The following is a 117,680-nucleotide window of genomic DNA, read 5'->3' on the forward strand; positions in this document are numbered from 1 at the left end:
GCCCCTGAGACTGGTATTTTGGGCGAGCTCCGTACCTAGTGAACATGTGTCTGGGTGGTTTGTGGAGCACATGGCACTTCTTGCGAGTTCTTTGGGTACATGCGAAGCGAGACTACAACCTTCCCTAGGTCCCTACGAGTTGGGTTTGTAATTTTATTTTGCGAGCTGGTTCTGTGAGCTATACCTATGATCCTGCTCTATAAGCTCGCGCAAGGTTCTTGTGAGCTGGGTCTGTAGCCTTGCCTAGTGATCTAGTTCGCCTTGTTGTCCTTTCGTGGTTGGGTCATGAGTCGAAGGCTCGGATCTTTTCTAAGATTCGAGTCTCAAGTTATTGACGTATAATAAGTTTCTAATATAATTTGGTTTCTATATTTTTATAATATAATTAATTAGTTCAAATAGTTAATATGCTAACTTTTCGATCAAAATTTTATATGGTTATATATAATATGGAAGCAATTTTTAAATTAAAAAAGTAGAAGGACTAAATTCTTAAACTAAAAGTAGAGGATTGCATTCCAAATGTATGAATTGTATAGATATATAGAGTTATGGTTGTTTAAATTGGACCAGACCGAGAACTGACCAAGTATCAGTTCAAAGAGAGACATTAGACCGATTGACACACAAACTAGTATAAATCAACTGAGCCATTTTTTAATTTTTTATAAATTTTTAATGATTTATTTAATCAAAACTGTTGCAACCAATGGCCATACTAGTGCAATCACCGGTTTTTTATCTCATGCGTGTTGCACAGGTTAATTATGTATATTAATTAAAATTTATCATTTTGTAATTTTTTTATAATAAAGGTTGAAATAAATATTAATTCTAAAAAATTTAAAATTATTTTTTTAAAATTTAATTAAATTATAAAACTACTTAAATTTAGTACAAAAGATAATTATTTTTATAATGCTTAGCAAACTGGGTAATTTAATAAAAATTAAAATAAATATTTTATTGTACTGATGATTAGCTATGAAGATATTCATTATTGTAAAAAACTTCAAATATTTTCTCAACCATGCTTTATAATTTAGATTTTGTACTATTTTCACCCATCCCTTTTTTCCTTATCAAATTATCTTTAATAGTATTACTGAAATCAAATAGATAAGATTGTAAATCAAATTTGAAAAATAGGGTAAAACTGTAAAAATAGTTATTTTTGTTTACCTTATATTACATTTTAGTCACTTATGTTTGAAACGTTACGTTTTAGTCACTTACGTTATCGTTTTGTTACGAAGTGGTCACTCTACCGTTAAATTCCATTACCTATCTAACGGCAGTCCTATGTGATAGTCTAAATAAGTTTTAAATGCCAACTTAAATATCCAGTTGTTAGGATGAAAATAAGTTTTTAATTAAATAAATTTAATTTGGACTGCCACGTAGGATATTCAAGTTGGCATTTAAAACTCATTTGGACTACTACGTAGAGCCATTGTTAGAGAGATAACAGAGTTTAACGGTAGAGTGACCACTACGTAACAAAACGATAACGTAAGTGATGAAAACGTAACTTTTCAAACTTAAGTGACTAAAATATAATCTGAGACAAACACAAGTAACTATTTTTGAAATTTATCCAAAAGAAAGATAGTAGAATTAATGAAGTAATATAAATTAAAAAGAAAAACTTACATCACAATCGAAGATTCAACCATTGAATCAAGTTTTGAAATATTTATTGAAGTATGGAAAAAATGTTTGTTACCCTCAAATTGTATCATTTCATTAATTGAATGAATTAGTGAATTTCAACCTATACAAGTATTCCAAAATTTAAAAGGATTCATATATGCTGTTTAGACCTGTTTATAGGTCGAGTCACTCAACCCGGCTCAACCCGAATGTCTGTTCGAAATGTTAAAGGGTTTGAGCAAAAATATAGGTCTTAAAAAATGGGTTTGGACAAAAAAAATAAGGCCTATTTAAAAAAGGGTCAAGCCTCGAGTAATGTATTTTTGGCCCGAGCCCGGCCTGGCCCGAATTCACTAAAGGATACTTTTTTTAATATTATTTTCTTATTATTTTCTCCTTATTTTGCTATCATTTTACTATTATGTTACTACTATTTTATTGTTATTATTTGGATATTGTATAAAATTTATTTTATTGTTAATTTTGTTATTATTTTAGAGGCATTTGCTTGCATCTATCTTAGTGTTGTTTAACTATATATATTTTCTAAAATTTATTTTTAATTTATTGAGAAATATTTATTTTAATGTATTTGTATTTTTAATGTAGTATATATTTTAAAATTATATAAAAAATAATGTAAAAATTACTATGGGCCTATCGAATCGGACTTAGATAAAATTTTAAGTCTATTTTTCGAACCGAGTTCAAACCGAACAAACGAGCTTAAAATTTTAGTTGAGCCGAACCCGAATCGTCCCTTGACATGCACGCCTCTAATGCTGCCTACTTTTTATATGATAGCCTCAGGTTTTGGTTATGTTGGGTTTTGTATTTCTTCTACTACCTCAAAAGAAAGCTGCCCAGCCCATGGCGTTTCTTCTCCATCTAATGTATTTATAGCCGTTTTCCCGCCATTGCATAACCTCTACCTTTTCTGTCTGCGCAGTCATTATTGAGAGAGAGCCATGAATTCCTGTAATGAAGAGGAGGTGCCTATGCGACTGCATTCGGCGGTGGAATATCTGCTACATTCCCACTCCGATCAGCTCCGGTCTATCATTCTCTCCCCTGACCCTAAACTTCACTATCCTCTTTTCGTCGAGTACTTTCTCTCTCCCTTTGTTTATCTCTTTTTCCCCCCTAAGCATTTAGGTGTCTTTTCTTTTTCTTCTCATTTTCATCCTCTCTTTGTTTCGCTTTTTCCTGTATAGTTATGCCGAGCTGATGGATGCTGATCCTCCTCTAGCCCGCCTCGTCTTCGCCAACCCAACTGACTATTTGAGATTCTTTGACCAAGCCGCCATTTTGGCTCATGTAATCTCATCTAACTCAAACATATATCCCAAAGTATTACTTTTTATGCTCCTTAGTTGATAGCTTTCCTGAATTAAGGACGAAAATAGATATGGGTTTTTGTTAATTCACATGATTGCCCATTTTAGCCTTCCTATATTCATTAAGTTCAAGTGGGTATGAAATGTGAATCAACTTATGTAGTCTTTGGACCATGAACTGGAAAATATCTAGATATAAGGATTTTGATGTTGTTATGGTCAAATATTCTATCTTTTTGGATTTTTATTCGCATCAGTAGTGCAGCTATAATCCATGGATGCCTTTGATGTGATTATGTGCAGAAAAGAGTACTGAAAGACATGGTATCGCATGAGAAGGGAGTTGAAAAGAAATTCATTCATGTTCGTTTCAATGTCTGTGGTTCTCCTCTTGAATTCCCTGGTTGGTTTCTACTCCTGTTCTCGGCTCCTATATGCACATATATACATATTTGTTTTATTAATATGAAGGTCACATTGACGGAATGGAACAGAGACTTTTCCGACTATTGGGCGTGTGAGGGTGAAACATCGGGGAATTCTTCTTACTCTCAAAGGGACTGTAATTCGATCTGGAGCGGTGAAGATGTATGAGGGGCAGAGGACATATCAGTGCAAGAAATGCAAGCACATGTAATTGTTGTTTCTACTTCATACTCTATATACATTTATTTACTCTAGAGTATACTTGTACTGTGAAAATTTTGGCCCTCTTGTCTTTGCTTGTGGCCTACATTGCCTGGTGCAGGTTATAGAATGATAATTAGAAATACTATTGGCCGCCCAATGATTTTCCAAGGCATAAGCTGACTGTTGAAAATGTTTGCAGGTTTCCTCTTTATCCTGAACTTGAAACAAGAAACTCAATAACACTTCCGTCAATCTGCCCCTCTCAGGTTTATTATTATGCCTTAAACTTCCTTTAACTTGTGCTGCATGGGTTTTATTCCTTTTGTTCTTTTTTTAGCTTAAAATGTAGTTTTGAAAGTATTTTGCCTTCTATATATGTTGATGTGATCGTACTTCAGATTTTGGTAACAGATTACTTGTTTATAACAGAGGTCCAATCCTTGCGAAGGCACTAAATTCCTCTGTATAGAAAATACCACGGTCTGTCATGATTACCAGGAAATAAAAATTCAAGAAAGCACACAGGTTTTGGGTGTTGGTGTAATCCCCCGTTCAATTCTAGTCATTCTTCAAGATGATCTTGTTGACATTGTTAAAGCTGGAGGTACCGCAGGCAAACCAGGGTTTTCATTTTTCTAGACATTTTTCTGAATATTACCTTTGTTTGATTTTGTCCACGTTGGGACCTTTCTTGTTGTACTTTGCAAGATGCGTTTTGGGAGAGAAACTAATTATTAGGTTTGCGAGTTAAATCAACCTACTTAGTTGCTTTGTGCTTTTTATTTTTGTTTCTAGGAAAAAAACTTATTTCCACTATATCATCTGTAGATGTAAATGTAACTAAAAATGGTTTCAGAATTCTTAAATCTGTAATGACACAAGTTCTCATATCTTTAGGTTACTGAATTCGTAGATTACCTGCTGTGATAAAAAATGAATTAGACATTAACCTATGCTGACTCTAATGGCTTATGATTGCCCTCTTACAAACTTACCCTATAGGATTCTGGGAAATTAGGTATCACTCATGAAAAAGTTTTTGAGATGTCTGTCAGCTGTTTGTCCCTGCCCCTTCAAGGGTACAACCATCATGTTATATCTTATATTTGCACCTCCTATATCTTGAATATGCCTTACATTTCATGATAGTATCTGGATATAAACGCTGAGCATCTATTTTAGTCTTTTAGATACATGCTGCTTGTTTCTTTAGTTTACTTTACACTTTCATTTGGTTTACTTAACCATCTAATTTCTCAGAGTTATATACTCTTGCTTTTTCAGATGATGTAATCATTACAGGGATCTTGACTGCTAAGTGGTCTCCTGATTTAAAAGATGTACGATGCGATCTTGGTCCCATATTAATTGCCAACCATGTGAGGTAACAAGAATCACCCTTGATTTTGTCACTTTTCTCTAATGCTGCTCATTGTTAAGATGATCTAAAATTCTTAAGGCTTAAAAAAGGCAAGTCAATTGATTGTTCGCTAAGTCTCAATCCTTCCTATATTATCTGTGAGTAAAATAAAAGATGAAACAATGAAATGTATTTATAACATCAGGGTAAATGTTAACCTGTTACATATTTCTGACTTTTTCAACCATATTTTATTTGTTTGTAAATCATCATTAATTTGGGTTCATAAGCTCTTCAATAACAGATATTTGTCCCAAAATTTTTTCCATGTCTCTGGGAACTAATTTCTTATTCTAGTGAATACAATTAGTTATTCTAAATTGCTTTTAGCGGAAATTACAATAACTGCACTTGCTTGTTTTGCTCTTAAATTATTTCTCTTATCTTAGGAAAACTAATGAGATGAAATTAGAGATTGATATCCCGGATGATGTTGCTATGAAATTCAAGCAATTCTGGTTAGACTTTAGAGACACCCCATTGAAAGGTAATAGCTGGTCATGCATTTATCCTCTAGAAATTTCATGTGTAGTAATGAAATTTGTCTTTGTGAATATATAGCAGTTCATTACCTTTTTGTTTTTCCCTTTATGGGGCATGTTTCAATGTTTTCCTATGATTATACATTTATTTGAACTGTCTCCCATTGTTTATGACGGATTTTTATAATTTTTGCTGCATAATTAAAAGTAGCTTAATGTCAACCCAGGAAGAAATACTATTCTACGAGGAATTTGCCCACAAGTTTTTGGACTCTTCACTGTGAAACTTGCAGGTATTCTGTCACCCCATATGTTCTCTTGGAACAGATTCATGCAAGTGTAGGCATATATGGAAGTTTTGGTGACAAACACACTAAGTTTTTTTTTTTCCATAAGACACTGAAGTTTTACTTGATCTCAGTTGCTCTCACACTGATTGGAGGTGTTCAACATGTTGATGCTTCTGGGACAAAGATTCGAGGAGAGTCTCACTTGCTTCTGGTTGGTGACCCAGGTAAAGTTATAGGGTTCTTTCTTGAATATTCAAACCTTTTAATTGATCTACAATTTTATGCTTGAATTTGTAACTTCTTTCTTTTAGCATATTCCTTGAAAGCAATTGAACAAGGTCTTTTCTTGTGAGTATGAAAAATATAGTTCATCCACATCATGTCTTATAAAATGCATGTAGGGACTGAATCATGCCTGTAAGTGTGCACAAATTCTCTATGATTTACAAAGATATGGAATGTACATGAAATCTATGAATTGTTAGAATGCTAGAATCAATGTCATGGGAAAAGTACAAGAAAATTTTTTACAGGTACTGGAAAGTCTCAGTTCTTGAAATTTGCTGCTAAATTAAGCAACCGATCTGTCATCACTACTGGCTTGGGAAGCACTAGTGCTGGACTGACTGTTACTGCAGTCAAGGATGGTGGTAATTTCATCTCACCTTTATTGGAATTTTAGATTTCTTTTTAGAAAGTCATTAATATAATAAATAATATAGTCCATGTGATTCTGTCATTTAATTAATTTTGTGAAATTGAAGAAAATAATAATGAATTGGATTCCACAACTGCTGAAGTATATTGTGTACTAGCTCAGGATGATATTTCTATAGTAGAGAGCGTGAAAACTGGCAAAGGTTCGGCCATGAATACAGTGCTTTTCCCTTTGATTGTTCAAGTAATTCAAGAGAATAAAATTAAGATAAATACATGGTTTAGATTTTCATAAGTAGAAAACAGCAACTTTGACCGTAAGGTTTAGAAAATAAAATTAAGGTAAATACATGGTTTAGATATTTTGAGTGATGAACTTGCCACAAATCACCTAAAGGTTGTGTGAAAAGTTCCACAACTTGATTAGATGATTCTTGGTCGTTCTTGGGTTAATTCAATTAATTCTTAAGGTTGATATGGGCATGAAATGCAGACGGAACAGAGTGCAAACATTGCTGCACCTGAGCTAACTGAAACAATTTCTAGAATTCACAAACTCACTTTGTTCTTTTGAAAGGGTTCTATGCAATTGTCTAATTGTGATGGTCGTTTGATTGAAAGTTTTGCATGGTAGAGCTGGTATTGCCACAGGATTGTCTTTTTCTGTTTATTGAAAGACAAGGACTTGACACTGATGGATTTTGCTTGTCTTATGAAAAATTTATAGAAGTTTCATCTAGTTAGAGGGCTAATCATATCTATATATTATTAGGGGAGTGGATGCTAGAAGCCGGGGCCCTTGTTTTAGCTGATGGAGGCCTTTGTTGCATTGATGAATTTGATAGGTATTACCTCTAAAACATCACCATGACTTTTTTTTCCTTAGGAATTTGATCAAGAATTAATCACTATTTGAAACCCTACTTGTCCATAGAAAGTTGGGGTTCCTAAGAGCTTTCTTTTGAAATGAAGTAGTGTTTGATTAAAAAAAAAAGGCTTGAAGCCTTGAAATTTAGATTTGAGATGGTTGTAAGAACTAGCATGATCCTTGTGAGTAGACAAATGCAAGGGACCATTGGCGTGAGTGGTTTCAGGCCAGAGATTAAGTTTTGTTTTTTTTTCCTTTCTTGAAATGTTTGTCCACGTGGTGGATCTTGGATGGCCCATTCCTGTTATCCTTTGGGTGGGGTTCCTAAGAACTTTACTAGGACATTATTATGGATTCTTAGGGTTGATTTTAGGGTTTTAATTTATTTTTATTTTTGTTTCTTTCTTTAGACTATATAGACTTGTATATAAACAAACTAACTCAAGAGATGAAAAACAAGGAAATTTCTCTCCATTCTATCCTCATATGTTTTCCTTTTTTCGATTTCGATAAACATGATAACATGGCATTAGAGCCTCTTGGCTCGATTTAGTGGGTTCATGTTTGTTGTTTTTGAATGCGAACCCTTAGGGTATTTTTTGGTTGAGTTTTTCAAAGTACTCGTTCGGGTACACTATTGGCATAGGGAGGTGTGCCACTAGATCTATGGCCGAATTGTAGTTTTTGGCATCCAACAAGGTTGCACGTGAGCGTCACGTGCCTCTAGAGTGTTAAGCTTCTTCTTTCACGCGTCAACGTGTGGGGGCATGTGCAGTGGTGTTTGATCATCATCTTTTGACTTCAACGTCAACTCGGGGTTCGGACCAAAGCCCAGTGGTCAGGTTATCGGTCGGAGGTGGTTGGAGGGTGTTTTGGATTTCTTGTCATTGTTTTGGTATTGTTCACAGGGTACTCTTCAAAACTGTTTGGGTACATTGTTTGGGTATTGTTCATAGGTACTATTTGGGTGATATTCACAAGTATTGTTTTTGGGCTATTTGTAATCTTCTTTTTGCGGGTTTCACCATCTTTTGTTATAACTTTTTTGCTTCATTAGCGGATTTAGGTAAATTTAATGCATGTTTTATTTTCTCTTTATCCAAAAGGGTCATCAATTTAGGGGTTACAGATCATATGAAAGCTAATCCCATCCTTTTTTTCTATCTTTCCGTCACAAACTTTACCTCCTGTTACTATTGTTGATGGATCCATCTATAACGTTGGTTTTGGAAGTATTAACCTAATTTCATCTATCACTTCACCATCAATATTAAATTTATCTAGCTTCACCTTTAATTTAATATCTGTCAATAAACTTATCCGTGACCTAAATTGCACTATCTTGTTTTTTCCCTATCATTGTCTTTTATAGGATCTTGTGAGGAAGTGCCTTATTGGTAAAATAATGTATCTGATGGTCTTTATATTTTCAACTTATGGGTTCCTCGATTCATGGCTTGTCCTATTGTTCTTTCTTCAATTGAAGCACATTATCGGTTAGGACATTCTTCTCTTTCTTTGTTGAAGAAGTTATGTCCACAATTTCAAGACCTACCTTCGTTGGAATGTGAAACATGTCACTTTGCGAAGCATTGACAAAGTCCTTTGAGATCGAGATCTAACAAACGAGTTAGTTTCGCTTCTGAGTTAGTACACTTGGATGTGTGGGGACCTAGTTTGATAGTATCCGAACCTGAATTTCAATATTTTGTTATGTTTGTGGATGATTATTCTCGAATGACATGGATATATTTTTTGAAAAATCGGTCAAAGGTGTTGTTTCATTTTCATGCTTTTTGTGTCGAGATAAGAACTTAGTTTGGGGTGCCTGTTCAGATTCTGTGCAATGATAATGCTAAAGAATATTTTTCCGACTTTTGCGAGGGTTTCATGACCCAAAATGGGATTCTTCATCAATCCTTTTGTGTTGACATGCCATCTTAGAATGGGGTTGCTAAATGGAAGAACATACATCTTTGAGACAGTCAAAGCTCTTTTATTTTAAATGAAAGGTCTTAAAGAATTTTGGGTCGATGTTGTTTCGACAGCTTACTTTTTGATCAATTGCATGCCTTTTTCCGTACTTGATGGTGATAACCCATACAATGTTTTATTTTTATTTAAACCATTATTTCTAGTGGAACCAAGAATTTTTGAGATTACCTGTTTTTTTTGAGATGTTCAGTCTTATGTCACTAAGTTGGATCCAAAATCCTCAAAATGTGTTTTTGGGGTACTCATGCCTTTAAAAAAAGGTACAATTGTTATAGTCCAGATCTCAACAGGTATTTGGTGTCCATCGATGTTGCATTCTTAGAACAAGTGCTATTCTTTTCAAAATAAATGCCTTCGAATCTTTCGAAATAAAGGGAGGAAGATGATTGGTTAATTTGCACTGTCATTAGTCAACCAAGGGATTCTGATTCTTTGACAATTGCTCTAACAGAGCCACCAATTACTCAAGTTTATTCTAGACATAAAAAGACTCATGATACATGTTCTATACTTGTGTCTTCGTCTTTAGATCTAATCCTTTTATCAATTTTTCGTCTTTTGATTCAAGTAACCTTGTTCTTTCCATTGCTTTATGTAAAAGTAAATGTCATTGTACTTATCTTATTTCTAATTTTCTTTCATATAACAATTTGTCTCCTTCCTCTTGTTCTTTCATTGCGTCCCTAGATATCATTTTCATTCCTAAGTTCAAGAAACTTTAAGTCATCCTGGTTGGCATGATACGATGTTAAAGGAAATACATGCATTAAACGAGAATGGTACTTGGAACTTAGTGGATTTATTTGATGGAAAAAGGGTTGTTGGTTGCAAATGGGTGTTCATCGTCAAGGTTAATCTAAATGGTTTAGTGGCTAAACTTAAAGCGAGATTAGTTGCAAAAGGCTATGCTCAGGCTTATGAGGTGGATTATTCAGAAACTTTCTCTCGTGGTCAAATTCATCTCTGTTCGTCTATTCATTTCGCTAGTTGCATTTTATAATTGGTCTTTACACCAAGTAGATATTAAGAACACCTTTTTTCATGGTAATTTGCAAGAAGTCTGCATGGAGCAACCATTAGGGTTTGTTGCTCAGGCGGAGTCTTAAAAGGTATATCATTTGAAGAAATCCTTTTACGGATTGAAGCAAAGCCCTAATGCTTGGTTCAGAAAGTTTAGTGAGACGGTTTAACAATTTGAACTACAGAAAAACAGCTGTAATCATTTGATGCTTTACAAATGATTTGAGGTTGGTGTTATTCTTCTCGTAGTATACGTTGCTGATATCGTTATTATAGGAAATGATCATGTAGGTATTTCTTATCTTTAAGTCTTTCTTGCATACTAGATTTCATATAAAAGACTTGAGTCAATTGAAGTACTTTTTGGGGTAGAAGTAACAAGTAAAAAGAGAAATTTTTTGTCTCAAAGAAAGTATGTTCTTGATCTACTTGCAGAAATTGGAAATTGGTAGCTAAACCTTGTACTACTCCAATGGTTCCTAATGTGCATCTTGTAAAAGAAGACAATGATTGTAACACCCTAATATTCGACTCGATCGTCGGGTTCGAGCTGCAGGGTGTCACATTTGTTGTCGAAGCAACTACAATTAACAATATATAATCCAATGTCATTATATATTTAAATGTAAGTAAATCATGCGTATTAATCAATAATAATTATTTTTGGGTCTTGCACGAGCTTAAGAAAGCTTTTCTGCTAACTCGGGGTTGATATGGATCAAATTGTAAAGATTACAAAATTTTGAGTTGATGTTATGATTTTGGGGATTCCCTCGCCGTGATGTGACCCTCTGACTAGGGCTCGTAACCTTGAGACGTAACTGTAATGTGAACCTTGAGTTGTTTCTCGTCCCGACGTTGGGGGTTTGTCATCATGACATAACAATCAGTAACTTTCAAAATCAACTTGTTACAAGTTTAAACAACTTCAAATCACATGTACCTATTCCCATACAACCAAAACATCAGCTTACTAAATGATATCAAGTCAAAATATACCAAAATGGTAGTCTCCAAAAACATTCACTATTAATTCTAACTTCAATCATTTATACTCCAAAAACCAACCAAAAATTCTAACAAATGCATAACCATTAACCTTAAGACTCCAAATCAACCATATGAACATGTTCAATCACAATTTCTAAACATTTGCATAAGATCATAACATTTACAATTTAACTATTTGAAACATTTAGCAAAGTGTCTTTAGGTACATGCCACAAGACCAAAACAAAATGAACCATACAAACTTTGTTGAGTCAAAAATGGTGAGTTTGAATGCCCCTATATCGATGTTCCATATTAAATTCAATTGAAACATTTCATATTATCACAATACTCACCTCAATGACTCATCAATCAATAAGTATGCATATACAATTAAATATTTCAATCCAAATTATAAAAGTACAAATCGAGATTTCATGCATCATTTGTCGATGACTTTCGCCTTTCTTTTCCCTCTCGATAGTTTGTTATTGTCGTTAGCCGCAAATAATCACAAAATATATCATACAATCAATTCCCAGCCAATTCAAAATCAAATACCAAATTACATAGATTTTGCAATTTATTTAATTTAGTCTTTAAAACCAAGATAAGCATAGCTTCCAATTTATGGCTTCGGAATAGAATTTGATTTCATCATGGCTCATTAGAGATATTCTATTTTCTATCCCTACTAACATTTTATAACAATTTTGCGTTTTATTCAATTTGCTCCCTAATGTACGAAATTAACAATTAAGCTTTATAATTTATTCTTTTTCATACACTAAGTTTAATTTCTAACAATTCTACATCAATTTCATTCAATTCTCAACAATGACAATTTTTTAAAACTTCAACAATTTCACAAATTGGTTCATGTGCTAGTTAAATCAAGCTCTCATAATTCAATTTTCATAAAAAAAAAAGGGTTAGGGATTTACTTGAAATCAGGCCAAATGCTTCAAGCTTTAAAAATGATGTTTCTTTATTTTTTCTCTTTTGGACGGGTGGAGAAGATGACAATTTTATCTTTCTTTTCACCTAAATACTATTTATACTTAGTTTATTATTTAATTAATCATGTTTTAATCTAATTAACCTTTAATTTCTTAAGTTAATTAACAATCAATATCATCCACCAACATGTGTTTGATAATGATTTATTAACCATTTTGATCCTTTGGATAATTGCAATTTAAGTCCCAAAGTCATTTCCTAATTAAAAATCTATGGCGATTGAACTTTACAATTTAGTCCCTGTCCTTAATTAATTATAATTTCGACTAAATTATTTATTCAAATTTCAATTCATCTATACATTAACTCCGTAAATTTACGAACTCGATTTACGAAAACGAGATCTCAAAATTGTATTTTTCGATACCACTGAAAATCGGGTTGTTACAATGATCCTTTTGATGATCCTGAGAGATACAAGATGTTAGTTGGGAAATGATATTACCTCATTATAAAGATATTGCGTTCGCTATGAATATTGTTAGTCAGTTTATGTCTACACCATAGTCAAACATTGGACAGTGTTAGAGCAAATCTTATGTTACTAAAAGGAGTTCTTGGATGTGGCATACTATAAAATAATCATGAGCATACTTGTATTGAGTGTTTTGTGGATGTTGACTAGGCTGAATCTAAGATAGATAAAAGATCTACTATTGGGTTCTGTTTTTTTGTTGGTGAAAACTTACTATCATGGAGGAGTAAGAACTAGAAAGTTGTATCTCGATCTAGTGTAGAGTTAGAATATAGAGCTATGACACAATCCATGTATGAAATCATGTGGATACAACATCTATTAACTAAAATTGGGTTGGAGCATTTGTCACCAGCAAAGCTCTTCTACGATAATCAAGTAGCTCTTCATATCACTTCAAATCCAGTTTATCATGAAAGAACCAAACACATTGAGGTTGATTTTCATTTATTTGAGAGAAAATTTTGGATAAGTCAATTTCCATGGATTATGTGAAGACAAGAAAACAACTTACTAATCTATTCACTAAGGCATTAATGGGAATCGAGTTCACTATCTATGTAACAAGTTGGGCGTGATCAATATCTATGCTCCAGCTTGAGGGGGAGTGTTACAGATTCGTAGGGTTGAGTTTAGGGTTTTAATTTATTTTTATTGTTCTTTTCTTATTTGGACTGTATAGACTTGTATATAAACACATTAACTCAAAAGATAAAATAATTCTCTCCATTCTATTCTCTTATATTTTCTTTTCTCAATTTTCGATGACCACGATAATAGACACAAAACAGTTTTTTTTCATCTTGTACATTTCACAAGCCATCACAATTGTATTATTATCGACATATGGTGGCAACAAATATTTATAAGATCTGATGCTGCCTTTGAAGTTTCAGTCTTTTGTGCTTCGAGAACCTGCACTTTGAGGAGGCAACTATTTTCTTTTAGAGGCAAAATAGCTTAATAATTAATATTAAAAGAAGATAATACTATAACCTAATAATTGTTGAAGACTAAGATATACAAGGAACCAAGGCTCAAGTAGGATTGTTAATCATGCAACCTAAAACCAATTGGCAGTAGGTGGAGGGATTCAACTTTAAAATACAGCCACATGAAACCTAATACTTAAAAAGATGTGGGATAATGCCTTCACGTGTAGCTCACGGAGCCTAAACATGGACAACCTCGTATAGGTTGAGCTAGAAGAACAACATAACAAACCTTGAACTCTGATATCATGTTAAGCATCCTTCCTAAAACATATCATGTTAAGCATCCTTCCTAAAACTATCTGGTAATAGTTTAGGGGCCTAACTTTAATATAAGACCACAGGAAACACAATACTTGAAGTTACTTAACGGATGTGAGATGCCACCACTTAACAAGGATCAAAAGAAAGATTCAAACTTAAGCAACATGCCTAGATTTTCAAGTCCTAGAGGATAACATAAGTATAAAAGCAGCACAGAAGAAACACAGGCATATGAACCTTTTGACAGCATTTCTATGATGCATATTAACCTTTTTCAGTGATTATGATACATAAACATTTTATTGCCATAGAAACAAACTAAAATTTCAAGTGATCTATATGTATAGCTTCTTGTTTTTATTTATTTTTTGTTTGATTGTATTTCTTCCTGTTTTGGGGGTGGGGCTGTGGGATATATAGTATGAGAGAACATGACAGGGCAACCATTCATGAAGCAATGGAGCAGCAGACTATAAGTGTTGCAAAGGTAGAGTATCTTGCCACATGACTATAACTTTTGCTTGAATCCATGCAAATCGTTGTTTTGATTAGCATGTTTTTTCTAGACACCTTTACTCTCTGTAATAATCAATCCTAGAGTTGTTGAATTCCTTATTTAATTTAGGTAGGAAAGGCTAAAGGATATTCTACCATGGGGAAGGATCTTCTCTTCTACTTAAAAAATAGTGAAGATGTTTATAACTTTGTCCTAGGATGATGTATGTACTTCCAAATAAATCTGTGGTCAACATTTTTCCAAATTATTTTCTGTTTAAATTAATTTTAATTTTTCTTCTTACAAATTTAAGGCCATCAAATTTCAACCATAGATTAATTTTAATATTCATTTTAAACTTTAAAACAAAGTGCTGGAGAAGATTCTTACCCTCTACGTTACTATGTTGATATCCAGCTGGACGTGCCTACTCTGTCCCGGCAAATTCAGTCAAATCTTGGCATGTTTTATTTTCTTTTACCCCTTACACAACATCTAGGATAGCCTATTTTGTTGCATTATATTGTATAATTCCATGTAAAACAAGTTTAGTTTGGAGGCTATCGGAAGAGATTAATAAGTTCATTCAGCTTGTGCAATATTCATCCTTGCCTAAATCTTGTGTCCCACATTATTGGGGTTTCATTTAGAGTACTTTGAGAAAGTTGGGAGTTGCATTTTGTGAAGTTTATGGTGGAGATCACTCCCTCCTTAATGTTACCATATGTTGTTGATTTCCATGATTGTTTAAATATAGTTGTCTGGCATCCATCTTTAGTTCTTTATTTATTTTTAATTTATTTATATGATGCTCCACTTGCTTGTTGGTGTAAGCACGACTATTACACTTGTTTTGGCATCTTTCTTATTTTTCAGGCTGGCCTTGTCACTACTCTTAGTACCAGGACAATTGTCTTCGGTGCAACAAATCCCAAAGGACACTATGATCCTGATCAACGTATCCTTTCAATTTCGGGAACTTTTATGGATTGAACTTTAAAAATTAAGTTGCCTAATTGTGCTAGTTATTGTTTCCAATAAATATAATATTACAAGTAGTCTTCCACCTTACTTTCCGTGGCATTGTAGGTAAATGCAGAATATAATTGCACTTGCTGTTTTTGACTTTGCTTTCTCAACAGTTGTTTGTCCCAAGCCTCTTTTCCTTTGGTTTTGCTCCATCTACCCTGAATATTACTAGTATTTATGTTTGTCCTGTATTGTTCTTAACCAAATCAAGCTCTCTCTGTCAATACGGCACTCTCCGGTCCCTTACTAAGTAGATTCGATATTGTCCTTGTGCTCTTGGATACAAAGAACCCTGAATGGGATGCAGTTGTATCATCACACATTCTGGGTGAGGTAATTTTTTCTTAAAGTTGTAAATCTTATAGGAGCATTTGAATAAATCTCTGATTGTAAAAAATAACTAGGGATTCAAATACTGATGTCCCTATTTTATTTTAATTTCAGGGAGAATATGGAAATGGCAAGCAGGATGAAGATCTAGCAAATATCTGGTCACTTTCTATCCTCCGGGGGTAAACCTTTCCTCGTTACATGGAACTATTGGGTCACTCTGTAGAACTTATGTGCAACATCTTCTATTAGCAACCCTCTTATGCTCGACCCCAAGTACTCAACAATCTTATGTATCACCTTGGATCATTTCAGTTTGTAGCTTATGTAGATGTCTTGCAGGTATATTGGCTATGTAAAAAAACACTTTAAACCAGTGCTTACAAAAGAGGCTGAAAGGGTTATCTCAAACTATTATCAACTCCAAAGGAGATCGGCCACACATAATGCAGGTTCGTCCTTTAAAAAATCCTTTCTACTAGATCAAAATTGCCATTGATGCTATTCACCTTCATCATACCATAATGGGCAATGCAGCAAGAACAACGGTGCGCATGCTTGAAAGCTTGATACGCCTGGCTCAAGGTATGTTGGAGAATGTGTTGATTAAACATCCTTACCTGCCGATGCTCTCTTCATTGGAGTTCATTGTTCACAATGTTGCAGATCTATCTAACCGTCAATAATGGTTTTGATGCTCTCAATGTTGCAGCTCACGCAAGGCTTATGTTCAGAAATGAGGTCACTAGATTAGATGCCATTGCAGCCATTTTATGCATTGAATCATCCATGACTATCTCCGCAATTATAGATAGCATAGGGAATGCCCTGCACTCCAATTTCACCGAGAACCCAGATGAGGAATGTATCCTTACCGGCACTACGCTTACCTTTTAAATCATTCATGATGAATATATGACGTGCATCCATATTGCCCAAAGTTCAGCTACTTAACTATGCATTTATCTCCGATACTCTAAAATTGAAGTGTTACTTGGCACTTGGCAATTTGGAATTCTAACCAAAGTCATCATTTTGTTATTTCAATGTTTCTGCATGAATGATCAATGTTTCATTCATTTGGTAGGGAGTATTTTTGAATTCTTAACTTCAATGCATAGATGCCAAGCAAGAAAAATTAATTCTTGAAAAGTTAAGTTTGATCGATGAGTCCCCGGAATCAAACGGCTTGGAAGGTTTCAACTGATGCAAAATTTGCAAGAACATGGAAGCATCCTGGTTGCTTTTGGGATTGCAGTTGACAACCATAACGTTTTAGAAAATTTACCAATTTGCTTTTTGCTAGGTTATTGAAATGCTAGCCTGAAGTAGATGCTATGAAAGTTGGGGACAGAACTTTTGGACCAAAGGTTTCTTTCAAAACCTACTTCCAGTTGATGATATGATGGTATACAAGGATTATATGGCTGTAAATGTGGAAGAATTTTGTTTGTATTTATAGGACACTGCTGGCGTCTCTTGGACAAAGACTTCTTTCAAAACCCTAGTACCAGATGATATGATGGTATACAAGGTCCAAGTGATGCATCCATTGGTTAAAAAACTCTGTTTACTGTTTATTTTAATACAGGATTATGGCCTATGGCATCCTTTAGACTTCTTTTCCTATATATTTTTTTTCTGCTGGTTAACTTGGGCTTTTTTCCTTTACTAGTTTCTGAGTACCTTGCACATGATTTCACTTGTTTAATTTTTAATAATTTTTAAATAATATATTTTAATTATTATAATTAGTGTATAGTAATATTCATTATTGGAGTTGTTGAGCATAATTAAAATATATTTAACTTATTTAATAATTCAAATATTACTATAATAAAAAAAATTCAAATCACAGTTAAAATGTTTTTTATTTGTTTAATGTACAATATTGTTTTATTTCATGAAATTAAACAAAGCAACATTACTCAAAACAATAATTAATAAATATAAATAACATATAACAATTATTTTAATAATTAAAAATATAGTGCTAATAAAAAAAATTCTTATAAAATTAATATATTGTAAATTAAACGATTCACTATTCACTATTCAATTTCTATTTTTTTTCTTTTTTTAAAAGTTAATAAATTGATTGTAATACTTCATAGATATTATAAAAATATATTATATAATTTATAAATTATATATATGAAATATAAAGTTAGTTATATAAATAATTAAAATTTTCCATTTAAAATTAATTAATATTTCTTTTCCTTTTTACTTGTTCTGGTTAATGAAAACATAACAATTTAAATATAAAATAATTCAATATAAAATTTAATTTTTATTTATTATTATATAAATTCATTTATTAGAAGCATTTGATAGAATAAAATCCTTATTTATAATTATGATGAACATTTCTTATCAAGTAAAATTTTTTAGCAAAATATTTTAGTACAATTATTATTTTTATAATTGTGATAAATCTTATAAAAATAAAATGAAAATTCAGTAATATAATAAGCAAAAAATATATATTAATTACTTCAAAAATTTCTTTAAACTCATGCTTAGGCTATTATGTAGTAATGTAAATTATTATCTCTGCAATTAATTTTACATCTATTGAACCTTGAAAAGAAGTTGTACACATTGCTTTAATAATTAATATTGGCATTCCCCCACAATCCCATTACAATCACAGCATATATCCACATTATCGGCAACAACGGTTCCATTAAAGACAAGTATATATTGTTTGTCACTAGTAAAGCATGCCGAATAAATATCATGCTGAGTAAGACTATTTTAAAAAGTGACATGTGGCTTAAAAATTGAGTATAAGAACACTTACATCACTTAGTTTGACTTGATGAATGGACACCTGAGAACATATGTATGTATGGATGCATGTTCCCATCTATTAAGGAAAATGCATACTCTTCTTCTTAGCTCTTGTCACAATATTTTTATGTGAATTGTTAATACCTTCAACCTTTCTTCATGTATCAACTATTGATACTATGTGTAGATAAATATGTCTCGTTTCATGAAAGATATTATCAATCATCAAAATTAAAATACAACAATAGCTATTATAGGATTCCAAAATTTTTCTATTTGCTATATGGTACTATTCTTGAGATTTTGTAAAGACCATAGCATAAGAATTAAGAGTATTGGCACATTGATGGAGTATAAGTTAGTATAATAATTCTCTTTAAAAGATTTTAGACTTATTCGAATGAGGTTTTGAGGTGAAGGGAAAATAGTAATTTTATCTTATAAAATGTATTTTAGATATTTTATCTATGCATATGTTAGAATATTATAATTTATAAGTATGTGTGGTGATGAGATAAGCATTGAACCATTAAACTTTACGTTAAGACATAAATTAATTTATAACTTTATATTTCTTCCTCGTATGGTCAGCCACCACGTTAGCAAGGCAAATAACTCTACTTTTCATTCTTTTGCCATATCATTCCATTTCACTCAATTTTAGTCACCTTTCTTTAATTTTCTTGGAACCCACCGTAAAGAACCCTCATGTAAGCTTATTCCACTCATCATCTTCATCACCCATAACCTATGATCTTGTTGATTAGTAAGAGAAATTCATTTTAGAGATAGGAGTCACGAAAGGTAAAGAAATTCTGTATCCATCATCTCATAAATTTTTATTTTACACTTTTATCTTCATTTGGTAGTTGAGTTATTAATAGGACCATTTATGTTGAGATATTTTTGTGTATTTATTATGTATTTATTGTGTGATTAAGACAAAGAGGTTGAGAAAGGAGCTCCTAGCAAAGGCAAGGAGAAAATTGTGGAATAAAAAAGAAACGAGGAGATTTCTTCTATTTTGGTTGCTTTTGAGGGTAAGTTTTCTTGGAATTTACCTTAGCTTGCCAAGTGGTTGGTTGTTGTATCTAATTATTAATTATGACTATGGTACATGAGAACTATGAAATATGAATTATTTTAATGAAATTAGTAAGTTGGCTGTATGTATGTATGTAAAGGCTTGATGGTAGAATTCAAATATGTTATGATATAATTCATATTGAGAAAATATGAAAATTGGTCACGGAATTTGCTTATGTATGTACATATGACTAAGAGATTTTGATTATATAAAACTATATTATCTCTTTGAGATGGAATATAAAAAGTTGAATATATGAGAGAATATGCAATTTACCATATGTTCATAACACGATACGAACTATTAATGAGCATAATATGCCCTTGTAAACTTGGTGGAAGGGTTAAGATATGAATGATATGCCGATAAGTTACGTGATTGAGTACAGGCTTGTACTGGGGACAAAGATATGATACATTATCCCATGATTTGGAACTCTTGTGCAGGCCATCGAGAACCCTCTTACAAAGTTTCTTGATTGTGTTTGGTTGGAATGTACTCATTGTGCGATTTATACTTTGTTGTGTTTGGATGGAATTCCCAAGAGTCCAAATCCTATTTTACTAAGGTTACTAAAGGTTAAAGCTTGTAAAAATGCCATGAAATGATTAAACTTGTAAGATAAGAAACTATGGTAGGATGAATATGAGACTTGTGACTTAACTCATAGTCCTATTTTAGAGAAAATCACAAGAGTCTTAATTTTTTTTTTGGTTCAACATAAGCTTAGAATATTAAGTGAACATCAATCCTAATGAAAATTATAATCAGTCACTAGCGACTATCTAATAACTTCTTTAAGCCAGCGTCTCACATATTATGGAGGATCGTCCAAGATAAACAGCTGCTCAATTACACTTCCATCTGCCTTAGCTTTGCAATTAGCAACTTTATTGGAATTCCATTGAATATGTCGAAATTTGACTTCCCAATTTTTGGAACACCAATCGTGAATCTGTCTGACTTCAGCAACACTACTTACTGTAGCCAACCCGTTACGAATAATTTCAATCAACATTGCGTTGTCACTTTCCATTTCAACACACTTGAATTCTTTAGCCCAAGCCAATTTCAATCCTTCAAGAATCGCTTTAGCTTCAATCTGAATATACCATTCATTACTAATACCATCTTGAATCCTACCAACCATCCTCCATTAGGTCCTCTCACTGTCCCTCCTACAAATGCTTTTGGGTTATTTCTTGACATTAAACCATCAACTTAACTTTAACCCAATTAGCCGCCGGGGGTTGCCATCTTCCAAATGTCATTGTCGTACATGCCCGTTGATTAACAACCCTTTTAACCCCCAAGGACTTAGTCCACGCCAAAGCTGAACTAATAAGTTCTGAATTGCTCCCACTAGCACCACTAAAGATAAAAGCATTCCTATGCTTCTAAATAAACCAACATATAATTGAGAAAAAAGTAGCCCACTCACTGTTAGGAACCATTATCCCACCTTCATTCTTGATGTTTCACATAACCCATTTGTCTCTCGGCAAGTAAAAGAAATGGCCCCAACACCAACGTGGAACAACTAATTTCCACACTGCTTTTGCAAAACCACAATCTCTAATAGCGTGAATTGATGATTCGACCAGATCACCACATTGCTCACAAAATCGGAACCTAAGACATACCAAGTCGAGTGTGCTCCTCATTTTTTAGCAACTTATCCTGAAAAATTAACCATAAGAAAACACGAACTCTTTGTGGTGTTCTCACCTCCCAGATTAATGTGAAATCCATGTTTTGTCTTTGTACACTGGCAGAAAACAAATGTTTGTATGATTATGCTAACGAGAACCTTCCTGCTAACGAAAACCTTCCTGCTAACATCCAACGCCAATTAATATGATCAGTCCCCGAATCCCTTTCAGGTGCCTTACACGCTAAAATTTGCTTCACCACATAATGAGGAAGAACGAAAAATAACCATTTGCACATTCCATGAACCATCTCACGTAACAACATCACAGATCCGGATTGTCTCGTCTAAAATTACATGGCCAATATAAGGCCGTATTCATCATTCCAGAAGTTAACCAAGCACCATCACGGGCAATCCATATAAGGCCGTTCTTCACCTCTACCCAAATGCCAATTAAGGATCTCCATAGGAGCAGTTTGTATGTTTAATATTCTCTGGTATCAATCTAAAAATACTATATTTATTCCAGAGTGAGTCTTCCAGCTAGGGAAAGTTTTCGAACTTCCCAACCGGTCAGTCGACTCTGAACTTTATCAAGGATGAACTGAAAAGTACTAACTCCAACCCTACCATGGAAAAAAGGCATCCCTAAATATCTACCCAAATCATTAACTCTAGTAAACCCAAGCGTAGCACCAATTCTTATCTGATCTTACTCAGCCACATTGTTCGGGAAAAACCCTTGAGTCTTCTGCTCATTAACTCAATGACTAGAGAAATGGCAGAAAGTATCAAGTATTTTTATGAGGCAACTAGCCCCAGCGTCATTCGCTCTGCAAAATAAGACTAAGTCGTATGCGAAAAAAAGTAAGACACGCCTAGACCTCTGCGAGACAGCATAATCGGCTCCCAAAGTTCAACTGCATACTCGATTAAATGTCTCAATAGTTTCATACCTAGAACAAACTAGGGTGGATGGCGGTACACAAAACCTTGTCCAATGAAAGCAACTTATCGAGTACCTGTCCAATAATTTTATCATATATGTATTACTCAATATGATCCTATTTTATCTAATAATAATCATTAAAACTTTCTTTATGAAAAAAATAATTATTAAGAAATAATAATTAATTTATTTGTCCTAGACATGAGGGTAAATACAATCCAACAACTGCTTTTTAAGTTTTCAAGAAATAAAGCATTTCTCAAGTAGGCAACATGAACGTTGATTCATTCTCGAAGCTTGCCACATCTATTGTCATCCAACGATGGGGGTAAAATTTTGTTGCAATATTGCTAGAATCTAAGTTATAACAAGGAACATCGACTACTATCTAATTGGATGACTGATTGTAAGATTATTAACTTATTCAAAACTACCTCAAAACTTCATGAACACATCAAGATAAGACACAAAATCACTAGATAAATTTAAAATTAAAACATTTAATATAATAACATTTATGGTAAATTATAAAAATAGTCACTTTTGTTTACTTCAATTTACATTTTAGTCACTTATGTTTGAAATGTTACTTCAAATTATTTTGTTACAAAGAGATCACTCTACCGTTAAGCTTTGTTACCTCCCTAACAGCGGTCCTACATGGTAGTCCAAATGGATTTTTAATGCCAACTTGGATGTCCTACATGATAGTCCAAATTAAATTTATTTAATTATAAACTTATTTTCATCCCAGCAAATAGATATAGAAGTTGGCATTTAAAATCCATTTGGACTGTCATGTAGGACTAACATTAAGGAGGTAATGGAGTTTAACGGTAGAGCGACCACTTCGTAACAAAACGATAATATAAGTGACTAAAACGTAACATTTTAAACATAAGTGACTAAAATATAATTTGAGATATTTCTAAGTTATTTTGTGAAAATATTATCAAAAATATCGTTAAATATTTTCAAAGCTTTAAAATACTTGATCGTATGTTAAATGTTTTTCATATTGTTTCAAAGTGTTTAAAATCTGCGATGGGCAAGCAAAGAGGTTACCTTGATTATATAAAGAAGAATCCTTTTTCTCTGCCTAAAAATATTTATTAACAAATCTGGAGTTTTTATTATTTTTGTAACATCGATGGCATAAGATTGTGGTTCAACTGTTTTGTCGACCAAATTTGTTCCTGTCTTATGCAGTGTTACATAAGCCTTTAGTTTTAATAATCAGAGTTGTTGATTATATTTATGTGAAGAAAGAAAAGAAATTTCATAGCAGCGTCACGCTAATGCCGGCATAAAATAAGTTGTCTTTTTTTATATTTTTTAATAAAACATTTACTATTTGAGTTTAATATTTTTTTAATATAATATTTTTATTATTTGTTGATTTAATTTCTTACTTGTATTTGATAAAGTTATATATATTTAGTGTTTAATTCAAATTTTAAGATTAATTTAGTGAGAATTAATTTTTAATATTATTACGTTTGAATTTTTCATGATTTTGTTAATAGAATAAATTTTCTATTAACTGTGAATTTATTTAATTTGTCAAATACAATATGATGTATGTGATTTAATTCGGGTTTTAAAGTTGATTTGATGACCATTAAGTGTTAAATATTACCTTCAAGTACTAAATGTATAACTTTTCTCAACTATAAGTACCGGATTGAACCAAAAAATAACACAAATATTATATTAGAAAAAAATGTCAAACTCGTGTACCAAATCATGTATTAAGCGTTAAAAGTAAAGGTTAAAATATGTTTTTAAGTATTCGTTCTCTCTCTATTTCAAAATTTTAGACCCTTCAGTAGTTTCTTTATTTTCTATTTTTTTTTACTAGAGAACATATGTCAAATAAAAATCATATTTTTTGTGGAGTTTTAAGTTAAAATAATTTTAAAAAACTCCTTAAATTTTTTTTACATAATCCTTATTACTACCTTAAACCTCTAAATACTTAAATCAAAAGAGATCATGTACTTAACTATGTTCAAATTGACGCTCCCATAATTTATAATAACAACAATATCAACCGAATTAAAATTCCATCGACCCTTAATTTTACCTTTTAATATAAAAAACCATAAAATAATAATTTAAAAATAAATCATTCACAGTTAATTGTATCTAAATAAATTGTGCTAAGAAATTAAAATGTAAAATCAGTTTTTATAAGGGGATATGTAAAATCAATTTTATGTTGAATACTATTTTAATTTAGATGAGCTGGAAAATTTAAATAAAATGTTTAAAAAATTATTTTAGTAATTGAATTTGGGTGTAATTGTTCGTAATTATACAATTGTGACATGTTTTGGTAATTAAATTTAATTAGTGGGTATCACAAATATGGTTGAAAATATGACAAGTGTCCTCTTTATTTATATATTTAATTTTTTATTATATCTTTTAAGACACTTGTCACACCTTTAGCCCGCTTGTAAAGTATAAAAAAATTTCATAAGTTGTATATACCATAATCTCAAATTCGCTTGTAGAATTAAAACTTCAACCAAATAATTACCTATTATTAATATAATACTAGAATGTTTTGCCCGCTTTCGTTAGACTTCAATTTTTTAATTATTTATATATATTAAATGTTTGTTAAAAGTTTAATATATAAAATAATTATGATTGTAATTATCTTTATTTTAATTAAATTTGTTTTTTATAAAAGTCAACTTTTTTTTTAATTAAATTGTCTTAGGTCAAAATACGATTATGGTCCGTTTATTATGTATGAATTTAAGATTTAATATCTATAATTTAATTTGATACAATTTGGTTCTTCTACTTTTAGTTAGTCCAAATTATTGATTATTTCGATTAAAATGTTGAGGCCGGAGTTTCTCCGAGAAATACTCATTCCAGACTTATTATACCAAAGTGTTAGAAAGGTGTACTTATTATACCGAAATAGATTTTTTTTTTGTATATGTTAGAAATGTGCTTTTAAGAAAAAATTATGACAATATTTTAACTGTAATAATTAAGGATGTTAAATATTTAGACCAACTTATGCCATTGATAAAGTAGATGACAAAATTATGTCAAATTAAAATATAAATTAAATCCTAAACTTTAATCAATACTAAAATTTTACTGCCACCTTATAGAACAAAACATAAAAAAAAAAAAAGAAAAGAAAGAAGACACATGTGCTGACAAGATTGTTTAAGACTTTTTTTATATAAATAATAAATGGAATTATAAACATTGAAATACTGAATTAAGTAAAAAAAATAAAGTATAATATGAAGATCAAAATTGAAATTGTACCATTTTATATAATTTAAATAAAATAAAAAGTCATAATTAAAATTTAACTATTCAGTATAAATTTTCTTATTTGGATAATTCTAAATAAAAGTGAAATATCGTAATTTTAATGTAATTTTTTAAATAAAAAATAACTTAATATTTTCTAATATTAAGTAATAAATAATTACTTATTTATCTTATTCAAAACTTTTATTTTAAATTTTGTCAAATACACCCTTACTTACAATTATTTTTATTCAAAGTTACCAAAAAATACATAAAATATTATGCTAATAAGGTTAAAATTATAAATATGAATAATTTTAAAATTGGACATAAATAACTATGAATCATTCATACCGAAATATTTTGTTTTTCAAAAGTATAAGATCTTCCTAATGTGGGTTGTAACTGGACTCAGTATGTACTAAGCTCAATCATGGCGCATATGGTCCAAATTCAACTGCCATAACATTAACAACCCAACCACAAAAAGTCAGAAACACACAGAGAGAGAAAACATCAAACAAATAAAAAAAATTCATATTTCGTTCTTGTGTCTTTTCCTCCTTTTTCTTTTTCTTTTGATGATAAAATACGGTAGTTGTTTGAACCCACCAACCCCTCCCCTAGTTTTCTCCCTACTTCTGCTTCTTCCATCTTTTGATTTCTTTCTTCTTGTTTGCTGAAATCTTTTTGTTTTGATGTTTGATTGTTGGTCCCTGTAAAATGGGTTTCCAACATAGAAAGTTGATGGCTGATTCTATAAATGAAACCTCAACAAATGATTGTTCCATTTGTTACCAGTTCTGTGTTACATCATGTTTTGAAATATGTCCTGCTCTTTGTCCCCCTTATGTACCTCCTTATGTTGATATATACCCTCCTCCGAGCCCTTTTTCGGATTCCGGTTCTCATTCAAATAAACCCAACAAGTTTTTGATCATAACTTCAACTATCCTCGCCGCCGCTTTTCTGGTTCTCTGTTGTTTTGCTTACTATGTCTGGTGTTATAGACGACGGTCTAATGGTCGGAGCAGGTCATCGGAGGTCGAAACGGATGAAACCCGAGATGAATTCCTAGATGAAAATCATGGTCCTATCGTTGACCATCCCATCTGGTATATCAACACCGTTGGCTTGCAACCGTCCATCATCCGTTCAATCGCGGTTTGTAAGTATAAGAGAGGCGAGGGTCTTGTGGAAGGAACCGACTGCGCTGTTTGCTTGACCGAGTTCGAAGAAGACGAGAGTCTCAGGCTGTTGCCCAAGTGCAACCATGCTTTTCACGTTCCTTGTATTGACACTTGGCTTAGATCGCACACCACTTGTCCTATGTGCCGAGCACCTATTGTTTCCAACCCCGGTAATAGAGGACCGTCGTCGTCCGGGGTAAATAATGAAGATCCGGGAAGAACTGAAGAAACCCAAGTTGTGATTGTGGAAGATGATAATAATGAAGGACCTGATGATGGTGGAACAAGTGAAATAAGGGAGGAGGAAGAGAGAGATGAATTGGCAGTTGAAAGTGAGAGAAACAACGGTGATAGTTCGGGAACAGAGGATGGGATTCAAGCTATGAGAAGATCAGTTTCATTGAATTCCATGGCAGCTTCTCAGATCAGCGAGGATCTTATAAATGGTAGTAATCCAGAGGGGTCGTCTAATGGCAATTCAGATAATGAAAGCGGAAAAGGGAAAGAACCGAGCGTCAGGATTGTTCCAAGGAGAGTTGCAGGGAATCAAAATTTGCTCAGATTTATGTGTCAATCTTCCATAGGTAGATCCTTGCAAAATAAGCCAGGTTTCATGAGAAGATCATTTTCTTACAGTGGGAAATTCTCGTTGCCTATAATCAACAACAAGATCCACAATACAAATCCTCCATTGAGGAGCTTTTGATCCTTCACTTCTTTTTTGTAATCTACTTTCAGGTCAGACTTGGGAACCCCAATAAGCTGTGGGTTTTTTATTATTATTAATATTTGCTGTAATATGAAGAAACTTTGACAAATAGATGATGCGAAACTTGTCTAAATAATACACAGAAACGAGGCTCATGAAAACAGGATCCATGTTGAATCATCAGTTTTATATAGAAAAAAAACATTGCAGTTGTAAGTAGAGGTTTTGAGACAAAATGATTCTTGTTGTATGATGATTGCTGCCCCCTTTTACATGCAAAGCGGCGAACTTCTTGTGGTTGTACAACAGCAAATATCTCAACTTTAAGCATCCATCTTATCAGTCTCCATGCAAAAGGGGGCTTTGACATGCATGCCTGCCCTGCAGCTTTGATTTTAGTTAAAGATTGTGAATGGATATCAGTCTCTGGTCTTGAGGGATATTGTGGAAATTTGTTGGATTCTAGAATATGTTTACCCACTAAGAAAGGGTTTGTATGGCTAGAGAATGCAGCAGGCAAATATGTCGATGTTGTATACAATTTCTCATTCTTATCCAATTGATGTAAGGGGAAAACTTTGTTTTGTAAAGTCATCCCTGAAGTTGAATATTGTTTACTCAACCAATCCACATGAATCAATAGAAAAAGATACAGGAAATACGTTGATATCTGTAGGAGTGAGATCTGAAGTTGGGGCTCTACATACCCTTGCTTAATTGCACAGTTTCTACTAATTATACTATTGATTTATCTCACCACTCTAAATTAACCGCAAAGGGAAAATTTAACCAGGTAAGTTGAGTAAAACTTCTTTTGAATGCCCGTTTGATCTCATTTCAGTTTGTTTGGAGTATTTTTCGGCTAAATCGCACCGTACCAATCCGTTTGGATTGGAAAGAGCAGAACGATTGGAGCATCACTCAGCACACTAGACACCGATTTCTCCACTAGAGCTTTATGCTCTAGTCAAATGTTCCAACATCCCATTGGTAGTCATTTTTCCTTTTACACCCTTATTCTTATTTTTTCTCCAATTTTACTTTTTTTTGTCTCTTTCTTTATTTACCTTCTACTTCAATAAATTTGTATTTTCAATTTTAAGATAATTTTATTAATTTAAAATAATAAACATTTTCCCCATTATTTTATATCAAACTAATATAGTTATTATCAAAAGAAATTTTAATTTACCATTCCTTGGATTAACTAATTTTAGATTATTTATTTTAATTTTGAAATTCTAATTATTTTGATTTAAAAATGTTAAAAATTTCTATTTTATATAATAAAATATCGGAAGATACATTTTAATATTTTATTAAATGAATTTATAAATTCACATATTTTGATAATTTCTTAAAAGTTAAATAATTTAAAAAACTTCTATTATATATTATTTCTAATCTAATGTCCTTAATAGTTATTTTCTATTATCACCTCACCGCTACAGTTGCTTTTAAATTTAAACACACACCCCACCGTTGTTTTTAATCTCACCACTACATTAACTAATTTCACCGCCATCACTGTTTTTAACCTCACCGGAGGTAAACACACCGCCCGTCCAAAATAAACCTTAGGCTTCATTCTAAATTTTAAAATAATTTCCAGGCCCTACTTCACTTCAACTTGCCTAGGTCAATCTTAATGGTTTGATTCACACTATTTAAAGAAAAATAAAAAAAAATATTTTTATATTTTTAACAGTAAAATAGGTTAGATCAAGTCAGCTCAAGGATAAAAATTCTAGGCTAAATTTTAACCCAAAAAGGCCGGGCATAAACACTAATAACAAGTGTAATACCCATGAAGAGAAAACTCATTTAATACATTTGTGCTAAAAATAGTTAGACATAAAATAGAGAATAATTATTACAAATTTAAACTTGTTATTCGAAGGGCGAGTAAGACTCTTGAAAAAAAAGTAAACAAAAAAAAAATCATTTTCTTTATCACAAACAAATCATGTAAAAAATTACCAATTGAAATTAGTAAATTGTTAACTCAAGTGCTAAAACATGTAAAAAAGAATACTCCAATCAAATGTATCATAAATAAAAATAAATAAATCCTAAACTTTAAAGTGTGCTTGATCGAGTGAAAAAAAGATAGAAAAGAAGGGCAGAAAATAAGAAAGAAAATTGAGAGAAAACAAATAGGCAAATTGTTCATTTTTCATCCCAAATCATAAAAATAAATAATTTAAAATTGAAATAATAATAAGAGAGAAAATAAAAGAGATGTCAGCTAATTATTCAAAAGTATGCATTTTTAATATTTTCATTTCTTTTTATCTCGTTTTTCAATTTTACCAATTAATGAATGAAGTGAAAATAATATTTTTATATAATTTTTTCATCTTTCCACTCAAACCACATTAATAGCAAGATTATATATTGAGGTCAAAGAAGGGAAGACACAAAGAATAACACTCTACGCAATAAAAAAGTGTCCAGACTAAGAAAAGAAAGGATGCAAAAGATATAAAGGGGAGAGCTCAAGAGGAAGAAAAAAATTCCCACTTAATGTTAAGGATGGATATTTATAGGGGAGGGTGAACTTATCAATATGATTGACATGGATTTAGCAGGGATCTATGTGTAATCTACGTAAAAAATAATCTAACACTTGTCATTAGTGATAAATTAAAAGAATTACATGTGTTATGTGTATACTTGCCTATGAAGTTCATAGTTGGCGAGATCTTATTTACTAACGAAGTCTTGATTGGTGATTGAGTAAGATGTCAAGAACTAAGGTGAATAGAAGGCTATCCTTGTCCATAGCATTAGGAGGGTTCTTCTTCTCTTTTTCTTTTTCTTTTTTTCAAATTCTACCCTATGTATCCTTCATCTTATTTAACCACTCTCAATACTTTATCATATGAATAGTCATGCAATTTGGCATTTGAGTTTGTCTTTAATGCTCATTTTGGTACTTGAATTTTTTTTAAATTGTTATTTGAGTTTTCTCTTATTCTAGTGAAATATTTAATTTTATTTTTAATATTCAATTTGATATTTTAACTTTTTTTTGTTTCAATTAAGTACCTAACACATATATCAAATATTTATTAGGCCATGTAATGGTATTTAACGTAAGTGTTAAAATAAATATTAAAATTGGGAAAAAATTAATGACCAAGTTGAGCATTTAGGTAACATAAGGGTATTAGGAAAAAAACAAATGGTACGTAAATAGGGAGAAGCGAGTTGGATTGGCAGTTAATAAAAAGGCGGGGAAGGACAAAAGAGCGGCAGACACCGTGGAAGCAACGCACTCTCTCTCTCGGTCACGCTTCTTTTCATCTTCTTTTCTTTTCTTTTCTTTTCTCTGACACTAAGAAGGAAAGAAAATAATTTAGTATAGTATATTAGTTTTCAATCAAAGCATGAAGAAGCTTTCCCTTTCCATCAAACCCATCTTCTTTTAATACTTCATGATCCCCATATTCCCTTTCATCTGTTTTCCCTCTCCATCAAGGTAACCTTCTTTTCTTTTTTGGTTGTATATAATTATCTTAGAACAAGCACTTGGTTTTCATAGAAATCTGTTTTTATTCCTCAGAAAACCCTCTTTCCCTCTTCGGTGAGTAATGGGGTTTAATGTTCTTCTAACTAAAACCCTTGTGATTGATCTGATTTTATCACTTAAACTTTTTTATTATTATTTTGTTCTTGTTTTGATTCTCTCTGATCTCTGGTTTATGACTAAGCAAATGGGAAGAAACTTTCTACAGATTCTGGGTTTATTTTTTAAAATAATATTTTTAAAACGAATTCAGGGATATGTTCTTATTACTTCTTAACTAGTCCAAAAAGAAAAACTACTGGTTCTTGTTCCTCTGATTATTATTCAGAACCAAAAAAGAAAAAAGAAAAAGATGACGAAGCTTGTTGATTTTGTCCTCTCTTTCTTTTGATAGTTGCGTACCTTTGCTTTTCCTTTACTCATTTTGGGGTTCATTAGTTCTTTGATTTCTTATCTTATCAGGTTGTATTTGCAGAACAAAGCAGATCGATACTGAGAATGTTTTATATGTCTGTTGATATGGCTCGAAAGAAGAAGAACAAGCGGCTTCCAGTGTCTAAGTTTTAACCTTCTCTGAATGGCTTCTTCACCTTTGTGTTTAAAGTTTAATTGATAAATAAATGAATAGAATAATGGTGTCATCTGAATACCTTTTTCCGGAAATGCAGGAAGTGCTCAAATATTTAACTTTATGGTAGTGTAGTTTATACATAATTTTTGCTTTTAAGGAACTTAGTTGTTGAGTTTATGTTTGAGAAATTTTGGAGTTATGTTATTAACTCAGTGAATCCATTACCTTGCTGGGTTGCTAGTGCCTAGTAGTTAACCTTTAGAAATGTTGGCAAGTAGTCTTCCTTGAAATGTTCAATGGAAACCCTTGGGAATAAGAGGAAGGGCTCGGAAATGTTGCCATCATGTCGTAGGTCCTTTTCTCCTATAGCGGTTGTTTGGCCTCACTTGTCACTGGAAGATTACTCGAGGCAGAAAAGGAAGCGTAAGGAAGATGAAGTGCTTAAAGTAGCTGTTGCCTCTGTTACGAGAGTAGTCAAAGGGATTGCCACTGCCCCACCTTGTGGGAGTGCATCTTTGGAACCACCCAATAGGGGCCTTAAGAGGAAAATTGGGTGTATTGAGGCAGCAACTCAATTTGGTCGGAAAAAGAAGATTGAGCAAGATTTTGATTTGGGTGCAACAATTGGGAGTGGAAAATTTGGATCGGTTGTATTGTGTCGAAGTAAGGTGAATGGCGAAGAGTTTGCATGCAAAACGTTACGCAAAGGTGAAGATCTTGTGCATCAGGAAGTGGAGATAATGCAACACCTCTCTGGTCATCCTGGTATTGTGACATTGAAGGCAGTGTATGAGGATCTGAAATCTTTCTTTCTTGTGATGGAGCTTTGCCCTGGGGGACGGCTGCTTGATCAGATGGCTAAAGAGAGGCATTATTCAGAGTACCATGCCGCTAATATACTCAAGGAACTGGTTCTAGTCATCAAATATTGCCATGATATGGGTGTTGTTCATCGGGATATAAAGCCTGAGAATATCCTTCTCACAGCTACTGGACAGATGAAGCTCGCAGATTTTGGATTAGCTGTGAGGATGTCAAATGGTAATTTTTTTCTTTACCAAATTTATTTTGGTCTTACAATATTCATGGATATGTTCTGAAGTCTTTATCATTTAAGCTTGTAAATTTGTAGTGGATTCTTGATATTTATTTTCCCACTGTTACAGCATCTGCTAACATCTTCTCCTTTGGTTGAACTGCTTCGAGTTCATCAGTAGATTAGTGTGTTAAACCATGACTGGCGCAGAATTTTTTTTTTGGATAAACTCATGTATTAACTGCATTGTTTCTACATTGATTCTTATAGGGCCGTGAGGGTATGTTGACAAGCAAGATGTCCAAAGTTATCTTTTGGAAATGAAGTAAATAAGTTGATCCTGTTAGCTGTGTAGCATGACCCTCTTTTTAGTGAAATGACATGTAATGGAATTTTTTTGAAATAAAATGCGTTGTTCCATCTATGTCTATAATGGTTCATTATTTTTGTGTTTTGCTCGATGTTGCCTTTCCATTTTTAGTTTTATACCGTTTCTTTTACATCATTCACTTATGGGAAGTTTAGTCAAAATGAACAATTTGCTTTCATTCTTCTAGGTCAGAGCTTGACAGGTGTGGTAGGCAGTCCTGCTTATGTTGCCCCAGAAGTTCTAACAGGCCATTATTCGGAAAAAGTTGACATCTGGAGTGCTGGTGTCCTCCTTCATGCCCTCTTGGTTAGTGTGCTTCCATTCCATGGTGACACTTTGGATTCAGTATTTGAGGCTATTAAGAATGCTGACCTTGATTTTGAGAATGGTGCATGGAGATCCATATCTCAACCTGCACGAGATCTGGTTGCACGTATGCTGGCAAGAGATGTTTCAGTGAGGTTAACTGCTGATGAAGTATTAGGTAAGCATACCGTGCTCTCCCCCCTAGATTATATAAGGCTGCATATCACAGTATAAGATATCTAGTTAAGGCAACACCTGTAAAGAACGGTTTCATTAATCTGCCAAACATTGTAAATTATTCAATAAATATTTCATCGGTGGCTTTTTTCTGGGAAACTAGTAGCATGCCATTTTCATGTTTTACACTCATGAATCCTGATTCCATGAATGGTGAATGCTACTGAAGCATCCACGGGTTATTGCAATCTTAAGTCAGTTTCTTGACCTCTTATGGGCCAAGTAGTTTTAGTTCCGGCACTAGATACGACTGTAGTTTGTGCATATATCCTTATGGGAAATCGAGTAGAGTTCATATACTTATATGGTTCATTTGTAGTTTTATGAAGAGTATTAAATGCCGGAGTACCCAAGTTCTTGATTGTGCCTCTTGATGCATTTATGACTAAAATGTTCCAGGGCATCCATGGATATTGTTCCATACTGAAGCAACATTGGGAATGGCTGCTTTTGAGACAAAAATGGGAAACCATGAAAAACCGGCTTCCCCACAACTGACCATCTCACCTGGGGTTGTGTCAGAGAGAAGCAAGATGATACCCAATGGCTTTCTCAATGATGATTCTTTCCTGTTTTTATCATCTAATAGTTCATATACAAGGTCAGAAGTGCAAGACAGCGCATTGGTTGATGCTCTAACTGTTGCGATTTCTCGCGTGGCGATATCTGAACCAAAAAGAACCAGGCTATGTGGCCCTACTGGTCCTATTCAACAAGAGTGTTCTTCTAACATTAAGGTTAACAACAACAACCACCACCTCTGTACAGCATTTTGAGTCCACTGCATTAAAAGTGGTTATAACCATGGAGACTGAAGCTTTCAACTGGATGGCAAATACTATATGATAGTAATAAATAAGCTGACTCTTCTAATTGTTATGATCCATGACCCGAGTTCCTGCTACTGTTTTTTAAGAGAAGCGTATTTGTTTTGAGACTTTATGCGATTGACTTGTATGTAATCTGGGTTGTATGTATTACTTAACTTACTGGGAAGTGTTGGATCTGCAGATTTGATATGTAAATAGATACTGCATTTTATGGACATCACTTTGTTTTGGGCATGCAGGTTAGTTGACAAACATGGATGCCATCCTTCAAGAATACTTAATATACATCTATAGATAATCTCTTTCCTAACTCATTTTGCTTTGTTAAATTATTTAAAAGATAAAACAGTCAAAATTAGCAGAGATGATTCATTTCCTCTTGCAACTTAATTAAGTTTTTAAATAATTTAATTAAAGTTAAATTGAGTTAGGGAAGGGATTGTCTACAGATGTGTATTTTAATATTTTTATCACTTTAAAAGCAGATCACATGATTTTATTTTAGGATCTGAGTAAATACATCGTATCAAATACATATAAGATCCAATGATTATAACTGGAAAGAAAACAGGGAATATTTCAAGATTCAGATTTTGGCATCATTCTGGGTCAATATATTTTGAAGTTTGTAAAGCGGTGGGAGGCAAAAACTATCTAAACCCACAATGTAGGCATTAATTAAAGCTAAGCTCGAATCAAATCAAATCGCTCAAAGTCTAATATACAGAGAAAAAAAGGGGTGCCAATGTTAGTTGCAAAGTCACATCGAGCTCAAAGCGAGTAATTTTCCATTTCGCGATCACTATAAGCATTGCATGCTACATGCAACTCCCACTTTATGTTACCTTGATTTGAAAGTTAATGAATCCGGAATCATCTTTCATACATATAATTATAGATATATTAGAAAGATAAAGTGTTGGATTATATGTTAAAAAATAAATATTAAATATGAATATTTTAAAAAGAATCTCAATACGAATAAATATATGTATGTTTAAGTGAGAATATTTTTTTATTATTTATAAAAATGATCCATTTTTTTAATTAAATACATAAATGATCTGAAATGAATAGTAAACATGGGCAGTATCAATTTCATTGGTGTCACCACCCTGCCACGTTAGACAATGATTGACTTGATTGCTTAAAAAAATATTCTTTTGGTGGTGCCAATGTATTTTATATTACTAGTATAAATACTCCCTCCAATACCTTAATTACTTGTATTTCGTGGGAGTGAAAATTTTGTTTAAGGTGATGTCAATCTATTTGGCGTCACCAATATCAGAATTTTGGTGGTGCCAAATAGATTGACATCACCAATCCTCAATCCCTTTTTTTAAGTGTTCTTTATGTTTTTTAAATGATTTTTTATTTGGTGTTGTAAATTTTTTGGTGGTGCCACTAACATTGGCGTCACCATGTGTTTTTTTTCTGCTATTTTTTTGTGGTGCCAATATCATTGGTGTTACCAAATGGCTATATATATACTATAACCAAATGAAAAATCAATGTAAGGTGAAGAGTTTTTTTTTTAGAAGTTTATTATGTTAAAGGACGAAGCGGAGGGAGATCAGGACTGATTTTTTATTTTATTTTATTGTGTTTCTATTTGTTTAGATAATTTTATAATTTGAAGGTATGTTTTATTTAACAATGATGCGGTGGTGCTCCGACACCGAAAAATTTAGTTGTCCTTTTCGGGTCCTTTTCAGGAGTTTAGATTTGATTCCTTAATCTCATATGTGGTGATGATTTCAAGTAAAAATAAGGGTCTCGATTGCTAGTGATTTATGCGGTAACGGGTTCAAATTGGTTATGTAAGTCTTTTCATTGGCTATGGTAGGACAGTAACGATTTCAAATTGGTTATGCAACCAACGTATGGATTTTTTGGTATTCTCTAGGCCAACTGAATGTTTGAAGATTGGAATCTCAGTTGAATAGCGTGGGTGATATTATCAATATCAACAGCGTCCGAGCTGCAAAATATTAGTACCAAGAAACTTGCTCGGTGGACTTGCTCATGTTGCAGTTAAACATGGTATTTTCCAATTAGTAAGACACAATGATGTTAGTCTTGAACAAAATCGAAATCACCGTTTAATTATGTTTTATTATTATTGAGAAATTTGCTAGTGTTGTCGCTAAAAATGGTTGTTTATGTTCTGTTGTAATTTTTATGTTTCAATTTTCAACATTTTTTTAAAATGTAGGAAAATGTAAATCATGTACTAAAGTAAGTTATTTGAAATTATTTTGTAATATTGCCAATGTAAAATTATATTTTGTAAAATATAATTTCTGAATTATGTAAATTAATAGTTATCTGAAATGTTGTCAGACTAAAATAATTTCTATTTAAATTATTTCCGCAATGTGAATTAATCGTCTGATAAGGGGCATAATTAAAAAAACATAAATATAAGGGGCGAAATGGTGAAAAAAATAAAGATTGGGGAGAATTTTAAATAGAAGAAAAAAGGAAGGATGAGGAAAAAAGAAAGTGTGGGAAAAAAATGAATAAGAAAGAAAAGAAAAACCGAGGAATGAGAAAGAAAAAAAGTGGGAGAGGGAGTGGGGTGGAAAAAACAAGAAAAAAAGGGATATTTACGCATAAAGTAAAAAATATTGAGTCATTTTTTAAAAATTAAAAAGGGAGGACAAAAAAATAAATAGAGAAAATCATGGTTGACTGGTCATATCACTTCAATCGTGTCAGCAACATGACAAGTCCAACTTTTTTTTACTCAATTAACATTAGAAAAAAGAAATTCAATTTTTGAAGATTGCGTCCGGCCTCCCACGGTTTTAAGTATATATAGGGGATGGGTTTTTGGTTTGGTTATTAGAAAATGTGCCAATATTGTAGTAAATATATAACTATTTTCTATTTATTTGAACGATGAATAAATAAATAAATTTAATTTCACATTTAACTATTATGTCTTTTATATTTTTGTTTTTCATATTTTGCATAAATAGTGATATTGTAACAGGCAAATATTAGTTCATTGATTATCTAAGTTCAAACTGATGATAAGCGGCACTCTAAGAACACTTACATTGCGAGAAAGACAATTTACTCCAGTAAATAATCTAAATAAGTCCACAATCTCATAAAAGAATCAAAGTGAGCATTTGATTCAAATATTGAGAAGGATTATTTTGTCGTCTACAATTCCAATTGAAGAGATGACTAGTCTTAGCTATTGGAGCGGTTGACTCCACGGGTTGAGACATAGATGTATTCATTGAAAGAATGATACATTGGATTGGACCAACGATGAATTAATTTTAAATCCGTTTGTAAATTAATTCACTTGTGACGTTCGTTGTTTGATTTACCTAAATTCTTAATTAGTCACTGACCATGCGTATATAACTTATTTGCTTTGATATAAGTGGAGGCTTATGCTCTAAAGACTAGCTAGTGATGGCCTGACTGATCCGGTCTAGCCATTGGTTGGACCGCCGGCTCGGTTTCACATACCAAACCTTGTTAGACCAGTTTTTGGGTCTTGGTCTCGATTTTGGGCTTCCGAGCTCAATTTATGATTTCAAGTCTAATTTTCAAGTTCAATTACCATTGGGTCAATTTTTCGACTTGAAAATGAATTTCTAAAAATATCATATTAATTTTAATTAATTTGATTAATTTAATTTTACTTGACCAAAATTAATTTTCTCAAAAATCACTTATATTTTCCAAATTAAATTTTCAAGAAATTTTTTTAATCAAATTCTCTAGTTAAACAATTCTTACGACTGCCCAATTTAATTCCACATTGAATAAATCAACTCAATTAAATTATTTCCAAAGTCATAAAATTTATTTCTAATTCAAATACAGTCTGATCGAGCTTTTATTGAATTAGTGGTTGGACCAATCAGACATATACAATTAGGCTCTAGTAATTACAATTATGTGCAGAAGCATCGCTCCGATAATTCGCAATTACTTAATTATGGAGTTAGTCCATAAGAAGTACCATGATTGAAAACTCCTTATTGTATACTCTTTACGAAAGCAATTCATCCAACTACTTTATCCAATGACCTTGTCATATGTGTGTTACCCTCATATGATATCCTTGATTCCTTTTAGTTAAATTCGTTCACTCAATACAATATTATTTTATCTCATTGTCACCATTGTGTCTTCTTAATGATTAATATGATATCCTTGATTCCTTTTAGTTAAATTCGTTCACTCAATACAATCTTATTTTATCTCATTGTCATCGTTGTGTCTTCTTAATGATTAATATGATCACTGTCAATAAGAGGATATCGTTAATTCTTTAATTGAGCTATGAATTCCACTGTTGCTAGTAAAGTTATGTCATACACAAGTCCTGTACCCAACATACTGGCTATCGACTAAATCATCTTTAGAGCATAAGCCTCCACTTATATCAAAGCACATGAGTTTCATACGCATGGTCAGTGAATAGCTCATGGTTTAGGTAAATCACACAATGAATGTCACAAGTGAATTAATTTACAAACGGATTCAAAATTAATTTATCTTGGGTCCAGCCCAATATATCATTCTATTAATGAATATATCTATGTTTCTACTCGTGGATTCAATTGCTCTGATAGCCAAGACTGGCCATCTCTACAATTAGAATTGTAGATGACGTAATAATCCTTCTTAGTATTTGAATCAAATGCTCACTTTGATTCTTTTAGGGAATGACAGACTCGTTTAGATTATCCACTGAAGTAAGTTGTCTGTCTCACAATGAAACATTCTTACAATGCCACTTATCATCAGTTTGAACTTAGGAAAACAATGAGCTAATATTTGCTTGTCACAATTTCGCGATGCATGCAAAATATGAAAGACAGAAATTCAAAAGACATAACAGTGAAATGTGAAATTTATTTATTCATCGTTCAAATACATAGAAAATAATTACACATTTCCTACAACATGGACACATTTCCCAACAATTACTACATGAATTAGAGCGCATTTATAATGTTTTTCATGGATCGATGCTTCAAATATATAGAATCGACCTTGTGCACGTTATCTTTATTGAGACGATAGAAATGCAACCATATTTGACTTATAAAGAGGAACCTGTTAAGATTTTAGCTCGAGAAAACAAAGAGCTAAGGAACAAAAGAATTTCACTTGTTAAGGTTCTTTAAAGATTTATATGTTTTTTATTTTTGGTTAAAACAAGTATAAAATATATAAAAAATTAACCGAATTAACACCAATACTTATATATTATAATATTATTTATTAAGTTCGGTTAATTCAGTTAACTAATCGATTTCGAACTGAATTAACTGTTAACCAAACTTTCAAAAAATTATTAACCGACCCTCAGCCGATTAAACAAATTCAGCCGGTTAATCCAATTAATTTGATTTTACCCGAAATTTTTACACCCCTATCTATAGATGTGAACCAAGTATAATTTGTCTATTGACAACCCTTGTAATGATAAAGAAAAGCTTATCAAGTATAGTTGGTATGCCATAGATTATATATTGCCCTTTACATATGTGTTTATACAAGGTGGTTATGTATATAGGAGTATTGTATTTTGTACTTTGAGAACTCATAGAGATAGGTTAGCTAAGAGTACTTTGCACACATTAGAATAATGTAAATGTTTTATCATATTGTTGTACTTTGTGAATTCACAAGATTTGGCTGGATACTTGTGTATCCAATGTGATTTTAGTATATGTTCACATGCACTAAATGAATACAATATTATTGAATAATGAAAAGCATGATACGATTTTAGTTTGACTTATCGCTTATGCGTGAATGTCTAATTTATAGAGCAATTACAATGTGCTTGTGTCACAGACCATAGATCAAATTCCATGACCATTGCGCACAAAATTACCAATGGAGGTCGATTAATCAAATGGGCTCGCTTAGCCCATATGAATTGACCCAATTTGTAGAACATATGGAGAAGCCTTAATAGCTCAATGAAATACTCTAGTAAAACTAGAGTTATTATAGTGAATGTTTGTAATCCTAAGGGATAAGATTGTATAGAGTTTAAATCTTTTAGGAATCTCATATAGGTTTCAATCTCATTTGTCAATATAATTTAAACTATACCGTTGGATCTGTGGGAGTTTAACTATAAATAGAGGTCTTCCCCCTAATTTGTAATCATCCCATTTTACATTTAGTTGTATTTCTTCAAAATAATAAAATACTTCGAGAACATTTACTCAAACACTTGGTGTGTATTTGTTTTTTTTTTCTTTTTTGTAGCTTTTTTGTTCATTCATTACTTTTTTCCATTTGAATTAGCTTTTGCTAAGTTTTGGTGCCTCAAAAAATTTCCTTTGTGAATTTTCACTTTTTTAGAGTAAGACTAACTTAAGCGAATTTGAAGTTAAGTTCTCACCTAAGGCCACACATTTTTTTAGACTAAAGTTCTAGTCCCATGACACTTGCATGTTAGCCTTTCTATATGACATCTTAAATTTTGGATGAATACGCTTGAGCATTTTGCTTAACGTATCAGATTGTTTTATGTCCAGGTTTAGATAACACAAGAGGTTCATAATCATGCATCATCCCCTCAAAGTCTTCGCGCTACATTTTCGTAAACACTTTCTTAATTTAGCTTAGTTAAGGCATGTTCTTACTTAGGACATTTGATATTTTGAGTCATTTGATTTTGTTTATATTGATCTTGCCTATTGGGCTTAATGGTACACATTATCTTGGATACTTTAGTTTGTTGGTATAATATTTCTTTGAATTTTTTATTAAGAATTTTGAATTGTTTTAATATGTTACGAGCTAGAAATTTTACTTAGGATACCAAATTGTGAATTTGTTGATTTGTATTGTTTAATTAGCATGTTTTGAACTTATTTTTATATGTCAAATGTGATGGAATGGTTTTGGTTGAATGTTTTGTATGTTTAGGCATATATTGCTTAATGTTTGGTTGCTTTGAATTGGCTTAGGCATTTCTTGGCTTGGGTGTTGATATTTCTCGCTCAAGTATTACTACCTCTTGGCTCGAGTATCAGCACTCAAACCTCTAGTATCGATATTTGTGCAAACAATAGCCAAAATTTTGAAATAAGGGAGGCAAGTATCTATATTTGACCCTGGTTATCTGTTCTCATGTTCAAGTATCAGTACAAGCCCTTGGAGTATTGGTACTCCAAAACATTAGAGCTTATTGTTTCAAAAATTCATTCAAAGTATCGGTTGCAGTTTTCCTAATTTGGCCTTGAATGATAATTTAAAGCCCGTTTGAATCAATATATGTTTGAAATGACTAATGAATGTCTTAAATATGGTTTGCGTGCTTAATATTTTATGTTTTAATGTGTATTAAATGAATGATAAAATGAGCGGATCACTCCGGCAATGAAAGTAATGCTTTGGATCCAGCAGGACTTCTATGCCGAATATAAGTTCTTACACATAAGATCTTGTAATTCCCTGGTTTTCAAAAATTCAATTTTGATCAGATTTATGAAACCAAACTATTTCAAAAAGCTAAATTGAATGACTTTTGGGAATTAGCTTCAGAATAAGTAGTGGGTTATTAATTGGTAGTTAATTAATGTGATTATTAGACTTTTGTTAAAGTTAGTTTAATGGGGAGAGAGTTTAGGATTAAATCGTAAAATTTACAAAATTTTAAGAATATTTTTATAAAATTTGAAATTTGAAATTTGGAGGTTTTAAAAGATAATTTGACCAAAATACATAAGACTCCACCAAAACCTATATCTTATATATCTCTAAAGGGGATTTTGGGTTTGGTTTAAATAGGTTATGAGATCAATCCAATATATGCGTTGGATAAAACAACTTGGCATAATCATAAAAGTTTGAATAAAATTTAAAATATACTAGATAGCTCACTTAACCCATTTAAACAAAATATAATACAAAGATGTCAGTCCTTCAACCCTCCTAACATAAAGTAAACAAAAACCATAAAATCTGAAATATCATACACGTGCCGGTCCCGAATACTTTTTAAGAGAAACTATAGATTTAGTGACTCAATTATGAAACTTTCTATAAAATTTTTTGAAAAAAGTTAATTTTTTTAAATATAATGGAAATTATAAATTATAAAAATATATGTATCTAAAAAATTTAAAAATAAAACCCTAAAATTCAAGTTAGAAAATTTTAAAACTCATGAAATTATCTTTTTCTAAATAAATTACAAATAAGTTAGATGAAGATAAATTTTACAATAAATTTTATGTTTAGTGATGGGTGCAACTTATTGCACTATTCTTCAAGTTGACAAGAATGCAAAAGATGATGATTTATAAAAGACTCATAGGAAGGTTTTTCGTTTTTCATTCTATTTGTTAATTATTTATTAGGTTTCATAAGGAAAATTGGGTTTCTTTGTTGAGAATTCTATTTGCACGATCATGAATGAAATTTATAAAAATCACAAATTTACATATAAGTTTATCAAGATTTAATTATATGTGTTTAAATATATTTATATTTATATTTAATTATATGTGTTTGAGGATAAAATTAATAGAATTTGTAAATGTGAACGGTTAAATTTATTAAATTATTTAGAATTAAGATCAAATTGATAAAATATGTAAGTATTGAGGACTAAATATGTTATCACAATGGCTAGAAAAAGGCCACATCATCACTTTTGTTAGCCATTTAATAGAGAGTAACCAAAATAGAAACGATATAAAACATGAGTGACCAAAATAGAAATTATATAATTAATATTTATCTTTATGATTATTAAATATTATTTATTTATTTTATGATAATATTAAGATAAATATTATTTATCTTTAAACTTTATGATAAATATTATATCATGTTTATTTTTGAATTTTGAATTTAAAATATATTTTGTTGTGATAATTTTATAATATTATTTAAATTCAAAATTCAAAATTAAATCAATATTTATTTGGTATATATTTTAATTAATATACCATTATTTAAATTTAATAGAATTATATTATATTTTAAAATTCTTCTCTGTTTTTTTATTTATTTTTTAAGAATTGTATATATCACTTAAATTAAATTTAAAATCTTAAATTATAATATATTAAAACAAATTTAAAACAAAAAACATTTAGATTTTTTATTTTAGAATAAAACGTTTAAAGTTTTTTTTTAGATTTTATTATTAATTTAAAAAATATTATAATTTTAAATTATTATTTTGTAAAAATTTAAAAACAAAACAATAGATATTATATATAAAAGGATTTTGTTGGTACATGTCAACAGGATAGATATGATACGTGAACAAAATTTAGGTTGTTCATCTCAGCTGGGAGCCTAAGACCTTATAATATCTAATATATATTAATTTTTTATCCCGTGCAATGCATAAATTTAATTGCATATATCAATTAAAATGTATTACATTTATTTATTAAAAATTATTGCAAATTGTGTAACCTTCCAAAAATATTATGATTGAAATAGTAAAAATATATATACAAATTTTTAATTTGTAATTAATTCAAAAATTCAAAGAAATTTAATTTAGTTCCACAGCTAAGGAAAAAAAAACAATTAATTAATTAATCTCCTTTTAAATTTTAAAATTTTATTTTATATTTCTAGATTATTCTTAACAAAATCAACTCAAGTTTCGTACACAATTATTAAATATGATATTGAATATTGCATGCTAATTAAAAGTAAAGAAAAAAATCCTTGCAGCTAAGTAAATTAATTGCTTGTTCTTGTTTAGATAAAGAACTAATAAAAAGTTTTGGGGTTTTGTTTGGTATGAAATATAAAATTAATTGATTTAATTATTTGCAAAGATTTTTCTTTGCCTTTTAGCTTAGTATAAAAGATTTAGGTCTGTTTGATTGCCAGTAAAATGTTTTCCGTAAAATGATTTCTGGAAAATGTTTTACTTTTCTGTAAAATGATTTACTGAAAAATATTTTCTGGTGTTTGATTGAATCTGTGTAAAATATTTTTTGCTGTTTGGCAGATTTCCTGAAAATATTTTCCGGAAAAGTTGTTTTTACATATATTAATATATATTATTAAATTTTTATATCTTAAATTGTTTTTACATATATTATAATGATTTATTTATAATTAAATAAATCAAATTAAATATATAATAATACTCAAATATTAAGCTAGAATATTAACCGTATGAACTAGATAAATGAATCAATGACTCGTAAATTGGCAGCAAACTTTATTCAAAAAAATTGAAATTCAAAATTATCGTTCAAGATTTTGATGTTTGTATATAATACTGTCAATGTACACTTCTTAATTTGAACATCTATGGAACTGTTAGGATCTGCCTGCTGAACTTTTTGTGTATGAAGAAAGGGTTGGAACTTGGAAGTTGCGAGTCGCTACAAAGACAGAAGGAGCCAAAGATTGAAGAGAATTAAAACAAAGGACAGAAGCCGCAACATGAAAGTCATAGCTGCAGACAACTGATATCTACTGCATATCTTTGACGGGCAATATGTAGAGCTGACATTGACCAAAAGACTTGTCACACTAGCAGTTGAGCAAGCCGCGGCTAGTGAGAGAAATGATAAGGCCTGCAATCAGATAAAACACATGTTTTTACATCAAATTATGATAAGGGATAACACCATGGTGATGATATGCATTGAGAAATAAGAAACAAAGAAGGAACTGAATTTTAGAGGATAGTTTCTAAGATGAATTTCTTATTGACCTACGACACCAGAAACAGCTACTTCAACTTCCCCGCATCCTCCAGGACCTTTCATGCAAAGTCTGTCTTTTTTGCCAGAGGAATGACCCATTGATAGAAGACTTCCAAATCCAGAACTCCCAACTGAGAAAAAAAGACGAAATGATATGAGATGAGAACTAAATAAGCATGAAGAAGACATTAAGAATAAACTAAAAGCTAAGTTGTTTAGAACATAAGTTAAGCAGTCTACATGTTTTGCTCCCTTTAAACTAGACCAGGCTTACTCGACATGAAATCAACTACAAGTTTAAAGACTAAATGTGCATGTTTTTCCACAGACCATGATTATTTTTGATAAATGAAAAATATGTTGATTAAAAGGCACTAACAGGGGTCTCAACCCATTGTAAAACTATAGTAAAACAGAATATGTTTAACATATCAATCATTTTCTCACATTCACATTAACACAAGCAGAACATATTTATCAGATCATGAGCTAGGTTTTTGCAAAATTCTGAAAGAATAAAAACAGAAGGCAATTCTTGGAAAGATTGATTCCAGGTAGTGTACCATCATATGCATCCCGGACCATTTGATAGCTGACAAATCCAGAAAAAAGTGTGAGCTGCAATAACAATTAGCAGCATGTCATCAGCAAACTGATCTTCAAAGTACGGTTACATGCACACTACTCCTAAGCAGCTTTTCACAGAATCAATGGCATCAGCCCATTTGATGCTAACATTATGTTATTTAAAACTTACATATACAAAACTAGTTCATGATGATAAAATATTCAATGTTGGCATCATTAAAATGTAACAAATGTCAGGAAAAACAATTATATACCACTTCCATCATTTATGTTAACATCAAAAACCAAGCAGTTGTTTGTAAGTACCTCCTTCAAAAGTGAAAACTCTGGTTGATCATGGAATCAATACACAAAAATTATCACAAAGCTGAGAAATGACCCAAACCTTACTATTTTTCGTCTTCATGGAATTAGTATCTACTCTCAATGGTACTTTGTTACTGGAACTGCTATCATTTGTATCCTTTTCACTAGGAAAAGCTTCCCCATCAAGCGCATTAACAAGAACACAATAGCAATGATCTGTTTCTGTCAAGACCTGCATGAGAAGAAAAATGTCAATGTGATATATTGGAGGTCCTACAATTAACCAAAACATTTTTACTTTCCATAAAATCCAGCAATTTCATTATTAACAAAGAACAGCACAACAGTATAACCGAGAAAGGATGCAAATGTACAAGCAAAGAAGTGACTTTGGTACTTAAACATCTTCAGAAATAGCAAGTTCTAACTTCCTCATTAGCTTATGCTTTTAAAATGGGTTGCAAGAGGAAGTCAGTAATACCAGCCAAATTGAAAGCCATATACCACTAGAAACTTGCACTTTTGCAAAAATTACTTAATTAAAAATTTCATCATAAATAAATTAATTTGAGAAAAAATAAAAGGATAAATAACACCCAACTCTAAAAGCAAAAACCACCTGAAAGCGACAACGAGGCTCAAGTGCAGAACGGTAATGAACCATCTGCAAAATGAGAGGTCGACAAGTACCCATTTCAATTTCACGCACATTGAAACGGAATCCAAGCAAAGCTTCAAGGAGAGAGCTTTTTCCATCAGATTGACTGCCGAAGGCTACAATTTTTGGGAATCGGCAACTTCTCTCCGAAGGCCACTGCCATGGCTTGGAGGCGATTGTAGGCTTCAAAACGGGAAAGGGAAGGGGTAAGGGAAAGGGGTAGGGGAAAGGGAAGGAGAAGGGGAAAGGGGAGAAGAATGGGTCATTTTCCTGAAAATGTCTTACCGAATTCAAAACGGTAAGACATTTTCCTAAAACAGGAACTTCTTTTCTCGTGTTTTGTAAAATATTTTACAATAGGAAATCATTTTCCCCCAATCAAACACTGGAAAATGTGGAAAACCAATTCCGGAAAATATTTTCCCCTTATCAAACAGACCCTTAAGATCATACAATTAAAAGAAATTTGAATTTCATAAAGAATTATTAAATATGAGTCATTTGAGCTGATTCTAATTTGAATACGTAAAATAAATTTTAAATTTTAGGAGATTAAATTAAATAATTTTAATACTATTATATTATGGCAACAAATTAGTTGACACTATAAAAGGATAACAATTTTCAGTAATTTATTTAATTAATTTTAATGTTTTAAAATTTAAAATTTTAATATTGAAAAAAAAGGATTTTAGAACTTTCGGCAAAGAGAAACAAGTACAATTTAACTATTGTTTTAATCGATTATTTTAGTTTCTACCACTTTTTCACTTTAATCTATATATATATATTTACCTCAATCAATATTTTAAAAAATTGCTTTATGAGTGACCAAAATGAAAGCTACCAAGAAGTCAAGTGACCAAAATAAAAATAAAAATATGATGTGGTGGGGTGTGGTGTGTACAATCAACCACCATTAGAGATTTAATGCCTAGGTGAATAAAATGAAAGCGACCTAAAAATTGGGTAACGAAATTGCATTGATTTCATTTTGAGTAACCACAATTAAAACACCTTAAAAGTTGAGTGACCGACACCCTTTGATAAATGTTAAATAAACACAAGGACAATTGAGTAAAAAGTGTTTTTGGGTAATCTTACATTCCGTCAACTAATTGTTCTTGTTATAGAATTTGTTTTTTTTTAAAAATAAGTTTAGTTCCTTTAATATTTTTTAGTCTCAATTTCTATAAAATTTTGAAAAATTATTACAAAATATTTTTTATTATAATTTATATATTAATAAGTAAATATATGATGTTGAAGTAAATTTATAAATCATAGTTATAGTAATTCATGAAAAGTGATTGCAACATTAACTATAATTAGTATATAAACAAAATAAAATAATTATAATTGTATTGTATTGTATGACATATACTGGTTCACTATTAAGATTTTTTTTTGTTTTTAATTAGTTTTAAACTTTATTTTAAAAAAAAACCTTAAATTAATAAAACTAACAAAAAACAAAGGGCAATTTGGTCCAAAATTTAATATTGTAAGGAATTGATCGTGATAAGATTACACCATATATTATGATGTCTTGACCCTATTTTATAATGTGAGATTACACGACGACTGGAATTGTAACACCACAAAACCCGGCCTAGAAGTTTAGACCGAATCTCGGAGGTTACATTGATCACCAAAGTAATCGTAGAAAGTTTTTCCAAAATGAATTGTTTTAGGCTTCATCGAAAAATCATCGCTTTAATCGAGCTCAATCATTTAACAAAATATGCCGAAATCAAAACGATATCAAGATACGAAGAACATGTTCGAAAATAAAATCCCCAATTTCCAACTAACTGATATAAATAACACTTACATGTATATGACACAAAATTTGTACCAAAGTTTTCAAAACAGTACTTGTAGTCCAAAACCATTTATTTAAACTCAGAATTAAAGAAATACTTTATAAGCATGTTTAAAAACATATCACTCCAAGACCTCTGGTATGTCAAGTCCAACTTCAAATTACAAGACTACCTGAAAGGGAGAAAACTAAGGGGTGAGCTAACCGAGCTCAATGTGAGTTTGAAACATAACCAATGACAAAGTTACAAAACAAAATTTCAGATAACAGTTCAATAACAAAACGTACTTACAAAGCTATTGTAAAACCAGAATGTAAACACAGAACCAATGTCCCAACCATGTCTTTCAACAAACAGATGTTCGCACAGCCAGATGTATGTATAATGCAAAATGGATTAAAAACAAACCCACCCCACCAACCGAACACCACTTCGATCCCCGTACACACCACGAATGAGCTATAGGAAGCTCAACCAACCATGCACACCACATAGGACCTCGAAAGACCCATCCAACCCCACACATCACATATGTGGAACTAAGCCACTGAAGTAACCATATGCAACTGAGCTAGCATATGTACAATACATTACGACAAACCGCTGTACAAATATGTTGCAGTTAAAACTGCCAAATCAAATCAAACTTCCTTCTTTTCGCAACCAAACGCAAAATTTTATACAAATGTATGTATGCAAACAGATCAATAACAGACTTACAGAAATAATGTACATATATTCATATTCAATTAATAGATTCAAAATCAGTTATAATGATACTTAATTACTAGGTAACATCACTTAACACTTAAACAAGTCATTAAATTAGTGCAATAATTACAAATTACTTATAAGTCCAAGCCAAAACAGAGTTTCAACCCCTTTACTAAAGCCTAGCCAAGGGTCGAAACACACAGGAACATAAACAAGACAAAATCTGACACAGAACGAAGTTTTGCTTAATAGGGCCACACGGCCATGTGCCCCGACCGTGTGGAAGTGCCTAGGCCATGTGGAGTCTACACGCCCATGTGAAGGCTACACACGCCCATGTGGAGGGGACACACGCATGTGTAACTCACTGTCCAAATGTGCTAAAATTAAGTGTAGAGTAGAAACGGCCGTGTAAAAATCTCACACGCTCGTGTGGCTAGGGGACATGACTGTGTGACCAAGGCACACGCCCATGTGAAAATCGAGAATCCCCAAATCATAGCTACAAGGCCGTGTGGCACCAAAAATTGCCCAAAAATCGTAATTCCCAATTTCACACGGTTGTGTGAGCTGCTTCTGTGCGACACATGCCTATGTGCAACACATGCCTGTGTGGCCTCCCGTGTGGTCATGAAACCACACTAAAACAGGCTGCAAAACGTACCTTTGATGTCGAAACGATCCCCAACCCTCAATAACTCAGAAATACACCAAAAACACTCAGAATTTCAAGCAATTCCACAACAATCAATACTTCAATTGGCCAATTTCAAAAAAACACGAAATATGTCTAATTTCACGGTAACAAATAAAAAATTCGATAACGAAATAGGGGAGTTTCCGAATACACACCTTAGACGCAATAGTAAACACCAGAATCGTTTGATTCGCTCCTCTAAACCGATTCAAAAACCTCAATTAACATACAAATTAATGAAAACTTCAATTCAATAACAAAATAGAAAATGAAAGAGACATTATCAAAACCCTCAAAAGCAAAACCTACATTCTTTTCTTCTGATTTACCAAACACTCGAGAACAAAACTCCCTTGACAACCGACAACAACGATAAAATGGATGAAGCAAAGAATCAAAAGAAACAGAATATTTTCTTTTAAGGAAGAAAGAAAAATTGAAAAGTCATAGAGAACAAAATGGAAAAGAGTTTAGCAACTAAAAGAAACAAATCTAAAATAAAATTACTCCTTTAAACACACACGAAGATTTAAACCCAAAACCAAGAGGCAAATAAACACATATCCAACCACCGAATCAACAAGCTTATTCTAACACTAGAATACGAAGATAAACACAATATATCAGCCTACTCACTACCCTTAACCACAAAACTTAAAACTTCTAACCCCAAAATCCAAAGTGTTATAAGAATGTTGACAATCCAAACACTATTCTCATTTCAGAATGTAACATTACGGCATGTAACATTGAGGGTTGTAATGTTACATTCAGTGAATCAAATTCCCCCTTAAAGTCATTACACCTTATATTACGACATCTTAATCTTATTCTATAATGTGAGCTTACACGACGGTTATGAGCCGTAATGTTATATCTAGTGAATCAAATTCCCCTTAAAAGCATTGGTTAAAAAAATAAGCTAATAATTATTTTTCTCTTAATAAATCAGTTGGGGCAGTAAATTGAAATGCAAATAAATGTGTGAATAATTTTTTTAATTATCATTTAAACTTAAAAATAAAATAACCAATAAACTCACTTTTTTTAAATTTATTAATTTATAATAAACATGACAGATGTGCTGACTTAGAAAAAACCAAATAAAATACAATATAAAAAATAGAATGAATGAGATAGGAACATGTCTAAAAATACATGAAATAAATATTAGCCCACAAAAAATCTACGTCCTATCAATACATTAAAACATTGTTCATTGGTCAATACATGAATATTTTGTATTAAAATTTTATTTAATATTATTAATTTTATATTTATAAATATTTATATACATAAATTGAATACTTTTTTTATAATATCAATGAATTTAAAATAACATATCAAAATAAATCAATATTAATACGTGGTACCAATTTCAATAAAAAATCAATACATCTACCGGTACAACGTACTAACTACTTGTTATAGATAGTTATAGATTGGGAGTGATGAGATGATGACAAATATGATATATCAGCTAATTTCACATTATTTTAGTGTTTCAATTCATAGAATCGTAATAAAGATATCAAAAATGGCAAAATGCCCCAAATGAAAAAGGAAAAATAAAAACCAGAAAGTTAAAAGAGTGGTTAGAACCAATCTTGACCGACTGTATATTAATGTGTTGAGCCCACGTAAACTACCGTTCATACAGATCATCATCTATTTTATTATTACTGACAACTACCATTAATACCCCCGCTCGGGTCTTCTAGCTTTTCTCCTACTAATTTATTTATTTAATTATAAAATCTAAATTTAAATTAAAACATTTAAAAGTATTTAAATATCTCAAGTAAATAAATTTAGATTTGAAATGTAATTATCATGCAAAATATAGGATGAATGAACATGGATTCCTCCATACAAAGAAAGGTGAAGAACTCAACCCTTTAATCTAGTAACCAAAGGTCTCTAGTTAGCTTGAGAGTGCTAATCATAGCATACGTCTTGTTGGAGTACGCATCAAAAAAGTTTATGCTAGTGTTACGGAACCTTATGACTTTTTTCATTTAAATCTGTCTAAGTCAATTTTATTCTCATAAAGTAAAAATTTTTAAAATTTTATCTATAACAATGAAAATAAAGTGAAAGTAACTTGAATTAACAAAAAATACATAAAAAATAATAATGTATATCAGGTGTTTACATAAATGCTCTCAATATATATATTTTTAACTTAATAATAAAGCACAATGGGATGATTACAAATAAAAGGGAAAATTTAGATTGAGTTACATCGACGGTCAAAGTTAAAAGCCTATTTACAATTGAAAGTTTTAGGATTTAAAGTGTATACATCTTTATCCCTTAGGATTTACATTAATTACCTTGTAAAATCTAATTTTATTAGAGTGTTTCATTGGGCCACCAAGGCTTCAAGTAAATGAATTTATTTATATGTTCCACAAATCAGACCAATTTAAGTGAATTAAACAAGGTTCATGTAATTAGTTAACCCATATGAAATATTTCATGCGTAATGGTCACGAGCTTTGATTCATGACTCGTGACACTAGGCACAACTTGCTCATACAAGATCATTCAAGTCTCAATCAACAACTCTATATTAAAATAAAAAAATAAGAATAACTTTAAACCCGTATCATCTAATTACTATAAATAAAATTAATAAATGAATGACATTTATCAAATGAAAATGAATTAAAGTAATTGCGAATATTATATTTATATTTATATTATAATTTACTTTTTGCTTGAGTGAGTTTATAAATTACCGAAAAATAGCATAGAGTGAGGGGAGAATTGGACAAGACACAAAACCAGAATTTGCAACATATTAATGCAAAAGCAAAGGTAACAGTTGCCCTCTACAATGAATAACTCAAAACAATTGTGACACATGGATGAATCTAAACAACTAGCTAGATTAACCTAAGGGACAAGCAGTAAATACAACAATATTTCAAGCCATTAAAAAACTGTACTACTACACCTTCTTCATTCCAACCCTTTTTGTTGAAGAATTACAGGCCATTAATGGAATCAAACTCACCAAAATCTGAGGCCAACTTCCTTCCATTTAAACATTTTCTCCCACACTATAAAACAGAAACCCAGTCCGGGTCTTCATCAACACAATTCAAAACTCAATCTTTGTTTTTTATAAATTTTTGAGGTCCAGTGATGGCTAATTCTGCTCGTCTTCTCGTTTTACCTCTCTTCATTGCACTGTCACTTTCATGCATGAATGTAGCTCAAGGGGCGGGGACGGCTCGCCGTCTCTTGCAGGAAACGACGACGACCCCACCAATATTTCCAAATTTGCCTCCCTTTCGTGGCTTCCAGTTTCCTCCTTACAGCGGACCTTACCCGGAATATAGGTTGCCGCCATTTCCAGGTATTTCGAACGTCCCTCCTTCAGCACCTGGCTTTCCTGGCTCTTCAGCACCTGGCTTTCCTGGCTCTTCAGCATCTGGCTTTCCTGGTTTCCCTTCGTTCCCTGCTCCACCAACATTGCCCAACACTACCCCTTGAATCCACTGAATTAAAACTATCACCATGAACGATTACGCGTTCATTTTCTAAATAATTAGTGCTAAATAAAGGTTAATGTTTGTAGGATTTAAATCTTTTTCTTTTTTTTTTGGGGTGGAAACTTTGGCTTACACACTTAGTTTGCTTTTGGATCAAATAATCAGAGCATAGATTGTAGTATTGATTAATGTTGTTGTTGGATGCATTAAATGTGGGCTTGCTTGTAATCTCTCTCTCTTGCATTGTAGTTCTGTGTTCATATAAGGGAATGAGAATCTATATCTATCCTATTATGTTTAATCTTATTATAGTACCGTTTTATGTTTACTATTTACATATTTTGTTTCTATTAATTTAATTGGCTAGTAGGATGAAGCAATTAATTATGATATTGTTATCAACGGATTGCATTTTATGGACAAATTCTAATCATATTTATAAAACGAATTATATTTAATACATTAACATAAACTGATTGCTGGTCGTACAATAAACCCAATATAGGAAACTCTATAAAAAAGGAAAATGCAGCAAACAAGTGTGGTGGAAAAAATGAAAAAAAGAAAAGAAAAGAGGAGCACAATATATGCCCAATATGCAAAAAGCGAAGAGGCACGGTAGAGCAAAGGTGCACAGTCCAAACACTATGGTGGAAGTGGAAAAATTCAAGGGGTAGTTCTAGCAGGTGGTGGGGAGAAGGACGGAATGGTAGTTGGCAAAGTGGGGATTGAAGGCAAGCTGGGCAAGGGTGGCAGGGTGGGAATGGTAGGCAGTGGTGGAAGAGCGACGGGGTTGGGTAGAGATGGTTGCGGCAGGGTGGGCATCGTTGGCTGTGGGAGATTTGGAATCGATGGCAACGGTGGCAATGTTGGCAGCTGAAGAAGATGACGCGCAGCTAGGCCAACGTTGACGCTTGAAAACGATAAAGCCATGAACAGTGCTAAAACAAAGCAATTGAAAGAGGCCATATTCAAGAGGTTTGAAACTGAAAAAAGTTGTCGTCTTGATAATATATATAATTTGAGTGAGTGAGGAAGGTGACGGAGAGGCCCTGGTGTTTGGGGCTTAAATAGGCCTTGGAACACTGGGAATTGAGCACTCTGGTTGGAGATAGGAAAAAGAGAGGTTAGCTCATCTTCTCATCGGCATTGGACTGAAAATTGGTGAACTACTGGTGCATGTGGTTGGCACAGAAGCTACCTGAATGAAGCACTGAAGTCATCCACTTGACCAAACCATGGAAGTTACCAATAAAGTTGGGTTATCTAACATCAGCTCAGCTCATTGGTTCTTCTAACTAATGTTTATGTCTAAATGTTTAAGATGATTGGTACCGTAGAGAATCATTTAATTATAATATACATACTATTGAAGTTTCTACGTATCATCGAATGATTAAACAGCTTTTCACCTGAATATCCTAAAGTGTATCAAAAAACATTGGGTTCTTCCTGTCAAGAAAAATAAAATAAAATCGAACAAGCAATATTTTAATGAACGAAAAACTTGAAAATAGGGAAAAAAAACATTTTATTAATTTTCAATATTATTCTAATTAATTTATTATTGTTAACTACTACAGTAAAATAACAAAAAATATTATTTTTATTAACACTTAATATAATATTTAGTACCTGAACTTGACTTTTTTTTTCTAATTTGATACTTAAACTTGACATTTTTTCTTAAATTGGTACTTGATCTTTTTTTAGGTTCAATTTGGTACCTAAACTTGACTCTTTTTCTTAATTTGGTATCCAATTTTTTTTGTTCGATTTGGTACTTGAACTTGTCAAACGTTTTACAAATTACTCCAATATGCTAACAATGATATTTTTTTATGAGGTAGCAAAAATAATAAACGTATAACCGATATGTGACAAATGATATAATAATTTTTTATATATATTCAATTTCTTTTAGTTTTATTTATTTATTTAATTATTTTATTAATTGAAAACAATAAATTTCTTTTAATTTGAGTTTTTAAAACTCTCTTTTTTATTTAATATTAATTCATTAAGCATAGCTCAATACCTATTTTTTTAACATGAATTTCCTCTAATACTGACAATATTTTTGTAGCATAACAAAAAAAACACCATTAGTGTTTTGCGTAATTTGTAAAATATTTAATAAATATAGGTACCAAATTAAACCTAAAAACAAGTTTAGGTACTAAATTAGGGAAAAAAAATTCAAGTTCAAGTATCAATTTGGATCCAAAAAAATTTAGATACCAAATTAAGAAAAAGTGTTAGGATCAAGTATCAAATTGGAAAAAAAAGATTTAGGTACCAAATTAAAAAAAAACTATATTCAGATACTAAATGTTATATTCAGATACCAAATTAAAAAAAGATTTAGGTACCAAATGTTATATTAAGTTTTTTTTATTAATTATTATCTTCAAAATTTTCAAAAATAAAATTGAATGAAAAAATTTAGTGGTAAAGCTTAATTATCATAATGAAAAAAAAGTCAACTAAATATTAATTTATTTTTTACACATTTGAAATTTAGCCCCTAGGAAATTAGTTTCTCTATATTTTACATTTAAAAATAGAAGTCTAATTGTTGACAGAATTAAAATTCTTCTATTAAATTTAGGTTTATCACAACGTTTTTTTTGTTATATGATTACGAAATATTTCTTTCATTTAAAAATGTCACACTAATAAATTTAACAAGAGAATTTTAACGGTCTCAACAACAGTTGAATTTAAATTTTGAAATATAAGAAATAGAAAAACTAAATTCCTAAAAATAAAATTAAAAATTTAATTTTAAATATACGAGAAGTAAGAGAACTTGAAACATATTTTTAAATTTTTTGTTGAACAAACATATTTTAAACAAGGTTAGCACCATGTCTTAAGGGTAAGGCCTCATCCACCATCCACCATTGGTGAAAACACACTCAGTAGTCAGTTAGGACACGTTTGGTTCGCTGTATTGGATTAAAGGTGTATTGGATTAGTATTTATAATAAAGTTGCCATTACTATTTTTGGAACAAAGTATTTAACAAAATTTTAGATTCGAACTCAATTTAATTCGATTTATGAATAAATTTAATTGTTATCTTTCTAAATTAGATATAATATACATAGATTTTAAATTATTATTATTATTTCATTGGCTTTTCAAATCCCCCTTTAATCCTGTTTTGAGATCTGGTTGAGCTTTGGGTGAAGATATAGCTACTCATTTCTCTCCATTATCTTGTCTATATTTAGTTTTCTTTTTCTTTTTCTTTTTCTCTCAGCAGCTAAACTTGTTTGTCACTGCTTTTAATAATGGTTAATCACAGTTACTAATTTCTCATTTTTAGAAAAAGGTAGTGAGAAGAATGAATATCAAAAGGGATTAACAGAAGTACCAATAAAAGAAAAAAAAGAGTTAGTGGAATAAAACATAAATAAATAATCCCATAATAAGCAATAACAATGAATAAATAAAAGTACATCAAATAATGGGAAAACTCCCAATTTTACAGACAAACATATAATGGTAGTGAAGAGTAAAAAAAAGAAAAAGAAAAAGAAAAAGCAGACTTAATCTATAACATCAAACACAAACAGCTAATAAGTGGGTATAAATGATAGGACCATAAAACATAAAATCCAATCCATAGGCATCCAGAATTAAGGCAGAAGATTCATGGAGTAGACGGTGCAGGTGGCGGGGAGAGGAATGGGATGGAAGGGATCGTAGTTGGGATTGAGGGAAAGCTTGGTAATGGTGGCAAAGTGGCCCTTGGTACATTCGGCAAAGTGGGCATGTTAGGCATGGCGGGGAGTGGAGGCATCGCGCCTGGCCTCGGCAAAGACGGTTGAGTCGTTGGCAATGTTGGTATCGTTGGCATTGGCAGAGTTGGGATCATTGGCATTGGAGGTAACTGAGGCAGTTGCAGAAGATGACGGGCTCCAAACCCAACATCAAAGCTTGCAAATGACAGAGCCAGGACAAAGCTCAAGAACATGTAATTGAAAGAAGCCATTTTTTTTTTTGTGTGTGTGTGAGAGGATTCACTGAAGAGACTTGTGATGGTTGGAGTGAAGAAAAGAAGGCGTGGTGGGGGGGATTATATAAGTTTAATGCAGGAGGGTTGGGCTGTCTGGTTGGTAAGATTTGGTTCAGGTTGTGATTTATGGTTGGGAAAATGTGGAAAACTTAATGATTTTGCATGTCTTTGTTAGATTAACTCCAAATCCATCTTCGTCTGAGAATTGTCAAATTTAGTTGCAATGAGTCACCAAAGTATCAATTATGGACGGAGTCAAATTGTTCTTTGATTTGTTTAATAAGAAACTAGTTTTGGATCTCTTCTGGGTTTAAACAAAGGCTTAATTAATATGCTAATTTCTCTATTGTTTGCCTCGTAGACTATGTTCTACCTTGATTTTTAGGATCAATTTTTATAAAAAAATATTATTGGTTAAAGATAGAAGCCTTTGTATTAGAAGTTCGATTGCATTTTATCCCATTTAGTAGAAAAATGAGCAAATTAGTCCTTATACGCTAAATTAAAGAGTAAACTAGTCCTCTCGACTATTTATACTATTAAAAACTAACGTGATTGACAGAATAATCAGATAGTTATACTTGGCTTGCCACATGTACCTCATGTCGACGTATAAGAACTAGTTATTAATAGTAAAAATGAATGAAGTAGTTTTTAACAGAAGGACCATTTTGCTTTTTAATCTAATATATATGGATTAATTTACTAATTTTTTTGTAATCCAACTCTTAATGTAAAGGCCTCCATTATACTTTTACCAAATATTATTGCATTTTATTTTAAATAACTATTTTCATTTTGGTATATCCATAACTATCCTAATCCATTTTAAGTTGAGTTTGATCTTGTTTAGGGTAGGTGGTATTTATGTAAAATCCTCCCAAAAATGATGAGTCCAAAATTCGAACTGAATCCAAATGTTTAGGAAAAATATCACTGCCACTTCTTCGAACTATTTATCGATAAATAATTGTTTGTATCTAATGTTGTGAATAAACTTATATAATGATAGTAAGCAAAACATTATACTTAGTTAAAACTTTTTTAAAATATATAAATAATTAAAAATTTTAATTACTAATTTTAAAGTTTAAATCCTTGATTAAATTGGTGCCACGAGTTAATTAGGTACGAATTCAGTTAGAAAAGAATTAAAATATTTTTATATGTGCAAAATAAGTTGTATTATTATGAGGATATTTTTATTTTTGGTAAATTACACCCAATGCTACTAAAATACTAGTAAGTTTATATTTTGGTTACTCAACTTCAAAAAGTTACAAAAATGGTTATTGAACTATTCGAAAGTTTTCATATAAGTCATTTGGTTATTAAAATTGCTGTTATATGGCCTTCTCTATTTGCACTACCTGCACCAATCAAAAGTTTTCGTTCTCTTTATCTTTTTCGTGAGAAATTGTTCAATATGTTTGCATAAATATTTATATAAATTGAAATGATTTGAACATATGTGGTAAATTCAACTCGGTGAATAACAGTTGAAGGAAGATTATAAAATGATCCAAAATACACGTATGTATTTTTATAAAAGGACCATGATCAAAGTTTGTTGATTATTATTGGAACTCCTAAAGATATCAAAATATATTTACCCAAAATTCTTTCTCACTCATAACCTTAAATGTCACAAATCCGTGAATCAAAATATAAACAACTTTCTTCTTTGACCTCTGATACTAGTTAACAAATCAACTTGAATATACGGTATGTTCTTTTACTAGTTGATGTGTATTGATTTACCATGCCGATTGTAAAATCGTACTTGGAGTTCGCTAGTCAGACTTAAAAAAAAAATTGATAGCTAAACGACTTAAATAAAAACTTTCAAATACTTTAATTACTTGAATGAAAATTTTCGAATAATCTAATAATTTTATAACATTTTAGAATTAAATAATCAAAATATAAATTTACTAATGAATTAATGGCAGTCTAGGTTACCCGATTTATATTATAGTTCCGGTTGCGGATTTTAGCGGTTGGTTGGCGAGGGCGGGATAAATTCACCTTTTGGGCCGGCGGTTAACTTTCACTGGCACTTGTCGGTTGTCGAATGGAACTACAGACACGTGACGGTTATGCTTGTGTATCCATCTTGTTTTCTGATAGCTGTGTATCCATTTTTTATTTCATCGAGTTGCGGTCCGCAGACTAAAAACAGCTCTGACCGTTAGATTTCATATTATCGAACGATCAGTAATTGACTATTCATATTTAATTAAAAAGATTATCAGTGAGTGAGTCAGAGTGATACGTTAGCTAATATCATTTAAAGAAAAGAAGGTTCAACCACTTTTCAATGTTTTGATTTCGGAGCAATAATTGAGGGAATCCGAAAATGGAGAAAACTGATGGAATTGGGAAAGAAAATGGAAGCACAGAAGAAAAGCAAAGTTTCAAAGATGGATCAATTTGTGGGTATAATTCGCTTCACCACCTCTTGAGCGCAAATCTTAAGCCTCAAATCTACCAGGTCTTTTCTTTTTCTTTTTTCCCGCTTTCCAGGTTGTAATTTATCTGTCTTCACTTTGTTGATTTAATTGGGTATTTTTGTTTTTCTTAATCTGGCCATGCACTGGGCAAAAAAATCCAATCTTTCCTGTTATTTTTCTTATATATATATATTGTAAAAGCAAATTTGATCATGAAAAAGGAAACCCCAGTTCAAATTGTCTACTATGAATCGATTGGTTATTGTCATTTTGGTCAGTTTTTGCCACTGAAATGATCATTGCAGTCGATCCTAGAATTTGTAAACAGTTTATCTCATTAACAAGTAACATGTTTTGCCTATTAAAAGTCAAAATCTACTGATCTTATTGCTGATGAATGTAACAATCTTTTGGAATTTTGTTATGGTTTATTAACAGGAAGTCAGCCGGTTGCTTCTGGGGCTGAATTGCGGGAAAACACTTGAAACTATTGTTCTACCTGAATCAGCTAAAGCCCTCTCTTCAAAACATGATTTTGATCTTCAGGTGCCTATTTATTTATCCAACATTACTGCATTATAACGATTCGTTGATATAGAGATCCATCATCTTAGCTCATCAATATTGGAAAACAATAACCACAAGGTTGGCCTGGCTGAAATCATAATACTTTTATAAAACAATCAAAGTGAAGGAACAATATATGTTTTGGACACGTTAGATATACAAGGCACTACCATGCATTTTGACTGCAATTGAAGATTATGTTAATCTTTAGGCAGGGTTAGTTAATCTATGTCATATGTTCTGATATTTGTATGGAATATTTTTCTTCCTCCATTTTCCCCCTTTTCCAGTTTCTAGTTCATACATTTGAACATTTGGTTATAATAGTTCTAATGTAAAATTTTAGTACTACCAGAATCTCCTTGAAATATGTTGATTTTCATTCAATCCGCTCTTATCTAAGTGGTTGAAAAACATCCCTTTTCTCATTACAAAATTATTCTCTCACCGACCGGACCTGAGCATACTTGTAGCTATTATCTCCGTAGATTTTTGTCATTTCAATACAAGTATATTGTAGAAGGCAGTTATATGTGCTTTTTCATTTCAAATCGTTCCAGGCTTTCAAATTTTCTGCTGACCAAGAGTTGTTAAGAGAACCCCGGGTAGTAAGGGTCGGTCTTATTCAGAACTCCATTGCTCTCCCAACCACTGCTCCCTTTTCAGACCAGAAAAATGCTATCTTTGAGAAATTGGGACCAATAATTGATGCTGCTGGTGCTTCAGGAGTCAACATACTATGCTTGCAGGTATGGTCAATTTTATTGATCGATGCATAATATTCTGAAAATGCAAATTAATGAATCTATGATGCAAGTTCAGGAAGCATGGATGATGCCATTTGCCTTCTGTACACGAGAAAAGAGGTGGTGTGAATTTGCAGAACCTGTTAATGGGGAATCTACACAGTTTCTTCAGGAATTTGCACGCAAGTATAACATGGTCATTATAAGCTCAATTCTTGAGAGGGATATAAATCATGGAGAGACTCTCTGGAATACTGCTGTTATAATTGGAAATCATGGCAACATAATAGGCAAGCACCGTAAGGTAAATGCAGTAGTTTATCTGGGTTTGGGTTTATGTTCCTTGGAATTTTTATTGATTTTGCTTAAATGACTGGCTTCTGGCAGAACCATATTCCTAGAGTTGGGGACTTCAATGAGAGCACGTATTATATGGAAGGAAATACCGGGCATCCTGTATTTGAGACTGCTTATGGGAAGATTGCTGTTAATATATGTTATGGAAGGCACCATCCTTTGAATTGGCTAGCTTTTGGTTTGAATGGTGCTGAGATCGTTTTCAACCCATCAGCCACGGTCGGTGAACTTAGTGAACCGATGTGGCCCATTGAGGTTATTCTTTACCCCCATTTCATATAATACTTAACTATCTAAAGATTGGATGTGATACTGATTTAGTAGAGAGTCATTTATCTAATATTACAAGTGCAAATGACATTTTGATACAGTTGTTAGCATTATATCAGTTAATGCCTGCCTACCACTGAACTGTCTTCTACAAGGCGTTTGACATATTATTCCTTTATATTACAGGCACGTAACGCTGCAATAGCAAACAGTTATTTTGTTGGGTCAATCAATCGTGTAGGGACTGAGATTTTCCCCAACCCATTCACCTCAGGGGATGGAAAGCCACAACATCCAGATTTTGGCCATTTCTATGGATCTAGTCATTTTTCGGCACCTGATGCTTCCTGCACACCATCACTCTCCCGTTATAAGGATGGACTGATGATCTCAGATATGGATCTTAACCTCTGTAGGCAACTGAAAGACAAATGGGGGTTCCGAATGACTGCAAGATATGAGTTATATGCAGATACGCTTGCCAGTTATCTGAAACCAGACTTTGAACCCCAAGTCATCTCTGATCCCTTGTTACATAAGAAGTCTTCTTAAGTACCTGTCTTCTTAAGTTCCAGGTACTAATTGCAGCTCAATGTATGAAGCTGATAAATGGAGATGAAAATAGAAACTGTATTGATTTATCATATTGAATCATCCACAAGAACAAGTTCGTTGTGTTTGTGTTTGCAAGTATTTGTGCCCTTTTCTGTTAGCAATTTCTGATCACTCCACCAGCTTCCATTTTTATTAAGATGAAGAAAAAGGAATCTTGGTGTCTGCATTTGGTGAAAAAATATAAAATGAAGTGGAATGAATGTTGACAAGCTCACCGACTCTCGTTTTCCCTCTTTTTTCTGTCTGTTTCTATAAAAATTTTCAAGTCTCATCATCTAAGCTTATCCACAATTAAAAAATATATACATACATATATATATCTACTACTTAAACAGACTTTTCAAAGCCTATGAATAGGCTGTGAATGTCTCATTATGCATTTGAAGTGTTAAGCAAGTGGTGTGCGTGGAAGCAATAAACAAGTATATGCTTTCTTAAAGTTTTGGTAATATTGATCCCTTGGCATCCAAGTAATTTTTTTTTTCTTTTCAATTTAGTTCCCCCTTTTAATTGTTCAAGCTATTATATATTTGCTTCTTCGATTGCTTTGTTAAGAAGTATCAAAGCTGGTTAATTAGCAGCACAAGACTATTACGGATGTCAACTAGCTTAATTATAGGGAGAAATTCAAATTTGTGATCCAAGATCACTTCTAAAGGAAGGTGGTGTTGATTTTGCAGTTTGGGGTTACAATTACTTTTTGAACTCGGACCAAACATAACTAAGGTAGCACAACAAAGTAATAAGTTCATAATGACAGAATTTGGTATACAAGCTAATGCAATTCAAAAGCTTAGTAGGAGCAATTACTACACATGGAGTCTTTAAATAAGTTTTATTTGAAAAGAAAAGAGTAGGAGCAATTACAACACATGGAATCTTTAAATAAGTTTTATCTGAAAAGAAAAGAGTGGTGGAGTGTAGTTAGTGGTGTTAGAATTGTGTGACCTGAATTCTTATTAAAATAAAATATAGTAGTAAAATAAAATAAAAGTAAAATCCATATAGAACTACATTTCTTTTGTTTTATTTTAAAATAATGTTTTTCAACCTTAATACACTTCATCTATTTGATATTAATTAGAATAATGTGTTTCAACTTTAAATATATGGTTTTGCAAGCCTATAAATAGACATAGTCTACTTCTCTTGTATTAATTTTAATTCAACATAGTGAATTATCTTCTCCTCTGCTCGTGATTTTTTTTCCAAAAGAGTTTCTATGTAAAAATCTGTATGTTCTTTTTGTTTTTTATTGTCATTATCGATGTTCTATTTTTTAACAATTTGGTATCAAAATTTTCGGGTTGTTCATCTCAATCACGGTAATGGCATCTTTAAAATATGAAATTTTGCTGTTGGATCACAACACCAGATTCTCGTTGTGGCAGATAAAGATGTAGATAGTTATTGCGCAAACAGACTTAGAGGATGCCCTACTATGGATAGATAAAATGCCTTCGACATTAACGGAGGAAGAGAAGAGACGTAAAGATCGAAAGGCGTTAACACAGTTACATTTGCATTTGTCTAACAAATTTTACAAGATGTGATGAAGGAGAAGACTATTGCTGCATTATGGAAGAGGGTGGAACAAATATGTATGTTGAAAACTCTAACCAGCATGCTGCATATGAAGCATCGTCTTTATGCTCATCGTTTGGAGGAAGGTGCGTCTATGCACGAACACTTAACAGTGTTTAAAGAAATTCTCTCAAACTTGGAGGCCATAAAGGTTCAGTCTGATAAGGAAGATCTAAGGTTGATTCTACTTTATTTGTTACCCCTGTCTTATTCAACCTTTAGAGACACGATTTTGTGTAGTCGCGAATCTCTCATAGTTGATGAGATGAAGTATCTTATGGTTAAACCTGGCTCTCAAGGAAAGAGTCTCATTGTTTGTGAGAGACAAAATCGAAATGTTGATGATGATTGTAGAAAGATACAGGAACGAAATCCTCATGGTAAATTTAAGGGAAGATTGAAGTCTTCAAATAGAGGTAAAACTTGTAACTTCTGTAAGAAGAAAAGGCATATTAGATCTGAGTGTTTTAAGCTACAGAACAAGATCAAAAGGGAGGTTGTGAATCAAAAGAGAAAATAATCAGAAAAATTCGGTAAACCTGATGTTGTAGAAGACTATAGTGACGGTAAACTTTTAGTCACTTCTGTCAATAATTCTAAAGTGAACGAGGAGTAGATCCTTGATTCGGGCTGCACTTTCCATATGAGTCCCAATCGGGATTGGTTTATAACTTACAAAACAGTGTCCGAAGGTGCTGTTTTGATGAGAAATAATGCTTCGTGTAAAATCGCAGGTGTTGGAACAACTAAAGTTAAGATATTTGATGGAGTTGTCAGAACACTTAATGACATGCGACATATTCCAGAATTGAAGAGAAATTTGATTTCATTGAGTACTCTTGATTCAAAAAGGTACAAATACAGAACTGAAAGTGGAGTTTTGAAGATTTTCAGAGGTTCCCCCGTTGTGATAAAGGGCAGAGAAAGATTGCAAAGTTATATGTTTTGCAAGGTTCTACTGTTACTGGTGATGCAGCTGTCACTTCCGTTTCCTTGCTAGATGATGATATTACTAGACTTTGGCATATGTGCCTAAGGTATATGAGTGAGAATGTCATGGTAGAATTGAGCAAAAAAAAGACTTCTTGATAGGCAAGGAATTTGCAAACTAAAGTTCTGTGAGCACTGTGTTTTTTTGGAAGCAAAAAAGAGTTTGATTCTCAAGAGGAATCCATAACACGAAAAGAATGTTGGAATATATTCATTCTGATATGTGGGGGCCATCTAAAGTGCCTTCGAGAGGTGGAACTAATTATATGCTAACATTTATTGATTATTTTTTCAGAAAAGTTTGGACATTTTTCCTGAAGCAGAAAAGCGACGTGTTTTCTACATATAATTCTTGGAAAACTATGATTGAAAAACAAACGGGAAACCAAATAAAACACATTCGCATAGACAATGGCTTAGAGCTCTGTTCTGATGAGTTTAATGAACTATGCAAGTTAAAAGAGATCGTGAGACACTTGACAGTTCGTCATACTTCATAGCAAAACGGCGTTGCAGAACAAATGAATAGAATGATCTTGGAGAAGGTTCGATGTATGTTGCCAAATATTAACTTACTAAAGTCGTTTTAGGCCAAAGTAGCCTCTACTGCATGTTTTTTGATCAACCAATCTCTATCTATTTCCATTGAGAAAAAGACTCTACAAGAGGTATGGTTTGGTAATCCTGCTGATAATTCTAATTTAAAGATCTTTGGGTGTCCTGCGAATGCTCATGTTAATAATGGAAAACTGGAACGAGATCCATCAAATGTGTTTTTCTTAGCTATAAAGCTGGTGTAAAAGGGAATAAGTTATGGTGTTCTGAAAATAAAAAAGTTATGATTAGCAGAGATATTTTTGATGAAACTGTTATGCTACCTAGCTTATCTCTTAAAGACTCTTCCAATAAAGAACAACAAAAGTAGGTGGAGCATCAGATTAATCCAGAATCTACAACAGAGTCGAATCCTTAAGCCAGTACATAAATTCAGAATAAAGTTGCTTCTTTACCACAATACTCTATCACCAAAAACAGAATTAAAAGAGAGATTAAACCTCCAAACAAGCATGCCAAGGCTGATCTAGTTGCTTATGCTTTAAATTTGGTTGAAGATATAGATGCAAACCAAGAGCCATCTAATTATTCTAAGACGGTTAACTGTAAAGACTCAGAAAAATAGATGTTTGCTATGCAAGAGGAGATAGAATCACTCTACAAAAACAGAACATGGGATCTTATGAAGCTTCCTAAAGGCAAAAAGGTTGCTTGTTGTAAATAGGTGTTTAAAAAGAAAGAAGTGACTCTAGGAGTTGAAGAACCCAATTATAAAGCAAGGCTTGTTACAAAGGGTTACAGTCAAATTTTAGGTGTAGGCTTCACAGATGTGTTCTCTCCAGTTGAGAAGCATAGTTCGATTCAAGCTTTACTCGGTGTTGTGGCCATGCATGATTTGGAGCTTGAGCAGTTAGATGTAAAAATTGTATTTTGGCATGGAGAACTTGAAAAAGATATTTACATACAACAACCAGAAGGCTTTACAGTCTCAGAAAATAGGACTATGTTTTACTTGCTGAAAAGGTCCCTTTTACGGTTTGCAACAGTCACCAAGATAGTGGTACAAGAGGTTTGATTCCTTTATGACTTCTCATGATTTCAAAAGAAGTAGCTTTTACAGTTGTGTTTACTTTAAGAAAAACAGTGATGGTTCTTTTGTTTATCTACTCCTTTATGTTGATGACATGATGATAGCACCGAAAGATAAAATAGAGATAAGAAAGATCAAAGCCCAACTAAGTGAAGAATTTGAGATGAAAGATTTGGGACCAATAAGGAAGAAACTTGGTATGGAGATTCTCAGAGATAGAAAAGTAAGTAAATTGTACCTAAGTTAGAAGGGGTACATTGAGAAAATTCTTTGCAGGTTCAATATGCAGGTGCTAAACCTGTTAGTACTCCTTTACCAACCCATTTCAGACTTTATCGGCTTTGTCTCCACAATCAGATGATGAGATTGAGTACATGTTACATGTTCCATATTCTAGTGCAATCGGATATCTTATGTATGCTATGGTTTGTTCACGTCCAGATTTATCATATGCAGTTAGTGCAGTTAGCAGATACATGGTGAATCTTGGTAAATAACCTGAAAAGTAGTTCAATGGATTTTAAGATACTTACGAGGTACTACTGATGTTTGCTTACAATTTGGAAGAACTAGAGATGAATTCATTGGGTATGTTGATACTGATTTTGCTGGAGAAATTGATAGATATCTTTACAATCGGAGGTTGTACAATCAGTTGGAAAGCTACTTTGCAAACTACAGTCACTTTGTCTACCATTAAAGCTAAGTACATGGAGATTACTGAGGTTTGTAAAGAAGCCATTTGGTTGAAAGGATCTTTAGTGAACTCAATGAAGACTTTCAAATCAGTATAGTATTTTGTAACAGTCAAAGTGTTATCTTCCTTACAAAGGATCAAATGTTTCATGGGAGAACAAAACACATTGATGTTCGATATCATTTTGTTTGTGATATTATTGCTTGTGGTGATATTGTTGTGAGAAAAATTAGTACTCATGAAAATCTTGCAGATATGATGACTAAGTCACTTCCCATAACTAGGTTTGAGCATTGCTTAGACTTGGTTAGTGTTCATTGTTGAAGTTAAACCTTAAGGGGTTTTATAGAAGAGGTGAAGAACTTGTTCGTTGAGAGTTCGCGATAAAGAACTTGTTCATTTAGAATTCGTGTCAAGATGGAGATTGTTAGAATTGAGTGACCCGAATCCTTATTAAAATAAAATACAATGGTAAAATAAAATAAAAGTAAGATCCATATAGAACTACACTTCTTTTATTTTATTTTAGAATAAGGTTTTTCAACCTTATTACACTTCATCTATTTGATATTATTAGAATAAGGTGTTTCAACCTTACTACACTCCTTCTATTAGAATATGGTTTTACAAGCCTATAAATAGACATAGTTTACTCCTCTTGTATTTATTCAAATTCGACATAGTGAATTATCTTCTCCTTTGCTTGTGGTTTTTCCTGAAAGGGTTTCCACTTAAAAATTTGTGTGTTCTTTATTTTTCTTTCTTTTTTTTTTCTTTGCGATACATTGTTATTATCGACGTTTTATTTTTTAACAAGTGGAAATGAGGTTGAACCACCAATTAAAGCTAAAGGCATAGGAAAGTGACAAGTTGATGTTGCAAAGGCGATATTTAGTCTAATTGTTACTATGGAGGACGAATACATTATAAAACGAGGGGTTATTCGCTTTGCAAATAGAAGCTATGGCTAAAACGGTGCTTAGAACTATGGCCACAGTTTCAACCATGAAATTAAAAGTGCATAGAAAATAAAAAAGAACATTGAGATTGTTTACCTTGTTCAACTTTAGTCTACGTCTACGGCGCCTTGCCCAAAGCAATGATCCACTGTCTTTCTCATAATACAACCAATTATTTAAGTCCTAACAATGGTCTAACGCTTACCAATTTAGTGACCTCACTATTGCACAAAGACTAGATGAATCTCCCACTAAGCTTCCCCCTTGAAAGCTTAGCTCTGCAACTTAAGGGACCCTTATTGCTTACAATAATAATGCACACATGCACATTCCTAACTTGAACAAAGTTGTGCTCTATCAAGCTCTTAATCTCTCAGTTACTCTTTAACCTAGACAAAACTTAAGGTTTGTTTACATAATAGATAATCTAATCACTTTTTTATAAAGTAAGACTAAAAATCAGCATAAGATAATATTTCCATAAGAGTCTTGATGTAATCCAAAGTCTTTAACTATAGAAATGTCTTTAGTTGATCTGCAAGTAACGTTACTTAATCTATAAGAAACCAATTTTCAAGTATTCAATTTCAATTCAATTGGTCTTCATGTTTTAAGCTCTAATTCGTCCAAATTATTCCATTATAGTTAACACAATACTTTTTTTCTAAAATTTGCCAACTCTTTAAAATAGACAAGTAAGATAATAAAACATTGTTTATAGTTGTGGTCACTATTTCAACCAAAGAAATAGCCACAAAATTAACGTTACTTTCAAATGTGTCAACAATCTTTCCCTTTGGCAATTTATGAACAAAACACATACAGGGAAAAAATTATCACAGTTACATAATCTCCTCCTAAGTAACTCCCTCTTAATTAAACACTCTTCATTAAGGTAATCATTAAGTACAAGCTTGTTAACGAGTTCCAAAACATGTAAGAGCAAGTGTACAAGATTACTAGACTGAGTGAGTAAAGTAAAAGAATCATCATACCAAATTATCGAGAATTAGAACTCTAAGTTTGTGATTATTGTTGCACAAAAAAAAACCCTCATGCCCATCATAACACCATCATTTTACCACATTACTCCCCTATAACACCTCATGCCCAATCTGATTGCCAGATCTGGACTATAGGGTGCTACGCTTATGACTGAATTTAACTAACACATTCGTAAACACATTCCAAATGTCAAAATAACTTAATAATAAAAACATTTATAGCACAGATAACTAATTGACTTTTCCAAATGAATTTAATACAACTATATCCCCTTAATATAATATTTTTACAATCTTAGCTTAACGATTTTGAAATATTTACTTAGACTTGGAAATAATGTTCTATGACCAAACTTAATTACAATCAACTCTGACCCTAAGGCTCTATAGGTCGTTCCATTGTATGCATATTACAACTAAGAAGTATGACTGCTTGAGTTCGGTAAATTCTGGCATGGTCCTTCCTCGAATCCTTGAATTGTCCACTATATTTGCAATTCATAATAACATAGGTAAGTTCGAATGAATCTAGTGAGTTGTCCATCTTGTATTAGCACAACATCAGTATGCTTGTACTTCATGGTTTTGAATTCATATTTGACTTGTCTGTACTAGAACAATTCACCAATCTCATTGGCGTAGTCTTAACATTGCACAAATTGGCTCAACTTGTACTTGGCACATTATCTTTAATGACCTCATCACTTATTTACTTGCGCATTTTGGATAAAAAATTAGCTTGCTCAACTGCATTGGATCTATCACCGGTGACTTGAAATTAGGAGTTTCATAATCGGTTTATGCACGATCTTGCACATATAAAGCTTTCACTTATGAGATTTCATTTATGTATAGTCAGAGATATTGAATTATAGAAGTTTAACATTGTTGTGGATTATACTCGCGGATTCTTCCTTGAATGATTGTCTTTCAGACTCCCATGCAATTACTTCCTTGAGAGATAATCTTCGCGGATTATTACTTACAAACTTATGAAAGAAAACCTATAGATAATTCCCATAGCACATGACTTGCATTAATAGATACGGATTATTACTTGAAGGTCACCTATAACATCTTCCACGAAATGCTTCTTTTTTATTCTTGCTACAACTTCACTGACATTAACAGAATCCTTAATATCATCAACATCTATGACTTCATGGATTTCTAAGTCAGGTTACTCAATCACCTTTTTCGTGTAAAAAACAATGGGTATAATTTTAGGCATTGTTTGTGCCCCACGTTCCTCTTCATCATCAGCAAACTTTTGAGTTGTTTCATCTTGTACCACAATGTTAATTGATTCCATGATCTTCTTGAAATGCTTATTGTAGACCCTATAGGTCTTGCTTCTATCTGAGTACCCAAGGAAGATTCATTAATCATTCTTTACATCAAATTTACCTTAATATTCCCTGTCCCTGAGAATATAGCATAAACTGCCAAAAATATGAAAATATTTCATATTAGGTTTCTTACCATGCCATAATTCATGTATGGAGCTATGCAAGTCTTTAGCTTTATGTGAACCTTGTTGATGACATAAACAATAATGTGAACTGTTTTAGCCCAAAACCTATAAGCTATTCCCTTTTTGTTTAAAATTACTCGAGCCATTTTTCGAATCTTGGAGACAACATTGTTGAGAGAAATAGCCACAAACCCCAAACATGAACCATAAAGCAGATATAAAAAGTACCAAAAGAAATCTATTTCTTATTTCCATTTTTAATAACATAACTTAATTTAAAATTTCAATTTCGATATAAACATTTTTTTTCAAATTAAAATTGAATAGGTATGAATCAAATTAACACAATATTTTAAATCTTTATTACTTTTATTTGAAATAAATACATTTGAATTCAACCATTCACTAATTCCCTTATTGAATTCCCTTATTTATATAGTAAACATTCATCTTTTAAAAAAAATTAATTAAATATTTTTAATTTATTTTTAAATTAATTTTATACACAATATTAATCCATACACCGTAAGGGAAAAGAAAACTAGTTTACATATATTATTATTATTTTAATTGTGGATAAGCTCAGACTAAGAGAGTTGGAGAGATTTTTAGAAACAGAGAGATAAAGTCAGAAAGAGAGATAATTGTGCTTATTAACAAATACACGGCATTATAATTTTTAAGGCCCACCATGTAAGAGTAAATGTTCAACTTAACAAGGCTCAAAAAAAAAAATGTTCAACTTAACAGTTCATACATACTTGATCTCTATCCAAAAGAAACTCGAGCTTCTAAATTCAAGATACCCTATTTCAGGCCTCCTACTAGCTTATGAACTTATTTTAAAGCACCAAATAAGACTTCATTTGCAATCTTGGCTCCCCTTTCTTTTGCCATGTAAAGCCCTATATGGTGCATCAATTCCTGCAACATTAAAAGCAGCAGCATTCAAGTTATTCTTGATGCATATGGTGTGGGGATCTCTTGTTTCCATGTAACAATATGGGACATTTTACGAAACGAAATACCTGAGGGTGAGGCAGAGCTCCTTTAGTGTTTGTGGCGATGTGAAGAGGAACGTCAAAGGTTGTGCAGGCACGCGAATACACGATAACATCCTTGAGCGGAGCCAGAAATCCTCGATTCCTCACTGATAATGTCGAACACACGAAATCCAGCACACATATATCTGTGCACACCCCTACTACCAATATCTGCAACCATCATAATCATTGTTTATATAAATTCATCATATCCAACAATTGATTAAACAAGCTCCACACTAGGGTTGCAATGTAAAACCATTCTTGACACTAGTATATTCTACTAAAAATCTTCTAACAAGTTCTTACAGCTTCAATGTGATTGTTCTTCACCCAATCCGCAAAAACATTTGAACCATCAGCTTCCATGGAACCCAGATACCCATCATAGCAATCTTTCCGCCTGATTGTCACGTTTGTTTCGTTTTGTATCCATTGCAAAGCTGCATTTTATTTATTTGTTTTGCAGAATCTTGATTTAGAAATTCGTTATATAAAGCTAAAAAGGGAGAAGTAAAAATATATATATGTAGGCACCTGGAACCAAATTAGATTCATCGGTGCCTTGAATGCAGTGAGGAGGATAAGGATCCTCGGGCTTGTCAGGATGATGAGAATCAAGAAACGCCATAACAGGCAATTTCTTGTCGCAGAAAAGTCTTGCCAGCCTCACTGATTCGCTGATCGTTCTTGATATTTGTCTGTTGGGTTCTCTTGGGGCCTAAAACCCATAATATTAGTGCTATAAACTTCCTGATTCAATGCACAAAGCAAATCCTGCATATATCCTCTTCGACATATACATATACATGCGTGTGTAGTTTAAGGGAATTGTTTATTACATCACAACTTAATCGAATTGATTCAACTATTGTTTTTTTAAAGTTAGCATCTAACATATGTGAAATCGAATCCCAGAATATGGGATCGATTACTTGTAACAAAATATATATCAATAGTTCAAGGGTCAGGCACTTTACCAGGTTTCCAGCACCGACAGTGCAGAAGCCATTGATGATATCGACAAGAACAAGGCCAGTGACAACATCTTCAGGCAAAACAACAAGCTCCTGCTCAAGAGGCAGCTCGTTCTTCAACACATCAATGGTTTGGGACACCATTTTTTGAAATTTAGTAACAGGGGACCTCGAAATTGCAAAACCAAAGTGAAGGAGTTTCAGTAGAGCAACTTCAGTTATATTGAATTTTGAAAACGGTAGCCATGCTAGACTCCAAAAAGAGCTTGAAAAATATCTCAATTATTGCTGTATTTCAAAAGAGGTTGTATCAAAGGATAAGACTTGGGGATCTATCCAGAATAATTTTCGAGCTTCAGTTTCAACTTTTATCGATTATACTAGTTTCAGCCGTCATGCTTGGCTACATTTGATTATTAGAAGGATACATACGGCATAAATAATTTAATATTTTAGGAATAGCTTCAACTTTTTGTGCTGCTTTGGATGAAAAGTCTTATTTCAACAGAAAAATGTCTATTAGGGCACAATTTTAAATTAAGATATTTTTTAAGCTCAGCTCCAATATAATTGATTCTTTCCATTTTGATAAAAAAAATTATTTTTACATTCTTACATTCAAGTTTAAACTCGAGTTTGTTTAAATTTATTCATCAATTTATATATATATATATTCAAGTTTAAGCTTCAACTTGAATTTAATGTCTTTTGCATATAAAATTCATATATTAATTAAAGTTAATATATTACTTATACAATTAATAAAATCTATAATTAAATTGGTGTTACGGAATAACCGAGTACCAACTTAGTTATTGCGTAATGGATGTGAAGAAGTAAATCATTATCTTGGCAATAATGAGCCAAGCTAATATTTGCAGGGAACTCACCTACTAAGTAGTCATGCATTATGAAAAGAACTCCCAATTTTCTGACAGACACAGCCCTTTTGATCATTTCTTCATATGTACCTGCAGTAGGAAAAGATTAATATACCCTTTTATTAAAGGGTTACTATTATTATTTTGATGATTTTTTTTTATTTTTTTTTTCATACTTCTACATTTTTTTAAATAAAAGAACTAAAACTAAGATACTTAAGAATTGAACACATGTTTAATGAATTTATAAACAAATATTTTACTACTACTACAATAATAATAATTCATGATTAAATTTTTAAAAGATAACTTTTAACATAAAATGTAACTTTTAACATAAAATGTTTTCTCTTACCAAATTTACGTATTTATAATATTTATAAAACCCCTGACTAAATTAGTATCATGGGTTAACCGAGTACTTATATCAGTGAGTACTGAGCTTTGACCAAAATTAAAACATTGTGATTATTGAGATAGTTTGCTCTTCATAAAAATGTTAAAATTATATAATGAAATTGTTACTATATTTAAATTTATATAAAAATAAAATATGATTATTATATAAGATGAATGTAAGACATTGACACCATATTTGGTTCGCGTGAATGACCGTGTTTAGCTCGAGTTCACAATACCATTACTTGCTTGACTAGATTAATTAAATGGTAGGATAGGTATCTTATAATACCCGTTCAACATTATCACCAAAGAATAGTTGCAGTTGGACAAAAAATGTTAGCGAATAAAATAAATAAATAAAAATATATAAAATAAAATATAAATAGAATAATTTATATTTAGTTTTTTAAATACGAAAAACAATCAAACTCGTAACAAAAGTTAAAATAAAAAAGAAGAATAGAGTTTTTACTAAACGTTGAGATAGATTTGACTACTCCTACAGTACTTGGAGAAATGTAGGCAAAATCTACGTTAAAGCAGCAATCGAATTAATTTGATTAAAATCAAATCAAATTGATTAAAATTATCCTTTTATATCAATATATTTTGTAGGGAAAAATAAATTTCGTGTTGGACTAAAATATTTGTAGGTTAATACAAAGGCCCAAGCAGTCCAAATATTTCACATCACCTACATCATGAGGGTGCGCCCCAACCCGATCAAGTATAAACCTACACCCTTTTTGTGTACGAAACAAGGTTACAAGCTTAGTCATTCAATCATTTTTTAAGAGGGTTCTTGTAATATCCCGAATTAAGGCCTAATCGGAATAATGGTTTTGGGTCCACAAATCCGAGATAGAAATAATTATTTTATTATCATTTTAAGGTCTATGGCATGATTTCATGATTGTGTGAAAATTTCTTTTAGAAATTTTATCGAGAGAGGGTCCAATTTGATATTTAGGAATAAATTGTAAAAGTTGTAAAATGTGTGTTCTAGTTCACAAAGGTACTAAGTACTTGTGAGTAATGGGTTTTTAAAGTGGAGGTCCTTGGATAGTAATTAGACCATTATACTATTTTGGACAAAAATACCTAAAGGAAGATAAAACACCATAGTTTTTAATTAAGGGCATTTTGGTCATTTAGTTATTAAAATGAATTAAAAACAAAATTAAAAGTCAATTTTTGTCCATCTTCAACCCCGTGGCTGAATTTCACATGAGGAAGACATAGCTAGGGTTTTTAAAGCTTCCAAGCTCGATTGTAAGTCCATTTTAGCCCCGTTTTTAATGTTCTTTACGTTTTTGGAGTCTCGGTAACTTGATTAAGCTTATTCTAGCAATAATTTAACCTAGGGTTTATATTTGAAAAAATACCCATAGGTGAAATGTGTTTATTTTGATGTTTTATGGTAGATTATAAAGCTTGAAATTGTGTTAAACAACTTTTTCTAAGCGATTTTACGTGAAAACGAGTAAAACGACATAATCAATAAAAATACCTAATGTTCATAAGTACATGTTAGAGTGAGAATTTGATGTTGCCATAGAAGGGGAAAATGATCAGAATGTCATAAAACATAAGAAAATAGGATGAAGTTTAATTTCCGAGCTTTGAGGCAAAAGTGTAAATATGTAAAAGTTTAGGGGCAAAAATGTATTTTTTCCAAAGTTTGAGTCAAGGACTGTTTTAATAAATGTGAGTATTAAATAAGCTAAATTTGTTATTTTAGATCAAGAGAAACAAGATTCGAGTCGTGATCGAAGGAAAAATAAAGTTTACGAAGAATAGGCTCGATTTTTAAGTTGTGATATCCCGAATTAGGGCCTAATTGGAATAGTGGTTTTGGGACCACAAATACGAGATAGAAATAATTATTTTATAATTATTTTGAGGTCTATGATATGATTGCATAATTGTGTGAAAATTTCGTGAAGAAATTCTATGCATAAAGTGCTTAATTTGAAGTTAGGGACTAAATTGAATAAGTTGCAAAACTTGCATTGTAGAAGTTTCTAGTATGAAATTGCTTTGAAATATTAATTAGGAGGTCTTAAATAGAATTTGACCAATTTCTAAGTTTATGGACAAAAATTGGACATGGATGGAATTTTTGAAAGTTTAGTAAGGAATGGCATTTTGGTCATTTGGATATTAAATGAAATAAAATAGGAAAAATAACAAAAAAATTATCATCTTCTCCATATTTTGCTGCTGAATTTTTCTCTCCACCATATCTAGGGTTTCAACACTTTTAAGCCTTGATTGTAAGTGATTTCTATGCCCGTTTTTAATGTTCTTTACATTTTTGAAATCCCCGTAGCTCGGTTTACCTATTTCTACCAATATTTTGAGCTAGGGTTTATTTTTAAAAATTTACCCATGAATGATATGCATGAATTTTGATGTTTTATGGTAGAATATGAAGCTTGAGATTGTGTTAAACAACTTTTGCTAAGTGATTTTACGTAAAAACGACTAAAATGACATAATCGGTAAAAATACCTAATGTTCATTAGTACATGTTAGAGTGAGAATTGGATGTTTCTGTAGAAGGGAAAAATGATCAGCATATCATAAAACATAAGAAAATAGGATGAAGTTTAATTTACGAGATTTGGGGTAAAAGTGTAAATATGTGAAAGTTTAGGGGCAAAATTATAATTTTTCCAAAATATGATTTTGGGTTGATTTGAATAATATGAGTCCTAATTAGGCTATATTTGAAATGATAGGGAAAGGAAAATCGAAATTCGGGCTAAAATCGGCAAAATACCAAGTTGTGGACAAAATGGTAAAAATAACCATTTTCACATACGAGGTAAGTTCATGTGTAAATAAGGTAACATAATTTTTATTTTAAGTGATTTAATGTTATTTATATGACATGATACTTATTATCATGAAATATGATGTTTTGTGAATTATTATTTGGTGATATGCAAATTATGTGAACAATTTAATAAGTATGAGATGTTAGCAAATATTGATTTCTATATTCTGCAGAAGGCGATCGAAATGTGTAATTGAAAAGAATCCAGTTGAACCTTAGGAATAGACTAGGATATTTGGGCATCCGAGCTCGTTGAGTTGAGTCCGAGTTCACTTATCGATGCGAATGTCCGAGCTCGTCGAGTTGAGTCCGAGTTCGTGAGATGTAACTAGGCATCCGAGCTCGTTGAGTTGAGTCTGAGTTCACTTATGGATGCGAATGCCCGAGCTCGTTGAGTTGAGTCCGAGTTTGCGGGTTACATGGTAGCATGGCTATATATGTGGCACTTATGTGCAAACTTTCCATGTATCCGAGTTATATTTCGAAGTGTTCAACGGGTAAAATTCTAGTGAAATGGAAGAATACTCAAGATGCAAGTGACGTATTGGTAAGTGTTGTGGAATGGGCACTTTGGACAGGTATGTACTTAACCCTCGGGTTGAGACTTGATACGACAACAATAATGTAGTAAAACAATGAATGATGAATAGAAATGTGATATATGTTTTGGTGATATTATGCTAATGTTTGCTTTTGTTAAGTTATTTGTTATTTGCATGTGAACTTACTAAGCATTTATGCTTACTCCTTCCCTTTCGTTCCTTGTAGTTTTGACAAGCCGGTTTGGAGATCAGGACGGTCGAAGGCACGCTCACACTATCAACGGGCCATCTCGGTATGGTGGCTTGCATATTTTGGGAATATGGCATGTATAGCATTATAATCCTTTTGTGTATATAATCTTATGATATAGCTCATGGATGGCATGGAAATGTTTGAGAATGATTAGCTATTGGAGTGGCTAATCGAGATTATATTTGATAACACGTACGCTTTATGTGCTAACTAAGCTATGGAAATCCATAAAATGGTGAAATTAGCTATAAAACAGAATCACATAGCAGCAGTGACGTAAATTTGAAAAATCACTAAAAATAGTAGAAATAAAATTAGATGATGAATAAAATATGTAATTGAAGCTTAATAATCTATTTTCATGTGGAAGAAACAAAATAGGTAAAAAGTTTGTATTTTATGAGATATTTACGTTTTGGTGAAACAGGGTCAGAGCGATTTCTGGATCCCCTGTTCTGATTTTATAAATTCACCATAAATTTTGTAAAAATAATTAGGACTCACATTTTATATGTATGGATTCCTTATTGAGACTAGTTTTATGAGAAACAAACGGCATAGTCATTGAAACTCTATGAAGGGAGATATCTGATTCGTAATACACAGGGGTCAGAGTAGCCGAACCTTGAAACAGGGGAGACTTTAACTAATAAACTGTACTAATTGGCCCGACCAAAAATTCTAGAAAAAAATTAGTAAGTAGATATATGAGTCTAGTTTCAAGAAAAATATACAGAATTAGATTTTGAGTTTCGTAACTCGAGATATGAATTTTTTAGCGACTGTGATGCAGTTAGCCAGCTTGTCTGGAAATTCTAAAATAAATTGTTTGAGCTGTTTAATTAATAAATTAAGTCCGTTAACTTCTCGTGCTCGACTCCCACGACGGTCTCGGGTACGGGGGCGTTACAAACATTTTGTACCGAGGTAAGTTCAGGTGTAAATGTAGTAACATAATTGTAATTTTAAGTAATTTAATGTTATTTATATGATATGATGATTATTATCATGAAATATTATGCTTTGTGGATTATTATTTAGTAATATGAAAATTATGTGAGCTACTTGATAAATATGAAATGCTATCAAGTATCGGTTCTGACATTCCGTGGAAGACAGCAAAGATGTATGATTGAGGAAAATCCCGTTTGAACCTTAGGAATAGATTAGGATACAAGTGACATGTCACTAGGATATTTGAGTTCCGAACTCGTTGAGTTGAGTCTGAGTTCGTGAGATGTAACTAGGCATCCGAACTCGTTGAGTTAAGTCCAAGTTCACTTATGGATGCGAACGCCCGAGCTTGTTGAGTTGAGTCCAAGTTCTCTTATGGGCGGGTTACATGGTAGCTTGGCTACATAATTACAGCAGGCTATTGAGTTTGTCTAGCTGCGGGTATGGCACTTATGTGCATGCAATCCGTGTATCCAAATTATATTCCGATATGCTCAACGGGTGAATCTTAAGTGAATAAAGAGAATACTTAAGACGAAGGTGACATGTTGGTAAGTGTGGTGAATAAGAAAATTTGGATAGGTATGCGCTTAAACCCTCGGGTTGAGAACTTGGTATGATGAAATCGTGGTAAGATAGTAAATGCAAATGTAACATGAATGTCTTGGTGATATTTATACAAATGATGTTTTATGTTGGATTGGAATGATTATGTTACTTGCTATTTACATGTGAACTTACTAAGCATTTATGCTTACTCCTTCCTTTTCATTCTTTGTAGTTTTGAGAAGCCAGCTTGGAAATTGGGAACGGTCAGAGGATCGCTCACTATCCGTGGACCATTTTGGTATAGTGGCTTGTATATTTTGAGTATGACATGTATAGCATTATAATCATTTTGTGTATATGATTTTATGATATGGCTATTGGGTGGTGAGGAAATGTTTGGTAATGATTAGCCATTGGAATGGCTAATCAAGATCATATTTGGTGTTATGTATACTTAATGTGCTATCTAATCCATGGAAATTCATAAAAAGGTGAAATTTGCTATAAAATAGTATCATACAACAGCAATGATGTGAGTTTTAAAAATCAATAAAAATAATAGAGATAGAATTAGATGATGAATAAAATATGAAATTGAAGCTTATTGAGTCTATTTTCATATGGAAAAAACAAAACAGGTAAATGAGTTGTATTTTATGAGAAATTTGAGTTTTGGTGAAGTAGGATTAGAGTAATTTCTGTATCCCCTGTTCTGATTTTAGAAATTCACTAAAACTTGTACAAAAATAGTTAGGAGTAATACTTTATATGTATAGATTCCTTATTGAGTCTAATTTTAATAGAAACAAGCGGTATAGTCATCTGAATTCTGTACAGAGAGAAAAGTGATTCGTAGTGAACAAAGGGCAGAGTAGTCAAACACTAAAACAGGGGAAACTTTAACTAATAAACTGTCCTAATTGGCCCTACCAAAAATTTTGGAAAAAAAATTAGTAAATAGATATATGATTCTAGTTTCAGGTAAAATATACATATTTTAATTTCGAGTTTCTAAACTTGAGATATGATTTTTTTTAGCGACTGTGATGCAGATGGGCAGTTTATTACGAAAGGTGAAATAAATTGTTTGAAACTGTTTAAGTGATAATTTAAGTCTGTTAACGCCTCGTGCTCGACTCCGGCGACGGTCTCAGGTAAGGGGGTGTTACATTTTGTGGTATCAAAGCTATGGTTTAGTCAGTTCTCGGACTAACGTGGCGTATGTATGGGTTTTGCTATACATGCCATATATATATTGTGATAGTGTGACAACTTCTGACCTTTAAAATGATTTTTTTTATAGTAAATGGATCCCGATCCAGATGTGGCCGATGATGTAGAGAGAAATGCGCCAGATCCTACTGAAGGGGCGATGCCGACTGAAAACTGACCTCCTACTGTTAGTCAAAGAGGAGGAGAAGGGGCTCAGGAAGCCTTTCTCCAGATGATGAATGTATGGTACACCGAGTTCGTTCGTACGAACCCGAATGCTCAACAACCTCCCCCACCTCCCCCGATTCCTCAACCTGTACCCCCGATGCCTCAAGATATGGATCTGATGAAATTTCATAGAACCCCAGTTGACAGAATTCGCAAGCAAGGGGCTGAAGAATTCAGGGCAAATGTTGATGATGATACCGAGAAAGCAGAATTTTGGCTTGAGAATTCTATTCGGGTATTTGATGAATTGTCTTATACACCTAAAGATTGCTTAAAATGTGCTATATCCTTGTTGAGAGATTTAGCCTATTATTGGTGGAAGACATTGATTTCAATGGTACCGAAAGAGAAAGTGACTTGGGAGTTCTTTCAAGAAGAATTTCGGAAGAAATACATCAATGAAAGATTTGTTGAACAGAAGCGTAAAGAGTTTCTCGAGTTGAAGTAAGGTAACATGACAGTTACTGAGTATGAAAGGGAGTTCGTTCGGTTGAGTAAGTATGCTAGAGAATGTATTGCTTCAGAGGCTAAAATATGCAGACGATTTGAAGACGGGCTCAATGAAGATATCAAAGTATTTGTGGGAATTCTTGAGTTGAAAGATTTCATAGTACTTGTTGATCGGGCTTGCAAGGCTGAAGAACTAGTTAAAGAAAAGAGAAAGGCAAAGGCTAAGACTAGAAATTTGAAGAAAAGACCGATGAGCAGTGCATTCCCACCGCAATCTAGAAAATACAGAGATATGTATTCTTGTTCTCATGTTTCGGCCGAACATTCGTATGAGAATCGTAAGAAGCAAAGTGCGGGTTTTAAATCTCAGACTACTTCTGTGGCTAGTGTGGGAAATTCGAGATTTGTTAGACCCGAGTGCCAACGATGTGGTAGAAGTCACCTTGGTCCATGTAGAACTAACGAATGTTACCAGTGTGGTTCTCCAGATCATTTTATTAGAGATTCTCCCAAGAGAATTGAGAAAGAAAAATTTCAGAGTGCAAAACCTAGTGGTGCAGTTTCGAGAGGAAGATCTTCAAGCAATGCTGGGAATGAGGCAAGCGGCAAGAATATAGTCAGAGATTCAGCGTTTAAATCTAAAATTAGAGCTCCGGCTAGAGCTTATGCCATAAGGGCGTGTGAAGATGCTTCATCTCTCGATGTGATCACTGGTATTTTCTCTCTTTATGATGTTAACGTTATTGCTTTGATTGACCTCGATTCTATTCATTAATATGTGTGCATGAAATTGGTGTCTAATATAAGTATACCTGTTGAGTCTACGGAATTTATGATTAAAGTGTCAAACCCGTTAGGCAAATGTGTTATAGTTGATAAAGTATGCAAGAAATGTCCTTTGATGATTAGAGGTCATTATTTTCCGGCCGACTTGATGTTTTTTTCGTTTGCAGAATGTGATGTTATTTTGGGTATGGATTGGTTGACATTGCATGATGCTATAGTAAATTGTAAACAAAAGGTTATTGAATTAAAATGTGAAAATGGTAAAATTCTGCGGGTTGAATTAGACGAATCAGAGGCATTGCCTAGTGTAATTTATTTGATGTCGGCTCAGAGATATTTGAGAAAGGGTTATGAAGCTTATTTGGCGTATGTGTTGAATACAAATGAATTTGATAAGAAAATTGAATAAATGCTGATTGTATGTGAATTCGCGGATGTATTTCCAGAAGAGTTGTCGGGTTTGCCTCTTGTCAGAGAAGTAGAATTTGGTATTGAGTTGATACCGGGAACAACTCCGATCTCGATTGCTCCATATAGAATGGCACCAACAGAGTTGAAAGAATTAATGTCGCAGTTGCAAGATTTGACTAACAAAGGCTTTGTGAGGCCGAGTTTTTCGCTGCTCCAGTATTATTTGTGAAAAAGAAGTATGGCTGAAATGTGCGATTAATTAAATCCATAAAAACAGCAGGAGCATTTGTTAAACCGAATGGCATAACTAAAAATTCATAATGGTCGTACCTTATTCTAAAAGCAGTTTTAGGCACATCTGACTCTTTTACTCGCAGCTGGTAATATCCAGACCTCAAGTCAATCTTTGAAAACTATGTTACTCCTTTCAGCTGATCAAACAAATTGTCAATTCTCGGCAACGGATACTTGTTCTTGATTGTTACCTTATTTAACTGTCGATAGTCTACACACAATCTCATAGAACCATCCTTCTTTATCACAAATAATACGGGAGCACCCCAAGGCGAAAAACTTGGTCTCACAAAGCCTTTGTCAGTCAACTCTTCCAACTGCGACTTTAATTCTTTCAACTCTGCTGGTGCCATTCTATATGGAGCAATCAAGATTGGAGTTGTTTCTGGTATCAGCTCAATACCAAATTCTACTTCTCTGACAGAAGGCAAACCCGGCAACTCTTTTGGAAATACATCTGCGAATTCACATAAAATCGGCACTGATTCAATCTTCTTCTCAAATTCCTTTGTATTCAACACATACGCCAAATAAGCTTCATAACCCTTTCTCAAATATCTCTGAGCCGACATCGAAGAAATCACACTAGAAAATGCCTCTGATTCGTCTGATTCAACCCACAGAATTTTACTATTTTCACATTTTAATTCAATAACCTTTTGTTTACAATTTATTATAGCATCATGCAATGTCAACCAATCCATACCCAAAATAACATCAAATTCGTCAAATGACAACAACGTCAAGTCAACCGGAAAATAATGACCTCTAATCATCAAAGGACATTTCTTGCATACTTTATCAACTATAACACATTTGCCTAACGGGTTTGACACTTTAATCATAAATTCCGTAAACTCAACAGGTATATTCATATTAGACAACAATTTCATACACACATATGAATGAGTAGAAACAGGGTCAATCAAAGATATAACGTTAACATCATAAATAGAGAAAATACCAGTGATCACATTAGGAGATGAAGCATCTTCACGTGCCCTTATGGTATAAGCTCTAGCCAGAGCTCTAGCTTCAGATTTAAACACTGAATTTCTGACTATATTCTTGTCGCTTGCCTCATTCCCAACATTTCTCGAAGATCTTTCTCTCAAAACTACACCACTAGGTTTTGCACTCTAAAATTTTTCTTTCTCAATTCTCTTGGGAGAATCTCTAATAAAATGATTTGGAGAACCACACTAGTAACATTCGTTAGTTCTACATGGACCAAGGTGACTTTTACCACATCGTTGGCACTCGGGTCTAACAAATCTCGAATTTCCTACACTAGCCACAGAAGTAGTTTGAGATTTAAAACCCGCACTTTGCTTCTTACGATTCTCATATGAATGTCCGGCCGAAACATGAGAACGAGAATACATATCTCTAGATTTTCCAGATTGCGGTGGTAATGCACTACTCATCGGTCTTTTCTTCAAATTTCTAGTCTTAGCCTCTGCCTTTCTCTTTTCTTTAATTAGTTCTTCAGCCTTGCAAGCCCGATCAACAAGTACTACGAGCTCTTTCAACGCAAGAATTCCCACAAATACTTTGATGTCTTCATTGAGTCCGTCTTCAAATCGTCTGCACATTTTAGCCTCTGAAGGAATACATTCTCTAGCATACTTACTCAACCGAACGAACTCCCTTTCATACTCAGTAACTGTCATGTTACATTGTTTCAACTCGAGAAATTCTTTACGCTTCTGTTCAATACATCTTTCACTGATGTATTTCTTCCGAAGTTCTTCTTGAAAGAACTCCCAAGTCACTTTCTCTTTCGGTACCACTGAAATCAATGTCTTCCACCAATAATAGGCTGAATCTCTCAACAAGGATATAGCACATTTTAAGCACTCTTCAGGTGTACAAGACAATTCATCAAATACTCGAATAGAATTCTCAAGCCAAAATTCTGCTTTCTCAGCATCATCATCAACATTTGCCCTGAATTCTTCAGCCCCTTGCTTGCGAATTCTGTCAACTGAGGTTCTATGAAATTTCATCAGATCCATACCTTGAGGCATCGGGGGTACAGGTTGAGGAATCGGGGGAGGTGGGGGAGGTTTTTGAGCATTCGTGTTCGTATGAACGAACTCGGTGTACCATGCATTCATCATCTGGAGAAAGGCTTTCTGAACCCCTTCTCCTCCTCCTTGACTAATAGTAGGAGGTCGGTTTTCAGTCGGCACCACCCCTTCAGCAGGAGCTGGCGCATTGCTCTCTACATCATCGGTCACAGCTGGATCAGGATCCATTTACTATAAAAAAATCATTTTAAAAGTCAGGAGTCTTCACACTATCACAACATATATAGGGCATGTATAGTAAAACCTGTACATACGCCACGTTAGTCTAAGAACCGACTAAACCGTAGCTCTGATACCACTAATGTAATACCCTCTTACCTGAGACCATCGCCAGAGTAGAGCACGGGGCGTTAACAGACTTAAATTATCACTTAAACAATTTCAAGCAATTTATTTCACCTTTTGTAATAAACTGTCCAACTGCGTCACAGTCACTAAAAGAAATCATATCTCGAGTTAAGAAACTCAAAATTAAAATCCGTAAATTTTCCCTGAAACTAGACTCATATATCTACTTACAAATTTTTTTTCTAGAATTTTTTTTGGCCAATTAGTACAGTTTATTTGTTAAAGTTTCCTTTGTTTTAGTGTTTGACTACTCTGACCTCTGTTCACTACGAGTCTCTTTTCTCTCTGTATAGAATTCAGATGACTATGTTGTTTGTTTCTTTTAAATGTAGACTCAATAAGTAATCTATACATATAAATTATGACTCCTAATTATTTTTGTACAATTTTTAGTGAATTTATAAATTCAGAATAGGGGATTCAGAAATCGCTCTGACCCTGTTCCACCAAAACTCAAATTTCTCATAAAATACAATTCATTTACCTGTTTGTTTCTTCCATATTTAAATAGACTCAATAACCTTCAATATAATATTTTATTCATCATCTAATTCTCTTTCTACTATTTTTAGTGATTTTTCAAACTCACATCATTACTGTTGTATGATACTGTTTTATAGCAAATTTCACCTTTTTATCAATTTCCATGGATTAGATAGCACATTAAGTATACATAACACCAAATATGATCTTGATTAGCCATTCCAATGGCTAATCATTACCAAACATTTCCTTACCACCCAATAGCCATATCATAAAATCATATACACAAAATGATTATAATGTTATACATGCTATACTCAAAATATACAAGCTATTATACCAAAATGGTCCATGGATAGTGTGAGCGAGCCTCTGACCGTTCCCAATTTCCGAGCTGGCTTGTCAAAACTACAAAGAATGGAAATGACGGAGTAAGCATAAATACTTAGTAAGTTCACATGTATATAGCAAGTAACATAATCATGCAATCCAACGTAAAACATCATTTGTATAAATATCACCAAGACATTCATGTTACATTTGCATTTACTATCTTACCACGATTTCATCATACCAAGTTCTCAACCCGAGGGTTTAAACGCATACCTGTCCAAATTTTCTCATTCACCACACTTACCAACATGTCACCTTCGTCTTAAGTATTCTCCTTATTCACTTAAGATTCACCCGTTGAGCACATCGGAATATAATTTGGATACACGGATTGCATGCAATAAGTGCCATACCCGCAGCTAGATAAACTCAATAGCCTGCGAAAATTACGTAGCCAAGCTACCATGTAACCCGCCCATGAGCGAACTCGGACTCAACTCAACGAGCTCGGGCGTTCGCATCCATAAGTGAACTCGGACTTAACTCAACAAGTTCGGATGCCTAGTTACATCTCACGAACTCGGACTCAACTCAATGAGTTCGGAGCTTAAATATCCTAGTGACATGTTACTTGCATCCTAATCTATTCCCAAGGTTCAAACGAGATTTTCCTCAATCATACATCTTTTCTGTCTTCCACGGAATGTCGGAACCGATACTTGATAGCATTTCATATTTATCAAGTAGCTCACATAATTTGCATATTACTAAATAATAATCCACAAAGCATAATATTTCATGATAATAATCATCATATCATATAAATAACATTAAATTACCTAATATTACAATTATGTTTTTCCCTCGATCACGACTCGAATCTTGTTTTTCTTGATCTAAAATAAAAAATTTAGCTTATTTAATACTCACATTTATTAAAACAGTCCTTGACTCAAACTTTGGCAAAATTAAATTTTTGCCCCTAAACTTTTACATTTTTACACTTTTCCCCAAGGCTCAGAAATTAAACTTCATCATCTTTTCTTATGTTTTATGACATGCTAATCATTTTTTCCTTCTATAGAAACATCAAATTCTCACTCTAACATGTACTTATGAACATTAGGTATTTTTACTGATTATGTCGTTTTACTCGTTTTCACGTAAAATCGCTTAGCAAAAGTTTTTTAACACAATTTCAAGCTTCATATTCTACCATAAAACATCAAAATAAACATATTTCACTCATGGGTATTTTTCCAAATATAAACCCTAGGTTAAACTATTGCTAAAATAAGCTTAATCAAGTTACCGAGATTCCAAAAACGTAAAGAACATTAAAAACAGGGCTAAAATGGACTTACAATCGAGCTGTGAAGCTTGAAAAACCCTAGCTATGTCTTCCTCATGTGAAATTCGGCCAATCATTTTAATAACTAAATGACCAAAATCCCCTTAATTAAAAACTATGGTGTTTTATCTTCCTTTAGGTATTTTTGTCCAAACTAGTATAATGGTCTAATTACTATCCAAGGACCTCCACTTTAAAAACCCATTACTCACAAGTACTTAGTACCTTTGTGAACTAGAACACACATTTTACAACTTTTGCAATTCAGTCCTAAATATTAAATTGGACCCACTATCAATAAAATTTATGAATGAAATTTTCACACAATCATGAAATCATGCCATAGACCTTAAAATGATAATAAAATGATTATTTTTATCTCGGATTTGTGGTCTAGAAACCACTATTCCGATTAGGCCCAAATTCGGGATATTACAGTTCTCATATATAAACACATCTCAAACTTGGCATTTAACCAATATGGGATCTAAGTTTTTCTTTTCCTCAACAAATATTCCCAAGTAGCTTACTTTGAGTATCAATTTCTCATTCATCACTCAACTATTTTGAGCATATGATATATCGTTGTAAAGGTTTCATGGAGTAGAATAAGAAACCATAATTTTATGATTCAACTCTTCACCTTTACCTATTGAGAATATGCCTCAAAGTTTCCATAAAAATACAATTTTTTTCAACAGTTATTTTGGCCTTTCAAAATAGCCACCAATTCTTTTTTTTTTAAATACTTCAAACTAAAAACATTATTTTAACCATAATTTCAACAATAGGATACTACTATAGTAACAAAATTAATTTTTCTAGAAACATAAACAACATAAAAAAGGAAACTTAGGCTGATGTTGAGTTTGACAGAATTGAAAGGATTTAGGATTTAATTTTTGTGGAGGGAAAAGGTGGGGAAGAATATATATAGCAATCAAGTGGTGGCCAACTGTGGAATGAGGATTGTCTGTTGTTTTACATTCAAATTGCATGTGTAGATCTATTAGTTTTAGTGGGCTTTTAGGAAAAACTAATTAGAAAACTGGAAATAGAGAAATAGAAGAGAGTACTCCAAAAGTTCAAGAATCCAAGTTGTTTCTAGACTTGAAGAAGTTTGATCGAATTTTCTTTGAAAATCAAATTGAAAGAAATTGCTTGGAATTGTTTTCTTGATCTGAAAAAAATTAAAGATTGAATGTAAATAAGTCAAGAAAAACAAACCAAGTAATAAAATAACCAAAAACTGAAATAATAGATGAGTTATGGCAGTGGCAGATCCTAAGACTAAGTTTTGGGGGTCTAATAAAAATTTCAAAAATTTTAGAATTTTAATGAGATTTTTTTTAAAAAAAATGGGGGGTCTAATTGAATTTTTTAAATTTTTTGTGAGATTAATGAGAATTTTAAAAAATTTGAGACCTAATTAAAATTTCCAAAACTTCAAGGGAAAAAAATTAAAATTTCCAAAATTTTTTGGGCCCAATTAAAATTTTTAAAAAAATCAAGGGAGAAATCAAAATTTTCCAAAATTTTGGAGAGGCTAAGGTCCTTTAGGCCACCATAAGGAACTGGCTCTAAGTTAGGGAAAGATGAAACTGATGGAGATGGATAAATGATAAGATGTCCACTTGGGCCATTCGAGATAAAATTATCCCAACAAACTCAATTATTGGCTCTAATCAACTGTCTAAGAAAGAATTATTGACAAATTGAAGTTTTAAGAACTTTCCCCAAAATCTTGAACGAAATTAAGTAAAAAAAACATTTGAAAATAAACAAGAATTGAATATTTCAAAAGAATAACTCTGTAACACCCCTTACCCAAGTCTAAGGCCGAGACTGGACACGAGGCATTACCATACTTAATTACATGCATACAATCGTTTTCGAGTCACCTAGACTTGATCAAATTTAAAACTCTTTCCAACTCTGTTTAAACTCCTTAAAGTAGGCTTACGAGGCCTCAAACTTTCCTTGGAAACCATTTGGAACCAACTCGGGTCCTTAAACTGACTGAATAAAAATGATTCTTGAAACAGGGCACATACTCGTGTGGTCATTTTAATATGGCTGTATGGATGGCACACACACGGCCTAAGCATTTAGGGACATGCTCGTGTCCTATACCCGTGTGAATTAAACTTTAAATTCGAACCTACAGGGGTTTTCACACGGCCTGACACACTCCCATGTCTATGGCCTGCGTCCTTCACACGGTCATGACACACTCGTGCCCTAACCCGTGTCTAAAAACTTTGACATTCTGTTTTTGACGTCAACATCCAATTTAGGACACATGGCCAAGGTACACACCCGTGTTCTAGGCCATGCCCTTCACACGGCTGAGACACATAGTCGTGTCTCTAGTCGTGTGTTTACTACCATGCATACTGACATGCAATTTTTACATGTAGGGGACACACGGCCTAGCAACACACCCATGGGATAGACTGTATGTCACACACGACCTAGACACACGCCCGTGTGTCTACCCGTGTAGACAATATGAGGCTATCTACTAAGCCTTTTGCCACCCTGAGACACAATCTAATGCCAACCAACATATCAAAATCTAACTTAATATGATTTCTCAACCAAACAACCATAGCTAAGGCTTATATACATTATATATATATTCAAACATGCCGTCAATTTCACATTCATGAAAGACTATCTTGCATTCATATAATAACTTTCAATATTAGCCATTTTTCATGGCCTTATACAAAATGAATCAAATGCTATAGTAAGCCATCACATTAGGCCAATTAACAATGACACAAAACTCAAAAGTCTAAGCTCCTGTACATGCCATACTCAAAATATTAAGTTTAATTATACCGAGTGCTTCAACTTGATAGTGTGATCGATGCCTCCGACGTCTGATAATCCTCGAGCTAGTTAGGCAGCATTATAAGAAAACGGTAAGGACAGGGAGTAAACATAAAGCTTAGTAAGTTGCATGCAATAAATATAACAACAACTTTACTATTCATCATCATGCTCATATTACTAAAGTAGGCATAAGCACAACTTACTCATCACTATCCAATACATTTCACATAGCATATATTGAGCTCACATCCCATATATTTCAAATAGGTACCTGTACCACTCATAACATGGTTATACTTTCCTCGTTTAACTTAAATTGTAACTTTTACCGTTGAACCATTTAGAATGCTATCAGATAATCATTAAGCCTCAAACATAGGGTGTAATGCTGATGCCATGTCCCAGACATGGTCTTACACTGGCTTATCTGTCAAGTCGATGCCATGTCCCAGACATGGTCTTACACTGACTATTGAAATCAAGGCCGACGCCGTGTCCCAGACATGGTCTTACACTAGCTCTCACTTATCTATACCGATGCCATATCCCAGACATGGTCTTACACTGACACATCTCGTAGTCGAGGCATGTCCCAAACATGTCTTATATTGGCTTACATATCGAGGCTGATGCATGTCCCAGACATGTCTTACACTAGCTATCGTCTCAATGCCGATGCCATATCCCAGACATGGTCTTACACTGGCTCTCATAATATGGCCGATGCATGTCTTAGACATGTCTTACACTGGCACACAAATAACCCAAATGTCATGGCACGAATATCTGATTTATTTCCTAAGGTTCAAACGGGAGTTTTACTATCTCAATATTCATCATACATAATCATTTCCACAACCAAGCAATTTATGCTATATCAATTCAAACACATATAATATCAATGTAGTTGTATTATTTACATACAACTTACCTCGAGTTACAAAATGTAGATGAATGGTTCGGCTTAGTCCACTTGTTTTGCTTTTCCCCAATCTAGGCCCAGATTTTGCACTTCTTGATCTAAAATGATAAAAATTCACAAATTTAATCGTTTTATTTATCTAGGTACTCAAAAATTCATAATTGGGTAAAATAACCATTTTGCCCCTAGACTTTAACAAAATGACCATTTTACCCCTGGGTCGAAAATCATTTTTTATCACATTTTCTCACTAAAAAAGCCTAGCCGAATACTTTTCAGACTAAAGGCAGCCCACAATTCTCATTATTTCACACATTTATCATCTATTTTACAACTTATGCAAAATGGTCTTTAGTTAGGGTTTCCATGAAAACTACTTTACAAAAGTTGTTTATTACACTACCATAGCTCATATTCTTCCATAAAATTTCAGAAAACAACATGAACACACTCATGGTAAAACCCTATACTTTCAACCATTTTGCAACATAGTCCATTCATTTGAAAGCTTATGTTCCAAGGGTTTTAAAAGTGTAAAAATCTTCAAGAAAAATCATCAAAATCACTTACTTATGAGAGAAATTAGTGGCTGATATTTTGAGCTCTCTAAACCCCCTTTTTGATGCTAAAAATCGGTAAAGAAGAAGAACTAAAAAGATAGAGCCTTTTTATTTTATTTTAATATTATACTAGTCAAAATTGGTTACCAAAACTTCCCCTAATTTTGACTTTCTTGTCTCATGGCCGGCCAAACATTATTTCTAGGGTCTATTTGCTCTTTAAAACCCCTAATTTTGGTTTTCTAGTTATTTGACACCTTTAGCTATCAAAATAGGACTTTTACACTTTATGCGATTTAGTGCTTTTTCACAATTAAGCCCACAAACACTAAAATTACTTCACCAAATTTTTCATGCACTAATATAAACATGCTTAACTCTAAAATAATAATAAAATAATTTCTCTGACTTCGGATTGGTGGTCCTGAAACCACCATTCCGACTGAGCCCAAAATCGGGCTGTTACAAACTCCATCGAGTACTTCTCTTAATTTCAAAGAAAGATTTAATTTACAATGAATAAATGGATGAATGAATGAATGCCTTTATATAGACTACATAAATTGGCACAACAAGACGTTATCTTAGTTGAACTAAAATTTCTTGTCAAGAAGGAAACATAAAAACTTCTAAACAACTTAAAAGACTTAAAAATCTCTTAAAATTTGAAATAAATAAATACTTAAAATATAAAACTTAATAAATACAATATTGAGATTATATATAATCAAAATTAAACATTAAAAGTAAGCCCAATATGGATTAAACACAAATCTAAAGTCCAATAATTGAGTTTTTAAAATAGTCAATTTAAAGCATTTGATTATTTTAGAAGAAAACTTAGTTAATTACCAATTTATTTATTACTCAAAATTTTAATTATAATTTAGCAGCAGAAAAGTGATATTTACTATGTTTTTAATAAAGATCAAGGTTCATGCCTAACTAATTAATATTCATAAGTTGATATCTTATATCAAATTAAATGTAGTGCAAGCTATATAAAAAAATCCAAATCCTATGTTCCATGCCACAGTTCAAAACAAAATGATATAGTTTCTAAATAATAAAAAAAATCAATTAATGGGTCTAAAACGTTTTAATAAATGAAACCGAGCCAAGACCCTTTGGATGCCTTGTTCATGTCCTAATCTGGTGGGTTATTTGTAGAGATAGAAATAAAAAGGGGTGATCTATGAAGCTTAGTATGAGTCATATCACAAGTGAACTAGTGCAGAACAATAACTAAGCATACAATTTAATAGTTGTCATCACAGTAACATTCATATAGGATAACAATATTTAAATAGTTCATTCAGCATGCTTTAAGAATGTCAATACAAATGCGATTTCAATTTAATGGGAATAATCCTACCCATACTCTGCTACACTCCTCAGTAAGAGTTCCCCAGAACTCCTCCAGCTGTAACACTTCAGTTTGTGGCTGAGCCACCAGTGTTGCAGGTTAATACGCTGCTAGTAGTTGTGATTACACAACGAGTTTACAGATAAAAGATGCCAGTATGAATTATGGATACCACCAGTGTTTTCAGGTTAATACGCTGTCAGTACTTGTGAATACACAACTTAGTTGCAGATTAAAGCTACTAGTATAAATTGTGGATAAACCACCAGTGTTTGTAGATTATTAAACTATCAGTACTTCTACCATACAATCGTCCCACCCTATGCAATACAGTATGTCATGCTTGCAATAATATAATGTAAAACAGTAAACATGTTTATCATGTTTCTAGTTCATCAGTAGCATTAGTCATGCTTATCATGTATTCAGTTTAGCAATAGCAATAAGCATGTTGATCATGTAATCGGTGTAGTAACAATAACAATTCATCAATTATTCAGTCACAGTATGCATGTAATAGTCCTAAATCATGCATATACAATAGTAATTTAGCCAATTAAATCATAGATTCCGACATTATTCATAATACCAGAGACTCAATTAAATTAAATAAATCACTAAAACAAATTGGGATCATGCAGGGTTTAAATTGAATAGTTTATGAAAATTCTGGGCAAAATTGTAAAACAAGGGCATAAGCCCGTGTGGTCAGGCCGTGTGCAATACCTTAAGCTGTGTGGAGGGGTTACACGACCATGTGGCTAGGCTATGACTATGTGGAACATGCAAAATTAGGCTTCAAGGGAGACACGATCGTGTGAGAGGTCGTATGGAGGGTCATAGGCCATGTAATAATCGAATATCCTAGAGTTTTAGGGGGAACATGGTCGTGTGAGAGAGTCACGTGGTCCACATTGTGGCCTTATTTTGAGGCACGATTTTCCCTGATTCGTTCTTAAAAGAACACTTAAAAGAACTCTTAAAAGAAGAAAAAAATACTCAAAACGAAAAAATATGAAGACTAATTGTATAATTTAACCTAAATTTTTTGTTTGAAATGATGATTTAACGTGCTATGTTAGCCTACCATTGCACTATTAACCATAATTAACGGGTCAGTGACTAAAATGTTACAACATATTAACATAACTGACTAAAATATAATATTTCAAAAATAAGTAACTATAATGTAATTTAAAGAAAATAATAATAGTTTACCCTTATTTAAATGATATTGGGATATTTTTAGAAAAAAATATTTGGAATAGTACCTTAAAAATGAAAGACAGCTAGAGAACCGAGCGTTCATAACAGACGTTTTTCCATATCCTACACTGTTTTCTAATCACACTCTCACACTGCTACGCTATATCTACCCAAAACCAAGCCAAATCCCACCTTAAATTCCTTTGAAACATTCAATCCTCAATCTTCAGGTTCTGATATGATCCCATGATTCCATTTCCCATTACCAGTTCTTTTCACCACAGTACTCTTCCAACACATTAAAACAACCTCTTATACTAATATGCTACAATTATTGTCTCCCACCATCTCCTATCCATCTCCACTTTTCCATCTAACTTCCCATCCTTTCCCTCCAAAACCCCACTTCTGTTCTACCCACAGGTTGAGCTTTTACCTCCCACCAAAAATGGCTTCTTTTTCTGGGTTTTTGGCTAAGTCTCAGATGGGCATGACTGCTGGTGGTGGTGGTGGTGATGGTGCAAATGGGTTCTCTTCACTGATGGACTATGTTGGGAAAGGAGGACTAGATGTAGGAGATGATTTACTTGTTTTGCTTTATCATATACAGTTTGCTTGCAAGAGAATTGCTGCTCTTGTGGCTTCTCCCTTTAATTCTGCTCTCGGGAAACATTCAGCTCTCACTGGTGCCACATCCGGGGCCGCTGCTTCTGATAGGGATAAGCCAAAGCCGCTTGATATTGTGGCAGTATGTTTAACTAGGCTGATTTCTTCATCGAATTTCATGAAAATATTGCTCTTTTTTCCCTTTAAGTAGTATTTTCATGGTACACTGGTATATTGTTGGGCATATAACTCTTAAATAGTTTGGCTGCGATTATAATTGACATGAATTCTTAGTAGTATGAATGATTGAATCATTGCAAATTATTAGAGCAATAAAAGAGGTTGAGTTGATACAGAAACAGATTGATTTTAAAGATGTAAATCAGTCGAACTTTAGTTTTTTAATGCCCCTTTCAATTTTTTTTAAACTAGAGTAAAAGGTAGGGAAAAAAGAATTAAAAGTTTTCCGATATGCTAAAATTTTGGTTCTTTTTCCTGCAGAATGAAATCATATTGTCATCTCTTAGAAATTCAGGAAAAGTTTCAGTGATGGCTTCAGAAGAAGACGATGCTCCAATTTGGATCAATGATGATGGTCCCTTTGTGGTTGTATTGGATCCCCTTGATGGTTCTCGAAATATAGATGCTTCTATTCCCACTGGAACGATCTTTGGGGTATATAACCGGCTCAAAGAGCTAGATAATCAACCGACGGAAGAGAAGGCATTGCTGAATTCGCTACAGAGCGGAACAAAGCTTGTAGCTGCTGGCTATGTCCTCTATTCATCTGCCACAATCCTATGTGCTAGCTTTGGCTCAGGAACACATGCATTTACCTTAGATCATTCAACGGGAGACTTTATTCTCACACATCCAAGCATTAGAATTCCGCCTCGAGGTAAACGTACTGGAATCTTGAGAGTTAAAATGTTATGCTCATGGAATTCATTGAGATATCTGATATTTGCTTCACAAATTCAATGTTATCCTATTTGGATTTTCTTACTGATGGTCTTCATTAACAGTTTGATTAAATGGGAACTCTTTATCATATGAAAGTATGAAATTAATATTGTTTTTTTATCCCATTAATAATTCAAGCTCGGCCTACTTGATGATTCCAGGTCAAATATATTCTGTCAATGATGCAAGGTATTTCGATTGGCCTGAAGGTCTAAGGCAATACATTGATACAGTAAGACAAGGCAAAGGCAAATTCCCTAAGAAATATTCAGCTCGGTATATATGTTCGTTGGTTGCTGATTTCCATAGGACCGTGTTGTACGGTAGAATAGCAATGAATCCCAGGGACCATCTGCGGCTGGTTTACGAGGCAAACCCTCTAAGTTATCTTGCAGAGCAAGCTGGAGGCAAAGGTTCGGATGGTAAAAGTAGGATACTTTCGATCCAACCGGTGAAACTGCATCAAAGATTGCCTCTGTTTTTGGGTAGTTTGGAAGATATAGATGAGTTGGAAAGTTATGGAGATGTTCAACAGAAAGTAAACCCTGGGTATGAAGTTTAATCACTTTTGTTGTTTTAAACAGATTCATTGCTCTGTTTCTCTAAAGTTCATTCTTGTTTCTCGTTGTTAATACTTTTAGCCTGAAGATCACTTTACAAAATAAAATCTTCAAATGATGCAAGTTCTCTAAAACTATCTCAAAAGGCTGCTTAATCTCCAGGCTTTTCACTCGTCTCCTACAGGAATAATGGTTCAGTGACAGCAAAATGTGCTGTTATTACAATGTCAACAGTCATGGTTAATTGTGAAAGGCAATAGGCTCTATGATTTGAGACAAATTTGACAAGCTTTGAACCCACAACGTCCCCAACCGGATGTCCTGCACTATCGCACATAAACCGAATCTCGATAACATATATGCCAAAGGTTGCATGTCCTCATCTAGATACGGATCGGGTTTATTGTATTGATGCGAATTGCCGTTCTATGACCTACTCCTCAATTAATATCGAATATAGGGTATTGAATGTTGCCAGAAATCAATGGAGGAGCAAATTGATACAGATTATCCAAAGGTACATTAAACTGAAGATCGTCCCTCTAGAGATGCTGATGATATATCCGTGTAAAGCTTGCAAAATCTCGACACATCAGTGGGAAAATATTCACAGGTAGTTTGGGTGAACTTGGAACTTTAGCTACCACATTTACCTGCTCAGCATCATCCAACTCCACATATAACTCTGCTGCCATATTTTTAGATTTGCAATTAACTGGTAATTTGTCTGGACATCTTCATCATCAATAAGCTTAAGCCGGTTATACATGACGGATTTGATGATACTGAAAATCTATAAAAGATCGTGGATAATATCTTTCCGTACTGAGCTGCGATTTTAGTGCTAATTTTTAATTTCAACTCATCAAGTTTGATATATTTTTCAAACTTCATACTAACACAAAGACATTTTCAATGTAACAAATTTATTAGTTCGGTAATTATGAAAAATGAAATCAATATTAAATTTAACTGAACTTAAATGGTAGAAGTTTAGACGGAGGAAAAGTGGAAAACTGACCGCAAGACCTAGGGAATGGGGCGGCAGCAACTGCTATTGCTAGGGCCACCAAGAAAGTCAGGTTTCGAGATGAAGAGAGCTCTTCTATCGCCGATGGGCTAGCGTCGACAGTGGGGGGACTAATGCTCCGTTCGGGAGTAGTGGATGAACGAGGCTACCGAATGAGAAGGTAATTGAAGATGATGATATCGCACTCAAGGATAGGTATGTGGTTACTGAGACTATGAATGGGGTGTCGTCGATCAAATTCTCGTCGCGGGTTCATCAGTTAATAGAGGAGAGTATGAGTAAGTCGATTATTATTAAACTACTAGGTCGACGAATTGGTTATAGTGCATTTCACAATAAACTTTATGCCCTATGGAAGCCATCTCGGCACTTTCGGTTGATGGATTTAGATAATGAATACTTCTTGGTGCGATTTCAAGCGATTGAGGATTACACGCCAGTGCTGGCCAGAGGGCCGTGTGTTATCTTTAGGAAATATTTAACGGTTCAACCATGGCGTATGGGGTTTGATCCGTCAGCCCTTCTGACAGAGGTGATGGCTTAGATTCGGTTTTCAGGGCTATTAGGTAATTTATATAAGGGGAGCCTATTGAAAGTGATTGGCGAACTAGTTGGGCGAATCATAAAAATTGATGGTAACACAAAGAGCGAAAGCAGAGGCCAGTTTGCCTGGATGGCGATGTGTATTGATCTAAAATTCATATTGAGGATCAATTGCGAGTCATTGTTGAATATATGTTATTGTTGCGGATGCTATGGCCACATGGAGGAGGTATGTCCTAAGAACAAGGACCGGGTGGTTGCAGATGAGGTGGTGGAGATGGAGAAGGAGACACCGATTAATGTTGCTAAGCAAATTGAGGATGAGGACTTCGAGTCGACCACAGTGGACAAGTAAGCAACGTGGTACATCAGGCATTAAAGATTGGGGTGGTGTCAGGATCAGATTGAAGTCTAGTGTTCTTTTGGGCGTGGAGGTGAAGGTGCGCATCTGGAGCAATTTGTGCAGGGATTGGGAGATGATAGACTGGTGGGGATATCACCGTAGAACATGGGCAGCAAAGGTGTAACTGAATGCTGATTTTTAGCTAGGAAAAAGGTGAGCGAGCAGTGGCTTCTGAGCCTAGACAGAATAGTGAGGGGAGTAATGGCCAAGCGAGCTTCGTACTACCTCTATCTTTGGGAGCCGAAATGACAGATGTATTACGACCTGCTCCTTGGTATCCAATGGCCAGATGGATGGGGAGTCGATTCGGTTCTCTACTAAAAGGGTTACTTCCACCTTGAATCCTCAATGTCATACGATTATTGTGGTTGACGAGAATTTGGACCAGAATGTTCGGCGGGAGGAAGTATCTGTGGAAGATAAAATAGGGGAGGAGGATGTGACATTGGTTGAATGTTCTGAGAATGATGTTAACATAGTCAAATGGCAGGATGACAAGAAAGAGATCCCTTGGTGTGGGGTGTGCATGCGAGGAGGTGTTGCTTTAGTTCTTGTACGTTCGACTATGGAAGGTATTGTTGAGCGATTGGAGACTACTGGGGAATGTGATAGTGCCGATGGTGATCTTCCCAGGGACGGTGTTTAACAGCTAGGATCAGGGCCGTCAGAGGGATAGTAAGAATTATCAGGTTGTTGCTTATCTCTTTTCTCAGTGTGCTTGTTATGGAGTTTAATATTTTTAGTTGGAATTGTCAAGGGGCTAGACATCCCCAATTTAACCGTATGCTACAGGAGTATCTGAAGATTCACCATCCAGCGGTAGTAGTGTTGCTTGAAACTAGGGTTAGTGGTTTGAGAGCGGACAAGGTGATTAAGAAATCCAGCTTTAATTGGTCTCATAGAGTGGAAGCTAAAGGTTTTTCTAGTGGGATTTGGATTCATTGGGATGAATCAGTGCGCGTCGAGGTTCTATGTAATCATAGCCAGTTTGTGCATTTTGCAATAGTTTCGAATTCGTTGCAGCAACGAGTCTTATATGCTGCAGTTTATGGTAGTTCGAATAGCCGGAAATAGAGATCCCTGTGGACGGGACTGAATGCAGTAGCACAGGGTATAGTTGAACCATGGGTACTTTTGGGTGATTTTAATGCTTTGTTGCATACGGATGAGAAGCAGGGTGGGTTGGTGAGTCGTGTGGCAACTTGCAAACGCTTTCAAACCTTTCTATTTGACAACAATCTTAAGGATTTGGGGTTCAAAGGACCTAAGTTTACATGGTGCCAAGGTCGGGTTCACGAGCTGCTCGACGGAGTTCTTTATAATGCATCATGGGAACGACGATATCAGTTTTCTTCTGTGTATCATCTCCAGCGCATTAAATTTGATCATTGGCCTCTCCTTTTAGTGTTGAATGACTCTTGTCGACCCAGTGGGACTGAGACGTTTAAGGTTTTTTTTTTTCTGGTTGGTTATTTCACAGTGGCTTGATACGTTGGTTAAGATGTGTTGGGATGACAATTACTCGCTTGTTGAATTGGTCCAACAGTTTGTGGTTGATGCGTCGGATTAGAATGGGAAAGTTTTTGGTAGTATTGGTAGGCGAAAAAGGGAATTGATGGCTCGATTACGAGGTTTGCAAGCAGCTAGGATGTTTACAGGATGCTGGGATCTATGTTGCTATTGTTTTTGAGAGTCGGAGGCGAACGGGGACTGGAAATTTGCGATGGCGCTGTCTGGAGCTAGGATGGGTGAAGACGAATGTTGACGGGGTTGTGTCGGAAAGAACTTGTCAGGCAAGGACTGGGGCCTGTTCCGGAACTATTATGGGAGCTGGGATGTCGGGTTCTCCAAGAAGATTGGAATGACGTCGGTGCTCCACTCAGAGCTGTGGGTGGTGTTTGATGGATTAAAGGTGCCTTGGGCTAAGGGATTCTGATAGGTGGTTAGGGAGAGTGATAATATTGAGGCCTTACAATTACTATGCAGAGGATCGAGAGGGGAACATGTATGCTCGCTTGTTCGATAGATTATGGGGATGCTTTAGTGACACTGGACTGTCAAGCTAGAGAAGGTGCCGAGAGCTTGTAATATTGCTGCAAATTTTATGGCTAAGTGGGTACAGGGTGCTGGTGATGGTTTGCATTTGGTGAAGAGACCGTCAGGGAGCTGTTGGAGGTCGTTGCTTTCTGACTTAGTCATGGCTGTTGGAGTTGATATAGTTGAATAGTAGAATTTTAGAGTTTTCTCAATATTTTCCATTAAAAAAAAGTTTAGACAGCTCGATTACAAATACATTGATTATTAAGATCTAAAACATCTATTCAACAAAAAAACTCATGATAAAAGCACGTGTGACTTTGAAACTTTTTCATATCGAGAAACCCTTACTGTTGTCCTAAGGTAAGAAGCACACCACCAATCACTGTCCCCAACCCTTTTTGTTAGTGAGTGGCATAAAACCGTAAATATGATCATGAATCAAGGGCCTTATCTCAACCCTCCCATCTCCTTCCATCCTCCCCAACCTGCTTCCATTGCGTCTCAATCGCTTCACATTAATTAATTATTTATTAAGCCCAGAATTTCACTTTAAATTTTGTTTCATTATAAATTATTGTTTTTTTTTAAATTCTTTAACCTAAGTTTTAATTTCTCTTCCTGAGTTTCTCTATATATTTAATTTTATAATATTCTGTTGCATTTCTTGTTTTTATTTTTCCCATTTTGGGGGAGATTTTGAGGTAATTTGTTATGCAAAACGAATGGCGAATTCGAATCACCAGCCAACGCCAATGTACGGTTCAGGTGCAGCGAACATGCAACGGAACATTGACGAAGAAGAAGACGATGACGTTCCAGGCGGAGCCGGAGGAAGAGGGGAAGAGTCCGTGGATAACCCTCAGATTGGATTTCAAGAAAACGGTGCCGTTGTTGCGGTTATGAATAATGGCATGGACGAAGCTTCTCATGCCCACGTTTATGGTCAAGGATCTGATTCAACCTCTGCTCCTGGTAATGGTGGCGCTGATCAGCTCACCCTATCGTTTCAAGGGGAGGTTTATGTATTTGATTCCGTTTCTCCTGACAAGGTTCGTTTTCCTTTTCATCTGGGCCTTTTAGTTTTGAATTTGATACGTATGTTTGTTTCTTAAATGTTGAATTTTTTATTTAAATTGTTCACTTGTTGCATCTGGTTTTAGGCTGATTGGATGGATTTAATGATTTTTTTGTTAGTTTGGTGAATTATGTGGTGGCCTATCCTGTTTTAATGCTAATTTAGCTGATGACTCATTGATTTTTGCATCTGTATTCTCGTTTATACAGTCAATTACTGAATTGCTTTGTTTCTAAATAATGTCGTGGGTTGTGCAAGAAAGATCCTCTCTTTTCTCCTCAATTGAAGTGGATGCTATTAGGGCTTAAAGTTTCAAATATGAAGTAAGAAAAGGGAAGTCATGATTTGTGGTGCTTGATATTTTCAGGTACAGGCGGTGTTGTTACTTCTAGGTGGATATGAAATCCCTTCAGGCATTCCTGCAATGGGGACAGTCTCTGTTACTCAAAGGGTGCGCGTTAGATCAATCATCCTATCTATCTTGTGATTAGTTCTTTTAAGAGGGTTCTGTTTTTGTTCCTTTCCTTTTTTAACATCTTTAATGGCATTCTCCTAGGGCTTGAATGACTTTCCTGGGAGGTCAATTCAGCCACAGAGAGCTGCTTCTTTAAACCGGTTCTGGGAGAAGAGAAAAGAGCGGTGCTTTGAGAAGAAAATCCGCTATACCGTGCGGAAAGAAGTGGCCCTCAGGTATTTCAACAATTGGTTTCACCTCTTTTTCCACATTTTTCTTGCTTCAAGACAAGATTTTCTTCAACTCACTTGCTAACAAACCAGGTGTGGTTTGTTAGGATGCAACGTAAGAAGGGTCAATTCACATCATCCAAGGCAATTTCTGAAGAAGTAGCCTCAGCCTCTTCAGGATGGAGCGGAACACGAGGTTCTGGGCAAGATGAGAACATGCAAGAAGTTTTGTGAGTAGCTTTTCTAATGATAAAATAATGTTGTTTTTAAAAGAAATTATCATTGGATTGATATCACCCCTCAGTTGAAGTTGTAGTTTTTACTTCAGCTATCATTTTTTATGTTCCTATAGGCCTTTATTTTGCAAGTTTTTTTCTGTGTAGATGTACACACTGTGGAATCAGCTCTAAGAGAACTCCTATGATGCGTCGTGGACCTGCTGGTCCAAGGACACTTTGCAATGCATGTGGACTCAAGTGGGCAAATAAGGTTTGTCTAAACCAGGAAAGACTTGTTCATAAGTCTATTCCCCATTTAATTGCATAATGCATTCTTTGTAATTCTAATGATATTTAATCACACAAATTTATGATTAGTCCTTCTAATTGTCCGAGAGGTGTATATTAAGAGTTTGGCAAGATTATAACCTTGATATTCAGTTCTATACTTCCAGTTAATTTGTTTCTGGGACCACTTAACCTTAATTTGTTTGATGACTCAGAAGTAAACATATCCTTTAAGCAATACATCATGTCTTCTGCATTTTAGTAACTTGCGGAGGATGATTCATGATTCTTATAATCTTCAATAATTGCTTGTAATTCTTTGGTCATTCAGTTGGGAAGTTCTCATTTGCAGGGTGTTTTGAGAGACCTTTCAAAGGTTTCTACAGTAGTAATCCCGGATCCAACTGTAAAGACTGCTGAGCAGGTTTTGCTAACTCAGAAAAACAGTATTGATGATTGTTATTTTTTACCTTTTTTCATTGTGATAAAATCCTAAATGCCCCTTGAATCTTATTACATTGTTACTCCTTGCGTGTTTATCAGAGTGATGCTGAAGCTAACGAGTCAGAGGCTGTAACTGTAACTACAGATGTTGTATCTTCGTCTAATGGAGATAACTCCACTGTTACTGCTGAAAGATGATTAACAAGATCCTTATGCTATGGTGAGTGCTATGTTACTTGATGTTTAAAAGGGCACATGTCAAACTTTGTTGTAATAATTGAGTTCGTTTGACAACTGTATATATGGTGCATTGCGATCATTATGTAACTGCAGAATTGCAAAATACAGCCTATTTGGTGTCAGTAGGAAGATTAGAAATAATCTTCAATATGCGTCGAAACCAGAGCTTGTTTTAACAGATTCCTTACCTTTCCTTGTAAAAAAGTGGAAATATTGAGATGAGCTTGAACACAAGCAGCAGGGAAAAGAGGCACTTTCACTTCCTCACCGAATGTCCCAAGTCTTGAGGCTGCAATTCCTAAAGAATGTCTGCTTAGCTACTTTCTTATTATTCTCAGTTCTGCCTCCTGATTGTTCTGTTGTCTCATATGTGTTTTGCCTGTACACTTTTGTACGTTTCGAAATACATGCACTGGATGTGTAGTATGTGTTGGTTGTGATTTCATATCGTGTTTAAACCGGTCAGGTAAAACCCCTCCTACAGTAGCTGTTATGGGTCTTTTCTTGCCTCCCCATGCTGCTGTACTTATCGGTTACGCAGATAATCCAGGCACTAACTGATTCAACATTTTGGTTAACCATTCTTGTCCAATTTGCAACATTTTCAACACTAACGATATTCAGCATTATAAGAACTAGACTCTCCCCCAAAATGCTGCAGTTTAGGGCACTCCATTGCAATTGACCAAGGGTTTTTATCACACTTATTAGCTCCTTTTTTTTGCCTACTGTTTTTATAATTTTTAAATTTGAATAAATGAAATTATTGTACTTATTATTTGAAATATAGGGTAAATAACTGAAGGTAATTGGAAATGATTGTTTGCAATTTTTTTAAGGTACAATTATAATTTGTAAGTATAATTAATACATTCGTATAAACAGAATTTCAATTTCAATCGACATGTATTAGAATCAAACTATATTCATTTGATGAAAATTACAGTGAAAATGCAATGAAACTTCTAAATGGAACATAACTACTTTAAAGGAGGGGAAAAATATAAATCAAAATGAAAATTCCATTTTGTATTATTTACTAATATAGATAACGTCAGAAATCGCGGCATGAGGTGAATATCAACTACTAAATTTTTTTATTTAGTATTAGATAAGATATTTTATTTATTTTTAAATTCTTTAAATATCTTTATTCATCCCCAATAAAAAGCTTAAATATATCTTCAAGGAGAACCGGAACGCTATTGCTTTGGCTACATTAGGAAGCAATTTGAGGCCCCAGCTTCCTCGGATAGTACTAGTTTTAATACTTTTATCATGTTTGTAATGAGCCACCTTAGGCTATTGTTTCCATACTTTAATATATCATGTTCCTCTTGCTAACCAAAAAAGAAAGAAAAAGAACATATAAAAGAATAAGTCGTTTTTTTTTCCCATAATAAAAGATCAAACGCATTCATCACTTCTAAAAATGGGATAGAAAATACATATTGAAATTTATCACCGGACTTCATAAAAATAAATCCACAACCATATAAATGAGGGCAAATTTCAGTCTTCAGATCATGCACAAGTTGGATGACAGCAAAATCTAAAACTTTTACAATGAAACAACAGTAATTTTCATAGCTTTTATGATTATTATTCTTCAACAAGTTCTGCCGAAATTATTGAATCCAAAATTGCAATTATCCGTTTCTTTACAGGCAAAACCCAACAACCAGCAGGCCAACGGACAGAGACTCCATGGCTAACATTCTTGATCCAAATGCATTATCACCCAAATAGTCGGCTGTGTTTACTGCCTGATGTTAACAAATGGGGGAGAGAAAAGAGATTGCGAAAAGAATGGATATAGGAACAGAAAACTATCATTTCTGACAAAAAAAAGAGCAAGTTCCTCGCTCCCATTATTCTTCCCGGAGCGATAAACAATGCAAATAACCCTATATTATGGCAGTAGAACAAGGAAATATATGGTGTCAAAAGAAAATGCATAAAAGCTAGGAAATAACACCAACTTACCAATATGCCAGCTTTGGTTGGAGGAGTTCTGAAGATCTTGAGGGAGAAAAATTAGACTAAGCAATCAAATGAATATAATGCCTCCATATTTGGTAAAAGAAAGTTGGACCAACCTACACAGTTTCACGTTCAAATGGCTTACAGATCAACTGTGGGATAGAGGCCTGGCATGTAATGGCGCCCATTTCCATTTGAATCTGCATTGGCATACAAGTGTGACTGTAGTTCCCCCGAGTGAGCTGACTTGCGAGGTTCTAGGTTTTTGGAAGAAGCTGTGTAAGAATCATTTGAACCACTACTTATAGAATACATTGATGATGTTGGCAGTCCATGAATCTTCGGCAGCCCTGTTGGATCAGAACCCAGACTATATCCCCTCTCAACTGTTTCTGCTTCCAATGGCAATTCATCCAATGTCTATTCAAAACGATTTAAATAAATAAATAAATAAATGTGGCTGCAGCTGCACTTAATGTTGTAATTTAGTAAGAAATTAAAAATTAAGCAATAGTACGCATTAACATGTATGCAAACAAGGAAAAAGATATTTGGGTCATATCCTCTTCACAAACAGATTAAAAGTCTAGTGATTGCTCTAATAATCAACATATGTAGATATGCAGTTAAGAGAACCCACCCTGAATGCCAGTTGGAGAACTCGGAGTGTTTCTCGAGTACGTTTTCTCTTAGAAGCGATCTCATCAGGTTCTTGTAACATTTCTTGAAACAGGTTTTCTCTGTTTTGGATGATAAGACATACAGGACACTCAAAGGTCAACAAAGAGATTATCACAGGGATAAATAATTGAAATCAAGTCAAATGACAGAAAGCTTTATATCACCTGTAGAGCTTTTTGATAAAGACATTGTGAAGTTCACGTTTTGTATGGTTTACCTGGACATCGATATCAGAGATCACTACTCATGTAATGCTTCAGCTTAGCAATGCAAATATTGCACCATAAACTATCATTAGAAAGACATGGCTTATACGGTTATATTTACAAAATTACAACAGTTTCAGGTTCCAAATAAGAAATAAATGAACAAATTTCAACCAACTAGCTAGCTCCATGTTACAGAAGTCAAACTGGATACATTCACACAATCACGTAATTCATCACTGTTCTAACATAACTAAAATACATCAACCACAGAAAAAAGAAATGGTAACCTAGTTCAAATTACATGATATATGCTCCACTACAGATCAAAATAGTTGAGGATAGAAATCAACATACTTAGCACCAAATATTGTTTACATCAAGCCAAACAGATGCTGAACTGATAAGGTGAAAATTTGAACTTAATTTCACTAGAAAGACTTACAATCTTCTAACTTGAATACCATAATGCCTTCTTTCTTTGGCCAGACCCATAATGCGTTTTTGGATTTCAGTCATCAGGAGCTTGAATGTGAACATGGATAGATAGCAGAAAGAAACCAAAAAATACACAATTAGCAAATCTACTCGGTTTAAACTTACCAAGAAGTGCATAATTGCTTTGGGCACAGAGTCCTCTATGTTCTTCCTAACAATGTCATAGTATGATCTTAAGAGCAGTTTGGTAATAGCAATTTCAATAGCTTGAGTTTCTGAACGGTTTTCTGAAGGCCTCAATACAGTTGGAGGCTGAAAAGAGTAAAAAACATGCTTGTCAAGATCAGATTAACATTCTTTTTTAAATTTAGCACTGGATCCTTGATGAATTTATCTGATGTGTAGGCACCTCTCTGAGATGGATCATGGAAAAGGAATGTTCAGTATCATGAACAGGTTCACTATATGGCTTGTTGTTTGTTGAGCTCTCTTTCACTGATGTGCGGTTATCACTGCCACCAAATATTGATGGAATACCCCAAGTTGAAATACTTGTGCTTCCTGAAAAAACCCACACTCATTTTACTCTTATGCCGCTTGATAATTAATCAAAATAGGGTGAGAACTATAAACACAAAATTCACATTGGAAAATCAGCCAGATCCCTTTCAAAAGGAAAAAAAGGGAGAGAGAATCCTCAATATTTGGCCATCCTACATAACTATCATAAAGAATATCAGATATTGCAACAACAAATTCAGAACGACAGCCTAAAATGCAGTACCAGTAGATGGAAGTTTTTCACCATCTGCAACAGGACGGACTCGCTGCACAAAAATGGAGTAAAAGGCTTCTCAAGTTATTTACGTAGAAAACAGACAGATGAAGGAGAAAAAATTATAGGAAAAAACAAAAAAGAACAGGCAGGGAAGGAAAAGCATATATTGGGCAGCAGAAACACAAATTTTCATGCCTGATCAGCGACGATTCCATTAACTTGTCTTGCAAGAATAGCCCGAGATTTAATACTTCTTTCAGAAGTAAGAGCCTTATCAGGCTCTGAACCATCCTGATTAAGTCAAGAAAGAAACACAGAAAAAAATGAAAAGGAATTGGGATTGGTATTTGAAAAAGATCAGAAATAATACCAGAGAAATTACTATAAGTAGAAACCTGCCTTTGGTTTGATAGGTAAAGGAACTCTGGAATTCTTTATCTGCTGATTGGCAAGTTCTACAGCCTTGCTCCCACCAATAAAACTTGGGTGGGAAGTATTTATGTAATCCATCTGCAAAATTAAATGGCATATAGCTCAAATCACTACAGATCTTTGAAAAGAACATATGAATGTAACAAGCATTGCACTCAACTGTATCAACTTCATCTCTTGTAACAGGATTAAGAATAGATACATAAAATAATATATAAAAATAAAATTAGCAGAAATACCTCCATTTCAATAATATGTCCTATCATTGTCTCAGATGGTTCGAGGCCTTCTCGGAGAAAGTTCCCAATAACTTGGTCCATATGTCTTCTCAGAACAGGAAATCGCTGCAGTTCATTCACCATGCAGCGATGGCTAACCTGGAAAGAGGACAATTCTATTATAAATCTAGATTGTGAAGCAATAAAGATGAGGGACTACGATAATAATCTGGAAGAATCACCTTTATTAACTCATCATATATGAACCTTGCACATTGGAGGCTTGGATCTAGCAATCGTGCTATTTGCCTTCGAACAAGCACTTCAAACGGAACCTATACATAAAAACTAGAATTATAACCAATATTCACTGAGATTAACAAGAAATAACCCCAGGCAACAATTTGGAAAACAGCAATGTAGTTCTGTATAAAACAAAAATAATCTTAGATTAGAAATTTGAATTAGAAGACACTATAACCTACTTCTGGAACAAATAGTGCAGATCGAGGACCATTCGCATTCTCGATGGCAGTTCAAATGTCATCGTCGGTCAAGTCTTCACATGGATCAACCTCCTGTAAAACAAATCAATTACATAGAAAATATTTACATAAAAACCCTCGTACAGAGACATGTTATGCATCACCAATTTATAAAGTTGCACTGCAGGACTCCTAATGTCTGTTTTAAAGAAAGCAGTAGCTCATGCAGGAAGTCAGAGGTTTTATTTTATTGTTAAAAAAGGGAGGGAAGGTGAGAAATTAAGATCATGAAACCAGATAACCAATTATACAGATAAGGTTGCCATTATTTAACTTTCTTATCCTGCCCTAGTAGAGAGACTGCGCAAAATCACTCATGGGGTAGTGAAATGCACGTATCAATAGATTGAATAAAAATGTTAATCGTAACAGATAGTATTTTACAACCAATATTTTGTACAATTACGTGCATAGTAATTAACAACTAACTTTTGTAAGACGGTGTGAGGAAACACCCTAAAGACAGATGTATAATAGAATGCACATCTAACTTCAAATGGAAAGGGAATCCAACTAACTAGGCAAATATCAAAGCACAAATATCAGTCTACAGTCTACACACCTCTAAGCTCTTGACAAAAATTGATTGGAAAATGTAATGAATTCTTGCTCCAGCAGACAGCTCAGATGTAGACATTTGTTCATTTTTCCCCTCTACCATTGATGAGAATGCTGGTTCCAACAAACCATTATGGTATCATTACCAACTTAGTAGATTGTAAATGATAGGTGTTTCAGAATATTAATTTTACAGACAGCCAAACAAAAAATTTACCTTCACAGTACTTCGAAAGAATATTCAGGAGAAGAGCTCCCTGGCCAGCCTATAAATTATAAAACCATAATTTTGTCGTAAGAAAATTATTCCAGTTACTACTCAACAAAGGTCGTGGTAGACAAACAAATATACATGCCTTTGATTCTGTAATTTCTCCATAGCTTGCATGCTCCTTAGCCACAGAAACCAGTGCAGAACTAATGCGTGATTTCAGGCCAGGAAGTATTGCCTTTATATGTTGAACTAAAATCTACATTAGAAACAGCATAGAAAGACTCATCAATTAGATAAAAGAAATACAGCACAACTAGGTCACAAGGCTCAACTAGTATGATCGCAAATCAGTCCCCAACTACTAGCACAAGGCCTTCAACAGATGCTATAAGCATGCGGGTGACTTGATTAAGATAAAAGGGAAAAGGAAAGAAGAAACACTCCGAACATAACCAAGCCTACGGAAAATTGCTCTAGATGAGAGTAGAATGATGCAAGTTTACAATCTGGTCAGAAGTAAATGGGAGATTTTTCTACCAAATGCATAGCACAGAGGAAAATTAATAGGATGACAGGGTTAAGTAAACATCAATAGAAAGTACGAACACTAGAAAAAAGCATCGACATTTAGATTTTTTTCAATTATACCCCATAAAAGTTCTGGAAACTTCAACTAGCAAATATTTTACCTGGTTCAACTTCTTTGCCAATTGAGGAACACCACAACGATCAGCTAGACTAGTATATACCTGTGTACCATCAAAAACGAATAAGCCAATTGTAGATGAAAACTGTATCAAACAATGAAACTAAAGGTTGGTGCAGCCATACTGGACGACTGCGGAAGAACTTCTCCTCTGAAACAAGGGCATCCTTGATACTCCGGTTGAGTAAAATATCCTGTTTAGAAGACAATATTAGAAGTGCAATCAAGTTATCAGCACTAGTAAAATAAGGTACCAGATAATCAGTATATGAAGTACAAGTAAGAGCAAAAATGATAACTTATTAATCATTAAAATTGCATTTAGTTGCTTTGGTAAAGGGAAGAAATAAATGGGTTCAGGAAGTAGATTTACCCATATGATAAGTTCTTGTACGTGGTCTGAGTAACCATTAAAGAAGTCATATAGAAGCAAAAACATGATAACTTACTAACCATTAATATTTCTTACAGTTACTTTTGAGGAGGGAAAGAAATAATTAGGTTTTTGAGGCAGTAGAGTTACCCAAATCAAAGTTCTTGCATAATATTTAATGATATGTTATGCTGTAAAAATCCGCCATGCATTTGGTTTAGCACCCCTGAAACGTTTTAGTGATTATGCTTTGATGTCTTTGTCTAATCATCTAAGTTTATCAAATTCAAGCTCCATTTTGCTCTAAGCTATATATACTTCATGTTGCCTAAAACTGTAAAAGCTTTGAGGATATCACACACCATCTGAAATGGGCAGTTGAGTGACATACAACCACAAGAAACAAAATGACAGGACACTTAAATGGACAGGAAGATCTCAAAATGAAAAATGACTAAAAAGATTCACATATGTCTTAATCCAAAGAAGAAATATGAAGAAAGACAAAACTGCCTTTAGAGCATCTTGAATTAATAAGTATGGCAAAAATTTTAAGAAAATAACTGTAAAAATGAGAAACCTTCCGCATTAACAATGTACTAGAAATAATTTATTAAGAAAAGTTTTATAAAATACAGATTGATGAATTAATATCTTTATTTCTGTTAGGTTCCATGGTTACCTCCTGACTTCGATTTACAACACCTACATAACCAAGTCGAAGAGGAACCACTTTTCCAAGCAACAGGTTACGAGCATCAGTACCTCGGTCCATTATATCCAACTGATTCATATGCAAGTAAGCCGAAACTAATCAGAAACCAAAAACAGCTTAAACATAAGTTTGTCATAATTAGAAAGGAGATTTTCACGTTGAAAGATGCACCTTTGTAATAACACCAATGGTTCTATAACCTGCCGAACACCAAAAAGTTAGAAAGATTGTTCAATTAAATAAATAGCAACTCAATGCTGAAGTGAGATTTTGATAGTGGAAATTACCATCAGGATCAGCATTTCCAGCAATTTGAAGTGCATCAGAGTTTGCTAAGTCTGAATTTGCAGGAGTAACAGCAAGAATCAGACAGCTTGGCTGTTTAATATATGACATGATCATTGTTCTAATTCGAGCTTCAATGTCTGAGGGCTGGTCACCCACAGGAACCTTTGTGATTCCAGGAAGATCCACAAGAGTGATATCAAGAACATTTGGGGAGAAAATCTTAAGTCGAATTTGCTTGTCTGACACACCTTTGTTTCCTCCAGCCTCCCTATCTGTCTCAGCCTGCAGTCCATAGATATTTATTTAAGGATTTTACATTAACAGAGAAAAAAGAAACACTCAACACCACAAATTATATATATTGTTCCTTGATTGGATAAAACTATTATTAACTAGTAAACAATAAAAGGCTAGAATTTTTCAGATACCCAAAGGGTGAGAGAAAAATTCTACTTACGATCCTTAGCCAAGAACAGCTAGATTAAGTGATTCACTTTTCTACTCATTGTAACCATCAGTGCAAAGCCTAAAGCCGAATAATTCCTTCTGGCAAGCTCCCAATTTCCCTAATTACAAATTTCAGTACCACCAGCTATTGCATCTTTGTTATTCAAGATAGCATCTAATAATATCTTTCTCGCTTCAATATTATATATATAACAATTCTAATACTCCTTAAGCAACCAGTTTGCAAAGGAAATTTTAAAAATGTCAACTTCACAAAAATACATACTAAAACCCCTAATTTGTTGAATTGTATAATCAAAATGAGTAACTTTTGAATTTCTCAATCATAAAAGGTAAGCAATAAAGAACCTGAATCTCCCTGCGAATCTCAGAAAAGTCATAGAAGCGCTTTCCAGGCAAGTGAAGGAACTCGCCATACTCCTCCTCAGAACCATCAGGTTTACGCTTGGTCTGGAGGAGCTGAAGGACGAGAGGGCGGCGCGTGCAGATATCAGAGGCAAGTGACTCAAGTACGCTGGACTTGCCACTACTCTGGCTTCCGACCACCGCCACCTGCGGCAACTCTATGGTGGACTGGCTACCCAGCTGCGCGAAGATGTCTTGTAGCTTGTTCACTATCGGTATAACGGAAGATCCCAAAGGAGCCGCGGATGATTGAGGCGGCGTCGATGCAGCTGCTTCTTCCGCCATTGAATTTCAATGATTGATCGATTGATGAAAAGATTTACAGAATTTTATATGAAAATTCTATCAAGCTAGATTTTGGAACTGACTCTTTATTTTTCTTTCTCTTTTCTAATGCTTTGTGTTTACTAAAGATAAAAGAGATCTTGAAGCTTTGATCGTATGATTGAACTTGAAGCAGACTATGTAATTGTGGCTTGGGAATTATGTTAATTAATTTATTAGTGTGGTATTCATTTTAGCTATGCATTCTCACATGCTTCGGGAAATCAATATGAAGTTCTAATTTTGGTATTTATGTTATAAATAAATAAAGGTTAAAATATGCTAAAAGATCTTGTACTATTCATGGATATGGATTTTAGCCCTTTATTTTTATTTTAAAGCTTTTGCTATTCAATCTCCAAATTCCTATTTCTCGGCAACTGCCCAGATGTTTTTCTCCATCAGTCAAAAATAGGGTTCCTAAATGCTACCGACCCAAAGCTTAAAAGAACATGTTGCCATCTTGGCCTTCCCATTTGGCAGTCACGATCTAACCATCCTAAGACTGGCGTGCAGGTTAGCTTGTGCAGCTCCGAATGTGCAGTTTTCTTTCCTAACCATAGCGAAGTCTAATGATTCCATGTTTTCAACTTTTAAACTTGATATCCCGAATAATATCAGAGCTTACAATGTGGAGGATGGTGTGCCCGCAAATCAAGTTTTTAGTGGAAATCCAGTGGAGAGATTGGACCTTTTCCTTAAAGCAACTCCTGCAAACTTCCAAAAGGCTTAGATGTTGCAGTCATTTAAACTGGAAGGAGGTGCTAGCTGCTTCGTCACGGATATGTTTTTGACATTTGCTGCAGATATGGCCGAGGACCTGCAAGCTTTTCGGACATGGTGGTGGTGACGAAAATGGTGGCAAATTCCAACCAAACTTTGGAAGTTATTCCAGGGTTATCTCCAATGCACGATAGACATTCGAAAGAAACGTTCTTTTCTTACACATTGAGTAAAATCGGGTGTGTTTTACCTCGATCTACCGCCATTGTTATGAATTTCTGCCAAGAACTTTATCCCACAACACTCTTTGATGATCTCAAGTCCATGTTTCCAGCTTTGCTGAATGTTGGTTTTCTTAACGCAAGAACTTCCCTTGCCTCCATTACCACCATCGGATTCAGATGCAACAGAGTGTTTATCATGGTTAGACAAGCAAAGTTCCAAGTCTGTTGTGTATATTAGCTTTGGTACAGCGGCAACGCCAGCAGGGTTGGAGTTAAAAGCCTTAGCGGAGGCAGTTGAAGAGAGGGGCATTCCATATCTTTGGTGTCTCAAGGATGACCACAAGCATCATTTACCGAATGGGTTTATTAAAAGGATAAGCAAGCAAGGGAACTCGTTTCAACAGGCGTGTTTGTGACACATTGTGGGGCGAACTCAGTGTTTGAAAGCGTCGCAAATGGAGTCCCAATGATCTGCAGACCGATGTTTGGGGATCACTGGATGAATGGACGTGTGGTGGAGGAAATATGGGGAATTGGTGTTAGAGTTGAGGGGCATGTGTTCGCTAAGAGTGGGGTACTCAAGAGCTTGAAGATCGTTTTAGGACATGAACACGGGAAGCAAATGAGAGAAAGGATTAGAATACTGAAAGAGCTTGTTTTGAAAGCAACAGAACCAAGTAGAAGTGCTTCACAAGACTTCAAAACTTTAGTAGAAACAATTTTAATTTCTTAATCTGAATCCATTTTTCTGAAAATGTATCTAATAATAATAATTCATAATATTAACATTATATTCCGGCTCGCCCTTAAGCAATGAATTAAGTATAACAGTATCCATCCAATCCAGGATATTTATGAAACATCCCTATATATTAAGTTAGGTTTTCATTTTGAATCTAGTCTCCCACTTCTAAATCAACCCCAGGTCGTTAAAATGAGTTAAAAAAATAAAAGCAATTAAAGTTTCAGAAGATAAACTAATCAGAAGGGCGGTTCGAATTCAAGATGGGTTTCCAAGCTTTTATCAAATTTGCATTGATGCTCTTGCATGTTAATTGTTTTTTTTTATTAACATGTTGAACTATGGGTTTCCTAGCTTTTATTAAGTTTGCATTGATTTGCCTTGATACTCTTGCGTGGTAATTTTTTTTTATATTAACATGTTGAATAGTTAGGATTTTGCTGTTTCTTCTGTTTACTTATCTTACCTTTACTCTTTTGTTTTGACTTATCATATTAATGGTATCCCAGTTTATAACTTTAAATTACATTTCTTTGCTTCTTAACAGACATGCTTCAGTTCATGCAATTGAAACTAATTCGAACTCTGACACCAAGAAACTGGTTACCTACCGGGTAATCTTCTAATTTATTTCCCTGTTTGAACATGATTTCATGGGGATGCTTCATTGGTAATATTGCTACTCAGCAAATGCATGAACTTCTTCTGTTTGATTTCTCTATCGACAAAATGTTGGGTTTTCATTCAGTTAGATCTTCCATTTATTGAATTATATATTTGTGTTGAGTAATATTTTTCTCGTATGATATTAAGGGAAATGCAGGGGTTATTTATACATGTTCCTACTGTTACTATTACGCTCACAATAAAGCCTACTATTTTGTCTCGGTCCTAGGTATGATGGCACTGACATTCCCTGTCTCTGGTGCTAACATTCCTTGGGCATCCCTTGGCTTATTGGACGCGTGTCTACGAAGCACGCGGTCCTTTTTTTATCTTAGGATTGACTCCTCCGGCGAACCTCGTACCCACTAGTCACAAGTGGGGGTCCCTTGTAGGGCTCGCAATCCCTTCTATGGATATAGCTCACGACTTCATTCCTGCAAGGCTTACGTGAGCTCTCCTCGTGAGCTATCTTTGCAAACATCTAGCATCCCAACAGAGTCCCCAGCAAACTATCTCTGTAGGCAAACATTCTTCTTCCGGGTCGGGTTTATCCGGGTCAGAGATACGGATCCTATTGGGTCATTTGGGCTGGCGGTTACCAAATCCTAGCAATCCAGTCTCCCTTTAGTGGGCCTAAGGGATGTTATAAAGTGGTGGGCCTTAGGTCCATTTCGAACGTAGCTTGCAAGGTACGCCTCGGGCCATGGTGCAAAACAGTTGCCTTGCCACGTGTGAATCCAGATATTGGGCACGCACATCTGACCATTGAGAGATGAACCACTTCTTCTTACTTGCATCTGGGTCGTTGGTTCATTTTTTGCCATCCGAACGGTTTAAAGAACCTCTCATTAAAAGGGGAGCTTTGGGGGTTTAGGTTTCTTCACTGTTTGGTATTTTCTGCAAATTGGAATTGAGAAAATTTTCACAAATCCTTTCTACTTCTTAGTTTTCATTTTTGTTTTCTTTTTACTTAAATCATGGTGAAGATAAGATGAGCCCACAACCATATCGTCTCGGTTCATCGAACTCCGCCCATCGTAACTGAGAAGCCCTACGTTTGCACCACCACACCGGAGGAAATAGAACGGGCTCTAGCTATGTGGGGAATCAAGCTTCCCCACATTGCCTATGAATTTTCCATTCCTTCAGGGTCGCACCGTGTGTGCGAGGCAACGGATGATAGTTTCCTTCTCCCATTGCACGACATAGAGGCAAGATTCCACCTCTCCCTGCAACATTTCTTTTGTAACCTTGTTAACAACTACCGCCTCACTTCTGGTGAACTCTCTAGTTTTTCCTAGTGGCCTAGCAATGGTGTACTTTCTCGATAGCTGCCAGCGAGACGAAATGCCGATGCTATTTGTCTTCCAGCACCTGTACCAGTTGAATGGGACTGATGTAGGGGAGTCAATAGGGTTCTACTACTTTTCCCCTCGTTGGGAGGCGAGGGCAATCATATGAAATCAGTGTAAGAATATTCGACTAAAACAGGGGAAGTATATCCAAGTTCGCAGCATCTTTGGCGAAGATGTGGTCTTCCCCTAGTGAAGATATGCGCGCCTTTCAGAGGAGTCTTACGACTGATGAGGTTGTCACGTAATTTTAGAGGTTGCGTATTGGTCACATGCTGGTTATGGAGGCGGTCCTGGCTGCGAGGAATATCTTCAGATTCTGCCTGGAGGATCTTAGCTCAAATGGTTGAAGGGTTGGCGACAACCAAGATGCCGCACAGTTAATTGGTGGGCGACCAATAAAATAATACAATATTTCTTTATCTGGAATACTAAGAGGGTGGAGGCACACCTTATTGTGCAATATGGTTTGTCGCCTTTCTCATATAGGATAGGTCTGTTGGGCTCGTCTTGTGTGCTGAGTATAATTATATGTGTTTTCTAAACTTTTAACCAATACATATAATTTTAACCTACCCAATAACTATTTTTCTATTTCCAAAAATATTATTTATTTATTTATTTATTCAATTAAATTACTTTTTTAACCCAATTCTAATTTTATTAAAGTCATAACAACTTTACCGCATTAAGATTTATGAAGAAATACATTTAATTTCCCATTCAATAAAACTATCACGACTATTTTATTAATTCTCACATCAAATTTTAATAAATTAATTTCAATCAATTAAATAATAATTCAAAAAAATTTAATTTAATCTCTAAATCATATTTTTGTACTTAGCGAGAAAATGCATTCGCTGCAGATAGTGATACGACTTATTTCTCTTAATTGTTATTTTCATTCATTTCAAATTATCGATTTACATGCAATATGTTTGGGTTATGTCGAGCTAGTAGAGAGATCGCTTTGACATATAAAATAAGAGCTCAAATAATTTGTAATTAAATTCAGGCTTTTTATGTCACATGTAACACCCCTAACCTGTATCCGCTGCCAGAACAGGGTTTCGGAGCATTACTACCATTTGCAGATCACTTAAAAAAATTAAAATACTTACCGATTCAATGCATCATATAAAATAAATATATTACCATTCAATCAACAGTTTGGCACTTGTATAAGCATCAAACAACAACATTGTTAGTATACTTGCACATATCTCATATAAATTCAACATTGATATATCTATTTTTCTCGGCATGTCGCAGTTGAGTTTAATAATAGTCTCAACTTACATAATTTCCTTGTATCAACATATCAAAGATAA

At 33.6% G+C, this 117,680-nt stretch overlaps 11 protein-coding genes and 1 pseudogene across 22 annotated transcripts; 7 read left to right on the forward strand and 5 right to left on the reverse strand.

The window, feature by feature from the left end:
* Positions 1–2,467: 2,467 nt before the first annotated feature.
* LOC121210809 (probable DNA helicase MCM9) lies at positions 2,468–17,600 on the forward strand. 3 transcript variants are annotated; one of them, XR_005906001.1, is made up of 21 exons: positions 2,469–2,758; positions 2,868–2,970; positions 3,294–3,393; positions 3,485–3,623; positions 3,820–3,886; positions 4,050–4,224; positions 4,905–5,004; positions 5,430–5,527; positions 5,750–5,815; positions 5,944–6,036; positions 6,346–6,462; positions 7,242–7,314; positions 14,514–14,580; positions 15,466–15,547; positions 15,830–15,951; positions 16,063–16,130; positions 16,291–16,400; positions 16,486–16,533; positions 16,661–16,813; positions 17,070–17,318; positions 17,411–17,600. XR_005906001.1 is itself a non-coding variant. In XM_041082433.1 (20 exons), the coding sequence occupies exons 1-20, from the start codon at positions 2,622–2,624 to the stop codon at positions 17,153–17,155; spliced, it is 2,004 nt and encodes a 667-aa protein (XP_040938367.1). In that variant the 5' UTR covers positions 2,469–2,621; the 3' UTR covers positions 17,156–17,600. The 3 variants fall into 3 exon arrangements, 2 of the variants coding, with proteins under 2 accessions (XP_040938368.1, XP_040938367.1); XM_041082433.1 differs by having other exon boundaries at positions 17,070–17,600; XM_041082434.1 differs by lacking the exon at positions 6,346–6,462 and having other exon boundaries at positions 2,468–2,758; positions 17,070–17,600.
* Positions 17,601–26,183: 8,583 nt separating this feature from the next.
* On the forward strand, positions 26,184–27,760 carry LOC121210810 (RING-H2 finger protein ATL54). The gene has a single exon (XM_041082435.1). The coding sequence runs from the start codon at positions 26,449–26,451 to the stop codon at positions 27,619–27,621; it is 1,173 nt and encodes a 390-aa protein (XP_040938369.1). The 5' UTR covers positions 26,184–26,448; the 3' UTR covers positions 27,622–27,760.
* Positions 27,761–30,767: 3,007 nt separating this feature from the next.
* Positions 30,768–34,721, forward strand: LOC107928985 (serine/threonine-protein kinase PEPKR2). 3 transcript variants are annotated; one of them, XM_016860319.2, is made up of 4 exons: positions 30,768–30,916; positions 31,619–32,768; positions 33,321–33,617; positions 34,076–34,721. In XM_016860319.2, exons 2-4 carry the CDS (start codon positions 32,024–32,026, stop codon positions 34,450–34,452), a joined length of 1,419 nt encoding a protein of 472 aa, XP_016715808.1. In that variant the 5' UTR covers positions 30,768–30,916; positions 31,619–32,023; the 3' UTR covers positions 34,453–34,721. The 3 variants fall into 3 exon arrangements, with proteins under 3 accessions (XP_016715808.1, XP_016715793.1, XP_016715800.1); XM_016860304.2 differs by having other exon boundaries at positions 30,849–31,108; XM_016860311.2 differs by having other exon boundaries at positions 30,875–31,108; positions 31,632–32,768.
* Positions 34,722–44,689: 9,968 nt separating this feature from the next.
* Positions 44,690–47,175, reverse strand: LOC107928974 (uncharacterized). Of its 3 annotated transcripts, none has more exons than XM_041082436.1 (5): positions 46,702–47,175; positions 46,180–46,332; positions 45,770–45,824; positions 45,215–45,337; positions 44,690–45,074 (listed from the first exon to the last, which is right to left on the reverse strand). In XM_041082436.1, the coding sequence occupies exons 1-5, from the start codon at positions 46,792–46,794 to the stop codon at positions 45,031–45,033; spliced, it is 468 nt and encodes a 155-aa protein (XP_040938370.1). In that variant the 5' UTR covers positions 46,795–47,175; the 3' UTR covers positions 44,690–45,030. The 3 variants fall into 3 exon arrangements, with proteins under 3 accessions (XP_040938370.1, XP_040938371.1, XP_016715783.1); XM_041082437.1 differs by having other exon boundaries at positions 46,791–47,174; XM_016860294.2 differs by having other exon boundaries at positions 46,720–47,154.
* Positions 47,176–53,148: 5,973 nt separating this feature from the next.
* On the forward strand, positions 53,149–53,499 carry LOC107920865 (U1 small nuclear ribonucleoprotein C). Its single transcript, XM_016850703.1, has one exon. The coding sequence runs from the start codon at positions 53,149–53,151 to the stop codon at positions 53,497–53,499; it is 351 nt and encodes a 116-aa protein (XP_016706192.1).
* Positions 53,500–54,164: 665 nt separating this feature from the next.
* On the reverse strand, positions 54,165–54,467 carry LOC107928964 (protein PELPK1). Its single transcript, XM_016860283.2, has one exon. The coding sequence runs from the start codon at positions 54,465–54,467 to the stop codon at positions 54,165–54,167; it is 303 nt and encodes a 100-aa protein (XP_016715772.1).
* Positions 54,468–57,159: 2,692 nt separating this feature from the next.
* On the reverse strand, positions 57,160–57,501 carry LOC121211280 (protein PELPK1). The gene has a single exon (XM_041083919.1). It carries the CDS (start codon positions 57,499–57,501, stop codon positions 57,160–57,162), a length of 342 nt encoding a protein of 113 aa, XP_040939853.1.
* A 2,171-nt stretch (positions 57,502–59,672) lies between these two features.
* On the forward strand, positions 59,673–62,608 carry LOC107928954 (beta-ureidopropionase). Its single transcript, XM_016860273.2, has 6 exons — positions 59,673–60,019; positions 60,417–60,524; positions 61,106–61,294; positions 61,368–61,595; positions 61,679–61,903; positions 62,105–62,608. The coding sequence occupies exons 1-6, from the start codon at positions 59,885–59,887 to the stop codon at positions 62,468–62,470; spliced, it is 1,251 nt and encodes a 416-aa protein (XP_016715762.2). The 5' UTR covers positions 59,673–59,884; the 3' UTR covers positions 62,471–62,608.
* Positions 62,609–71,509: 8,901 nt separating this feature from the next.
* LOC107928947 (nicotinamidase 1) lies at positions 71,510–73,445 on the reverse strand. The gene is made up of 5 exons (XM_016860260.2): positions 72,910–73,445; positions 72,467–72,650; positions 72,239–72,372; positions 71,915–72,100; positions 71,510–71,810 (listed from the first exon to the last, which is right to left on the reverse strand). The coding sequence occupies exons 1-5, from the start codon at positions 73,048–73,050 to the stop codon at positions 71,724–71,726; spliced, it is 732 nt and encodes a 243-aa protein (XP_016715749.2). The 5' UTR covers positions 73,051–73,445; the 3' UTR covers positions 71,510–71,723.
* Positions 73,446–94,260: 20,815 nt separating this feature from the next.
* On the forward strand, positions 94,261–96,414 carry LOC107928931 (fructose-1,6-bisphosphatase class 1). The gene is made up of 3 exons (XM_016860242.2): positions 94,261–94,961; positions 95,321–95,717; positions 95,944–96,414. Exons 1-3 carry the CDS (start codon positions 94,536–94,538, stop codon positions 96,342–96,344), a joined length of 1,224 nt encoding a protein of 407 aa, XP_016715731.1. The 5' UTR covers positions 94,261–94,535; the 3' UTR covers positions 96,345–96,414.
* Positions 96,415–96,554: 140 nt separating this feature from the next.
* LOC107928941 (GATA transcription factor 24) lies at positions 96,555–103,885 on the forward strand. Of its 6 annotated transcripts, none has more exons than XR_005906003.1 (8): positions 96,575–101,407; positions 101,801–101,884; positions 101,990–102,123; positions 102,225–102,347; positions 102,501–102,606; positions 102,976–103,069; positions 103,167–103,287; positions 103,401–103,733. XR_005906003.1 is itself a non-coding variant. In XM_041082441.1 (8 exons), the coding sequence occupies exons 1-7, from the start codon at positions 101,081–101,083 to the stop codon at positions 103,263–103,265; spliced, it is 945 nt and encodes a 314-aa protein (XP_040938375.1). In that variant the 5' UTR covers positions 96,575–101,080; the 3' UTR covers positions 103,266–103,287; positions 103,774–103,885. The 6 variants fall into 6 exon arrangements, 5 of the variants coding, with proteins under 5 accessions (XP_040938372.1, XP_040938375.1, XP_040938373.1 ...); XM_041082441.1 differs by lacking the exon at positions 103,401–103,733 and adding an exon at positions 103,774–103,885 and having other exon boundaries at positions 102,976–103,047; XM_041082439.1 differs by having other exon boundaries at positions 102,976–103,047.
* An 892-nt stretch (positions 103,886–104,777) lies between these two features.
* On the reverse strand, positions 104,778–112,956 carry LOC107928926 (dynamin-related protein 3A-like; annotated as a pseudogene).
* Between the last annotated feature and the right edge of the window lie 4,724 nt (positions 112,957–117,680).

This window comes from Gossypium hirsutum, chromosome A12, assembly GCF_007990345.1.
Source record: "Gossypium hirsutum isolate 1008001.06 chromosome A12, Gossypium_hirsutum_v2.1, whole genome shotgun sequence".
Classification (NCBI taxonomy): Eukaryota; Viridiplantae; Streptophyta; class Magnoliopsida; order Malvales; family Malvaceae; genus Gossypium; species Gossypium hirsutum.

Bases quoted from the DNA above. Each gene is read 5' to 3' on its own strand.
- LOC121210809 (XM_041082433.1), top strand. From the start codon at position 2,622: ATGAATTCCTGTAATGAAGAGGAGGTGCCTATGCGACTGCATTCGGCG. The intron at 5,528-5,749 runs GTAATAGCTGGT...ATGTCAACCCAG, and splicing joins TAGAGACACCCCATTGAAAG to GAAGAAATACTATTCTACGA. The intron at 6,463-7,241 runs GTAATTTCATCT...ATATATTATTAG, and splicing joins TACTGCAGTCAAGGATGGTG to GGGAGTGGATGCTAGAAGCC.
- LOC121210810 (XM_041082435.1), top strand. From the start codon at position 26,449: ATGGGTTTCCAACATAGAAAGTTGATGGCTGATTCTATAAATGAAACC.
- LOC107928985 (XM_016860319.2), top strand. From the start codon at position 32,024: ATGGAAACCCTTGGGAATAAGAGGAAGGGCTCGGAAATGTTGCCATCA. The intron at 32,769-33,320 runs GTAATTTTTTTC...TCATTCTTCTAG, and splicing joins AGCTGTGAGGATGTCAAATG to GTCAGAGCTTGACAGGTGTG. The intron at 33,618-34,075 runs GTAAGCATACCG...AAAATGTTCCAG, and splicing joins AACTGCTGATGAAGTATTAG to GGCATCCATGGATATTGTTC.
- LOC107928974 (XM_041082436.1), bottom strand. From the start codon at position 46,794: ATGGGTACTTGTCGACCTCTCATTTTGCAGATGGTTCATTACCGTTCT. The intron at 46,333-46,701 runs GTTGGGTGTTAT...CTTCTCATGCAG, and splicing joins AGGTGGTTTTTGCTTTTAGA to GTCTTGACAGAAACAGATCA. The intron at 45,338-45,769 runs GTACACTACCTG...TTTTTTTCTCAG, and splicing joins GGTCCGGGATGCATATGATG to TTGGGAGTTCTGGATTTGGA.
- LOC107920865 (XM_016850703.1), top strand. From the start codon at position 53,149: ATGGCTAATTCTGCTCGTCTTCTCGTTTTACCTCTCTTCATTGCACTG.
- LOC107928964 (XM_016860283.2), bottom strand. From the start codon at position 54,467: ATGGCCTCTTTCAATTGCTTTGTTTTAGCACTGTTCATGGCTTTATCG.
- LOC121211280 (XM_041083919.1), bottom strand. From the start codon at position 57,501: ATGGCTTCTTTCAATTACATGTTCTTGAGCTTTGTCCTGGCTCTGTCA.
- LOC107928954 (XM_016860273.2), top strand. From the start codon at position 59,885: ATGGAGAAAACTGATGGAATTGGGAAAGAAAATGGAAGCACAGAAGAA. The intron at 60,020-60,416 runs GTCTTTTCTTTT...GTTTATTAACAG, and splicing joins TTAAGCCTCAAATCTACCAG to GAAGTCAGCCGGTTGCTTCT. The intron at 61,295-61,367 runs GTATGGTCAATT...ATGCAAGTTCAG, and splicing joins TCAACATACTATGCTTGCAG to GAAGCATGGATGATGCCATT.
- LOC107928947 (XM_016860260.2), bottom strand. From the start codon at position 73,050: ATGGTGTCCCAAACCATTGATGTGTTGAAGAACGAGCTGCCTCTTGAG. The intron at 72,651-72,909 runs GTAAAGTGCCTG...TATGGGTTTTAG, and splicing joins CTGTCGGTGCTGGAAACCTG to GCCCCAAGAGAACCCAACAG. The intron at 72,101-72,238 runs GTAAGAACTTGT...TGATGGTTGCAG, and splicing joins AGAACAATCACATTGAAGCT to ATATTGGTAGTAGGGGTGTG.
- LOC107928931 (XM_016860242.2), top strand. From the start codon at position 94,536: ATGCTACAATTATTGTCTCCCACCATCTCCTATCCATCTCCACTTTTC. The intron at 94,962-95,320 runs GTATGTTTAACT...TTTTTCCTGCAG, and splicing joins AGCCGCTTGATATTGTGGCA to AATGAAATCATATTGTCATC. The intron at 95,718-95,943 runs GTAAACGTACTG...TGATGATTCCAG, and splicing joins CATTAGAATTCCGCCTCGAG to GTCAAATATATTCTGTCAAT.
- LOC107928941 (XM_041082438.1), top strand. From the start codon at position 101,081: ATGGCGAATTCGAATCACCAGCCAACGCCAATGTACGGTTCAGGTGCA. The intron at 101,885-101,989 runs GTGCGCGTTAGA...GCATTCTCCTAG, and splicing joins CAGTCTCTGTTACTCAAAGG to GGCTTGAATGACTTTCCTGG. The intron at 102,124-102,224 runs GTATTTCAACAA...GTGGTTTGTTAG, and splicing joins CGGAAAGAAGTGGCCCTCAG to GATGCAACGTAAGAAGGGTC.